This window comes from Lampetra planeri, chromosome 29 (assembly GCF_965212315.1).
Source record: "Lampetra planeri chromosome 29, kcLamPlan1.2.h2, whole genome shotgun sequence".
NCBI classification, from domain to species: domain Eukaryota; kingdom Metazoa; phylum Chordata; class Hyperoartia; order Petromyzontiformes; family Petromyzontidae; genus Lampetra; species Lampetra planeri.
In genome coordinates this window covers 12,502,500-12,646,678 of record NC_136135.1, presented here as the reverse complement: position 1 = coordinate 12,646,678, position 144,179 = coordinate 12,502,500, and the positions used below count along the sequence as shown (strand labels likewise).

Here is a 144,179-nt window from a genome sequence, read left to right as displayed (position 1 = left end):
GTTCTTTACCCTTCTATCTGGCAACAAAATTGACACCTTTTTTACAAGGAGTCATGTTTGCATAGACCGCAATACCTGCAGTCATAATACAAACAAAAGAACATAACTCTGATAATGTGCACTGTCCTTAAAGTTGATTGATCCACACCCGAGACAGCTTTCCTTAGAGCCTAGTCTCATATGGGTTGGACCAGATGACGCCAAAAGGCGCACAACTCAAAGACAATGCACCATCAGAGTATGAGAGCTCGGGGCAAGCATCTACACTATGGGAACCTCATTTGCCAGTAAAAATATGATAATTGGTTCTTTACCCTTCTATCTGGCAACAAAATTGACACCTTTTTTACAAGGAGTCATGTTTGCATAGACCGCAATACCTGCAGTCATAATACAAACAAAAGAACATAACTCTGATAATGTGCACTGTCCTTAAAGTTGATTGATCCACACCCGAGACAGCTTTCCTTAGAGCCTAGTCTCATATGGGTTGGACCAGATGACGCCAAAAGGCGCACAACTCAAAGACAATGCACCATCAGAGTATGAGAGCTCGGGGCAAGCATCTACACTATGGGAACCTCATTTGCCAGTAAAAATATGATAATTGGTTCTTTACCCTTCTATCTGGCAACAAAATTGACACCTTTTTTACAAGGAGTCATGTTTGCATAGACCGCAATACCTGCAGTCATAATACAAACAAAAGAACATAACTCTGATAATGTGCACTGTCCTTAAAGTTGATTGATCCACACCCGAGACAGCTTTCCTTAGAGCCTAGTCTCATATGGGTTGGACCAGATGACGCCAAAAGGCGCACAACTCAAAGACAATGCACCATCAGAGTATGAGAGCTCGGGGCAAGCATCTACACTATGGGAACCTCATTTGCCAGTAAAAATATGATAATTGGTTCTTTACCCTTCTATCTGGCAACAAAATTGACACCTTTTTTTACAAGGAGTCATGTTTGCATAGACCGCAATACCTGCAGTCATAATACAAACAAAAGAACATAACTCTGATAATGTGCACTGTCCTTAAAGTTGATTGATCCACACCCGAGACAGCTTTCCTTAGAGCCTAGTCTCATATGGGTTGGACCAGATGACGCCAAAAGGCGCACAACTCAAAGACAATGCACCATCAGAGTATGAGAGCTCGGGGCAAGCATCTACACTATGGGAACCTCATTTGCCAGTAAAAATATGATAATTGGTTCTTTACCCTTCTATCTGGCAACAAAATTGACACCTTTTTTTACAAGGAGTCATGTTTGCATAGACCGCAATACCTGCAGTCATAATACAAACAAAAGAACATAACTCTGATAATGTGCACTGTCCTTAAAGTTGATTGATCCACACCCGAGACAGCTTTCCTTAGAGCCTAGTCTCATATGGGTTGGACCAGATGACGCCAAAAGGCGTACAACTCAAAGACAATGCACCATCAGAGTATGAGAGCTCGGGGCAAGCATCTACACTATGGGAACCTCATTTGCCAGTAAAAATATGATAATTGGTTCTTTACCCTTCTATCTGGCAACAAAATTGACACCTTTTTTACAAGGAGTCATGTTTGCATAGACCGCAATACCTGCAGTCATAATACAAACAAAAGAACATAACTCTGATAATGTGCACTGTCCTTAAAGTTGATTGATCCACACCCGAGACAGCTTTCCTTAGAGCCTAGTCTCATATGGGTTGGACCAGATGACGCCAAAAGGCGCACAACTCAAAGACAATGCACCATCAGAGTATGAGAGCTCGGGGCAAGCATCTACACTATGGGAACCTCATTTGCCAGTAAAAATATGATAATTGGTTCTTTACCCTTCTATCTGGCAACAAAATTGACACCTTTTTTTACAAGGAGTCATGTTTGCATAGACCGCAATACCTGCAGTCATAATACAAACAAAAGAACATAACTCTGATAATGTGCACTGTCCTTAAAGTTGATTGATCCACACCCGAGACAGCTTTCCTTAGAGCCTAGTCTCATATGGGTTGGACCAGATGACGCCAAAAGGCGTACAACTCAAAGACAATGCACCATCAGAGTATGAGAGCTCGGGGCAAGCATCTACACTATGGGAACCTCATTTGCCAGTAAAAATATGATAATTGGTTCTTTACCCTTCTATCTGGCAACAAAATTGACACCTTTTTTACAAGGAGTCATGTTTGCATAGACCGCAATACCTGCAGTCATAATACAAACAAAAGAACATAACTCTGATAATGTGCACTGTCCTTAAAGTTGATTGATCCACACCCGAGACAGCTTTCCTTAGAGCCTAGTCTCATATGGGTTGGACCAGATGACGCCAAAAGGCGCACAACTCAAAGACAATGCACCATCAGAGTATGAGAGCTCGGGGCAAGCATCTACACTATGGGAACCTCATTTGCCAGTAAAAATATGATAATTGGTTCTTTACCCTTCTATCTGGCAACAAAATTGACACCTTTTTTACAAGGAGTCATGTTTGCATAGACCGCAATACCTGCAGTCATAATACAAACAAAAGAACATAACTCTGATAATGTGCACTGTCCTTAAAGTTATGACTGCAGGTATTGCGGTCTATGCAAACATGACTCCTTGTAAAAAAGGTGTCAATTTTGTTGCCAGATAGAAGGGTAAAGAACCAATTATCATATTTTTACTGGCAAATGAGGTTCCCATAGTGTAGATGCTTGCCCCGAGCTCTCATACTCTGATGGTGCATTGTCTTTGAGTTGTGCGCCTTTTGGCGTCATCTGGTCCAACCCATATGAGACTAGGCTCTAAGGAAAGCTGTCTCGGGTGTGGATCAATCAACTTTAAGGACAGTGCACATTATCAGAGTTATGTTCTTTTGTTTGTATTATGACTGCAGGTATTGCGGTCTATGCAAACATGACTCCTTGTAAAAAAGGTGTCAATTTTGTTGCCAGATAGAAGGGTAAAGAACCAATTATCATATTTTTACTGGCAAATGAGGTTCCCATAGTGTAGATGCTTGCCCCGAGCTCTCATACTCTGATGGTGCATTGTCTTTGAGTTGTGCGCCTTTTGGCGTCATCTGGTCCAACCCATATGAGACTAGGCTCTAAGGAAAGCTGTCTCGGGTGTGGATCAATCAACTTTAAGGACAGTGCACATTATCAGAGTTATGTTCTTTTGTTTGTATTATGACTGCAGGTATTGCGGTCTATGCAAACATGACTCCTTGTAAAAAAGGTGTCAATTTTGTTGCCAGATAGAAGGGTAAAGAACCAATTATCATATTTTTACTGGCAAATGAGGTTCCCATAGTGTAGATGCTTGCCCCGAGCTCTCATACTCTGATGGTGCATTGTCTTTGAGTTGTGCGCCTTTTGGCGTCATCTGGTCCAACCCATATGAGACTAGGCTCTAAGGAAAGCTGTCTCGGGTGTGGATCAATCAACTTTAAGGACAGTGCACATTATCAGAGTTATGTTCTTTTGTTTGTATTATGACTGCAGGTATTGCGGTCTATGCAAACATGACTCCTTGTAAAAAAGGTGTCAATTTTGTTGCCAGATAGAAGGGTAAAGAACCAATTATCATATTTTTACTGGCAAATGAGGTTCCCATAGTGTAGATGCTTGCCCCGAGCTCTCATACTCTGATGGTGCATTGTCTTTGAGTTGTGCGCCTTTTGGCGTCATCTGGTCCAACCCATATGAGACTAGGCTCTAAGGAAAGCTGTCTCGGGTGTGGATCAATCAACTTTAAGGACAGTGCACATTATCAGAGTTATGTTCTTTTGTTTGTATTATGACTGCAGGTATTGCGGTCTATGCAAACATGACTCCTTGTAAAAAAGGTGTCAATTTTGTTGCCAGATAGAAGGGTAAAGAACCAATTATCATATTTTTACTGGCAAATGAGGTTCCCATAGTGTAGATGCTTGCCCCGAGCTCTCATACTCTGATGGTGCATTGTCTTTGAGTTGTGCGCCTTTTGGCGTCATCTGGTCCAACCCATATGAGACTAGGCTCTAAGGAAAGCTGTCTCGGGTGTGGATCAATCAACTTTAAGGACAGTGCACATTATCAGAGTTATGTTCTTTTGTTTGTATTATGACTGCAGGTATTGCGGTCTATGCAAACATGACTCCTTGTAAAAAAGGTGTCAATTTTGTTGCCAGATAGAAGGGTAAAGAACCAATTATCATATTTTTACTGGCAAATGAGGTTCCCATAGTGTAGATGCTTGCCCCGAGCTCTCATACTCTGATGGTGCATTGTCTTTGAGTTGTGCGCCTTTTGGCGTCATCTGGTCCAACCCATATGAGACTAGGCTCTAAGGAAAGCTGTCTCGGGTGTGGATCAATCAACTTTAAGGACAGTGCACATTATCAGAGTTATGTTCTTTTGTTTGTATTATGACTGCAGGTATTGCGGTCTATGCAAACATGACTCCTTGTAAAAAAAGGTGTCAATTTTGTTGCCAGATAGAAGGGTAAAGAACCAATTATCATATTTTTACTGGCAAATGAGGTTCCCATAGTGTAGATGCTTGCCCCGAGCTCTCATACTCTGATGGTGCATTGTCTTTGAGTTGTGCGCCTTTTGGCGTCATCTGGTCCAACCCATATGAGACTAGGCTCTAAGGAAAGCTGTCTCGGGTGTGGATCAATCAACTTTAAGGACAGTGCACATTATCAGAGTTATGTTCTTTTGTTTGTATTATGACTGCAGGTATTGCGGTCTATGCAAACATGACTCCTTGTAAAAAAAGGTGTCAATTTTGTTGCCAGATAGAAGGGTAAAGAACCAATTATCATATTTTTACTGGCAAATGAGGTTCCCATAGTGTAGATGCTTGCCCCGAGCTCTCATACTCTGATGGTGCATTGTCTTTGAGTTGTGCGCCTTTTGGCGTCATCTGGTCCAACCCATATGAGACTAGGCTCTAAGGAAAGCTGTCTCGGGTGTGGATCAATCAACTTTAAGGACAGTGCACATTATCAGAGTTATGTTCTTTTGTTTGTATTATGACTGCAGGTATTGCGGTCTATGCAAACATGACTCCTTGTAAAAAAAAAAGGTGTCAATTTTGTTGCCAGATAGAAGGGTAAAGAACCAATTATCATATTTTTACTGGCAAATGAGGTTCCCATAGTGTAGATGCTTGCCCCGAGCTCTCATACTCTGATGGTGCATTGTCTTTGAGTTGTGCGCCTTTTGGCGTCATCTGGTCCAACCCATATGAGACTAGGCTCTAAGGAAAGCTGTCTCGGGTGTGGATCAATCAACTTTAAGGACAGTGCACATTATCAGAGTTATGTTCTTTTGTTTGTATTATGACTGCAGGTATTGCGGTCTATGCAAACATGACTCCTTGTAAAAAAGGTGTCAATTTTGTTGCCAGATAGAAGGGTAAAGAACCAATTATCATATTTTTACTGGCAAATGAGGTTCCCATAGTGTAGATGCTTGCCCCGAGCTCTCATACTCTGATGGTGCATTGTCTTTGAGTTGTGCGCCTTTTGGCGTCATCTGGTCCAACCCATATGAGACTAGGCTCTAAGGAAAGCTGTCTCGGGTGTGGATCAATCAACTTTAAGGACAGTGCACATTATCAGAGTTATGTTCTTTTGTTTGTATTATGACTGCAGGTATTGCGGTCTATGCAAACATGACTCCTTGTAAAAAAGGTGTCAATTTTGTTGCCAGATAGAAGGGTAAAGAACCAATTATCATATTTTTACTGGCAAATGAGGTTCCCATAGTGTAGATGCTTGCCCCGAGCTCTCATACTCTGATGGTGCATTGTCTTTGAGTTGTGCGCCTTTTGGCGTCATCTGGTCCAACCCATATGAGACTAGGCTCTAAGGAAAGCTGTCTCGGGTGTGGATCAATCAACTTTAAGGACAGTGCACATTATCAGAGTTATGTTCTTTTGTTTGTATTATGACTGCAGGTATTGCGGTCTATGCAAACATGACTCCTTGTAAAAAAGGTGTCAATTTTGTTGCCAGATAGAAGGGTAAAGAACCAATTATCATATTTTTACTGGCAAATGAGGTTCCCATAGTGTAGATGCTTGCCCCGAGCTCTCATACTCTGATGGTGCATTGTCTTTGAGTTGTGCGCCTTTTGGCGTCATCTGGTCCAACCCATATGAGACTAGGCTCTAAGGAAAGCTGTCTCGGGTGTGGATCAATCAACTTTAAGGACAGTGCACATTATCAGAGTTATGTTCTTTTGTTTGTATTATGACTGCAGGTATTGCGGTCTATGCAAACATGACTCCTTGTAAAAAAGGTGTCAATTTTGTTGCCAGATAGAAGGGTAAAGAACCAATTATCAACTTTAAGATCCTTCAACAAACTCCGGGATAAGAAGGCTCAGCTAATCGAGTCTCTCACCTTTCTGAAGAGATGCCGCGGCTCTAAGGTAATACCAATCGCATTTACACTAACCTCTGCTGCTGTAACTTCTTCTAATGCTAGACGAATTCTGTCTAGAACTAGCTTAGGTCTTATCTCAGAGAAAATCAGACTTACGCGCACTGAACTAGATCAGTTAGACAAGACACTCTACAAATCACACTAATCTTTGACTGCAACAATGTCCACATCGGATTGGGAACATGTAGACAATATGACTGCCTCTTCAGCTGCCGCTATGTCGACCAAATGTAAGGACAACTTAATTTCCAAATGCAACCGCCTCTCAAACAAGAGACCGGACCCACACACTGAAAAGCTAGACGTTAACAAAGTCGTAATTAATCGCAGTAACAGTTCTATTTTTGATGGTCTGAAATCCGTTTTAGCTAAAGGACTAAACTTTGCAGTCACACCTAGACACATACCAGTTAATGATATCATTGCCCGAGTACATGTGGCTCTCAAGGGCCTGGGTCACATCGCTGCAGACGTAGCAAGATCTGAAATCGCTGCAACCCTCAAAAACTCTAAGATGTCAGCTAGCAACATCAGCAAAAATGAGCGTTTTGAATTAGCTCAATTAAAAAAGAGGGATGACATTGTCATCCTCTCAGCCGACAAAGGCAATGCCACTGTCATCATGGACAAAATAGAATACAACAACAAAATTCAAGAACTACTCAACGATGGCAGCTATACAAAAATAAAAAAAGACCCAACCAACAGCCTCGTCATTAAAACCAACAAAATCATTTCTGATTCAACCGCATTAATTGATCAAAACAAACAGTTCTCGTTGAAACCTTCTGCAGCCAGGCCACCAAGATTATATGGCTTGCCAAAGATACATAAAGAAGATACACCTCTTCGTCCCATTGTCTCTACTATCAACTCCCCCACCTACAAACTGGCTCGTTTCTTGTCTGAAATCCTGCGGCCTTTCACTGGAAAAACCACCTCTGTGGTACTAAACTCTACTGACCTAGCATCGACAATCAAGGGGATTTCTCTGTCCCCAGACGACCTGCTTGTCAGTTTTGATGTGGTTTCCTTATTCACCAAAGTTCCTGTACCTGACACCATCGCAATCATTGAAGACTTGGTTCAGCAAGGACTGAACGCTGGGGTACCCCCCCTGGTGAGACACTGCTTGACCAATACATACTTCACCTGAAATGGAACTTTCTACAAGCAAACTGAGGGCACCCCAATGGGCTCCCCCCTATCTCCGGTTGTAGCCAAAGTGTTCATGGAGAAATTTGAGACTGACGCCATCCAGACTGCCACTCTACGCCCGACCTTATGGAAGAGGTACGTAGATGACACTTTTGTCATCTGGCCACATGGCCGGCCTGCTCTAGACCAATTTCTTGACCACATCAATTCCATACACCCAGCCATCAGATTCACCATGGAAGTCGAAAAAGATGGCAAGCTACCCTTTTTGGATGTCCTAATTAAAAGGAGACCTGATGGTTCAATGAGCCACTCTGTCTACAGGAAAGCCACCCATACGGATGCTTACCTAAAACCGGATTCGCACCACCATCAAATCCCAGAAAAATTCCCTCATCAAGACTCTATACCATAGAGCCCAATGCATATCTGACCAGGAACACATTGCCAGTGAACTCAAACACGTACGCCAAGTTCTTAAGGCGAATGGTTACTCCGACGACACAATCCGCAAAGCCATCACTCCAACCATCAAGAAGCATCCTGTTGAGGAGCCTTTCAAGACCATCACCTTACCCTACATTGCTGGGGTCACAAAAAAGATCTCCAAAATCCTGATAAAACACAAGATCCAGGTCCGATTCAACACAGTACATAAAATCCGTGATCTGGTCCCGTCTGTAAAAGATGTGGTTCCAGACATACAGTACCATGGCGTCTACAAACTAAGTTGCCTCTGTGATAGCAGTTACATTGGAGAAACCAAACGACATGTCTCGGACCGCATCCGTGAACATAAAGCAGACTTGAAACACGGTAGGACAAACACCTCAGCCGTGGCAGATCACTGTTACAATTCAGTGGGCTCACATGACATTGACTTCTCCAAGACAGATGTTCTCTGCAAGCCATCTGGCTACCATGAGAGATTCGTTCATGAGGCGATCCACATATACAAACACATAGACAATTTCAACCGAGAAGATGGATTCTGGCTTAGCAATCATTGGAAGGACGTAATAAACCATTTCGGATCTTAACTGATTGTGTTCACGTTTACGGTGACTTTCAGACTGCGTTCCACTCACTGGCATTGTATTCTCTGCAGGGAATGGATTCTTTGCTCCGCTGCAAGTTTCCCCACACTACTCACCCATTGACATATTTCGTTGCTTCCTCTTTCACACGACGGTCAATGGTACAGTGTATAATAACAAATAGTATAACATTTATATGCTTAAGAAAATGTACAAAGTAATATATAGTATCGTAATTGTATAGTCAATATACAGCAGTGTGATATACATTAGGGTGGGTAGAATAATACATAGTGCTATATTACAATGTATAAGGTGGTTTATAGCAATACAGTATATAATTTAATGTTGGGTTTGTCTATGGCAGTATATAGTACGGTGTAGACTCGTGTTATGTAAGAGAATAAAGTTTAGATCAAAGCATATTATATATTTTTTACGACGTAGAATTGTAATGTATTACTTACTGTTAGTAACTCAGCTTATTGTAGAGTATATTTAGTATACTGATGATACTATGTAGTTTATACTTTAGTTGTTTACGTGGTGGTTTTAGTTACTGCAGCTACATACTATTAACACTCCTTCCCTTTATTAATGCTACCCCTATCCCCTTCATTTGATGCTGCTAATCCTGCATAATGCACGGGCATAAGTAGTACTATTCACATACCTGCATTTCCCATATCCCCTCTCTTTGATGTTGCTAATCCTGCATAATGCACGGCCATAAGTAGTACTAATCACATACCTGCATTTCCCATATCTCTTCCCTTTGATGCTGCTAATCCTGCATAATGCATCAATATGCTAAATGCCTCTTGATATGCATATTCTTTTGTCAAGGCGCTCTTTCCCCCCCTTCCAACCCAGCTTATATATATGCTCCAAGCACGTGTTCTGTTTCATTCAGACGCTGTCACCTCGACAGACCTGGTTTTCACCTGAGGACGGCTGCTTGCGTTGTGGCCGAAACGTCGTGAGAATTGTTTTATTATGTTTTATTTTAATTTGTTATTACTTCCCTTCTACGTGACTTTACCGAAAGAACCAAAAAGAAGATATCACATTGGCCAGCCACTACTTTCTCCAAAATTTTAGGCACCACAGCCCCAACAGGGTCAACCAGATATTGCCCCATGATGTTATCAGAGCTGAGGGGGTTTTCCCTCCCCAAGATCAAACAAAAATGCTTAGCAAACCTGTTCCTGGTGGTCAGAGATCGGATCACCATTCTTTCCCTTAAGGATGGTAATAGGTGTGGCAATAAAAGTAACTTTTTGATGGAATTATAAAATGACTTGTGATCGGATGTCATTGAGGCAGTTTCCGTCTCCTCAGCAACCCACAACCACCACTCATCCTTGCAGCACTACACGGCTCTCTGAACCTTCGAACGAATGCTGCGATAAACCTCTACATTCTCGGACATGGCATGTTGTAGACTGTGGGAATGAACCTGTCACGTTCTTTCGACTAGCCAGAATTCCTCCTCCATTAGCCAGGGTCTCCAGAGAGGTCTGGACCCAAAGCAACCATTGCAGCCGCATGATCCACATTGCTGAACCTCACCCATTTTCCTTCGGAATAAGTAGGAGTGGGGGGAGGACGATGCCAACCCCAGCTGTAAGCAATGATACAATTCTTGATTGCAACTTTCATCAGCTAGCAGAGACCAGACCACTGTGGGTTTGAATGGAGTTCTAGATGGACACCCACCATGACAAAGGAAGGATGGCAGACGCATCTCGCAGATGACAAATCGATAGTCAGTGGGGAGATCAACTCCACGGTAGGCTCTGCTGTCAAAGACATGGGCCTACATTTGCTGTTTCATCACTTTATCAGGCATATGTTCTCGCATACATCGATGATATTGTGTGGATGTGCCGATGCCGGAAGAACGTGTTGGCATGCAGGCTACATGACCCAGTCAACGCAGCCTTGCCTGCAGGAGGAGCTCACCGATGGGACTTTGTTCAGATCTTTCAAGAATTTGTGAGCTCCTCACACAATCCAGCTTGGTTAAACCCAGGAACGATCGTAGGCAGGCCAGCCTAAATGTTTCTAACTGGCGCGGATGTTCCATTAGGGGTGTCTACGTTTCGCAAGTGTAGAGAAGAGAGGGAATGACTGTGGCCGAGAAAACCTGAAGCTCCGTGCAGAGCAACAGACCAGGTAGCTTCCACACAGCGTTACGCAACCGATGAAAAGATCATTCTGGTCGACTGATTCGGAGTGAGACCTCTGCTGTCAAACCGGAGCCGGTCATAAGCACACTGCCCAGATATGGGAAACTCTCCACTCTCTCCACAACAGCCTCATCCCCAATTGGGAGCTGTGGGAGTGGAGTGTCCGATGGTACAAAATACCCAGGTAGGTGCTTAGTTTTGGTGGGGCTGATGGTAAGGCCCCACCTCTTAGTGGCAAGCTCCAGGTTCAGCAGCACCTCCAACTCCTCCTCTGAGTGAGCAGCAATTGCCAGATCATCGGCATACGTAACATGGTTGAGCAATAAGGAGATATCCCTTGACCGTACCCGGGCATCGATCAGCCTCCCGTTGTATCTGTACCAGGTGGAAATTCCTCTGGTACAGCTATTGTAGGCTTCACGAACTACGTGGTCGAAATAGATGTTAAATAATGTGGGTGCCAGAGGACATCCCTGTCGCATCCCAAGATGTACAGGGATTGGCTCCGACTCCTGGCCACGTAGTTTGACCCAGGCCCGCTCACCATCATGAAGGTCCTTAATGATCGTGAGCAGAGGGTCAGGGACTCCGAAAGCATGAAGTACAACCCAGAGCCCAGGCCTACTGATGGTATCATAGGCCTTGACCAGGTCAATAATCCAGAGATGTAGATCTTGTTGGAAATCCCTACACCTCTGCTGTAGCAGACGGACAGAAAATATGGCATCTGTGCAGGACTGCCCTTTCCTGGAACCACATTGGGGCTCTGAAAGCCTCTCCTCAGCGTGCCTAGCAAGGCAATTGTGATATAATCCTTAAAGAGGGGGACCACCAGGGCATCCTTCCAATCCTGCGAAACCCGTCCAGTGGTCCAGACTGTTGTTATGATGTCCTGTAGGGCAGTCTATACACAAACGCCACTCTCCCTCAGCATTTCGCTTGGGAGATAATCTCTGCCCGGTGCCTTTCCTGGTCTCAGACTCCGGATCGCCTTCAGTACTTCCTCAACAGATGGCACCTCAGCCAGCCACTCACAGGGGGTGACTTCTTCTTCCAATATTTGAGGCACTGCAGCCTCAGCAGGGTCATCCCCACTTTGTCCCACTGTTTTCCAGGCTGAGAGATTTCCCCTCCCCCAGGACCTCACAGAAATGCTCAGCAAATCTGCAAACCAGTTCTTGTTGGGTCGGAGATTGGATCACCGTTCTTTCCCCTAATGATGGTAATAGGTATGGCGCTGCAGGTTACTTTTTTGACGGAGTTACAGAGTGATTTGTGATCGCAGGCCATTGAGGCAGACTCCATCTCCTCAACAACCCGCGACCACCACCCATCCTTGCAGAACCTCATGGCTCTCCCAACGTCCGAGCGAAGGCTGCGGTAAGCCTCCTCATTCTCCGATGTGGGATGCTGTAGCCGATGAGAGTGGGCCTGTCGCTTTTTCTCAGCCAGCCTGCACACCTACTCTGTCAGCCAGGGTCTCTGAGGAGGTCTGGACCATGTACCCTCAGCAGCCATTGCAGCTGCATGAGCCACAGTCCTAAATCTCGCCCATTTCCCCTCGACATCAGGAGGAGTGGGGGACGATGCCAACCCCAGTCGCAAGCGATGATGAAATTCTCGCTTGCAACTTTCATCAGCTAGCTGAGACCATACCACTATGGGTTTGAATGGGGTCCTGGGTGTACACCCACCACCGGAGTGGAAGAATGGCAGGCGCATCTTACAGATGACAAGTCGATGGTCAGTGGGCAGATCAGGTCCACGGTAGATCCTGGTTTCAAAGACATGGGCCCGCATCCGCTGTTCTGTCACTATGTAGTCCAGCAGATGTTGTTGCTTAGACCCGGCATACATCCATGATGTTGTGTGGATGCGCCGATGCCGGAACAGCGTGTTGGTAATTACAAGCCCATGGGCTGCACAATAATATAGCAGCCTCCTGCCGTTGTTATTGAGCTGATCCGGCCCATGCCTCTCAATCCGTCCAGACCAGGTGCCAGCATCATGACCAACTTTGGGCATTGAAGTCACCCAACAAGATAACTCTATCCTGAGGGGCCACTTTAGCTAGCACCTGTGACAGGAGGTCATAGAAGGCATCTGACTCATCGGCCTTGCCTGCATCCCTCCACGGATGTTTGTCTTCAGTGGGGGCATAAGTAACCACGACCACCACTCCTCGCCTCTCGTTGATGGGAAAGCGAGCCCAAAGTAGCCTGGGGCTTACAGAAGAAGAGCTACTCCCTGTTGTTTGGCAGTTTCCTGCCCCGAGTAGAGGACTATCCACCCCTCATGGTGGCAGGAGCCCGAGCTGGTCCACCAGACCTCCTGAATACTACAGAGATCCAGGTGGTACCGGTCCAGCTCCCGACAGAGGAGTGGCAGCCTCTCCTCCGCAGTGAGCATTCGAACATTCCACGTGGCCACCCATAGTGGTATTTTGTTGTTTCTGGAGGAACCCCGAGGGTAAGGATTCAGTCTCCTGGCTCCGCCAAATGGGGTTTGGTCAGAAAACGTCATAGACGCCTGTCCCCCCAGGGTCTCCGGTACAAGCTTATTAATTAAAATTTTCAGTCGTGGTTTTGTGGTCATTAATTGAAGGTGGAGGGGTTACCAGCCCCTCACACCCATCCAGAACCCCAATTTGGCCGCTGTGGTGGTTGCAAACGCCATGAGAGGAATGGCCAGTCTAAAAAGGCCCTCCTCCCACGGCACTGCTCACCACAGCGCTGCCGTCCGGTACCAATGAGGAAGTAGGGGGTTGTTTTTGCCACACACACCTCACTCCACGTACACCACACACCACACGTACACCAAACACGCCCCTATGAATCTTCATAAGAGACCAAATAGCTGCCCCCCTCATCCTTCACCCCCTCGTAGAGAATTCTGCTGAACACGACTCACGTTATTTCGGACAGACATCGGTGGGATCTCTGCGGGCTCTCTGCGGGAGCTTTGTGGGATCTCTGCGGGATATGTGCGGGATCTGTGTGGGATCTCTGTGGGATCTGAGTGGCATCTGTCCGGGCTTCCTGCGGGATCTGTGTGGGTACCCTCCGGGATCTATGTGGGATCTGTGTGGGATCTGTGCGGGATCTCTGCGGGATCTATGTGGGATCTGTGTAAGATATCTGCGGGCTCTCTGTGGGAGCTCTGTGGGATCTCTACGGGATCTGTGCGGGATCTCTGCGGGATCTCTGCGGGATCTATGTGGGATCTGTGTGGCATCTGACCGACTGACAATTGGTCCTCTAGGGCCTGTGGTGCCAATTCCAACATCCATATTTGTTTTTACCTCTCCTCATTCAGCAACTCGTTTAACGTTCGTAATGCAATTTGCACATGAATGGGGGAAAAAGCATAGCAAGATGGATTGCATTTAGAGTTTTTGAAGTCTGGTTTTTGCCACCCTTAGGTGACCCAGGATGTGTACTGTGACTCATTATAGTGTGTGTACAGGTATTGTTTTTTCAGATATTGAGAATGAAGAATTTTTTTTATCATGTGTGGGTATTGAGCCTTTGTATGCGGGGTGTCAGACATGGTATTGTCACATTGTGCCAACTGTGCCAACTTTTGGCACAATGTGATAATACCATGTCTGACACATAACCCCGCACACACAGGCTCACTACCCGCACAAAAAAAAGTTGGCACAGTAGGGGGCACAGGTAGTGTATCAACCAGTCATCTCAGTCAGTCGACCCATGGCAGCTGCGTCTGTCCCGTGACCTCCTGTCAGCGGACGATGGACACTTCACGTGGCCTTAACGTTCACATAGCCTGGCACAAGCGCCGTGGTGACGTCAGCGCCACTTAGTAGCGAATGGCGGTTGTCATTATCACATTCCACCCTTCCTATTGCATCTAAGAATTGCCAATGATATAGTCTAGGTGAAATACAAATTGACTTTATAACATTAAAGACCATTACGTAAGGTTTCACGTACACAGTACATCGCTCAAATTATTTTAAGAGGCCCTTGTAATTAGATATCACGATTCATTTGACAATCAGCTTTCACATCATGATGACGTTTGGTGACCAAATGTTCCCAATATCAATCATTTTAATCTTAATTTTGGGGCCACTTTAGCTAGCACCTGTGACAGGAGGTCATAGAAGGCATCTGACTCATCGGCCTTGCCTGCATCCCTCCACGGATGTTTGTCTTCAGTGGGGGCATAAGTAACCACGACCACCACTCCTCGCCTCTCGTTGATGGGAAGGCGAGCCCAAAGTAGCCTGGGGCTTACAGAAGAAGAGCTACTCCCTGTTGTTTGGCAGTTTCCTGCCCCGAGTAGAGGACTATCCACCCCTCATGGTGGCAGGAGCCCGAGCTGGTCCACCAGACCTCCTGAATACTACAGAGATCCAGGCGGTACCGGTCCAGCTCCCGACAGAGGAGTGGCAGCCTCTCCTCCGCAGTGAGCATTCGAACATTCCACGTGGCCACCCATAGTGGTATTTTGTTGTTTCTGGAGGAACCCCGAGGGTAAGGGTTCAGTCTCCTGGCTCCGCCAAATGGGGTTTGGTCAGAAAACGTCATAGACGCCTGTCCCCCCAGGGTCTCCGGTACAAGCTTATTAATTAAAATTTTCAGTCGTGGTTTTGTAGTCATTAATTGAAGGTGGAGGGGTTACCAGCCCCTCACACCCATCCAGAACCCCAATTTGGCCGCTGTGGTGGTTGCAAACGCCATGAGAGGAATGGCCAGTCTAAAAAGGCCCTCCTCCCACGGCACTGCTCACCACAGCGCTGCCGTCCGGTACCAATGAGGAAGTAGGGGGTTGTTTTTGCCACACACACCTCACTCCACGTACACCACACACCACACGTACACCAAACACGCCCCTATGAATCTTCATAAGAGACCAAATAGCTGCCCCCCTCATCCTTCACCCCCTCGTAGAGAATTCTGCTGAACACGACTCACGTTATTTCGGACAGACATCGGTGGGATCTCTGCGGGCTCTCTGCGGGAGCTTTGTGGGATCTCTGCGGGATATGTGCGGGATCTGTGTGGGATCTCTGTGGGATCTGAGTGGCATCTGTCCGGGCTTCCTGCGGGATCTGTGTGGGTACCCTCCGGGATCTATGTGGGATCTGTGTGGGATCTGTGCGGGATCTCTGCGGGTTTCTATGTGGGATCTGTGTAAGATATCTGCGGGCTCTCTGTGAGAGCTCTGTGGGATCTCTACGGGATCTGTGCGGGATCTCTGCGGGATCTATGTGGGATCTGTGTGGCATCTGTCCGGGGGCTCTACGGGATCTGTGTGAGATCTATGTGGGATCTCCGTGGGATCTGTGCAGGCTCTCTGTTGGATTTCTGTGGGATCTGTGTGGGATCCCTGCATGAACTCTGTGGGATCTCTGTGGGATATGTGCGGGTTCTCTGTCAGATGTCTGTGGGATCTGTTCAGGCTCTTGGTGGGATATGTGTGGGATCCCTGCGGGAACTTTGTGGGGTCTGTATGGGATCTGTCCGGGGTCTCTGCGGGTTCTGTGTGAGATCTCTGTGGGATCTGTATGGGATCATGTGGGATCTCTGTGGGATCTGTGTGGGATCATGTGGGATCTCTGTGGGATCTATGCAGGCTCTCTGGAATTTGTGCGGGCTCTCTGCTCGGCACCTCCACTGCTGATGCGACTCTCCTCGCTTCCTCTGCCGGGGACCCGAGTCGGTGTCGCGGACACGACGCGTGACAACCACGGGGGCCAAGCCATTGCTAGGGTGCGGGGATAACTCGCGGTCGTCGCGCCAGCAGCAGATCGAGCGTGTCCCTTAAATTAGCCCGGTCTTAATTAGCCCGCGCCGTTAATTGGGGCATGGGGTGCCCAATGTGCGACCGTGTCCACAGCGCAGCGCGGACTCGTTGCCCCCGGCTCCCGAGACTCAGTCCTCCTCCCCCTTCTGACATCATCCGCCCCCCAGCCCCCCGCCTCATACTCCTCCTCCCCCGCTCCTCCTCTCGCCTCGACTCTTCTGCCGCGCGAGGAAGAGGCACAGTGCCCCCCCTCCCACACCGTACGGTCGTGTCTCTTGCGCTAACTCCCCTCTCGCTATCGCCCCGCGCTCTCTAACACAAACACCGCGCGTCTTCCTCTCTCCACGCCTCGTCTCGGCTGCACGGCGATGCAAGACTGAGCCGCCCTCCCTGCTCTCTCCAAAGGTACTCACGCGGACAGCGATTTAAGGCGATCACCCCCCACCACTACCTCCCCCCCCCGTGCCATTGTTATTTACGCGTCTCTTGTCCACCCGCTTCACCTGATGTCGCCGCGAATGATGGCGTCCTCTGTTTGCGGTGACGATGAGGAGGTGGGAGAGGAGGAGGAGGTGGGAGAGGTGAACACGGGAACATCTCGCTGTGAATGAGAGGAGGGATGGTTGCGGTGCGAGGAGGAGGATCTTGCCATTGTCGGATTCATCTTCACCACCGCCACTGTCGCCGCCTCGATTGCGACTCGAGATAGTGCGCTGCATGAACGCGGATCGAGCGTGAATCACCAGCGCTTGCATCACCAGCGCTAGAATCACGAGCACTAGAATCAATCACCAGCACTAGAATCAATCACCAGCACTAGAATCAATCACCAGCACTAGAATCAATCACCAGCGCTAGAATCAATCACCAGCGCTAGAATCAATCACCAGCACTATAATCAATCACGAGCACTATAATCAATCACCAGCACTAGAATCAATCACCAGCACTAGAATTAATCACCAGCGCTAGAATCAATCACCAGCACTAGAATCACGAGCACTAGAATCAATCACCAGCGTTAGAATCAATCACCAGCGCTAGAATCAATCACCAGCGCTAGAATCAATCACCAGCGCTAGAATCAATCACCAGCACTAGAATCAATCACCAGCACTAGAATCAATCACCAGCGCTAGAATCAATCACCAGCGCTGGAATCAATCACCAGCACTAGAATCAATCACCAGCACTAGAATCACCAGCACTAGAATCAATCACCAGCACTAGAATCAATCACCAGCACTAGAATCAATCACCAGCACTAGAATCAATCACCAGCACTAGAATCAATCACCAGCACTAAAATCAATCACCAGCGCTAGAATCAATCACCAGCACTAGAATCAATCACCAGCACTAGAATCAATCACCAGCGCACGCATCACCAGCGCTAGCATCGCCAGCGCTCCCATCACCAGCGCTAGCATCAATCACCAGCGCTATAAACACAAGCTCTACCGCGCCGCACTACCCAGCGAGGCCTCCGATCCGCGCGATGATGGAGGATGTGGGGTGTGATTGTTTATTTGTTTGTTTATCCGGAGCTGGGAAATCCGCTCCACAATGACGCCCCGTGACAGACTGGGGTGAGGAGCAGGTGGAGGTGGGGGCTCAGAGCCGACCTGTTACCGATGCAGCAGTACTCATCACGATGCAGTACTCATCATGATGATGGGGGGTGGGCTCTGAGATGGTTTCGAATGCAGTCCCGCGCGGTATCCCCCGTGTGGGCTTTTGCAAAGACATTTTTCATTCAATGGAAATTGGGTGCAGTTCACTTTTGGCGCTCACCAATCACGGCGTAAAACAACAACAGCAGCAGCAACATCCAGAGAGTCGTTGAAGGCCACTGCGGGGAGCACACGGCTGGGCTGGAATCGCGCGGAGGTTGTTCTCACGGATAATTCGCCCCGAGGTCACCAGAGGAGTCGGAACTCGGAGATGGCTCGCGGCTCTTCGCTGCCGACAACAGCAGCAGTAGCAGCAGCGCACCTTCTCAAACATTACACAGCAATCATCTCTTGTTGTGGGGATGATTCTGCTGCTGCTTCGGCAGTGGTGCACAAGCACACACACACACAACAACAAAGACGAAGATCCCCCGTGTAGCCTGTTGGGGAAAGTGCTGTTAGCGAGCAGCACTTATGAAGGCACGGTAGACAGGGGGGGGTGACCAGAACCACGCCCGGCCGCCTTTGTCTTTCCAGTGACGATGTTTACACACCACACCAGGTACTCATTTGAGGCTGAGTCGACCTAGGGGAGGCACGCAACAACACAGTGGTGATACACAAGCACACAACAACAGGTACATCGGCTTAGACTGCTGAGGTGAAGGCATCAATACACATGGCGATCTGTATATATTAAGTATATAGAATATACACGTGGTATATTACAAAACAAATGAAAATATTATCAGAGCATGTTTGTTGATATGTTTTGCCACAAGGACATGTGGTTAATGCAGTCTTTGGTGCCTTGTAAAATGAATGTATTTGGTATTTGGTGTTTGAACATCTTAAAAGCTGTTTAATTGTCAGACTAACGCCTATTATTTTTTACATGGCGATCTGTGTATACAATGTATGCCTATCTGTATATACAATGTATATTCAGTGTGCATGACGATCTGTATACACAATGTAGATGCAGTGTGCATGACGATCTGTATATACAATGTAGATGCAGTGTGCATGACGATCTGTATACACAATGTATATGCTGTGTGCATGACGATCTGTATATACAATGTATATGCTGTGTGCATGACGATCTGTATATAAAATGTATATGCTGTGTGCATGACAATCTGTATACACAATGTAGATGATGTGTGCATGACGATCTGTATACACAATGTATATGCAGTGTGCATGACGATCTGTATATACAATGTAGATGCAGTGTGCATGACGATCTGTATATACAATGTAGTTGCAGTGTGCATGACGATCTGTATACACAATGTATATGCAGTGTGCATGACGATCTGTATATACAATATAGATGCAGTGTGCATGACGATCTGTATATACAATGTAGATGCAGTGTGCATGACGATCTGTATATACAATGTATATGCAGTGTGCATGACGATCTGTATACACAATGTATATGCAGTGTGCATGACGATCTGTATATACAATGTAGATGCAGTGTGCATGACGATCTGTATACACAATGTAGATGCAGTGTGCATGACGATCTGTATATACAATGTAGATGCGGTGTGCATGACGATCTGTATATACAATGTAGATGCAGTGTGCATGACGATCTGTATATACAATGTATATGCAGTGTGCATGACGATCTGTATATACAATGGTTCGATTGAGGCATACACTCAACTTGGAGGCAACACTATTTATTAACACTTAACCAACTCAACACGATACATAAGGTGGTGACCACCATCCCTAGTTAACTAACACTCGGGGGAAATACTACATAACGTGACCAGGGCAGAAGCCCAGAGACTCGAGGACCGCTGATGGCGTCTTCATCCCAGGGTTGAACAGCCCAGCTCTCACTTCACGCCCCGCTTATAACTGCTGTGGCGTGGCTGGCCCCGCCCTCGGCCATGCCCCCCTTCCCGATCCTTTGGGAAGGTACGGGCCCCTTCCCACGTGACCACCAAGCTCCCCCCTGGGGCCCCTAGCCCCCCTTTGTCCGGTCACGTGTCCTGTTGGATTCACGCAGAGTCTCACGGCCTGACGCGACCTCCGTGACACCCCGCATACAGTACCCGTACCGAGCCAACGTCATATGTCACTATGCTCGTTAGTGTCCTGACACAGTAGGGACGTCATATGTCACTACATCTACAATGTATATGCAGTGTGCATGACGATCTGTATACACAATGTATATGCAGTGTGCATGACGATCTGTATACACAATTTATATGCAGTGTGCATGACGATCTGTATATACAAACGTAGTGTAATAGGCTGCCTGGTGGACAGCAGCGGCAACTGTGGTGGACAGACAGTACACACGCCGGTGGGGGTGTGCACGGTGTGTTGGCAGAGAGGAGGAACTAGGGCAAGGGTCACGGAGGACCCCATCTGGAGACCCCTGGAACCTGCTAGCGGGTTCGAGAAGGGAGGCGAAGTCAGGGCGGAGCCAGGCCGCGTTGGTAGCATAAAAGGAGCCGAGAGCGGGAGCTTGAGGCTGCCGGTTCTGGGAGTGGACTCGTCTCGTTGTCGCTGTTGTCTTGTCGCCATCATCGCTAACGTCTCTGCTAGATATTGCGCTACGAAGGATAGTAGTTGGCTATCTCAGTCAGCGCTGTCCGTGTTAGACGGCTAGTGTTGTGTACAGACTAGGCTAAGCTACTGTGGAGAGTGTGTGGACGAGACCATGGAAGTTGTTAATAAAGAAGGTTCCTGCTATAAACTTTGTCCTTAAATCGTTAACACTACAACTCGTGTCAGAAGTGCTTGGAAAATTTGACGGGCATTAGGGTATAAGTCGCAATGTCGAAGTTATCCAGGAAGAGGAACCCACCCATAGTCTCATCAGAGGACAAGGACGGCGAGACGGTTATCCCTCCGACAGCCCCGGGACCTGGGACCCTGGTTACAAACCCCTTGGGCGCGGGAGTGGCGGCTGCGGATCAACGGGAGAGGGGCGCCGATCCTCCGGAGATGCGAGCCGAGAATGGGTGGCACGAGGAGGTTGGCTGCCTCAACCTGCTCATCGTGACCATCGGCCAGCTGGTCGCGCAGCTCTCCACATCCGCGCCTGATGTCCAAGGGACGGCGAGTGGGCCGCGGCACTCGCCGGAGCTGCCGTATTCAGCGGCAGTTCCCGCAGCGGAGACCACACGGTTGCCGGCTGCCATTTCGCCCGCGGAGGGCACAGCATGGTAGGCGGGTGCCATTTGGCATGGGCCGCAGGGCTCGCTGGAGCTGCCACCGACAGCAGCGGTTCCCGCGGTGGAAACAACGCGGTTGCCGACCGCCATTTCGCCCGCAGAGGGCATTGCGTTGTCGGCGGGTGCCGCTGGGAGTGGGCCGCGGGGCACGTCGGAGCTGCTGCCTGCAGCGGCGATTCCCACGGCGGAGACCACGCGGTTGCCGGGCGCCATTTTGCCCGCAGAGGGCATGGTATGGTCGGCAGGCACCATTTGGAGTGGGACAAAGCTAAGGCGTCGATGCAAGGAGCCGCGTTCTGACCACAACGGCTGTCTCCCATTCGGGAGTTCATGGCGGCGGAAGGCGATTGGACGGCGTTTCATCATAGCTTCAAAGCAGCTTTGTTGTCCGTCGGGTGGACGGAACAGGAGGCCCTGCGAGCCCTACCGACGGCCCTCAACAACTATGCGTTGGCGGCATTCCAGGCAATCCCGGAAGGTGATCGGTCAGCTTTACAGCGGGCATACGCCCAAATTGCGGCAGTCTTCGACCCGCCGTACACCGCCTGCAGTAGATTTTTGCAGCAGAAGCGGGGGGAGGCCGAGACGCCTCTTGCTTTTCATAACGCTCTGCTGGCGTTGGGGCAGGAGGCGTATCCTCACATGGACTGGACGGCAGTGGAGAGGCTGCTTTCATTGGCGCAGGAGTTGGGGGTCGTCCTAACGATCACGGGGGACGACGAATTGATGTCCTTGAAGATGGCCTGGTGGATTCAGGCCCACGAAAGCATGCAGCAATGGCCCAAGGTGGCGGCTTGAACAGGGGACGCCGAGGCACAGGGGCCAACATGCCGGGAGGTGGAGATGGTGGCTGCGGTGTACAATTATGGGCCGCATGGGAGGGGCTACCTCAGAAGGCCGACGGGATGGAGTTGGCGAGAGGGGAAGCCCCTTCCGCCCTGGAGACCCACAGCCACCTGCTTCAGGTGTGGTCGGCCGGGCCACATCACAAGAAAGTGCCGGGGTATCAACGCGACGTTGGTAGCGCCACCGACGCCCTCCACCCTGCCAGCTTCTGCTCCCCAAGCCCCACAGGATCCGAGCCTCTGACGCCGGAATATATTCCGAGGTTGCCGGGTGTGAGGGATTGGAAGCTGGAGCCCAGTCAAGTGCTGCTAATTAATCCAGGGAGGGGCCGCGCCCTTTAGGCCATTTTATTTTTGTGTTCCTCGGAGCCCGCCCAGAAGTGCAAGATCCTGCCCAAGGCGGGGTACTGGCGTCAAGGATCCGGTTCACGTGAGCAAAGTTCCGCACCACTCGCCGAGTGTCACGGCGGTTGTGTTGTCGGTTCGCGGGGGGGCGTCGCAGTTGTGCTGTTCCTGACGGGGGTTTTTTGCCTGTGCTGCACGCCGAGTGTAAGGGTTGTTGTGTTGTTAATTCATGGAGGCTGCCGCCGTTGTGCTGTGTGTTGCGTGCACGCTGACTTGCTCTGGTGGAGCAGGTGTTGGATTGTTGATCCGCGGGGAGTATCGCGACTTTGGTTTTGGTTGGTTGTTGCTTTTTTTGGTGTTTTGATGTTCCTCGGTTGTAGGAGTTGCTCTGCCTGTCCGCCCAGTTGTGTTGTTGTGTATCAGCCGGGACGGCTGTTTTTTTTAAACAAGGGGGGGGGGGTGTGTGATATAGTGTAATAGCGCCGGCTGGTGGGCAGCAGCGACAACTGTGGTGGACAAACAGTACACACGCCGGTGGGGGTGTGCACAGTGTGTTGGCAGAGAGGAAGAACTCGGGCAAGGGCCACCGAGGACCCCATCTGGAGGCCCCTGGAACCTGCTAGCTGGTTTGAGAAGGGAGGTGCGGCCAGGGCGGAGCCAGGCCACGCTGGTAGCATAAAAGGAGCTGAGAGCGGGAGCTCGAGGCTGACGGTTCTGGGAGTGGACTTGTCTCGTCGTTGGTGTCATCTCGTTACCGTCGTCGCTCACGTCTCCACTAGATATTGCGCTATGAAGGATAGTAGTTGGCTATGTCATGTCAACGCCATCAGTGTTAGATGGCTAGTGTTGTGTACAGGCTAGGCTAAGCTACTGTGGAGAGTGTGTAGACAAGACCGTGGAAGTTGTTAATAAAGAAGGTGCCTCCTATAAACTGTCTCTGAATAGTTGACACTACACAATTTTAAACAGCGTGCATGACGATCTGTATACACAATGTATATGCATTGTGTATGACGATCTGTGTACACAATGTAGATTCAGTGTGCATGACGATCTGTATACACAATGTATATGCAGTGTGCATGACGATCTGTATACACAATGTATATGCAATGTGCATGACGATCTGTATATACAACCTACAGTGAGGGAAAAAAAGTATTTGATCTCCTGCTGATTTTGTACGTTTGCCCACTGACAAAGAAATTATCAGTCTATAATTTTAATGGTAGGTTTATTTGAACAGTGAGAGACAGAATAACAGCAAAAACATCCAGAAAAACGCATGTCAAAAATTTTATAAATTGATTTGCATTTTAATGAGGGAAATAAGTATTTGACCCCTCTGTAAAACATGACTTAGTACTTTGTGGCAAAACCCTTGTTGGCAATCACAGAGGTCAGACGTTACTTGTAGTTGGCCACCAGGTTTGCACACATCTCAGGAGGGATTTTGTCCCACTCCTCTTTGCAGATCTTCTCTAAGTCATTAAGGTTTTGAGGCTGACGTTTGGCAACTCGAACCTTCAGCTCCCTCCACAGATTTTCTATGGGATTAAGGTCTGGAGACTGGCTAAGCCACTCCAGGACCTTAATGTGCTTCTTCTTGAGCCACTCCTTTGTTGCCTTGGCCGTGTGTTTTGGGTCATTGTCATGCTGGAATACACATCCACGACCCATTTTCAATGCCCTGGCTGAGGGAAGGAGGTTCTCACCCAAGATTTGATGGTACATGGCCCCGTCCATCGTCCCTTTGATGCGTTGAAGTTGTCCTGTCCCCTTAGCATAAAAACACCCCCAAAGCATAATGTTTCCACCTCCATGTTTGACGGTGGGGATGGTGTTCTTGGGGTCAAAGGCAGCATTCCTCCTCCTCCAAACACGGCGAGTTGAGTTGATGCCAAAGAGCTCCATTTTGGTCTCATCTGACCACAACACTTTCACCCAGTTGTCCTCTGAATCATTCAGATATTCATTGGCAAACTTCATACGGGCATGTATATGTGCTTTCATGAGCAGGGGGGCCATGCAGATGCTGCAGGATTTCAGTCCTTCACGGCATAGTGTGTTACCAACTGTTTTCTTGGTGACTATGGTCCCAGCTGCCTTGAGATCATTGACAAGATCCTCCCGTGTAGTTCTGGGCTAATTCCTCACCGTTCTCATGATCATTGCAACTCCACGAGGTGAGATCTTGTATGGAGCCCCTGGCCGTGGGAGATTGACAGTTCTTTTGTGTTTCTTCCATTTGCGAATAATCGCACCAACTGTTGTCACCTTCTCACTAAGCTGCTTGGCAATGGTCTTGTAGCCCATTCCAGCCTTGTGTAAGTCTACAATCTTGTCCCTGACATCCTTGGAGAGCTCTTTGGTCTTGGCCATGGTGGAGAGTTTGGAATCTGATTGATTGATTGCATCTGTGAACAGTTATCTTTTATACAGATAACAAGCTGAGATTAGGAGCACTCCCTTTAAGAGTGTGCTCCTAATCTCAGCTCGTTACCTGTATAAAAGACACCTGGGAGCCAGAAATCTTTCTGATTGAGAGGGGGTCAAATACTTATTTCCCTCATTAAAATGCAAATCAATTTATAACATGTTTGACATGCGTTTTTCTGGATTTTGTTGTTGTTATTCTGTCTCTCATTGTTCAAATAAACCTACCATTAAAATTATAGACTGATCATTTCTTTGTCAGTGGGCAAATGTACAAAATCAGCAGGGGATCAAATACTTTTTTCCCTCACTGTATATGCAATATCCATGACGAATGCATCAGCCGGTGATACACATCTGAGTCGGCACCGTCCGTTTCAGATTCACTGCTGACATCGTCATTTTAGCCACCGATTCGCTCGAGCAATGGGGGATCGCGTGAGACCGACTCGGGCTGCGAGACGCATGCTGTTGACATCTCTCGGGCACTTTGTTGAGGACAACGACCCGCGACCGAAACGACGAATTCGGGGCAAGCGAGAGCCCCCATGTGCCCAGAGGAGAAAGTTTTCAATCTGCGTCTGTACTATGAGTGTATGTTGAACTTCTTTCGAAACTGTACGCAGCCAACCGTGCTAATCGGAAGGACGACAAACAGCAGCATAAGAGCTGCCATTACTTATGGGATCGGAGACATGCGGGGACACATTGCCCTGCACCGCCACAAGCTGAAGGGCACGAAAATAATGAACCCCGGAGAGACGCGCGCTGGGAGTGACCGCCAGGGAGACAAAGGCACTCGGACCCTAGGGCTCGTGCATCAGTTCTCGTCTGTGTCCTGTCGCCTCTACACAATCCATCTGGTTGCACAGCCCTTCTGGTTACACAGCCCATCTGGTTACACAATCCATCTGGTTACACAATCCATCTACTTACACAATCCATCTGGTTACACAGCCCATTTGGTTACACAATCCATCTGGCTACACAGCCCATCTGGTTACACAATCCGTCCACGACTACCTACACCAGTGACGATTATCTGAACTTGTCCTTGGCCGCCCCTAGGCTGACTCAGCCTCAAATGACTACCTGGTGCGATGTGTAAATATTGCCACGAGGGAGACAAAGGCGGCCGGGCGTGGGTGCTGGCTGCCCTCATGTGCTGTGCCGGCTTTCACTAGTGCTCACTCGCTAACAGCACTTGCCCCAAAAGTCTGTTCAGGCTATGTGGGGATCTTTGTCTCTGCATGGACCTACATATCTGCTTTATTGACCTGGTCAAGGCCTTGTTTTCTTTGGGTGTAAGTGTGTGTGTGTGTTTAAGAGAGTGTGGACGTGTTTATGGCGGAGTAAGGGTTGTGAAAACGTCCAAACCACTCTCTTCATGTTCTCCAGGCGCCAGTAAACTCTCGTATCCACAGCGGCCATTCTACTGCTCCCCTACATGGGGTTAATGATGGTCTCCCCACAGACCATGGATCCATCTTCAATCCTTGTTCTCCTGGACCTGGCACACCAGACCCCCCCACCCATCTCCGTGTCCCCACCCTGGCCTCTGCTCTCCACTCCGACACTCCCGGGCTGCGGTGTCCTGCAAGGCTCCACCCTCGCCCGCTTACTCTTCTCGATGTCTCCCGTTTCCCTAGAGAAGCTCATCACTCCGTCTTTTGCAACATCTCCCAAATTCTACTATCTCCCTACCCTAGCTGTCACTCAGACCCTTATCCCTGGTTTCATCCCGACTTGACTCCTGCGACTCTCTTCATTAGGGCCTCTCCACATCCCTCACCTCCCCTCATCCCTCACCTCCCCTCATCCCTCACCTCCCCACATCCTTCACCTCCCCTCATCCCTCACCTCCCCTCATCCCTCACCTCCCCTCATCCCTCACCTCCCCACATCTCTCACCTCCCCTCATCCCTCACCTCCCCTCATCCCTCACCTCCCCACATCTCTCACCTCCCCTCATCCCTCACCTCCCCTCATCCATCACCTCCCCACATCCCTCACCTCCCCTCATTCCTCACCTCCCCACATTCCTCACCTCCCCACATCCCTCACCTCCCCTCATTCCTCACCTCCCCTCATCACTCACCTCCCCTCATCCCTCACCTCCCCACATCCCTCACCTCCCCCCATCCCTCACCTCCCCACATCCCTCACCTCCCCTCATCCCTCACCTCCCCACATCCCTCACATCCCTCACCTCCCCACATCCCTCACATCCCTCACCTCCCCACATCCCTCACCTCCCCTCATCCCTCACCTCCCCTCATCCCTCACCTCCCCACATCCCTCACCTCCCCACATCCCTCACCTCTCCACACTTCAGATTATTCAAAATGTCATTGCCATAATTGTCACCCGTACCCCCAAACATGGCCATATAACCAGAATGCTCCAATTCCAAGATTAGTTCCCAAACCAATCTCAAATCGACGTTTAGATCACACTCACCGTCTTCAAGATCCTCCATGAATGAGTCTCTCCCTACCTCTTGCATTCTCTCATTACACGCTATTCCCCTCCACGCACTCTCCTTCCTCTCCTCTCCCTTCTCATCGCACCCTACTCTTCTCCGAGACTTTCCGCTCCACTAACCATGGCTTTCACCGTTTCTCCGGTGGGCGGTCGCTCATTCTCCACGGCCCCTCTGGCCCAGCTTGAGAGCATTTATTTCCTGCTGCACTTTCTCCCCTTCGCAGATGAAGCAGGAGGCAGCAACGTTTTGGAATGGTGCCGCATGAGAAAGGAACAAACACATCGCATGCTTTCAGATGCACTTCTGGATATGCTTCTGCGGCCGTCTGTAACGCTCTTCCTTCCGATATTAGGAAGCCACTGGAGCTTATGTACAATTAAATCTAAATTTAAAACTCATTTATTTACATCTGCTTGTTGTGTTTTGTTTGTTATCCTTCCCCCACACATACGATTAGCACAGTTGGCTCCGTATGGTGCGAAAGATGTTCAACATAAATACACATGCACACATAACACAAACATACGTTCCTCCCTTGTTCCAGGAACTCCACCACCTGGCGCATCGCCGCCCACACCATGCGAGACGACTCGCGAGCGTTCATGGAGGGCGACGTAGAACACAGCGGCGTCTCGGTGCGGCCTGCGACCAAGGTGCCCAAGCAGTGCCGCGGGGGCCCCAAGGTGCACACGGACCGGACGCGGCTGCTTGCCGACGCCGGCAAGAAGCGGCGCCAGCGGTATGTCTCCAAGGACGGCAAGTGCAACGTGCACCACGGCAACATGCGCGAGACATACCGCTACTTCACCGACCTCTTCACCACGCTCGTCGACCTCAAGTGGCGCTTCAACCTCCTGGTCTTCACCCTGGCATACACGATCACATGGCTTTTCTTCGGATTCATTTGGTGGCTGATTGCGTACATCCGCGGGGACCTGGATCACATCGGCGACAATTCGTGGACGCCCTGCGTGGACAATCTGAATGGCTTCGTGTCTGCCTTTTTATTCTCCATCGAGACGGAGACAACCATCGGCTATGGCCACCGGGTGATCACCGACCGCTGTCCCGAGGGGATCATCCTGCTGCTGGTGCAGGCCATCCTGGGCTCCATTGTCAATGCCTTCATGGTGGGCTGCATGTTCGTCAAAATATCGCAGCCCAAGAAGCGCGCCGAGACACTGATGTTCTCCAACAATGCGGTCATCTCCCTGAGGGACGGGAAGCTCTGCCTCATGTTCCGCGTGGGCGACTTGAGGAATTCGCACATCGTGGAGGCGTCCATTCGAGCCAAGCTGATGAAGTCCAAGCAGACCAAGGAGGGGGAGTTCATCCCCCTCAACCAGACGGACATCAACGTGGGCTTCGACACGGGGGATGACCGCCTCTTCCTCGTCTCGCCGCTCATCATCTGCCATGAAATTAACGAGCAGAGCCCCTTCTGGGAGATGTCGCGTGACCAGCTGAAGAAGGAAGAGTTTGAGATCGTCGTGATCCTGGAGGGCATGGTGGAGGCCACCGGTGAGTGTCCCCACCGCCACCCCCCCCACCCCCCCCTTTTCGGTGCGCGACGATCACGGAGAGGCCGACAGGATCGGGGGCATCCTGTCACTGGGACTGGGGGCAGCTATCGGGGGTCCAGCGCCCCCCCTCCCCCATTCCCCCCCTTTCTGTTCGAGGTCTCTCTGTGGTGTGGAAGCGGCACGCGTCTTAACAGTAACCACAAGTACTATGCGGGGTGCCGTCTCGAGCCAGTCGAGTAGTCCGAGGTCGCTGGCACACCGTGTGCTGCGGCAGATTCCTTCTTTTGTGTTTCCTGTCTGTCTCACTCTTGCGATGTCTCTCTCGTGCTGCCTCTGTCGTGCTGTCTTTCTTGTGATGTCTCTTGCGATGTCTGTCTTGTGCTGTCTTTTTTGTTGTCTCTCTCTCGTGCTATCTCTCTTGTGCTGTCTCTCTCGTGGTGTCTCTCTCGTGATGTCTCTCTCGTGCTGTCTCTCTCGTGCTGTCTTTCTTGTACTCTCTCTCGTGCTGTCTCTCTCGTGCTGTCTCTCTTGTACTCTCTCTCTCGTGCTGTCTCTCTCGTGCTGTCTCTCTCGTGCTGTCTCTCTTGTGCTGTCTCTCTCGTGCTGTCTCTCTCTCGTGCTGTCTCTCTCGTGCTGTCTCTCTCGTGCTGTCTCTCTTGTACTCTCTCTCTCGTGCTGTCTCTCTCGTGCTGTCTCTCTCGTGCTGTCTCTCTTGTGCTGTCTCTCTCGTGCTGTCTCTCTCTCGTGCTGTCTCTCTCGTGCTGTCTCTCTCGTGCTGTCTCTCTTGTACTCTCTATCTCGTGCTGTCTCTCTCGTGCTGTCTCTCTTGTGCTGTCTCTCTCGTGCTGTCTCTCTCGTGCTGTCTCTCTTGTACTCTCTCTATCTCGTGCTGTCTCTCTTGTGCTGTCTCTCTTGTGCTGTCTCTCTCGTGCTGTCTCTCTCGTGCTGTCTCTCTTGTACTCTCTCTCGTGCTGTCTCTCTCGTGCTGTCTCTCTCGTGCTGTCTCTCTTGTGCTGTCTCTCTTGTACTCTCTCTCGTGCTGTCTTTCTCGTGCTGTCTCTCTCGTGCTGTCTCTCTTGTACTCTCTCTCGTGCTGTCTCTCTCGTGCTGTCTCTCTCGTGCTGTTTCTCGTGCTGTCTCTCTCGTGCTGTCTCTCTCGTGCTGTCTCTCTCGTGCTGTCTCTCTCGTGCTGTCTCTCTCGTGCTGTCTCTCTTGTACTCTCTCTCTCGTGCTGTCTCTCTCGTGCTGTCTCTCTCGTGCTGTCTCTCTCGTGCTGTCTCACTCGTGCTGCCTCTCTCGTGTGTTTCAGCTGTTCTACACGCAGTGCACATCAGTATTGTGTTTATACTGCCAGGTAAACATTCACACTGTCATGTTGCGTTAATGCCTCACTTGTACCGCCTGTCCTAAGTGTACAGCTGAGACTGTCTGTCCTGTTTTCTTCTCCACATCCATGTCCTATATTCCCCATTCATGATAAGAGTCGAGTCCAACGCGTGGGCTGGCTGCGAGCCCAGATATAGAGACCCTCAACCCCTCTGGTGCCGCCCTCCCCTCACTACCATGAGCAATTAACCAATCTTCACCTCATCTCTGCCCCCTATGAGTGCGTTCGCCTCACCCATCACGTAGCTGACGAGCATTGTAACCTCGTTGGGGGTACTTTCCTCTCAACCCTGATCGGCTTCTTCATCGTCTGGCTTGCTGCTGTGGGAGCAACTCCATGAGCGGTCTCTTCACTTGCACTTTGAGGGCCCAAGTGTTATTATTTGTGTGAAATGGTGCCGTCTAAAAATCGCCTAAAACTGTTACCGAAACTGTTCCCGGTTCCCCGAGACACTAAGAATGCCACTCCTCCATGACTACGATCACCCTCTATGACAGAGGTCGCCACTATTCAGGAGTACGCAGTGGCGCAGTAACTACATTATCAGCTCAGGGGGGTGCGGCAATCGGTAGAGGTGGGGCCCCCATGTTTGATTTGTCTCGTACAGTCGCCAAACTTTACCGCTCTAATTGAATTAAAATAAAACTTGGAACGTATATGAAATTTTTTCATGAAATAATTAATTAAACCGCGTCTTAAATACGTGTTTTTGTTCTTTTCCACTGTTGTTGAAAACAAATCTCATGGTGGTTGTCAAGGGGGGCCCAACTCATAGCTTTGGCCACACGGGGGGGAGGGGGGGGGGCAAGGCACTCCATGCCTGCCCCACGCTCGTTACGCTACTTGGAGTCCCGGGTCCCAGCCTGTCCTTGCCATATGTCCACCAATGCCCCGCGACGTCCCAGCAGTCAGCTGCTGCTCGAGTGAGCACTGAGGCAGTGGCGCTTGTCTCTCGTTTACATCCTCGCAGAGCCAGTGGTGGAAATTCTGCATCTTACATCGGGGGAGAGTCTGCCCATAGGCCAGCGTTCTTCACTCATTTTCAAAGGGGGGGGGGGGGGGCACACTTTCGTCCATAAAAAAAATCATCAGTGCGAGGGCCGCCACACATTTGAACCAATTGAGAGCAGCACGATGATAATGTCACCATCTGTGTATTGTCGGGGGTTGCACGTCCGGGGCCGCACTAAAGGCCACCAGAGGCCCGCTGACGTTGCAATGAAGAACACTGCCGTAGCACGACCAATGTTGACTTCTCTACAAAGCGTTTTTCATTTTATCAACCCTGCGGTGGGGGGGTGTGGCTGAGTCGACCCTTACCACAACCGAGATTTGAAACCGCCCTGCTCCCCGCTCCAGGCATGACGTGTCAGGCTCGCAGCTCCTACCTGGAGGCCGAGGTTCTGTGGGGCCACCGCTTCCTGCCCGTGCTCACGCTGGAGGAGGGCTTCTATCAGGTGGACTACGATACCTTCCACGACACCTACGAGTGCAGCACCCCAGCGTGTAGCGCACGCGACTTCGCCGAGACGGCGAGCCGCAGCGAGGCAGAGCGGCGGGCGCCGTCCATCTCCAGCCGCCAGCTCGCGCAGGGCCCCGACGGCGAGGCCCATGAGAGCGGCGCGCCTGGGGGGAGCGAGCAGAGCGAGCAGAACGGGGACGTGGCCAAGATGGGCAGCGAGCTGAGCATGTGAGGTGCCGGGTGTCGCGGTGGCAGCGGTGGCGTTGAGGGGGTTTGCGCGTTTGTTGAAGGTGGCGGCCGTAAGAGGGGGGCGGCGGGTGGGGAGAGAGGGACATGAGCGTTTGAGTGACGAGCCCGAGCCGTTTTGCCACGTCACATTCCGATCTGGGGACAGTGTTTCGCAGATGTTTGAGCTACGATCGATGTTACCGGTGTACCCCGTACGGAGGAAATTTACATGACTTGTCTCGACCACCCTTGCCTTAACTGAAGAATCTCTCTCTCGTAGTGTCCGCCTTCGGGGAAATCGACTTCTACGCACTCCGTCTAAACACATTTAAAGGGTGTTTGCTCATTATATTTATAAAGAAACACGACACGTTCCTCTCGGTATTTAAATTAACTTAGAACTCGGCCCGTTTACTGCATCGCCATGGTAACTGCATTGCCACGGTAACTGCATCGTACTGCAGCGAACCCCGCTCGGTGGGCGGCTGCCGTCTTACGCGATGAGCCACGGGGCCCTAGCGTGGCTCCACGGAATGGCTCAGCGCAAGTGCAGCGCGGCCACATGGCGAGACAACCACGCGGCCTCACGAAGGTTCGACCACCACACCCAGCCGTGCTGGGTCAGCAGTAGAGGCTCCACGGTGACGCGATGACTCGGTCTCTACGTGGCAGAGACACGGTTTGACAAAATAGTTGAGTGGCAGAGCACTTGTAGTACGAGAGGGCATTTCCATTAAGCAGGGGAGCCGCTGCTCTCTAAAACGACCGGCCGACACTGGCCCAGGGCCCATGCTAGTAGCCGTGATTCAGTATTCTGCATGAAGCCCTTTTGCCGTTTATTTCAGCCATGGTGGTAGGAGGGTAGCAGGGAGCGTTATCCAGCCGAGACGCCGCTTCCTTTCTCAAGAGTTCGTGGCATTTTCAACAAATGTCCGGCTCCAAGTCCCAACACAAGCACTGCGATGGCCTGGAGATTTTCCGGCCAGCCAACTGACTTTATTACTACTCTGCTTATTACTACTACCCAGTAAAGCCTCCATGAGTCTCAAGGTTCTCTCTCAGGAGGATCCTGCTAAATTTTCTCAGGACAGAGCAACCTTGCCATGTGTTTCCCAAGTAAGTTTATTTGTGAGTATTTTCTCTTTTGAAATCCACCCGCAGTACTAACCAGGGAGGCCTGCTGGAGTCAAACCGCAGGGCTCCTCAACAAGCGGCGCCACGAACGCACGACCGATGGGCCGCCGCCACAAGTTGCACACCGCACTCGAGGGCTGAGGCTCGAGGTGACTCAAGAGCCTGGGTGTCTCTGTTCAATGTACAAATGCATACAATGGCGTCACGGTGGCGAGATGTTAACTACCCCCCCCCCGCCTAGTATACAGAAGGTCGTGGGTTCAATCTCAACCCTGATGCCTGTATATTGGGAGTTTGCATGTTCTCCCCATGGTCATGTAGATTTTATTTGGGTCTTTCGGTTTTTCCCTCCACATTTAGAAACATGCAAGAAGAATATGTAGTTGCAAAAAATATCCACATGATAAGCCACTTACCATGAGCTATCATTTGTGGCCAGGTCTCTTCTGAAAAAGCTATATCGTTCAGTGGGCCTTACCTGGTAAAATAAAAATAGTTTAGTTTAGTATGTTGAACTTCTTTCGCACCGTACGTAGCCAGCAGTGCTAATCGGAGATGCGCGGGAAGGACAACAAACTAAACACAAAAAGTAGTTATAAAGAAACGAGTTTTAAATCTTGATTATTTAAAAGTGCATAGCTCCAGTGGCTTCCGCAGAAGTGCATATCAAAGCCAGCGATGCAGTGACCATCTTTGTTCGATGGCATACCAAAAAACAACTGCTGTGAGGATGAACGGAGTTCGCCCAGGCTCCCACCCTCTGGCTCATAGCGATCAATCCAAGTTTCACTGGCACTGTCGATGAACGACTAAATGCATTCATTGCCTTCCTAAAGGAATTCCATGAATGAGGAACCACAAACACAAATAATTTTGGGACCCAATGGGAACGCTTCATAAAGTCAAATGGTCATGGGTTAACGAAAAAGCCGTTACTTTATCTGTCCCTATAACCACTGATGCTCTTGATTTCTGCTCATCTGCCATTCAAATTGACCATCAATACGAGCGATGTTGATGTGCCAGCTGACTTACAATGTCTGGCGTCATCACAAACTCGCTCACATCCAGCAGTTTATCAATGGTTCCAGAATTCATGCATTTGTTACCACATTGCATATCCATTCTGTGACAAATTGAACACTGCTTTTATGCCTTCAGAGGACACAAAAACAACAAGAGATCAGCCTCTCCCAATGTGCAGGTGTTCAAGGGCACTGTCGTTAGTGCTGACCAATGAACCAGATCGGAATCAATTCTGGATTTTAAAAAATCTGGGTTTATAAGGAGAATGTCGGATCTTTTTCAGATGTTACGATCATTTATGAAACACTGTTCATGTACATGCGGGCTAACAACAGTGGCATGAGATCACGAGGTGCTAATAAGCAATGCCATATTAGCACCTCCTATTAGCACCTCTGATGAGCACAGTTGGCGACGTACAGTGTGAAAGAAGTTCAATATGTCGGTAACGTCACGTCACCATTCTTTTCCGAAATCCAAAGCAAATGTGTTTTTGGGATGGTATGGAATGTTGCAACTCGTCGTGACTTCCGGACTCTTAGGATTGATAAGAAATCGGGAGCATGTCCCTCTCCCTGATCGGGAGCGCATCTTTGCTTCTCAGATGCGCTTCCAATCACCCCTCTACCACCATTCATGCCATCCCCGCTGAGTTCATCATTCAGAATGAATAGTTTTAGGACATTTGTTGCCCTAGAATTTGTTTGACACATGTTCTGGTAACTTCACAATCGCCCAAACTTAGACATAAATTCATGTTGTTCAGAAACGATATTCATTACCAAACGCAAATATCTTTGTGAACACTTCAACCCGAACGCGATTGCACATTATGCACAATATCTCGAGAGTAATAGTTCAGTTTTCTCCCAAAAAAATTGTACAGCCAATACAAAATGTAAGACGGCCGCACGGCACCTGTGGAGGGCGGGAAGTGTTGGTCGCGATGACATGCGCCAGTGGCATCCCCATGGCCCGTGAACGCGTCGCGAACACCTGGAAATCGTTCAACACAATCATAATAATTCCATTAATAGAGCGGCTTTTCATCAAGGATCTCAAAGCGCCGTCCAGGACACAGCAGCAGCAGACATGCAGCATCAAAACAATTATATTATAATCCATTTACTAAATCAACTAAAACTTTAATAAGCGGAAGCGTATAAATAGGTTTTAAGATGCATTTTTAAAATGTCCACAGACTGAGAGATCCTGATATCTTGTGGAAGAGCGTTCCATAGCCTGAGGGCTACACGGGAAAATGTCGGTCACCCTTAGACCAAAGCCTCGACCCTGGGAATGCAGAGAAGATCTACATCCCCAGTTCTTAGGGACGTTGAGGGGACATGGGTGCAGCATATCAGTGATGTAGGCTGGAGCAAGATGATGGTTCACTGCTTTGTAAGTGAACAATAGGATTTTAAACTGTATTTTATGTCAAACTGGAAGCCAGTGCAGGGAGATCAACACAGGCGTAATATGATGTGAAGGTATTCTGGTTAACATGCTAGCAGCCGCATTATGAACATGCGGCAATAGTCCCCTCCTTGTCTACGAACTTGAGATAGTACGGGGGGTGGGGGCGGGGGCGGGGGGGTCAGCGTTCTAACACGGCCTGAATAGAAGGGGACAATCGCCACTGCATGGCCACCTACGAGCAGTTGGCTCTGGGAGATGGCGTTGCCCTTTTTTTAAACGTTGCCCGCGTGGGGCATCCGTCACAGGACCCCAGCCACCGAACGTTTTTTTGGGTGTCAGAAATCGCGGCCCTGCAATGGATGGGGCCGTGCGATCCTCCTACTGTACATCGTTAGGTCAATATTTGAACCATGGTGGGACTCCGGGGTCCCGAATAAACAGAAGTCAAAATCGTAAAAAAAAATTGGCGACTCCGTCCCACCGCGCACATAAACGCCACGACCCAGCAGAAATCAATCCTCTCGTTCTTCACCAAGCACCCGTCGTTTCCAAAATTGCCGTAGTCATTAACAAAACTTTTAAACTTTGATTAACGCATCGTGTAAAGCTCGTCGAGATGAATAGATTGCCGTGTTGCTCGCCTTCAACAGACATAAAATGACGTCGCAACGCAGTTTATGCGAGAGCCGGGGGCTTATGGGATCCCGGGGTCCCGCCATAAGATGAATTTGTATCCGTTGAATCAAATGGACGCCGGTTCAAAGAAGCTTTCACACAACTCTTGGTAATCTCCAGTGAATGCTTCATAGCTGTGGAACATCTGATACAACGATTGTTGCTTTTAACATTAACCAGAAATTGATCTTTGTGGAAACTGAAACAGACTATATGCCAATATTTTAAATGCAGTTTGCCCACATGGACACACGAAGAGCTCACGACCGGATAAGCTGCGTATAACTTATGAAGTCACCAAAACTCTACAATTGCATTCCATGCTTGTGGAAAAAACACTTTATATTGGAGTAAAATACTTGTAATTTGCATGGATTATAACTGTAATATAAATTTGATACATGTGTCACAATTACCCTGTGTTAGGGAACTTTGTTGAGGTTTTATACTCGCGAGTGAACACTGTAGGGATCTATATGAACACTGTAGGGATCTATATGCGTGCAATAATACATCAGGTCACCAACCACACACCCATGTCACCAGGTCACGACACGGGAAATGTAGAGTCGCACTTTAACCATCGGTAATGTTGTTAAACTTCGTTGGTTTTTACCACGTTTGAATTTGCAATCGGTGTTTATCGTGTTTTCCGCCACTCGTCCTGAACGTTTTATCACACACTTGGAGGCTAGAATCTGCCCTGCAGGCGGGCCGAATGGCCCCCGGTGCAACAGAGCCGCTGGGCATGAGTGCGTGAAGCCATATACAGTGGTTGCTGTGTTCCTGTGTTCTACCAGAACCAGACTTTCCTGAGTGTGTAAACATATTCTGCTCTCCTGTTTAACTTTCGCCAAACACACTCCATGGCATCCATCAAGCACGTGTGTCGACACATGCAAAATGTTAATTTTTACAACAAAGATGAAAAAAAAATACATAACTTGTCTTTGAAAATTCTTGGTTAAAAAATTACGCTAACATTTTGAAACGGGAAGTAGACAACAAATGTGAATTGACACCAGACCTGGATCCAAAAAGTACGATGTTGGATTCCCAAGCCACGTGTGAAGAACGGCAGCCTCACTTGGTCAGGATCGATTTTTTAAATATCACAAGCGACTGCATGTTTATGGGAACGGGATGTGCACGGGATTTACCCTTGTTAGAAATCACCAGCAATCAAATGCTTCGAGAGATTTACCCGCCAAAGTTCGTAGAGGGACTAGTTTCACCCATGGCAGCTCGCTCACCAGGGTCTCTGGTGCTGGCGCTGCGCCCTGAACAGGCGAGGCCAAAGGCCCCGATGGTGGCGCCAGCGACTGAAAGAGGTCACCTAGGAACGAATCCACGGATGAGCGCGTCGTCCGATACAACACACTCAGCTGGCATTGCTAATGATCCACAATAAAGGGTGAAACTGGTGTTGTTCGGTGGTGAGGATTGTTTTATTGGCACGTGATGACAAGGTCATTGTGGCTGTAAGATTTTTTTATTACGAAGCCAATGTTGACATGTGGAGATGGGTTTTGAAATAATTTTGCATAGTTTATTTGAAGCATACTATTATCATAACGTTGTTTGATGAACACCCTTCTTTACCCCCACACATCCACCTGCAAGTGTTGGTATGTACATTATTTACATTAAAGATTATGTTAAACTGCAAGGAGTATTGATGCATGTGAATAAATGTTATACAATATGTCCGATGGTCACAAGTATTGGTTCTCGCACCTCCACGCATCTTCCCATACTGCCCAACATCACCTTCGTTAATTTTTTTTATTAGTTTGAACCTATCTAAGTGACTTTACCGAAAGACCCAAAGAAAATCGCCTTCGCATTTTAGTATAAATTAAACTATATATTTTTTTTATTTTACCTAGGTAAGGCCCACTGAGCTATGTAGCTCTTTTTCAGAAACGACATGGCCACACATGATAGCTCAACGAAGTGGCTTATGTAGAAATGTACAGCAGCCAAATACTCTAAAGTCATGTTGACTAAATGTGGAGGGAAAAACCGCAGGACCTGGAGAAAAATCAACGCGACCACGGCGGGGAGAGACAGACATGCACACTGCAAATATACAACAGGCATCAGGGTCGGGATCAAACCCACGGCCTGTATACCTGGCGAGGCAGTGAACATCTTGCCACCGTGGCGAGAAGGGAGGGTATAACGTTAGCCAGCACAGTGCTTGTGTTGTTCGCGTGTACACAACAGAGAAATGTGGATCATGGGACACTGCTACCTGGCCCAGCCAAAGCATCCTTTCCTGCCATAGACACTCATGATGGGACGGTATCCACATCTGTGTGCAGAACTTTCAAGGATATTTGCATTCCCCATACAATCAGTCTGAATTTTCCTGGAAAGGGGTTAACGTTTAAAAAGCATAGGAATAAGTGGTATGGTGGAAGCCGAGAAGACCCGGAGCTTCGTGTGGAGTTACAGGCTAGGCAGCTTCCATGCAACTTTACGCAGCCGATGAAAATATGCTGCTCGAGCGATTCAGAGTGAAATCTCTGCTGCCAAATGGGAGATGGCCACGAGCACATTGCCAATCCACTCCACCCAGGCAAGTGCTTGCATCAAGTGGGGCTCGTGGTAAGGTCCCACCCACCTCATTGGGTGGCAGAGTGGTGGTGCAGTGGTTACCATTTGTTCTGCCCCACAGCAAGAAGGATATGGGTTCAATTCCCAACTCGAGCGCCTTTCTGTGTGTAGTTTGTATGTTCTCCCCCTTGTTTGCATGGGTTTCCTCTGGATTCTCCAGTTTTTCTCCAATAGCTAAACAAAGCATACAATGTATGACCTGAAAATTACTCAATTAGGATCACACACAGCAGCAATACCCCCCCCCCCCCCCCACTGCTAAAACCTGGAAGGACCCTCAAGAATCCTGAAGACTCGCTTGAGGTCTCCCAGCGTAAATAATTAAACACATTCCTGCGGAGGGAGCTGGTAGGAACGTTGGGTTGCTAGTTCAATGGCCAGGGTCAACGGCGGCATGGTGTATTCCGCAAATATGCCCGACTGTGAGGGCGGGCACAAGCTGGCGTGAGTAGGTTAAACGTTGAGTTTTAAAAGGGCACCACGGGGTGACCAGCCCCTCCCCACCCTCCCCACCCAGCCCCACCCTCCCCACCCAACCCCTCCCCACCCTCCCATCCCCATCCAGCCCCTCGCTACACGACGGACACAATAATCCCCTGTGGGCTGGTGTAACCAGGAGGTTCCTACCAGTATAAAAAAAAACTATCGGAACATCCGCCACAAACAGCCGACACCACAGCAGCAGGAGGCACCGCGACAGCGCGACGTTCCCATAGCCACGTCGTTCCCCGGTCCCTCTGGGGGTCGAAGTGGCTATGAAGTAACTCGCCGGGGGTGGAAAAATCAATTTGCACCACGGGCCCCGCGTGAGAGAGCCGCGGGGACTTCTTTCACAGCACGGGCACCGCGCGCTCGCTGCCGTCGCCGGTTGCAGCCTTCACTGGGAGGTAATAATATTAGGAGGGTTCAAGAATGGGCACGTTTAAACCCTGCTAATATTATTCAGCGACAACGCCTATATATAGCGCAGCGCTGGACCAAACAACGCGAGCCGTGTGTGTGGATCCCATGGGGGTGGAGGAGATGCAGGATCCGCCGACACGTCCTTCCCACGGCACGGCCCCACTCAACAAGAGCCTCCTCAACGCTAAATCTCAGTATTCACAAAAGCGAACGTTCAAGTAACGTAGCCACTGCACGCATCTTCAAAAATCTGCTTACATTTAATTACAGTATTCTCTTACCCGTATTCTTGTACAGGGAAATTGAGGTTTCAGGTCCATATAGGCCGCTGTACGTGAGCTGTATCGTTCAGTTTCGTTCCGACAAACGGGGCACTACTTTTTCTTTTGCTCAATATGTTCAACGTTAATAAAAGGTATCCAAGCTAAAAGTTCTCCACGCATTATTCTGCAGTTAATGAGAAAAGTGTAATTTATTGGCGCACTATATTGACTGCGTATTGAGACATATAAAACTGTTGAGCTAGATTTTCAACCAATCAGCATCGAAAATGTAAGTAGGTCAGAGCCAAAATCAAGCCAATATCACTACGCACATGTTAACATGGAGGAGGACGTAAGCAGCGCAGCTTCATCAGATAGCGGCGATCAAGCTCGATTAACACTCGTAAAGTGTATTCTTCATGTCGGAAAAGATGGTGGGAAAGGTCCGCAGCCCTTTACTGAAGTCCGATGGAAAAAAAATCAAGCAATGCGAAGGTGAGTTCCACACAGCCATGTCCTTTATGGCAGTGATAGGCAAACATTTCAAAGAAGCAGGACTGCAGGATATGCTGATTGAATCAAATGTGGTAGCTGTTGGTTCAATAAATGGAGTCATTAGTGAACATCACTACAACCGTAGCATTCGTGCACACAAACTCCTATTTGAGGCAATGCATATCTTGCGGTTGAGGTCATTTCTTCAGTCCCTTCTTGAGCAACAACACACTCGTTACATATCAGCCATGGAAGATCTAGTACGCGAGTACAAGTCTGAGGCAGGATTTTCATCTAACTCCGTGTCTGACATATTATCAGATATGCTGTCCTGCTATGATAGATATGTACATGAGATGAACTCTGTTAATGCCACCTTTGGACTTTGGAGCTCATACATTGAAATGGTTCAACTGTTACTGAGTTTCATTAGAGCAACCAGAGACTGACTGGAGCCTTCACTTAGCAACAGTGAGACGTATGCTGGCATGGTATTTTGCATATGACCGCCAAAATTATGCAAGGTACCTATCAGCATATTGGGTCGAGATGATCAATCTTCCAAAGACTCATCCACACTGCTATGAAGTTACTGCAAAAGGAAACTGGACAGTACAGCGTAAGGATGCTAACAGGTTCTCATCCATAGCTTGTTACCAAGCAATAGAACAAACCTGCAACCGTGATTCAAAGACCAAAGGCGGCATAACTGGGATAACATTGAACAGAGGTGCCGTCCAGCAATGGATACTGTCTCATCCTGAACGTTCTGCAATCACAAGGCAGTGTGAAATGATGGCTGGAATGCAACATGAAGAGAGGGGTCATAAAGAGTTGGATGCAACAAGAATTGCAAAAGACAATGCTGCTGTTATATCTTTGGTTTCAGCGGTTGAGTCTATGATCAATCCTTTCCTGCCTCGTGAAGATCTTGTATGTATTAGCTCTGGTGTTGTTGCTACAAAGACTGTCAGAGATGACATACAAAGTGCTTGTGATAAAGGTGAAACAGCTCTGAAAATTTCCATCCAAGATCGAGTCCAGTCATCAAAAACAGACTTCTTCTCTCCAATAAAGTCCTTGAAGCTCACTACGTTTGGGGATCAAATGAAGAAATCATCCAAGACAAAAGATGGAAATCAAGTCATTCTAAAAAATGACAGGAGACTCTTTGCACGACTGTTAGTGATAAGTCAATCCCGGTCTGTAAACTTGAAAGAGATTCTGACATATTCACTTGGCAATATCTCATCCCCGCTAGCAAGCACTGATGGTTCATTACCCAAAACAAATAAGGCTGCTCTTCTAGCTTATTTAGAATCAAAGAACAAGGACTGTCATGTGAACAAGACTGTTGGTGATAATGGTGCCCTACTGATAGATGGCATGGCATTGATCAGGAGTCTCAAGAATATACCAGACACATTCGGTGAGCTTGCTGATGATCTTCAATTTATGATTAAGATGGGTAGAAAGTTCATTTGTCCAAGGGTCGATTTTGTCATTGATCGCTACACGGCAGTGAGCATCAAAAATGATGAACGATCAAGACGTGCTGTTGCTGGACAACAATTACTGAAAATATACAGCATCAAGCAGAAGACTCCAAGTCAGTGGACCAAGTTTCTAGCCAGTGGTAAAAATAAAGAAGCCTTGACAGACTTTCTCTTTGAGACATGGAGAACTGTGCCTTTACAAGCAGCTGGAAAAGACATAGCTATCTTTGTGGCACACAGAAATGTATGTCATCAACTCACTCTTAAAGATGGCATTATGTCTGTCAAAGAGGTAGAATCTTTGACTTGTGACCATGAAGAAGCTGACACGAGGCTCCTACTTCATGCAAAACATGCATGGAGTGAACTTTATAATAAGATAATCATCCAGAGTCCTGACACTGATGTTGCTATCATTTCACTTTCAATAATGGCTAAGCTTCCCTCAGCAAAGATGTACTTTCTGACAGGAACAAAAGACAGGCAAAGAATGTTAGATCTCCAGGCTATTGGTTCTGCTTTGGGTCTTTCACTAACAGAGGCACTGATAGGACTACACACATTCACTGGCTGTGACTAAACTAGTTCATTTTATGGGAAAGGAAAAGAGAAACCACTAAATATAGTGTCTGGAAATGCAGAGTATATCAGTGCATTTGTTGCTCTTGGGAGGCAATTTGAAATGGACAGCACCACATTTGTGACCATAGAACGTTTTGTGTGTGAGCTGTATGGAGAAAAGGTATCAGATGTTAATTTGGCCAGATACAATAGGTTCTGTGTCTTCCGAACAGGCATTACCTCCAACAAAAGATGCACTTACAGAGCACTTCAAGCCTGCTAACTACCAAGCTGCAATCCACAGGAGAGCATTGGATCCTTTTATAAATGCTCCCAGTCCAGACGGCTTTGGATGGATTGTCAAGGATGGTGATCTCATCATATCATGGATGACTAAAGATCCAGCTCCTCAACAGATTTTGGGGTCACTCCACTGTGGGTGTAAGTCTGGTACTTGTACAGGTGGAAGGTGCTCATGCCACAAGGCTGGCCTGGCCTGCACTGACCTATGTAAATGTGTTCATTGTGACAATGTGAGATTAACTGAGGATATTGTTTCATGTGAATCTGATAGTGAGGACAGTGATCTTGATATTTAGTGATGTGTATATGATAATACAATTAATATAGGACATATATATTTAATATAAATCAATCAAAATTAAATCTTGTTTACAATAATCATTCCTGTGAATATGCACATGTAGTGCAGTTACTGCTCGTGTATGCGAATTGACAATTCGCCATTAAATGTGTTATTTTGAAAAGTGTTTTTTTATATATTATATTTTAGCTTAATTCTATTTGTTATTAAGATTTTACCTCAAATATTACCTTTGAATTGGAACAACATAATGAAAAGTAATTGGGATGTTAATGCTACAGTAGAAGTTTTCTTGATAATCTTATCATGTTTACTGTGCATAGATAGCAACTTCAGGTATATCACACATTTCAAGCTGGTTTATTTTGTACTTCAAGTGGTAATTCTGCATTTTTGGGTTTATATGATAAACAGGTTTGAAAGTGCAAAATTCCCTATGGTTTCCCTTTTTTCAAAATGGGCACCTTTAGCATCATTTTTCTCAAAAACTGCAAGGTTGTGTGCGGAGAACTTTTTCCTAAGGAATCTATATATTTCTGATGTTAAATATAAAAAAATAGGTAGTGCCCCACTTGGTGGAACGAAACCCTATTTCTAGGCCTCTTTTAGGCTACCGACAGTGGCCTAATACGGCGTACAGCCGTTTCAGTAGGGCAAAATAAATTGTCTGTTTGTGTATATCCGTTGTGATGGGATATTGTAGGAGGAACGTTGAGATTTATAAGGGCAAGGGGTGACCAATAAGGTCTGAATTGGTGTGTAATAAGGTAGGCACTGATTAGGGGTTGACAGCTATGTAAGAGTGAGCCTAATCAGCGGTTCACAATCTATACTCTTAGGTTTTTTCGGTAAAGTCACGTAGGTAAAAAATCTCTTTCACAATCTCTTTAAACTCACGCTGCACTCTCAGTCAACTCTCGTGTTCATGGACCTTGCGTCAAGAGTATAGTTTTCTAAATTCAAGCTACAGTACTGAGCTCTAAGAGTGCTATAAAACGTGAATTTAAAAGAGTTATTTTTTGTAATTGCTTTTTAACGACTACTCTAATTAGTTGTTCAATGGCAGGTAAACAAAGAATACGGTATCCTGTGAAAACCACGGCAGTATCTTTAACGTCCCAGAGTTGGAATGATCCACCGCTTTCGACGGGGAACTGGTCAACGAAACGTGCCACCAAAACGTCGACCTCTTTGACTTCCTCATACGGAGGGAGAGGGCGAGGGTGGAGCCTTAAGGGACACTGCAGCCCTGGAGTGTCGGAGCGGAGAGCAGAGGCCCGCCCCGGAGTGGGGACACGGAGATGGAGCCGAGTGAGAGGGGGAGAGCGAAACGAGGAGAGGAACACGGAGACGCACGCTCAGGGTTGGGGGTTGAGCGGCGTTGGGGCATCCGACGGTGTCTGGGCGGGTGGGCATGCATGTTGAGCTTCTTTCGCACCGTACTTAGCCAACCGTGCTAATCGTAGGTGCACGGGCATCGAAGCCCGTGCTATGCGAGACACCCTGATCACCACACCGTGCGTGCACACACACAGTTAATATCGATTCGCGTTCACACACCCAACACAAATGGAATAATCACCGTTCACCACGAAGTGGCAGTTACGTCACCAGGGTGCTTGTGCCAGGATAGGTGCACTTTGAGGTTATGTGAAGTGTCGAAGCCCCGCTGGCAAGTCACAGAACAGACCCAGCAGGTGCCATGGGTTGACTGACTGAGATGACTGCCAGATGCACCAACTGTGCTACCCATTGTGCCAACTCTCTTTGCTTTAGCCGCCCAGCGCTCCGCTTGTTGTGAGCGTCGCTCCTCCGCCCTCCGTTGTTGCTGGAGGGCGACTGCCTCCAATTGCCCAGTAGCGTCCTTCACGAGCCTCGTCCACAGAGGCCGATCTTGACACCGCTGGTACCAGTCTTCAGCAAGTCCACTGAACTCCACATCCTCCCGTACAGCATCAGTCCATCTCTTCTCCGGCCCGTATCGTGCCCATTTATCCCCCTCTATCTGGCCAAACAGAAGTTGCTTGGACATGCGGTGGCTGGGTATGCAGGCTACATGACACAGCCAACGCAGCCTTGTCTGCTGGAGCTGTGCCCAGCTCTTTCAAGGATCTGGGAACTCCTCACACATTATGAGACCTCCTTTGCCGGTAGCAAAATATAGTAATAGGTTTTTACCCTTTTATCTGGCAACAAAACTGACACCTTTATACAAGGGGTCATGTTTGCAATAACCGCAACACTTGCAGTCAAAATACAAACAAAAAGAGACAACTCTGATAATGATATGGACTGTCCTTGAAATTGATTGGTCCACACCCGAGACGGCTTTTCTTAGAGCCTAGTCTCACATGGTGTTGGACCAGAAGACGCCAAAAGGCACACAACTCAAAAACAGCATCAGAGTATTGAGAGCTCGGGGTAAGCATTTACATTGAGACCTCCTTTGCCAGTAGCAAGATATAGTAATAGGTTTTAACTCTTTTATCTGGCAACAAAACTGACACCTTTTCAAGGGGTCATGTTTGCAATAACCACAACACTTGCAGTCAAAATGCAAACAGCGTTCGAAGAAGACGCGCATATCACCGGCATGTGTGTGGTATGCGTGCTCCAGCCGGGGCCGTGCCTTGAGCAGGCCCCTGAACACTGGAAGCAAAGAGCAGCCGTCGGTGTCACCTTCCAGCATCTTTTTCCTCGTTCTGTACACCGCCATCTTCGCCTGAGCACAGGCGAAGTTGGCGAGGTCATGGCGCTTGTTAGCCAGGTAAGGCACCCCATATATGAAGCTGCTGTTGTAGAAGGGCACCTCCAGTTTCCTGAAGATGTTGTTGGGGCCGCTGGTCTTCGAGGTCCCTCCTTGCTTCGTGCCGATGGCTGTGGCTCCACCGTTTGTCGACCCCTCGCTACTCTGCGACCAGCTGCTGCCGTCGCTCGGCTCATCGCCCGACGGCTCCCCTCCCTGGTCCGCCCCTCCGTGAGCTCGTGTGAGAGGCATAGCTCGCCGCCCGCTCTCGTTCACCTGTAAACGCTGCGTTGTCTCTCCACCAATCACGCCCTCTAAACGGGGGTCAGGGGTCGGAGGGCGAATGACGCCGCCCTCACACTGCACGAGTCCCTGCGGCGATAGACGGAGCGGGTACCTGTGGACGCACCGACCCCTCCCCCCACGCTACGAGCGCACACACCTGCACACACGCGACACCCACTCTTGCGCCGCTCTGCGCAGCACTCCCACGTGGCGAGCCGCTGTATACACAGCACCACACGCGTTCACACTTCTCAGCGAGATCACACGAGGCCACGATCAGCTATTAATGATTTATTGTCTGCTACCTGGGACTTGTTGTTGAGTCAGTCTGAATCGACGAGGCTGGCCCACGCTGATACCTTTATGCCTATTCCCGATTTATCTGCTTATGATCCTAATTCACCTTCTTACTCACAGTTAGGTGCCCATGGCGGTCCGTTGATCCCGTACTCGCAGCGTACCTCGATGCATCTGTTGTATCCTAAGCCTTCTTCCAAACTTGATATTTTTATATATTATCTTTTTACTTGATATATAATGAATGAAACACCCCAAAGCGCAGCAAACTGCAAAACACCAGGTGTTGTTAAGTAATGAACTGGAGGAGGGCTAGGATGACAGAATTTGCAACCTTGCCTCAAGGAAAGATAAATCCAGGGTGAGTGGTCAAACGAAGTGGGTCAGCTCAAGGTTGGGTACACAGGGGAGGGAGCTGATTAACAACCCTTCCCGGCTGAACGTGAGGGGGCCTTTGACCTGAAATTAAGAATAACACTCCCAGAGCAGAAGGTTGGATGGCCACAGTGAGACGAATAAGAGCGTTGTATATCAAGGATGCAGACTCAGCTGAATAACAAGGCTGCGGAGGTCACCAGAAGTTCGCGTTCGCCTAGTTAAGACGAAAAGCTCAATTATTCTGTATTGCTATTAAAGTAACGTTAAAGTCAGAATTTAACAACAGGGTAGGCTAAAGTTATTGATATTCACACCCACTCCAATTAAACCAGGCCACAAGTTACGCCTACTGAACCATCACCATCATTAAGTCAATATGAAATGTTATTTCCATACTTTAATATACAACTCGACCCAAAGCATATGACAATCAGAACCTTCCTAAGTCAAAATTGAATCGCACCCAGACAGGAGCGAATAGTCGATATAAGGTTGAAGAGGGAAGGAAATTAAGAGCACGGCGAACTGCAAACGTAAGCAAAAAAGCCGGGAACACACCAACCCAGCGACCCACCAGCCCAGCAACAGCGAGTCGGGCTTCGACAGGCCATAAAAGTAGAAATAATAACTCCCGGGGTCAGGGGACATCAGAAGAAGCAAGCAGACAAAAACCAGAACTGACTCCAAGGTTCAACCGCCCTCACCTACAAGGAGTGACGGAAATTAATGAGGCCTTGAGTTAACGGCGTCAGCTGGACAGCAACAACAACGGCGAGCAGAGACAGAGTGAGGCAAAGACTGCGAGGCTATGAAATGCAACTTCATGTCAGTAAAGCCGACCAACAAGTTAAGTTAAAGACATCACAATACATAATATCGTACATAACATCAATGTTAACGCTATTCACCGTAAACTATATTCCGCTTATATAACCATGCAGACACCAAGGAATACGAATTCCTAGGATCAAGAAACTTACCCCTTAACCTAAGATATCGGGAATAAATTAATAATGATAAGCCTATGCATGAAAAGACAAAAGTAAAACTTATGAAAAGCCAGGATAGCGGGATAAATCACCACCAGGTCGAAATAAAATACATAATAAAAGAGCGATGTTAAACCCAGGGTCGGAGAGAAAGGGAGATCCCGGCCGTCTTTGTATCCCCGCAGCGCGGGATGGGAGTGTGTATGTGCTCGGGGAGGCACCTCCACTTGGGTCAAGCACCACGATGGGAAACGACACACCTTAGGTTACATACAGAATCATAACTGGGAAATGGTAAGGGACAAATGTTAATTTAAAACTTTTTAACCATGTCTTTGTGTGCTGTGAGGGTCGGAGGGAGTGTGCCCCTCCCTCCAGGTCGTGCAACACGGACAGAGGCGCCTGTGAGACGATTTGTAACGTCTGTGTTTTGGTTCATGAAGAAGGCCAGACAAGAGATAATATTGCACCCAGACAGAGACGACTTCGAGGCAATTTATAACATCTGATTGTTTGCTCATGGATTTTATGGAGGGAGTATGACAACGGAATATACCGTGGGTGATGCACACAAGGACACGGACGTACGGACACACACATGGACACACCTACCTACGGACAGATCCTGACACAGCAAAAATCGAAAGAAACCCCGCCTTGTGGGCAGGACCCAAAGGGATTTTTCGGCATAAAAGAAAGGACCCTGAGCATTGGAAACCAGTTCGACCAGGAGTGTCAACTCATCAGCCGAGTTCGACCAGTGGGTCGGCTCAGGAGTTCGACCAGCGGGTCGACTCAGGAGCGAGCTGCGACCAGTGGGTCGGCTCGACTCATCTTCAGCTCGACCGAGCGGGTCGACTCAGGAGCGAGCTGCGACCAACGGGTCGGCTCGACTCTTCAGCGTCTGGGACTCAGCCGAGTTCAGCCGGCTCTCGTGGCTCGACTCAAGCGGCTCCCCATCTCCTCTGCAGGCGGGCAAGACCCGCTTGACAGCTCAACTCGGCCTGCGTGGGCCAACCTCTGCCGAGTCGGAGGTCTCTGCAGCTGAAGGTCGCGGTTTGGCGACGAGGCGACGACCCAGCACTGCGCGCTGCGAGCGAGCTGTGGGCGCCACCTACCGACCGGGTTCCGAACTACGACAGCGTATCAACAGGCATCCAACCAATTCACCACGGTGACAGAGGAGCGACTAATACGTATGACGCGCACCGCCCCCTCACCACACGACCACCAGGCGTCTGTTTGACATAAAGAACCGACTCCGAACATTGACTATTCAAGACCACTCTTACCACTCGAACACACTCGAACCCATAAGCCATCCGTGGCTGTGAAGAAAACACTCGAGACCGAGTAATGGCCATCCGTCGTTTATAAGAGTATTCGTAATTTTTATCTTTAATATTTAGTGGGCTGTACTCTTAATCGCATAAATTCCCAACAGATCCATCAATACGAATTGATTCTTGGCACCTCCTTCCGCCGAGCCACGCTCACGTGGGGAGTGGTGGCCCACCAGATCCTTATCAGGTGATCTGGTCCCCAATTAGTAAATTTGATATAAGATAACGATCTTCGGAAAAGGAGCACCGTCGCAGGCCCTTACTCCGAGCCATTCTGTTGTCAGATAACCTGCCGATGTATCTGTTGAGATTGGTGCCTTTAAGAATAATAACTGTTTTGATTGTGTTTTTTTTATCGCCGTATAATCTTTCAAGTATCTTTCAGTCATAATCACCGCACGTACTCGCATCCTCTACAGAATATTCAACTGTCCCGTGACCCAAGGTGCTAACAACGTGATAAGGGTTGCGTATGATCAATAAGGAGGGCGGTACTGCGTGAACAATATTGAGTAATCATTCATTAACGTTAAGGTTTTTCTTAGCATAGTATTTGCATGTTTTAACGACTCTCTCTCTCACTAACAACCATCGCGTTATGCGGGATCCATGTGCCGTTGTCAAAGTGAAATCAGACAATCATTGATGATACTGTATTGATGCCGTGTTGACGTTCCGGGATTGAGAGTTCGCATACTATATCATAGTTGAGGTTGAATTAGTAATAAATTGATTAATACAGAAGTGGTTGTGTGATTCCTTCCTGAAATCTATGCATAAGATCTGCTTCTGCGTTGAGATCTGAACTTGGTGACCTTAATAAACACACTAATACATACTCAGTAAATGTTAAAGCGATAACGGGGTGAACCGGGGACCTAAAGATAAGCGAGAATGAGACGAACCTAGACAACGATGCCGAGTTAATCTAAGTTAATCTTGCATACTTACACCACACCTGCATAACTGCATACGATTAATTGCCTTATTCCGATCGATAACCCACCCTCGTCACCGAGGCGGGGTCTGGTTATCATAACGACTTGCATTATCATAATTACACCCACTCGCATAATTACTACGATTACCTCTCGAATTGGCATAATTAAATGTGCATAATTACATAAATTAATATATTTCCGGATAATTACACATTTGGCCAAATTTTATTTGATTATTATTATTTTCACTGAATATTCATAACCCACATATACAACATAATAATTTCACCCACGCACGCATACAACACATCAAAATTTTCATACCCAACATATACAACACATCGCACGGACGTCCGGGTCGCTGGGCTGGAGAGCGTCTCGTGGCCTGATGCTGGAGCAAGAGAGAGAGATCTCCCGTTTTTGCCCCCTTTTTATCGTCCCTACATCAAAGGGATCCTGCTCCGCCTGTGGTGGTGGCCCCCTCCCAGTTTTTCTTTAACAATGGGCGCGCGCCCGTTAGGGCGCGTGCGGCGGTTCCGGGCGCCTTTGCTATGCTAATCAGATGCGCTGCGTGTTGCGGCGTTTATTCTAGTTATGCTCCTCCATAACAATGGTTATGCGCGGCGCTTATTCTAATTATGCTTCTCCATCACAATGCTTATGCCCCTCTGCCTGCCCCGTCGATACTTGCGTGTGTGGGGTGTGTGGGGTGCGTTTCACCCGCGGTGGCCGAGTGGCCCCTCGCTGCGACCTTGCAATCTTAATGCCGGTCGCAGCGCCGTGAAGTAGCATCGGGGGAGGTCGTCCAATTCCCTGGTCACTGGAAACCGTGAAAGTTATCCCGATAAGGGTTTCTCGGATTAAAACCGGTCGGCCAGGTGACTTCCCCTTGGAGCTCTATGGGGGGGGGGAAATGCGTGCGGGTGTGTTCATGTGAGGTGAGGTGAGGGGAACGCGGGGTTGGCTCCGTCGCTTGGTGGTGGCGAGGTTGTAGCTAGGGCGCCTGTTGAACGGCTTCGTGGCGGCGGCATCACAATGTCCCCCAAAAGGCAAAACATTGGTTTGAGGTGCTGACAGCGTAAGTACTGGTGGGGCAGATCCTCCCTGGCACTGCAGTAAATGCAAGTCTGTTACCCCCAGCGAGATTCGGCTGAGCCACACGGCCGATGGCAACGTGCAGTGTGCCAATCTCCACTGGAGGTCCCCGCAGCGTTTGGCTACGGGAGACTTGTACATTTGTTTCCACTGGGGGGCGACCGCAATGAGGGGAGAGAAATGGTCTCTCCATTTTGTGTCCGGTAGGTCGGCAAGGTCCCGGGAATGCAACGCTTTGACACAGCACGTGTAGAGCGCTTTGTTCGGGGCGCTCTTCAGGGGCACGTTCCTGCAGCCTCGGAGCTTCAGTAGCTTGGCGGAGTCGCTGTGGCCAGGGGGCTGCACTTAGGAGACGCACAACTCCGGGAAGGAGGAGGGGGGGGCGCCACCATCCCCCATCGCCTTCAGCTTCAGGCGCAGCTCCTTCATGGCACGGAGCACGTCCCGCAGCAGCTTCTCCCCGGCGAGTCCCGCGTTGCTGGCGATCTCAGCTGCGGTCTTCCACTTGTGCTGGTGCCCCTGCACGAGGTCTAAGACTATCCGCAGCCCTGTTGATGTGAGGCGTAGAGCCAGGGTCCTCTCTCCTCTGATCCCCTGGAAGAGGCCATTGCAGAACAAGGGCTCGATCAGGAACTGCGCGAGGTCGTAGGGCGCGCGCGTTCTGCTCCACTCGAAGCTCCGCCACGCATTCAAGAGGCTCTGGTGATAACCTGGCAGCCTCGTGTAGTCGACCAGGCTCAGGTCCATCAGGAAGAGCTCCTTCCAGGGTAGCTCCTTCCGGTCGTACACCAGCCGCCTGACGGCCATGAGCCTGAAACTCATGACCCTGGCGGCGACGTCCACCAGACCCTGGCCGCCCTCGCCCACCGGCAGGCAGAGAACGCCCAGCCTGAGCCAGAGCTTTCCATGCCAGACGAAGTGCGCAAGTGAGCGGTTGACTCTGGTGTCAAGCAGGAGGCTGGAGGAACTTGGTCTTGTGCCACAGCACGGACGCTGCCAGGGTGTTAGTGACGAGCACTCGGCCCCTGAAGGACATCTGCGGAACGAGGCGTGTCCATGTTAGTAATTTAGCCTCGATTGTGTCCGGCCAGCTCGGTCCAGTTGTTCAGAGCGACGTATGGTTTCCCCAGGTAAACCCTCAGGTACTTGACTCCGTCGTCCTGCCAACTGACTCCTCCTATAGAGGGCTCCACGTTTCGCAAGCATATAGAAGGGAGGGCACAACTGCGACCGAGAAGGCCCGGAGCATTGTATGGAGCAACAGGCCAGTGAGCTTCCACACAGCCTTACGCAGCTGATGAAAAGATAATACTGCTTGACGAATTCGGAGGTCTGGGCTGCAAAACAGGAAAAAGTCAAAAACACACTGCCCAAGTTCGGAAACTTCTCCACTCTCTCCACAACTGCCTCCTCACTCGTGGGGAGGGGAGCATTTGACGGCATAACCCGTAAAAACAAAGTTTTTCACTATAAATCCTTTATATGCGTGGCGGCTAGAGTCCTCTCGTCCTCTGGCTTTAGATGGCTGCCACCTATGGGTCAGATGATTGCTTGCCACCATTAAGAAATTGGTAATTAAATATAATTTTTTTTCCCTTAAGTATCGTACCCCCGCGTGTGTCAAAGGGAGTTCATGTTTAACAATGTTACATTCCCTGATGTTTTTAAATAGAAACATTTAAATTTAAAGCTTTTACATAAATAATAAAAACATTTCAATTACAAATTAACTCACAGCGGCCTAAAGCCTACAGCTAGGCCTAAAGCCTAGAACTAGGCCTCAAACTCTCCCTTCGTATCGTACCCCCGCGTGTGTGAAAGGGAGTTAATGTTTAACAATGTTACATTCCCTGATGTTTTTAAATAGAAACATTTAAATTTAAAGCTTTTACATTAATAATAATTAAAACATTTTAATTAAAAATTAACTCACAGCGGCCTAAAGCCGACAGCTAGGCCTAAAGCCTAGAACTAGGCCTCAAACTCTCCCTTCGTATTGTCCGATTAGGTGTAGCAACATCGCCCCTTACTGCAAACACTTGACAGGACCCTACAAAAACCTTTAGACTCAGTGAGGCTTTCCTGGCTAAACAAGTGTAATAATACATTGTTTATATTCTTTGGTTATTCGTTCCTACCAGCCCACCCCGCAGGGACCTGTTAGCGTAGAAGTCTGATGTCGGAGCAGTCGCTTAGGGTTCATACCCTAGGTGTGGTGGGCTGGGGGTGCTTGGTGGACATGTGAAAGTTGTATAGCTCATCGGATAAATCCTAAGCAATTAAATATTCGGAGTCTGGCTGCACGGCCATGGCAGGCTCTGCCTGGGGAACGCTTAGCAGGCCCAATTCCCAAGAATCGGGAGGTGCATTGCTCAGAGGTCCGAGGAGCTGAGCCTCTCCTGTGTCGATTTTCCCCACAAGACGTAGATGAGTGGGAGAGTCATATCCAATCAACAATTGAACAAGACCAATGCAAAAACGACCCCGGTCTCCATAACGGCAGACCCGTGCGTGGCTAAGGGCCATCCCACAGGGCATTAGAGAAAAGAGGTTATAAAACAATACAAATATAGACCTTATGAAGCAATTTCAATTTTCAAAACGGCAGCGTTATCAACAGAATTAACGTGAAGTATGCATGGGAACTTTAAGATCAAAGGTGGCTGCTGGTTCACTCACTGTACATTCGGAATATTCGCTCAGACCAGATCGTGACTTGTAGATAGGTTATTTCATGTAACTGTCCACTCCTATCGCCACGCATTTTTAAGTAAGAATGCATTGCAAAAGTGAAGACGTTCCGACTGTGCAATGGGAGACTCAACGCTATTTATCTCCTGGCTTATGGCAGTGGCATAAAATCCACCACTGCATTACAAATGTAATAGCTGCAAATTTGCTTTCAGGGAAATGTGTTCACAGAATATATGTAACACGTTTGATAAAGCACCTCCTGTATCGTACAACTGAATGCAGTAAAATACATCAGCCCGATGCTGAAACAAAGCAGAGAAATATCCATCGATGGATTACAGCCTGTCAAACAGCCAACCATTATTCTGCAGTTCCAGATGGCTCAAGACGCCACCACCTTGTGGTCGGTGTTGGATCACCATACCCTGACTCCAATGCTGTGGGGGTGATTCTTAAGACTACTCCTGGGACTGTGCTTTAGTTTCCCTCCTCCCCCCGACATGTAAATGTCACAAGTGATAGCAGTGTATTAAACATGGAAAAAAATGATTTAACTCTGCATTTGGAGAAATGAATTTAATACTTATAGACATTAATGCATTTTATAATACAGCAGTCTCCAGCACAGAAACCGTTATTCCATAATTTGCCATTTACAGTCATTTAGATAAAAGCACTTAAAGCAACAAATAGTCAGATAGCTTTTTTCACATGCGTGAAGTTATATTTACAGTGCACCACTCCAGTGTTTAGCACTGCTGCTACATCTTACACAATTAACCCTTCCAACATCCACGGCTCTATAACTTCATCAGTTGTAACTGCTCGTAAGCAGCCAACTGTATCACCCAAAGGCCAGAACAATTCTGAAATTGGAGCATCTGAATGTACTTAGAATGAAAAATGGGCAACATTTATTTTGGTTTTTTGTCCCAAAGGTATTTACCGAAGCTAATGAGGCGTTTGACCAAGTACAGAGTGCTGCTACCAATGTGTCATCCTCCGCTACTTAAATCACCGAGTGATCGCTAAAAATCTAAATCCTAAACAATGTGAGCACAAACAAGACAGCTACATGTCTGGTGGAAGGGTTGTAGGGTGGACTGGATTATTTTGTTCCCTAAACATACGGTGTTTTTAGAATTGCATACTAAAGTAAAACGTAGTTGGTTGTTAAACAATTAAAATTGTATAACTGCACTGTATAAAACTGTCACTACTTCCAACTCCGCTATATAAAATTGAAGGGAACAAACTGGTAGTGTGCATGATTTGTAAAGTTCAAGCTTTTGTTACTGTGGGGAAAAAACGAAAAAGGAATTTTGGACCAAATCATACAGAAAGCCAATAAAGCAAACATCGCAAACCTCCTCTGAACCTTCTTTTTCTATTAAAAAGGTTTAAAACAAAGCCATTACTCAAAACTATGCAATTTTATGCTTAAATTGCCAGTTTGGGGATGGGGTGTATTTCAAGCGCCAGATGAAAAAAAGCACCATACAAAAATTCAACAGAAACGCAACCACCAGTAACGGATTAACAAAATCTATACAGAGAAATGAAGCATCAGGCCTGCAGGGTACTTGACTGTAAAAGCAGAAAAAGTAATCAACTATGCAAGTGTGCATATGAGAAATACATTTTTTTTACAATGTGGTTCTAATAGTTCTCTACCTGCCCCCCACCCACCCTCCCACCTAAAACATGACAGCAAAATTCCCTTCACTGGTTGAAGAACTATGCGTGTCGAAATGAAGGAATACTTAGGAGAAACATGGTGCTGGATATTGATGTTGTCTTGTTACCAATGAAACAATCTGTTTGAACGTCGAAGCTCCACAGTTCTCTCCATTAAGTTTTTTTTTACTTTTTAAAATAGCTTTAAAAATACCGCTGTCAACAAAATTAATAAGTTATTAAACACATTCGATTTAGAAAAACTAAGCTGAACGGGATACCAAAAGTCATTTCAAAATACATAAATTGAGGATGAAGGAAAACATGATTGTAGGAAATATGAATCTGTGGATTGGCAGGCTTGCATGCTTCAACTGTATATTCTAGTGTAGTAAAAGGGGAAAATGATTCCCCATCTCCTCGGTATCAGTTGTAAAATGACATTGCAAGAGAATGAAGAAACGTACTGTATATACTGTTCATGGCATTGGTTAGTTCACTATAAAACTGTCCATGATGTCCATCACAGCACAAAAAGGATGTTCTGCTTTGGGTACCACAATTTTGTCAAGGTATACTTTTTTTCTGTAAAGTAGCAAACTCAAGTGACGAGCAATGCTTTACAATAGGAAAGCTGATACAATCAAACAGGTGTGCGCATGTTCACACAAGTGTCGACTGCCAACAATGAAGGAAGGATTTCTACCACATGCAGGAGCAGAACTGAAGGGTCTTTGCACATTTGATTTGTTTAGCCACTCGGACCACCGTATGCTGCATAAGTGTGCCCTCGATCAACATGCCCCTTCAGTGTTCCCTCTGGCCTCCGGCTGGGAGTATGGGGAAGAGAAGCCGTGTTTTCAGGAAGGTGCTAAAACCCGGTCCATACCAACAAACCAGTTCATTATTATGTCCCTGAGACCAAAACTCAAGGTGCTTTTTATTTCATAAGCATTAATTCCCACACGCTGACTTTGGGAATTGCAGCAGAGCCTCTCTTCGTATTCCCATACACCATTCCAAAGCATTCTTCATAATGGTCATCAGGAGCTTGCCACAGGACTTTGCTGAACACACACGCCCATCATGGGGGAGTCTTCCCTGTCAGGGGCTGAGCGCGAGCCCAACGGCCCATCTGCTCCATAGTGAGTTGGCCGTGAGCTGAGCGGTCCATCTGCCCCGTAGTGAGCCGGCCTTGAGCCCAGAGGTCCATCGGACGTGTAGTGAGCAGAGCGGCCCTCTCCTGTGTAGAGTCCTGGTCCTGCAGCAGGGTAGGGGTATCCCAAGGCAGTGGCTGCACTGCTGCTGCTAGTCCCTGTGAGGAAGCCCCCAGCCACTCCTGTGAGTACTGTTCGTGTTCGGAGGCCTGAGGTAAGAGGCAGGCCGAGCGAACCAGCCTGGGTGCAGTCTAACGGGTCCGGTCCCAGCAGAACATTCGGAGAAGGATCAGACACCTGCTGCCTGAAGGCCCGGTGCCTGGCATTGCTCTGCGATGCTTGGTGAGCGATTGGCTGTCCTGTAGGTTGGAAATTTGAATGTCCTGGCTGAGTGTTGGACTGTATTACTAACTGGCTGTGCGAGTAGGATGGCTGTGGATTGGAGTGAGGATTGTTCAGATGAGCCGGTGGATTGTTCGTATGCAATGCGGAGTTGTTTGCATGAGTAAAATGCCCTGTTTGGCGAGACGTATGGCCGTGGGAGTGGTGGTGCTGGGAACGGTGGTGGCCATGAGAATGAGCGGCCTGCTGAGACACGAGGTGATTGTAGTTTGTTGTGCCGCTTTCCGGAGACAACATTGTCTGTGTGGATGAATCCCCTGTGGTCCACGCCATGTGGGACTGGTGATACGCCTGCAAATAGACCCATACGGAACATTCAGTTAAACGATTCTGCATAACCGTTACATCATAACTTACATTGTAATAAACGAAATAAAAAAACCTCTCAACCATGAAAGGTTTTTTTGGGTTAGATCGCGTAAATATGCGTCGTTAACACCCGCCACCACCCGACACCGCCAACTATTAAGGGTTGTCACGTAAACAGAACATGCCAATTCGTCACTAGTACAGCACACCGGTGTGTTGGAGAACCAAGCCAAAACATTTCCAACCTGAGTACGACGTTCCGCCAGTAATTACAACTAGCTTCATCAGGCGACAGCCAGATTGTAAATGTTGTAGCTTGGCTCCCCAACACACCGGTGTGCTGTACTAGTGACGAATTGGCATGTTCTGTTTACGTGACAACCCTTACTAATTGGCTGTGTCGGGTGGTGGCGGGATTTAACGACACATTTATATATATTAAGCGATTTAACCCAAATAAACCTCTATTATGGATATTGGTCGCGAAAGCCTACATGTTTAAAACCTCTCAATTCAATTTTTTCAGGACCAAAGTCATTATGAAGACAGTTTATAGGAAGTCATTTGTCAAGTATATTATACAATGCATGGTTCAAAGTCAAATCAGCCATGATCTATTCATTGCTGGATGAAGACCTCCCCCACACCATCCCCATTTCACGATCTTGCAATGCAACAATATAGTTCCTGTACATAAGCAACTTTCATCACTCCAGCTCGGACAGACATCCTCTTGGGTGTATTCCCTCCTTTGGATGCATCTTTGGTAGTCTCATCCAAGCCCACGAATTTTTCCGAAGTCAATGTTGTCTCTAACTTGTGATCCATATGTACCACTTTCTGCCTCTCGGTGCAATTCGAAGCGTGCACCTCTACATGCTTCTTTGTGCATTTTTTATATTTTGCTCCATTTTCGGTGCCAATGTTCATGCGGCTAATCCATGTCACAGCAGAAAATATTAAATGATTAAAAACGTTCTTCTTTAGCTACCACCAACCCTCGGTTGTATTGTTTTATGGAAAATGGAGCATTGATGCAAGTGTAGTGACGTAGCGCTGACTGTTGAATAGCAGCAGCAACTGCAGGTGGGCACTGAGTGCACACGCCGCTGAGCATATACGCAGGTGTGCCGGCAGGGCGGAGGAACTGGAGCAAGGGTCATGAGAGACCTCGTGTGGAAGCCCCTGGAACCCTCGACGGTTCGAGAAGGGAGGCGTGGCTAGGGTGGAGCCAAGCTGCGCCGAGGGGAATATAAGCAGTGGAGATCGAGAGCTGGGCTGCCGGTTCTGGGATTGGACCCATCTCATCGTCGCAACGTGGAAAGGGTCGTGTCTGGGACGGGGCGCGCGGCAGCGGGGTCGTGTGAGAGAGAGAGAGGGGGCCCGAGTAGTGGCGTGAAGGCGGCAACAACAATGAATAAAAAGGGCAGAGCAGTGCCTCCTACGACCACTTCGTCTCCGGCTGATTGTGTGCGCCGCACACCACCCGCACGCACAGACGACACTACACAAGTACCTGGGAGTTGTGGGCGTCATATTCCGTCGTGGGGGCCACGTTGTTGTAATGCCTGCTTCCGTTGTGTCGGTGCTGCGCTGGGTCTGATCGAGCCCGGTCACTGTGAGAGGAGCCACTTGACCCACCTGGATAAGAAGTAACAGTTTTATTCATTAAAGCCAGAGAATCTCTGCATGACTTTTAACTGCACAACAATAAATTAATTTACATCATGGGACCTCCTTTGCCAGTACTAAAATATGAGAATAGGTTTTCCACATTTTTCTGGCAACAAAACAGGTGTTAAGATGTTAAAACACCAAACTGAAACCTTTTTACGTGTGCCCATCGGATTCCTCCAGTATAAATATACTGATATCGATTCCTTGCACGCTCAGTGTCAACACACCCTCTCCCCAGCGCCTCTCACATTCTCCCACACCGCTTACATCTGTCTTTCTTGTACATTTCTTTTCCCTCATGTCAAAAAGTCCGACACATTTGTTGTTATTGCTGTACAGTTGTTCTGTCCAGCAATATCTCGTCCAAATACAAGTACACCAAAGAGGCAGTGAAAATGATTATGTAATTGCCATGTCTGTGGTCTGCAACTCGAAATGTGTTGGTCACTCTGAGCCCAAGAATAAACCGTTTGGAGCCCCGAACCACAAGATGCTCCGGTTGCTGACACAGCACCAAATGGCTGCAGTGTTTTGTATTACAGCAAAAATAATCAGGGCTAGGACTGATTTCACGTTGGAAAAGTTAAGCTGTTTAGAATGACATTCATGATTTGTAAGCATAAAAGCTGTGCAGTCTCACATGTGCTTTCCAAAAGTGGAGTGCAACTTTTTCACAATGTACGAGATGTTGTCTTGTGCTGCGGCTGATGCACCACCTTGCCTTCTTGAAATTAATACAAGACTCCTACTAAGAGGAAATTTTTCACATCAACAGTGAGTAACCTGAGGAGTATGACCACAAATAACATTTGATCTGGGAAAGGTATTATTTTAAGACGTAGGCTTTCGTGACCAATTTTATTCATAATAAAAGTTTTTTGGGTTAGATCGCGTAAATATAAATGTGTCGTTAAACCCGTCGCCACCCAACACAGCCAATTAGGAAGGTTTGTCAAGCAAACAAAGCAATTCTTGCTATCGCCTAATGAAGTTGGTTGTAAATCACTTGCAAAACTTCGTACTCAAATTGTAAATGTTGTGGTTTACTCTCCAACACCGGTGTGCTGAAGTAGTAACTAATTGGCATGTTTTGTTTACGTGACAAACCTTTCTAATTGGCTGTGTCAGGTGGTGACGAGTTCAACATCACAATTATATTTACGCGATCTAACAAAAAAAACTTTATTATAAATATTTATTTACTTGTGTTACACGAAGACTTACCAGAACTCGATGAAGAGTTTGAAGTTCCAGTCCCAGTGCCCTGGCTCTGATCAATGGCAGGGCTTGTGGACACACTGTTACTTGTGTTTGTTCCTTCATCAGTGGTTTTTTTAAAGAAGTTGTGTTGCAGGGCATAAAAAGGAGTTATTCGTGTTTTGGGATCGTAGTCCAACATGCGCAGGATCAGATCTTTAAACTTCAGGTAATCAGCAACTGTGTGCCCAGCCTCTCCCATCCTCCGGCCTCCAGGACCACCGCTCTCCACGCCAATGATGTCGTGTAATTTGCGAGACCCAGCTGTCTTGTACTCCTGTGGACACACAAAGAGCAGGATACCCACAAACGAGTCACACTATAACCCGAGATTACAGCGCACGCAGTTTAGACAAGCGTACGATCCCTGTGTATAGTGAAATTTTAACTGGCAAAAATAAACACAATCCCATATCTCTCACAGTGCGCACTTCCCAATGCCTTTCATGAAGGCTTGCCAGATGTGTGAGACGAAGTTGGAATACCTTTTTATACATACATTTTCCCCCTTACGATACTTAGCAACGTACAATTATATATTACCTTAGGGCTTCATCCTAGGATCACTATTGTTTCATGTGAATGTCTTCCCACTCAGCATCCTCAACTTCCAGCATGATTTAGGCTTCCACATGCACGTTAACGATACCCAGATATTTCTTTATAGTCCCACTTTAACAACACAACTTGTGTTTAATTGACCTAAAAATATTATCGGCTCCATGCGCTTGTTAAAAAGTTTAATAAAGATGGAATAAACCTGTATGGATAAATTTTACTGCAGCTTGGAAGTAATAAACGTGGTGCAGTTTGACCCAACACTCTCAATGAGTATTGTGGTGTCCTGTTGTAACTATGTAACATTTCCAGACTGATGTCCTGTTATATTTTAAAAGGTCAGCACTTGATCTATGCTTTCTTTCATTTGTGACTGACTATTACAATGCAATCAATGCTTCCTGATCTGCCAAGCCATTGAGACTTCCAGAGGCTGAGCATTAAGACTAATCTAAGCAATGTGAGAAAATGCATTTGTATTCCATGGAAACTTTGGATATTGGGATCTAAAACAAGTCCATTGAATAAAAATTAATTTAATCTTCATGTGTACCAAACAGCAATATACCACAATAACTCAAGGCAGGCTTCAGGTTCATATCCTTATATCAGGAACGTTACAGCATTTTGTGCGTATTGTTTATGTACTCCCAACTGATCATTATTAGGGTGCATATTTGTCACTTACTAGCGATGCGACAACACTTATGGAAAGGAATGATTAAAATCCCCTTTGAGTACCAATATTTTAAAATCTACGATTTGTTTCATAATTGGCTTCGCATAGGTATAACGTCAATTACCGTGATAACCCTTCACCACCTGCCACCCAGTGCACGAGTCTATTTGGTTTTGCGAGCAAATCGTTTACATTGAAAGGCAAGTAAAATGTTGAAAACGACGGAAAACTTTGGCTGCGAGATTCCGACCAGCACCATGAGGTGTCGGCAAGAGCTTAAGTGTCGCATGAGGACCACGCCCAGCTACTCAAGGAGACGTCATGAGAACAGCCATGCGGGTTAACCGAATCTAATTAATTATTGGAGGTAAATGCCGATTTTATTGGTTGCAATTTGCAGGGTTTAAATAATGTAACAAGGTGAATCTTTTCAATCCTGGGTGAAAATAGGCAATCCTTCCTTAATTATAAAGTTCATGGTGTTGGTTCCAAATTGATATTTGGTATTGTAAAGTTAATCTCTTCTTACCTATGAAATTATTTTTTTGTCTGTCTGTGTTTCTGTCTGTGCGGGTACCTTGTGACGCTTTTAACTGACAAACTGTGGGGTTTACATTTCAAAAAAGTGCAAATACCACGCAATATGCCCCGGGATGAAAAATTTCTATTCGTTTTTCCCATCAGTCAAGTTTAAAGTAGTTAAACGAACAATGTATTCTTGTTATACACCGAGGGTGGCGCCAAAGCACGCATCTGCGCACCGCGAGAACGCCGACTCCTGGTGGTTGCCCCTAACAATGCATACTCGATCGGTGGGGGCGGGGGAGTTCAAAATGCAAAAACAACGCCGAGGTAAATTCTTCAGTGTCATGTCCTCTTCTCCCCCCCACCCCAATGTCTGCACTCCGCGGGACTAGATCTTACCACGGCACTCTGTGAAGTTAGTAAATACTGCTATAAAGTCGATAGATACCTTTATAGAGTCGGTAGATACTACTACAGTCAGTAGATACTACTGTAGAGTAGGTAGATACTACTGTAGTTAATCATTACTACCATTGAGTTGATATACTACTATAGAGTTAGTATATACTACTAGTCAGTATATATTGCTGTGGAGTTAGTAGAAACTGCTATCGAGTCGGTAAATACTACTATGGAGTTAGTAGATACTACTATAGTCAGTATATACTACTGTAGAGTTAGTAGATAGTGCTATTATTGAGTCGGTAGATACGACTACAGTCCGTAGATACGACTGTAGAGTCACTAGATACTACTATAGAGTCAGTAGTTTGACTATAGGGTCTGTACATATGACTGTAGAGTCGATAGATACGACTATAGAGTCAGTAGATACTGCTGTGGGGTTGTAGATACAAATGCAGAGTCGGTAAATGCTACTGTAGAGTCAGTAGATACTGCTATAGTCAGCAGCTACTGCTATACAGTCAGCAGATACTACTATAGTTAGTAATTACTACTGCGGTCAGTAGATACTACTGCGGTCAGTAGATACTACTGCGGTCAGTAGATACTACTACTACAGTCAGCTGATACTATCGTCAGTAGACACTACTATAGTCAGCAGATACAACTGTAGAGCCAGATAATATTATAGTCATTAGATACTATTCACTCTATTGCATGTAGGGTGTGTAGTTATATAAATTACTTGAGGGTACGGCATAAGATATGATTTAGTCTCATTGTATAAAGGTATAAAAAAGTTAGTTTCTTATAATATTTGAGTAAGGTCATTTGAAAATAGTGTTAGTTGTTTACATTATTGTAACTAAATCATGGATTAACGAGATTTAAAGCAAGTATTTTATGTTAAGGTTCTAGTTAAGCAATAATTTATAAGATTACTTAAATTAGCACAGTGGGGATTAGCACTTGAGGATTTAGTGATGAAGGTTGATTGAAGATATTGTTGTTAGATTCTTGTTATTAAATGATGAATTGATTGAACCAGAGCAAATGTAGAGTGCTCAGTCTATCTATAGGCACGAAGTTGATTTAGTTTTTGATAATTTTTTGTTCCCTTATTATAAACTAGCAGGAAGTACCTGGCGTTGCCCGGGGGAAAAATATATTTCAAAACTTGTCTTCTCGTAAAAACATAACATATACAAATACAAAGCTATTGTGAAAGCCCGGGATTCCATTTGTCTGTCCATTTGTCCATCAACAAGATTATAAGAGGCTTGCAGAAGTCCTGAATCAAAAAGTAATAGAAAGTGGGGGGTAAATAGTTTATCTAAACGGTTTACGAAAATTGTCAACCCCCCCACCGAAATAAATATTTTAACCCCCCCATAGGCATATATACCTACACACCCTACATACAATAGATAGAGTAGTATCTAGTGACTCTGTAGTAGTATATGGCTCTACAGTAGTATCTACTGACTGTATAGTAGTATCTATTGACTGTAGTAGCATCTACTGACCCTAGTAGTATTTACTGACTCTATAGTGGTATCCGACTATGGTAGTATCTGCTGACTCTCGCAGTATCTACTGACTCTATAGTAGTAACTACTGACTCTATAGTAGTATCTAATGACTATAGTAGTATCTCAATTGATAGTAGTATCTATTTACTCTACAGTAGTATCCACTGATTATAGAAGTAACTACTAACTCGATAGTAGTATCTGGTGACTCTATAGTAGGATCTGCAGACTCTATAGCAGTATCTGGTGACTATAGCAGTATCTACCGACTGCAGCAGTATCTACTGACTGTAGTATTATCTACTGACTCTATAGTAGTATCTACCGACTTTATAGTAGTACTCTATGGTTCTTTCGGTAAAGTCACATAGGTAGAAAAATAATAGATCACGACGTTTCGATTGCAACACAAGCAATCGTCATCAGGTGGGACAACCACAGCAAGAAAAAACTGAAGTAGGCTCGTCTACTTGACTTTACCGAAAGAACCAAAGAGTATGAATTCCTGCAGTCACGAAAGCTTCAAATCAAGATTTATAGTAGTAACTACTAACTCTACAGTAGTATCTACTGACTGCAGTAATATTTACTGACCGTAGTAGTATCTACTGACAGTAATAGTGTCTACTAACTATACAGTAGTATTTACTGACCGTAGTAGTATCTACTGACTGTAATAGTGTAGTGGGTACAAACTGGAGGCAACACGTTTATTACGCAACAAACAGTAACAGCCCTGACACGAGGGGGTAACGGCCCCTTCCACCCGATACACTAAGGAGGTACGTCCTCCGGGCTAGCGTGCCCTACACATCGGGAGAGTGTCTTAGATAAGGGTCCTCCGGCTAGCGGGACCAAGGCAGGCTACTCTGACCCGACCCAGCCAAGGTCCTCGGATCCTATCCACCGGGCTGCTTGGACCCGACCCAGCCAAGGACCTCGGATCCGGCTCCGGCTCCTAGGTTTTCAGGGTGGCCTTCAATCTTCAAGTGGATGACAACTGCCAGTCTCGTTCAGGGGTCCGGCTTCTATGCCCAGTCCAGGCTCACTCTGCCCCAAGCCACTCCTCCCTTCTGGAACCTTCCAGAGGGACCTGGAGTGTGATGTCATCCCCCAGCCCCCTCTTGGGGGTCTGGGGTCTGCACCTCCGGTTACGATGCTCCCTGGGGGTTACCTCGACCCAACGGCCCGACTTCATCTAAACTATCGGGCTCAGCCTCTCTTCCGCCCCCTGTTGACACGGGGCCATTACTACAGGCTACAAGTAGTGGCGATCGCACACAGCGCTCAACAATGCCGCTAGAATAGTGTCTCCTGACCTGACTCTGAAGCAGTATATCCTGACTATAGTGGTATCTATTGACTGAAGTATTATATTCCAACTCTGCAGTAGCATCTGCCGACTCTGCAGTAGCATCTGCCGACTTGATCAGTATATACTGACTATAGTAGTATCTACTGACTGTAGTAGTATCTACCGACTATATAATAGTATATATCGCCTCTATAGCAGTATCTACTAACTATAGTAGTGTAGTGTAATAACATGGGCTGATGACAGGAAGGGATGATGACAGCAGGGGGCAGTACACATGTCAGCAGGAGGAGATCAAAAGGGAAGCCCAGGACAGGGGTCCATCTGGAAGCCGAGAACCCACTAGTAGGTTCTAGAAGGGGGGCGTGGCTAGGGAGAGGCGAGGCTACGCCAGGAGGATAAGAGGGGGCCCGGGACGGGGGTTCGGGGCTGTTTTTGGGAGTGGACCCCCCCCCTCGCAGTGTAGCTGTTGGTCACCTTCGTCGCTGCTCATAGTATATATGGACTCGATAGCAGTATCTACTAACTTCACAGAGTGCCGTAGTGAGGCCTAGTCCTGCAGAGTGTCGCCGACCTCAGCTAGATTGCCCAGGCAGCCAAGGTGGCACCTTGGCCGGCTGGGCTGCTAGCCCCCCCACCATCCCCCCACCCGCTCTACAGTAGTATCTATGGACTATAGTAGTATCTACCGACTCTATAGCAGTAACTGCACACATTGGGGTGGGGGGGGGGGAGAAGACGACATTACACTGAAAAATTTACCTCAGCCCTGTTTTTTGCATTTTTAACACGATTTGAAAATGTTCCCCGTCCCCACCGAGTCAGTGTTCTCACGCATGCGCAGATGTGTGCTTTGGCGCCGCCCTCAGCGTATAAAAGGAATACATTGTTAATTTAACTACTTTAAACTTGACGGATGGTAAAAATGAATAGCACTTTTTCATCCCGGGGCTTATTGCGTGGTATCTGGGTACTTTTTTGAGGTACCCGTGCAGACAGACAGACAGACAAAAAAATTACTTGTATAGATAAGATATATATTTTAACACACTCCACTGCATATAATTAAGGATAACCTGTTTTCACAAATTTTATAAATGTACCTTGTTACACGATTTTAAACTTGACAACCAATCCATCAGTAAGTAATTGTAATGTAACAATCCGGTTCACCAGCATGCCTGTCCCAATGACTTCAGGACACCTGCTTTAGGAAAAGGAGGATTTATACAAGATCCGAGCTCTTATCCGACACTCTAAGATGCATGTCGAAATTTCCAGTAAAAACATTTTTCAGAATTGAAAAAAAAAATCTTTCTTTTCAATGTAAGCAGTTTTTGGGAAAAAAAATCAATTGGTACATTTTGCCACGTAACTTCAATTTGTTTGACTCGTCTGGCAGTGGAGGGTTATAGCACAAATTTACCTCTATGATCTGAACCCAAAGAATCCAATTATAAATCATAATACTCCATATGAAATTACACAATGGTATAGAAATATGTATTTCACCCATTGTACAAAAGAGAATAATCAGCAACAGAATGGCAATAATTATCTGACCCTTTTGCTGTCTTTAGTTTTCTTGACAGTCCAGGACCCATCCGAGAGCCTTTCAAAATACTTCCGGGCTTTGGGTGCCTGTTCCAACATGTGTGTAGGTGGCAGGCCCAGAACCTCCACAATCTTATTCATCTGGTCAACCTATAAAAGCAACAACATAATATTCAGGGCACATGCTTTCATGCTGAAGTCACTTAAAATTATCCAAAACAATGAACTTGATCTTGAAGTCATCCAACCTTCACAACTACATTCCACACAATAAAATAAAATAACTATTCTGAGTGGAGATAACACTAAGGGATATTTTGCCATCCTGAATAACCAAAGTTATCTGATTTAACAAAACTTTAATTGAGTAGTTATTTTCTTGGTTTTTTGCTGTACACAGCATGATGCTGGAGCATAGCTGTGATAATCCAAGGCCGATATAATCGTCATTAAGGATGTGATCATTACACTTAAAATGATTCCGGCAATGTTAAAAGCATCCTCTAAATAGCTTTCACTACCCGCAGTGAAAAATATTTAGAAAAACCTTCACGGAACCTGTGGTGGTAGTGAAATGTAATTCTGCACATGGATTTTAGCTGCATAAGATATCAAATACTGTGTAAATAAGCACAAAAGGCCACCCTTTACTAAAAAATATAAACAATGCAAAAAATAAAAATTTCACACTGAATTATACACTAAATATCGAAGACTGCTGATGCTGTTGTGCAAACAATATTGCTTACATTTATATCACATAATTGATCAACAATGCTAACGTGTCATTTTGTACTTGTTTTGTAGATTCCAAACATCATATAGCACAGCAATTAAGCGATGTGGATGTTGCTGACATTACCTCATTGGAGCCACTGAAGAGCGGCTCCCCCGTGTGCATCTCCACCAGAATGCAGCCCAGTGACCACATGTCAATGGCGAGATCATAGGGGATTCCCAGCAGGACTTCAGGAGAGCGGTAAAACCGACTTTGAATATACTGGTAAATCTGAAAACACACGACGAACCCCCTTTTAAATGCTGAACGCTCTTAAAAACACAATAATTTAGTTGTCCGATTTCTCACATGAATAATGGAGAAAAAAAAACCCACAGCAAAACTCCTTTCATCTGTGGTTTCTTTACAACTCCAAATATCCATGGGATTAAGTGCTAGGGGTCAGCAAGATTTTTTTTTTTTTACCAAAATAGTTTGCGAGCCGCATCCCACAGAGCCACTTGTACACAAACACAGCAGCAGGTATGCAGCAGACGATAAAACACATTCTCACTTAAATAAACTAAATAGGTAACGGAATAAACTGCGTCTATTTCGTTTATTTCCCCCTTATTCTTTAAACACAGTAGGACTGTACATTGTTGTCACCAAGACATTCCATGATTACCTATTTCATCACTAATTTTTACATTAAATTATGTTTAAGATTTATGTAAAAAAACGCTGCCCGAACAGGGGCAGCCAAAGAGCCACAAGGGGGAAGCCAAAGAGCCGCTTGTGGCTCCGGAGCCGCAGGTTGCCGACTCAGGGAGGTTAGGTCAAATCGACAATCATACACAGATGGGAACTTTTATTTCTTGCCATTCCGTAGATGAGGGAGGATACAGCCATTAAATTCATCATATAATCTGCGAGTACGTAGATAAAATGCACGATGGTGACTAAGATGATGAACACATGAAGATAACCATAGCTTCACCGTCGTTTCCGCTACCACTGCTTGAAGAAGATAACAGTGGCCAATGTTTATTTTATAGTTCTGAAAGGATACTTTAGTTTAATGGCATGACCAATCGCGGAGTTGGAATACAAGTGGGAAAAATAAATGCGAAAATATAACTCTTCCTCAAGTGTAGCAACTTATCACTTTCATCGCATGTGGTTGTGCGAATCTGAACCATGAGCTCAGCTATGCTGGCGAAGGTTGGACAAGAATTCGATTTAGAAATAATGCATATTTTAGTTATATTAACACAACGAGAAATGATATGTATTGTGTTACACGAATGCCGCTACAAGTGGATTGTATATTAATAAAGTGTAAGGTAGTGTAGCAGGAAATATAATTTTGATCAAATTATTTTATTTTAATAGGCTTAGTTTATTGAAATAGTTAAAATCAAACTAAATAAAGCAGCATAATAATACAAAGTTACTTGGTTATCTTTATATATAACTTAATGGTTTAAAGAAATTATTTATATAACTGCATATTTTCATCATCACCATCCATGGGCACCTTGCCCATAGGTGTCCACTGCACATTTCGTCATGTTTCCTCTGTCTTCCGCCAATAAACTGCACATTTTATATTTTTTATATCCAAGTAGAGCTACGTACCCTTTGTCCAAGCTGACACGAAGAGCCAAAGTCGACAATCTTGATGGCACTGCGTTTGGGGTTGCACAGGAGGATGTTCTCTGGCTTCAGGTCACAGTGAATGATGCTCAGTTCAGGTGTGGCCAGGAAGAGTAGCGCTGTGCACATCTGCTGTGCGAACTTGCGCGTCAGGTTGAGTGACACTCCACGGAAGTTGGTGTTTCGCAGCAGGTCATAAAGATTATATGACAAGAGCTCAAACACCAGACACAGGTGGTTCCGGAACATGAAGTGGCGTTTCAGGTGCACTGGTCAAAGAATGAAAATGTTATACAATGTTATGAAAATTTTATCAGGGTTACTTAAAAACCGCAATGTAAATAATCGTACAGATTATACTCATAAAAGGATCCTGAAATGGGCAAAATTGTGAAAAATATTGATGCTTATAGCAGGATGTGTGCTGTGTACAGGGATAAATACATACATGACCACACAATGTCAAGAACTGGGACAGGAAATTAATCCTTTTACAGCCACGTTTTTGAATGTTATGTCATCCTGCAGATGCTTAATTTATAAAAATGAAATATGTAAACTAGGCCAATTCAATTTTTGGTAACATTCCAGAATTAATACACTCGGACAATGGACATGATCTAACAGAGGTTAACGGTTCATTTCCAGTGGCCGTCATTGATTTTTACTGCGGCTATGATAACCATGAAAATACATGGTGGCTGCTTCCCAATGGACACATGAAGAGTAGGCCAATGTGTGCTGGCATCATGGTCCAAATTTTACAAATTCGGCAATTTATAAAGTATCTAATTGAGATTATACATAGCAACCATTCCCTAGACAGGCAGACTAATGCCCCAGCTGACTCTTGCAAATGAGACTAGCCCAGTCTCTTGAATTATCACCTGGTTAAACAAAATAAACGTGTAAACTAAACTTGACCATGGTGCTTACGTGCTATTTTCCCCCCTAAACTTGCCACTAGCAGGCAGCATGCATATGCTGGCCTCAAAACAAAACCTCCATTTGGTCACGTGAAATATCGAGAACGGCCAGCAAGAGGGCATCGCCGCCAGTTCCCAAGAATAGACATGAGCGGCTCATAAAGGTCAAAAAGGCATTGGCTGGTAAACCCAGGAACAACCAAGGAAATGTTCTTGGAATGGAAATACATGCGGTCCCCACTGTTACGACGTTACAACGCGTTCCTGGAAACCCCGTCGTAAATCGGATCGTTGGAAATCGGGACCCTATTTTCCAATAGACAGTAGAAACAGTAGAAACATCACTTGTCGATGTGCTTTTCCTTTAAATCGACCATATTTAAGAGGGTTAAGTAGGTCAAAATCCTGAAAAACGCTTGAGAATAACAAAAGCTCCACGTCAAGTCACATTGGAAACCAGACTGACGGACTTTCAAATGTGTTCGGAGTCATGTTGGAAGATGCGTCATAACTCAAGTTTCTGCGTCGAAAATCGATCCAAGGTGGCATTATATGTCGTAAATGTGGATCATCGCAAATCTAACGGTCGTAAATCGAAGACTGCCTGTACACTGAAATGTGGTGACACTAACATATCCTCGACTTGAAGATGCAGTGGTGGTTGTGACGAGTCAAACTGGACGGCAACCATGATGGTACATTTTTTTTGTTTGGCATCACAAAGAGTACTATCTATTGTGTTGGAAATTATGTCAAGTGACAATCATATAGATAGTGTCAGGCATACATATCTAGTGTTCTCTCTCTTTACTGCTGCCTAACGGCGTGTGCGACTTCACGATGATATTGGTCCCGGTCTAGCACGGCGTGTAGAGTTTGTGCTGTTGTTAATTGTAGCCATGTTTTGATGTTACTGAGCCATGTCGTTTTTGGCCGTCCTGGTCGTTTTTTCCCTTCGATTTTTCCTTCCAGGATTAGCTTTAATAGCTGGTATTTGTGGTCGTTTCGGGCAATGTGGCCTAGGTAGTAACACTTCCTGCTAATGATGGTCTTCAGCAGTGTTAACATGACTTTAATAAATAATGTTAATACGTCCCTAAATCAAGCAATAATTTTCAATATTACACCGAGTGAAGACTTATACCATACATAAAATACAATTAACATGTTTTTTAATTATGCTGCAGTCAGGATGAGTTTGGTATTTAAAAGTTAAAAATAAATTCATATTTCCAAAGATAAGATCTTTTTCAGCTATTTAGATATTTTACATTGTTGTATAAAATCCATACAAAGTGAAATCACTCGACGTCACACTTTGGAATGATGGAAAGAAAACATTTGGATTGTCCAAAATTTCATACCTTGGCCCAATTTTTCGAATTAATCCGAAATTGGGAGCACATCCTTATGCTGTATAATGATCAATACCAAACTACTACAAGATATCTCAATTGAGATGCACGCTCACCTATGTAGTACTTCATGTCCGTGTCGTGCTTGTTCATCAGTTCCAGCAGTCGCACCTCGATCTGCGCTTGGTTCAAAAAGGCCTTCTTGTTTTTAATGATCTTGATTGCTACCCATTCCTGTTCCTGGTGATCATACGCTTTTACAACCTACAAAAAAACAAAAAGCATCAGTTAATATATTAAATGTATGATATCGTACACTGTTATAAATATATTCAAGGCACACAAAAAATCCTATCCTGCTAAAGAAAGGAATGAATATTCATTCTGAGGTAAAGGCATAGCTTTAATAATGAGATCTGCGATGTAGCAAAGTGGAAAAGTTTATTTGATGTTTCTTCTTGGTTCTTTCGGTAAAGTCACGTAGAAGGGAAGTAATAAAATAATAAAAATAAAACATAATAAAATAAACTTATATTATTTTATTATGTTTTGTTTTTATTATTTTAATTATTTTATTACTTCCCTTCTACGTGACTTTACCGAAAGAACCAAGAAGATGAATCCCTGCAGTCACGAAAGCTTTAAATCGAAATTTATTTGATGTTTCTTTGCAATCAATGGTGACCAGCTGAATGCTGGACTGAAACTCTTTGAGCACTCTGATCTCAGTCAACCAGCCATCTCGTATATTTAGATTTTTTTTTTAATGTGAATTAAATATTCCAAAACACCAAATGTGGATAAAGAAGCATTACCATTTATTGTACTGACAGCCCATCTATTGTATATGTATAGTCATATAATTGTGTATAGTTATATAATTACATGTGTATGAATAAATAAAACCGTAATACATTTTTCCTGCTTAATACATTAATAATCAAACGTATCATTTTACCAGAAAAATGTATGGCTGTTAATGTATTAACATGTGGAAATGGTAACACAATTAATTGAATTCTTATCCATGTAGAAAACAAGATATATAAATTAACTACAAAAGATGGATAGAGGGTTCTTCCTTCATCATCTAACCTATATAATTCATTTTTTGTCCGTCTGTCTGTCTGTCCGTCCGTCTGCGTACGCTCCCTTGCGGGGGATGTAGCTCACGGACCGTGGGGTTCGCCGAGATTAAATTTTGCAGGTGGGCACGCCCCCGGCCCCGCGGTAAACTTAGGCATTTCCGATTTTTCGTCTCTAAACTTTAAATCGGACCGATTACCGATTTAGTGCGATTTCTATTTATTTACCTATTTAACGCTTTATTTATTTATTTACTATTGCCGACCGGCGCGGACCACGTCGGTTGCCCCTGGCAACGGGTAGAGACGCCTTCGCTGCGGGGTGGACGCCATTTTTAATTCACGTTAAAAATATGCGCAAGCATTAACACGTGACTCTGAGGTAAATTCATCAAAGTTTCACGTCCTCTTCACTCCCCCCCCACCCCAATGTGTGCAATTACTATTATAGGGTCGGTAGATAATAAAATTATAGCGATTAGACAGTATTATTGTAGCGCGGGGGGGGGGGGGTAACGGCCCCACTACCCAGCCTCAGCCGGATGGGCAATCTAGGCGAGGCCGGAGGCTCTGCACGGTACTAGGCCTCGACACGCAACTCTGTCAGGCGACGACTTTGTGGTATAAACTTGATATACCCAGCGTTGCCCGGGGGAAAAATACATTTAAAATCTTCTGAAAACTTTAAAACATAACATCCCAATGAAAATACAACTGTGTAATTAAAACTCTAAACCCGACCGTGCCAAGAATCGATTCTATGAATCGCGAAAAGGAATCGAAGGTTGTAGATTCATTTAGAATCGCCTTATTTCCGTTTAATATAAGTTGGTTATAGAGTTGATATAAACTGCTACGAATGGGAAATATCCGGTGTTGACCGGGGCTAAAATATAATTAAAAACTCCTGAAAACTTTAAAACATAACATAACAATGAAAATAAAACTCTGTAATTAAAAATGGAAACCTCCTATGCGCCAGGAATCGATTCTTTGAATCGCGCAAATGAATCATCAAAGGTTGTAGATTCCTTTAGGATCGCCCTTAACGAGTGGTGAGGGAGAGTGGTGAGGGTGAGTGGGGAGGGTGAGTGGGGAGGGTGAGTGGCGGTTGTTAGTGGTGATTAGTGAGGGGTGAGTGGTGAGGGTGAGCGTGAGTGGTGAGGGTGAGGTTGAGTGGTGAGCAGTGAGGGTGAGTGGTGATTGGTGAGGGTGTGATTGGTGAGGATGAGTGGTGAGGGTGAGTAGTGAGGGTGAGTGGTTGTTGTGAGGGTGAGTGGTAAGAGTGAGTGGTGAGGGTGAGTGACGTTTGTGAGAGGTGATTAGTGAGTGGTGAGGGTGAGTGGTGAGGGTTAGTGGTGAGCATGAGTGGTGAGGGTGAGTGTTGAGCGTGAGTGGTGAGGGTGAGTGGTGATTGTTGAGGGTGTGATTGGTGAGGATGAGTGGTGAGTAGTGAGGGCGAGGGTGAGTGGTGAGGGTGAGTGGTGAGTGTGAGTGGCAGTTGTGAGTGGTGATTAGTGAGGGGTGAGTGGTGAGGGTGAGCGTGAGTGGTTAGGGTGAGTGGTGAGCAGTGAGGGTGAGTGGTGATTGGTGAGGGTGTGATTGGTGAGGATGAGTGGTGAGTGGTCAGGGTGAGTGGTGAGGGTGAGTGGTGAGCGGTGAGGGTGAGTGTTGAGGGTGAGTGGTGAGTGGTTAGGGTGAGTAGTGAGGGTGAGTGGTGAGCGTGAGTGGTGAGCGTGAGTGGTGAGTGGTGAGCGTGACTGGTGAGGGAGAGTGGTGAGGGAGAGTGGTGAGGGAGAGTGGTGAGGGAGAGTGGTGAGGGAGAGTGGTGAGGGAGAGTGGTAAGTGGTGAGGGTGAGTGGTGATTGGTGAGGGTGAGTGGTGAGGGAGAGTGGTGAGGGAGTGGTGAGGGAGAGTGGTGAGGGAGAGTGGTGAGGGTGAGTAGTGAGGGTGAGTGGTAAGTGGTGAGGGTGAGTGGTGAGGGTGAGCGTGAGTGGTGAGGGTGAGGTTGAGTGGTGAGCAGTGAGGGGTGATTGGTGAGGGTGTGATTGGTGAGGATGAGTGGTGAGGGTGAGTAGTGAGGGTGAGTGGTTGTTGTGAGGGTGAGTGGTTGTTGTGAGGGTGAGTGGTGAGGGTGAGTGGTAAGAGTGAGTGGTGAGGGTGAGTGACGGTTGTGAGAGGTGATTAGTGAGTGGTGAGGGTGAGTGGTGAGGGTTAGTGGTGATTAGTGAGGGGTGAGTGGTGAGGGTGAGTGGTGAGGGTGAGTGGTGAGTGTGAGTGGTGAGGGTGAGTGGCGGTTGTGAGTGGTGATTAGTGAGGGGCGAGTGGTGAGGGTGAGCGTGAGTGGTGAGGGTGAGTGGTGAGGGTGAGCGGTGAGGGTGAGCAGTGAGGGTGAGTGGTGATTGGTGAGGATGTGATTGGTGAGGATGAGTGGTGAGTGGTCAGGGTGAGTGGTGAGCGGTGAGGGTGAGCGGTGAGGGTGAGTGGTGAGCGGTGAGGGTGAGTGTTGAGTAGTGAGGGTGAGTGGTGAGCGTGACTGGTGAGGGTGAGTGGTGAGGGAAAGTGGTGAGGGTGAATGGTGAGGGTGAGTGGTGAGGGTGAATGGTGAGGGTGAGTGGTGAGGGTGAGTGGTGAGTGGTGAGGGTGAGTGGGGAGGGTGAGTGGTGATTAGTGAGAGGTGAGTGGTGAGGGTGAGCGTGAGTGGTGAGGGTGAGGTTGAGTGGTGAGCGGTGAGGGTGAGCAGTGAGGGTGAGTGGTGATTGGTGAGGGTACGATTGGTGAGGATGAGTAGTGAGGGTGAGTGGTTGTTGTGAGGGTGAGTGGTGAGGGTGAGTGGTGAGGGTGAGTGGTGAGGGTGAGTGACGGTTGTGAGAGGTGATTAGTGAGTGGTGAGGATGAGTGGTGAGGGTTAGTGGTGAGCATGAGTGGTGAGGGTGAGTGTTGAGCGTGAGTGGTGAGGGTGAGTGGTGATTGTTGAGGGTGTGATTGGTGAGGATGAGGGGTGAGTGGTGAGGGTGAGTGGCGGTTGTGAGTGGTGATTAGTGAGGGGTGTGTGGTGAGGGTGAGCGTGAGTGGTGAATGGTGAGGGTGAGTGGTGAGGGTGAGCAGTGAGGGTGAGCAGTGAGGGTGAGTGGTGATTGGTGAGGATGAGTGGTGAGGGTGAGTAGTGAGGGTGAGTGGTTGTTGTGAGGGTGAGTGGTGAGAGTGAGTGGTGAGGGTGAGGGTGAGTGGTGATTGTTGAGGGTGTGATTGGTGAGGATGAGTGGTGAGTAGTGAGGGTGAGTGGTGACGGTGAGTGGTGAGTGTTGAGGGTGAGTGGTGGTTATGAGTGGTGATTAGCAGAGGTGTGGACTCGAGTCATGTGACTTGGACTCGAGTCAGACTCGAGTCATGAATTTGATGACTTGCGACTCGACTTGGACTTGCATAACAATGACTTTGTCCCACCTCTGGTGATTAGTGAGGGGTGAGTGGTGAGGGTGAGCGTGAGTGGTGAGGGTGAGCAGTGCGGGTGAGTGGTGATTGGTGAGGGTGTGATTGGTGAGGATGAGTGGTGAGTGGTCAGGGTGAGTGGTGAGGGTGAGTGGTTGTTGTGAGGGTGAGTGGCGAGGATGAGTGGTGAGGGTGAGTGGCGGTTGTGAGTGGTGATGGGTGAGTGGTGAGCGGTGAGGGGTGAGTGGTGAGCGTGAGTGCTGAGTGGTGAGGGTGAGTGGTGAGAGTGGTTAGTTTTGAGGGTGAGTGGTGAGGTTGAGTGGTGAGGGTTAGTGGAGAGTGGTGAGTGGTAATTGGTCAGTGGTGATTGGTGAGGATGAATGGTGAGTAGTGAGGGTGAAGTTGAGTGGTGAGGGTGAGTGGTGATTGTGACGGTGAGTGGTGAGGGTGAGTGGTGAGGCTGAATGGTGAGGGTGAATGGTGAGTGGTGAGGGAGAGTGGTGAGTGAGAGTGGTGAGGGTTAGTGGTGAGGGTTAGTGGTGAGAGTGAGTGGTGAGGGTGAGTGGTGATTGGTGAGGGTGAGTGGTGAGGGTGAGTGGTGAGGGAGATTGGTGAGGGGTGAGTTGTGAGGGTGAATGGTGAATAGTGAGTGGGAGTGGTGAGTGGTGAGGATGAGTGGTAAGGGTGAGTTGTGAGTGGTGAATGGTGAGGGTGAATGATGAGTACAGTCAATATGCACTGCTGTTATCATACCAGGTACCACCACCACAATATGTACTCCTCTCATCATAGCAGATACCACCACAGCAGTATGCACTGCTGTATTCATAGCAGGTACCAACACAGCAGTATGCACTGCTGTAGTGATAGCAGGTACGACCTCAGTCGATATACACTGCTGTAGTGATAGTAGATACTGCTATCGAGTTGGTAGATACCGCTATAGTAAATACTAAAACAGTCAGTATATATCACTACAGTCAGTCAATACTGCTACAGTCAGTATATACTGCTACGGTGAGTAGATACTAGAGTCAGTAGATACTATTATAGAGTGAGTAGATACTGCTATAGATTTTGTAGTTACTACTATAGTCAGTGGATACAACTATAGAGTCAGCAGATACTATACAGTTAGTCGTTACGAGTATATAGTCGGTAGATACTACTGTAGGCCCAGTAAATACTACTATGGTCAGTAGTTATTACAGTCACTAAATACTACTACACAGTCAGTAGCTACTACTGGCTCAGTAGATACTACGGTACAGTCAGTAGATACTACTACAGAGTCAATAGATACCACTTCCTCTGTTGTATGTCAGGTGTTGTTAGTATATATACCTACGAGGGGTAAAGATATTTTTTGAGGGGGGGGGGGAGACCACAATTTTCGGAAACATTTTGACATCAACTATTTACCCCACACTTTCTACAACTTTTTGGACTTGTGAAAGCCTCTTATATATTTGTTGGTGGAGAAATGTACAAACAGCCCACCGGGCTTTGACAATGCCTTAGTATCTGTGTATATATATGTAAGGTTTTTAAGAAATATATTTTTCACCCGGGCAAAGCCGGGTACTTCCGCTAGTTCTGTATAAAGTTTTGCTGGCTGGATGGCACATGGGCATATGCTCACGAGTGACATCACCCACATCCCCTCACCATGGAGCCGGGTTCGTGCGTTATGACATCATGTCTCCCCTCCCACCCAAACCGTGCTAATTTAGAAATAAAATGTGATTGAAATGTAATATTACTCTCCATATAAAATAGCATGTTTAGAAAACACAGCAATTCACAGTCCTTTGTCCATGCAATGCTGGATTATGTCTTCCCCTTGCCATATTGGTCATGGGAGTTATTTAACCATACTTCACTATGCTGCTCAGTGTGGGTTGATGAACGGAGAGCGCAGGAATGGTTCAGATATCACACCGCCACTAATGTTAGCTGTTGTACAAAATCACACCCAGGTAATTGGTTTCAGAGAATAGTCCACTAACCACTATGCCACCATTCCCAAGGGCTATAAATGACGTTTTAAAAGAGTAACTAACTCTACACACTACACTTATAAATGTATAGATTTTTACAAGCGGTTAATTTTAAACATGTTAAAACAAAGTAAAGTACAGCCAGTAAAAGAGCTCTGCAAATGTAACATTATTGTACGGCATCAACATTCCAAACCACATCATATGCACTACCTGTCCAAATGAGCCTTTGCCAATGAGAGAATCTATCTCATAGCGGTCCATCCACTTCTCCCCATTCTTCACGATGTAATCGTAGTTGTCATCATCGTAGCCATCGTTGTACACCTTGCGCTCTTTCTTATGGCTCGAGTCTTCCCCTTGCTGCTGCTGGGCTCGCCGTTTTTTCTTTGCATAGTATACCTGCCGAATAGGTGTGGGGAAGAATGTATAAAGTTAACTGTTGAAAGCTGCATATATGTGGTTACTTCTTTTGCACCGTACGTAGCCAACCGTGCTAAATAAGGTGTGAAATACTTACCAAAGCTAATACTTGCCAAAGCCCACACAAACTATTCAGGATGAAGAGCAACACATTTGTCTTACAAACTATTGTTATTGTGTTTACAATGAAGATGCTCGTAAGCCCCAACAATACATCATGGGACCTCCTTTGCCAGTACCAAAAGATGATAAGTTTTGCCTTTTCTTCTGGCAACAAAACAGGTGTTAAGATGTTAAAACACCAAACCAAAACCTTTTACAAGGAATCATGTCTGCATTAACCACAATGCTTGTGGTCATAATGCAAACGAAAAACACTGATAATATATGCATTGCCCTTGAAACTGATTGGTCCACACCAGAGACAGCTCTCTTTTGAGCCTCATCTCAAACAGTGTTAGACCAGAGGACGCCAAAAGGCGTACAGCCCAAAGACAATCACTATCAGAGTAATGAGAGCTCAAGGACAATGCATATATTATCAAAGTACGTTTTTGTTTGCATTCTGACCACAAGCATTGTGGTTAATGCAGACATGATTCCTTGTAAAAGGTTTCAGTTTGGTGTTTAACATCTTAACACCTGTTTTGTTGCCAGAAAAAATGGTGAAAATCTATTATCAGCCCCAACAATGTCTATATGGAACATAATATATTATGCAGTCATTTTAAAACTCCCGAGATTATAATAGCAATTATGGATAATACACATTTTGGGATTTTCTTTTAAAATGAATTTAGAACAGCCCAAGATTAATTCGATTTTTTTAAATAATGCGCACCTCTACTTTCCCTCCCCCCCAAGCTGAAATTAAACATCAACCCCAAGATGCCACAAGCCACTTGGCTCCAGCACAAGAACTTCTCACTCCGTCTCTATGGTGGGCTTTCTCTCAGGCGCTGCTCCTTTGTCTTGGCCATGATCCCCTCTTAGTGATGCGTCCTGCACAAGTCCACTTACATTGGTTTTTAAAAGTCAATGTCTAAAAAAATTATCTTAACTTTTGGGACTGCTCAAGTGAGGAAGGAGGCTGAAGAAGGAAGACATCAATTTCTATCCTACTACAGCCCCGTACAAGACTTATAATAGCATAAACAAACAATCCTTACCTCATTAATGTGTTTGTATGTCTTTATAAGGTCGACGGACAGTTTTCTCAGAGGTGCTGTGGTTGGGTCACGGAACTTAAGAGGGATTCTTCGCTGCAGGATTGTCATGTCTGGAAGCAGCTGCAGGAAAAAAAGTAGGAAACGGGTATCAGTATGTACACTCCTGCCATGTCAAAACTTAAATTCTATTAAATTTTGATTTAAAACTTTCGTGACTGCAGGAATTCATATTCTTTGGTTCTGTCGGTAAAGTCACGTAGATAGAAAATAAAAAAATAAATAAAAGCAAAAAACCCACGACGTTTCGATTGCAACACAAGCGGTCTTCATCAGGTGGAGAGAAAAGAGGGGGCAAGCCTCCAAATGCAACTGCTTATAAGGGCTTCCAAAGTTGTGAGTGGGCAGAGGACTAGAGTTGCGAGGCAGAAGCAAGGAAAGCTGTGTGGCGTAAACAGCATGGGCGGGGCAGACAATGCTAATGTAGACAATGGGGGGAGGGAGGGGGTAGAGATAGGGTGAGAGAGAGGGGGGTTGGTAAGAGATAGGGGGAGTGAGGGGGAGTGAGGAAGAGTAAAGCGCGAGCTTTATAAGCAGTTGCATTTGGAGGCTTGCCCCCTCTTTTCTCTCCGCCTGATGAAGACCGCTTGTGTTGCAATCAAAACGTCGTGGGTTTTTTGCTTTTATTTCTAATTATTTTTTCTATCTACGTGACTTTACCGAAATAAATCAAAGAATATAAATTCTAATAATTCACGAGGAAATGTTTTTTTTATAATTTACTCTCTGATGATTAAGTAGCATGAATAATATAACAAATAACACCTAGGCATTGAAATGTGAGGAAAGGGAAACGTCACACTTTGAATGTGTGCTAAGAATTGAGGCATGCATGTACTCAAAAAGGTACTAAAACGAACACTTAATTGATATGCACAGCTTCCAATGAAAATACTAGCCTACATGCACAGGTTCACAGTTCAACACGTAGGTTGTTCCAGCAGGGGGAAACACACGCATGCTCTTTTTTTAACCAAGTCAGATGAAGTATCTCCTCTATGCTCAAACCAGTGTGGAGTCGTACTCTATTTGTTGAGCTTGGTACATAATAGTGATGGGAGGCTAACACAGTGGAAAATGTATTTTCAACAAACAAATAGCAGTTCAACATTCAGGCCGTCGTGAGAAGAGTCTCTCAAACAGTGGATGCTCAATTTTAAATGAGCAAATCCACCGTTTCAGTTGGCACCAGTCCCATCCTCACACGTTTCATTCTCACAAAATGTCCAATTGCTCAAAAGATACCTGCTACATACTAAATGATGATGTAAATGCAACTACCATTCACAGATAATATTATGCTTGTTTACCCAAGAAGGGTCCTTCCAAGTTTTTCAAAGAGGTGTCTATGTTGCTAATTTGAGTATTTTTAAGGTAACTTTTCAGCATTGGGATGTTTGGCCAATACAGGTTACATCGTAGGTTTGTTTTAGCTATAACAGGAAGCTGGACAACACATAGAAAACCCATGAAGAACGGGCGAGAACATACAAACTCCATACAGAAAGGCGCCCGAGTCAGGAATCGAACCCAGGAATTTCTTGCTGTGCTACCCTGCCATCATCTGTGTTAACTGGAAAAACTAATATAGCAAGCATGCTGACAAGAGCGAGTACCTGCGCTTGAGCCATGGGCTGATCGCTGAACTGCTGTTGAGGAGAAAACGACATGCTGTCAGCAGCGAGCGGGAAGGTGGTGGACAGATGCAAGGACGAGTGTTTGCATGCTGCTTCCTCTATACCTGAAACACACAAAAACAAAAACACATGGCCTTCAACAAAAAGTACACATTAAAGTCAAAGACAACCCAGGTCAAAGAGTGAGGAAAAAAATGCAATTTGCTTGAGCGTTTCTTTGTTCAAGCTTTCGCCATGCACAGTTGTGCACATCTTCAGGAGTCAATTACAATATGCAAGTCTCTGCTTAACGTGCGATCGCTCAATGCGTTTTATCTTCAATGCGATTCTTCCATTAGCGAATACTTTACGCACTGTGGAACGAACACCATTACAACGCGATTTCTGAGTGGCCGATGACAAACTACTTTCTTGAGCTGCAGGGCTGAGCGGTGCGATACAGTATGGAGAATGATACAGGAACGCGGCAGTATACACCCAGTTATTTATCCTGCCATCTTTCTGTAAGCATACATCGTATCTTGCAAAACTTTATCGTTACATTATTTATGGGGAAATTGTTTGTTTTCGCTGAAACGCAACACTTTTCAGGAACGCATCTACCACGTTAAACGCAGCTGCACATGGTGAAAACTTGGGAGGATAAATATTCAAACACGTAGCCTCAGCTGGAAAATCACAATTCAGTTAGTGAGAATCTGTTTTCCCCTTTTTTCTGGCAACAGTTTGGTGTTAAAACACCAACTTTTTACAAGGAATCATGTCTGCATTAACCACAATACTTGTGGTCAGAATGCAAACAAAAAACTTACTCTGATAATATATGCATTGTCTTTGAAACTGATTGGTCCACACCACACCAGAGAGCTTTCTTTTGAACCTAGTCTCAAAACAGTGTTAGACCAGAGGACGCCAAAAGGCGTACAGCACAAAGACAAGCATTATCAGAGTAATGAGGGCTCGGGGTGAGCATCTAGATCATGAGACCTCCTTTGCCAGTACCAAAATATGAGACTAGGTTTTCCCGTTATTAGGTGTTCATATTTAAACATGCTTAATTTTACCAAACACGTTTTTGCCAATGTCATTAGTTAATCAAACCGTTCACTATGAATCGCAGAAAATTGTCTAAAAACACGTTATTAATCAAATGTCACAAAAAGCATAGTATACTTCAAAAATGTATAATTAACTTATTTTTAGAAGATCAAATACATTAACTCAATATCTGCTATTTTTTCAACAACAAACACATACAGTGAGGGATAAAAGTATTTGATCCCCTGCTGATTTTGTACGTTTGCCCACTGACAAAGAAATGATCAGTCTATAATTTTAATGATAGGTTTATTTGAACAGTGAGAGACAGAATAACAAAATCTAAAAAAACGCATGTCAAAAATGTTATACATTGATTTGCATTTTAATGAGGGAAATAAGTATTTGACCCTCTGAAAAACATGACTTAGTACTTGGTGGCAAAACCCTTGTTGGCAATCACAGAGGTCAGACGTTTCTTGTATTGGCCACCAGGTTTGCACACATCTCAGGAGGGATTTTGTCCCACTCCTCTTTGCAGATCTTCAAGTCATTAAGGTTTCGAGGCTGACGTTTGGCAACTCGAACTTTCAGCTCCCTCCACAGATTTACTATGGGATTAAGGTCTGGAGACTGGCTAGGCCACTCCAGGACCTTAATGTGCTTCTTCTTGAGCCACTCCTTTGTTGCCTTGGCCGTGTGTTGGGTCATTGTCATGCTGGAATACCCATCAACGACCCATTTTCAATGCCCTGGCTGAGGGAAGGAGGTTCTCACCCAAGATTTGACGGTACATGGCCCCGTCCATCATCCCTTTGATGGGGTGAATTTGTCCTGTCCCCTTAGCAGAAAAACACCCCCAAAGTATAATGTTTCCGCCTCCATGTTTGACGGTGGGGATGGTGTTCTTGGGGTCATAGGCAGCATTCCTCCTCCTCCAAACACGGTGAGTTGAGTTGATGCCAAAGAGCTCCATTTTGGTCTCATCTGACCACAACACTTTCACCCAGTTGTCCTCTGAATCATTCAGATGTTCATTGGCAAACTTTAGATGGGCATGTATGTGCTTTCTTGAGCAGGGGGACCTTGCGGGCACTGCAGGATTTCAGTCCTTCATGGCGTAGTATGTTACCAACTATTTTCTTGGTGACTATGGTCCCAGCTGCCTTGAGATCATTGACAAGAACCTCACGTGTAGTTTTGGGCTGATTCCTCACCGTTCTCATGATCATTGCAACTCCACGAGGTGAGATCTTGCATGGAGCCCCAGGCCGAGGGAGATTGACAGTTCTTGTGTTTCTTCCATTTGCGAATAATCGCACAAACTGTTATCACCTTCTCACCAAGCTGCTTGGCGATGGTCTTGTAGCCCATTCCAGCCTTGTGTAGGTCTACAATCTTGTCCCTGACATCCTTGGATAGCTCTTTGGTCTTGGCCATGGTGGAAAGTTTGGAATCTGTTTGATTGATTGCTTCTGTGAACAGGTGTCTTTTATACAGGTAACAAGCTGAGATTTGGAGCACTCCCTTTAAGAGTGTGCTCCTAATCTCAGCTCGTTACCTGTATAAAAGACACCTGGGAGCCAAAAATCTTTCTGATTGAGAGGGGGTCAAATACTTATTTCCCTCATTAAAATGCAAATCAATTTATAACATTTTTGACATGCGTTTTTCTGTATTTTGTTGTTATTCTGTCTCTCACTGTTCAAATAAACCTACCATTCAAATTATAGACCGATCATTTCTTTGTCAGTGGGCAAACGTACAAAATCAGCAGGGGATCAAATACTGTTTTCCCTAACTGTACATGCTTACACACTCTTTATTAATTTAAATTTCAACAAGACAATGCACACACACAACCATGTGAACAGTGCCTGGCTGCACGAGTCCAAGCCAAGCCAACTACCAAAAAAGTCAAGTCACACACAAACCCATTCTACAAAATTGAATCAAAACTTAAAATATGCACAAAATAAACATTATCTTCATTCAACTGTGTAGCCTTCATGTCCACTCAGCAAAAGCTGACAGTGACAGCACATCTATACAGATATGATCGACTCAGTAAAAATGCTATTAGACTTGGTACCTAAGACAGACAAGGAAGGTGGCATACAGGCCTATCAAATCTACAGCCACGGGACAAATACAGTCCAACGCACTCAATCTGGCCCACACTGTCACTCAAACTTACCATCACAATGGCTCACTGCAGCTTTGAAATTTAATTTCATCATCATCAGTCAGCCATGATCAATCCACTCCTGGAAGAAGCTCTCCCCACATCGTCACCATCCCTCATGATCTTGCAGTGCCATAATCCAACTCGCTCCTTCCTGCACATGAGCTGATCTCATTACTTCAGCTCCTCATGGGCATGTTCCCCTCTTTTGGCTGTAATTCCATAACCAGTCTCATCGATCAGCAATCATCCCTTCAAGCAGTATGTCCTGCCCAAGCAGGATAGACAAACACGCTGTGAATTTATCTATATATTACTTCATATGTTTGGCAGTCTGGCAGGCTGTCACAATGAGTGAGGCCTCATTCAGACCGTAACAACCCAAGGAGATCTTACGGATTGAAATTGACACATGTAGCACCTACGACCATTGATCTAGGTACAAAAAAGTGACCATTCGCTAATCACAGTAGACAGCATGACAAAGTCTGGATACAATATGAACACGAACAGAGAATGTTTAAATTTCAGTTCAATACTGATCAAATATCACAATGAATAGTTCATCATGGCCAGCATCTCTGATGCCACACTATCACCCTGCTGGAATCAGATGCATTCCTCCATTTGGCTTTAGGTCTTCCCATAGTGCACAACCCAAGGGTCCCAATCCAGTGGCTGTTAACAATCTTGCCCTTCTCCATCATGTGCAGGTCTTCAAAACATTGCACCATCATCAGTCATTTTTATTTTAAATTCAGTTGATCCAAATTCGAGGACAAAAACTATTTATTAAATGTGACTTCACCTTCATAAGATGTTCAACTTTTGTGAAATTCATTAAAAGTCCTAGAATTTATAACAAGTAAACACATTGCTGTCAGGAAGCATCCTTTCTGGTCATTGCACAGGCATAAAAACGAACCTTTGCCCAGGGTGCCTTGTTTAGAAATATCGTTGTTTTTGCTCTTACAGGTTTTTTTGGACTACCAATTCCAAAATAATCATTATGGCTGAAGCCTGACAAAACTGGTAATTTCCCTAGAAATTAGGCCAGAGAGGTAGCGGTAAACGAACCTAAAATATGAACTGCCAAGAAGATTTGATTTGCAACACCCTTAAGACAAGTGTGATTTTAACTACTGTCAAAGTTAAGAAAACAAATATGTAGCCCACTCATTAAGTAATTATATACTTAAAAAGACTGGAAAATCCATAAAAAGGAGCATGATTTTTCAAATATTTTCCCACATCCACTTTCATTCTATTCATACATTATGCAGCACTAAGTCTGATCATAAAAACGTTTTACTCGGTATACTCAAGACAACTTGTTGCTACTATGCAACATAAGTCCTCCTACGTATGCTTCTCTTTTGCATGACTCCTATTATCCAACAGCCCAAATCAACAGGAGCTATTATCTGCTGGGAGATTCTTATGATCAACGTTGAGTAATTTGCATTACCCAGAAGTGCTCACAGCTAAGAGATATCACGTGAAAAACTCTGCCTGTTATATACAGGCAACAGAGTCATTACCGCTGTATAACATTGATAAACACATTCCTGCGGAGGGAGCTGGTAGGAACGTTGGGTTGCTCGGTCAATGGCCAGGGTTCAACGGCGGCGTGGTGTATTCCGCAAATATGGCCGACTGAGGGCGGGCACAAGCCGGCGTGAGTAGGTTCAACGTTGAGTTTTATAAGGGCACCACGGGGTGACCAGCCCCTCCCCACCCAGCCCCACCCCTCTCCCAGGCCCACCCTCCTCACCCAGCCCCACCCTCCCCTCCCAACCCCTCCGTCCCCTCCCATTTTTGGATGCACGACGGACAGACACAATAATCCCCTGTGGGCTGGTGGAACCAGGAGGTTCCTACCAATATAATTAATATCATTAACTGATCATAATAATAATTCAATTTATAACGCACACAAATTTGCGGACGTGACGGCCGCAACTCAGAGGCACGGAGCCAAGCTCAGATTCGCTCGAAAGCATGGTTATAGAGATGAGTTTTGAAGTCTCTCTTGAAGGAGGCGATTAAGGTGATGCTGCGAATGTGTAGAGGGATTGCATTCCAGACTGTTGGGGCTGCCACCGAGAAGCTGCGCATATACATGACCATCCTGGATCTTGGTATCAAGAGGAGGTTGTGAGTCGCGCTGCGCAGGTATCCGCCGTGTGCTGAGCTGCAAGTTTTCAATAATTATTATTATGTGTTCCCCATAGAGCAGTGTTTGACAAATGTGCCGAATATTTTAATGCTGATGGTGATGATGGTGGTAGTACAAACGATGACAGTAGTGGTAATGATGGTGAAGTTGAAGGGGATGGTAATAAATATATTTGTGTGACTCTTTGGTTCTTTCGGTAGTCACGTAGATATAAAATAAATTAAATCACGACGTTTCGGGTGCAACACAAGTGCCCGTCATCAGGTGGAAACAACCCCAGCACTAAACAAATTGCTGAAATGTGAATTATGATTCGTCAATGCTGCAAACACTGGACACTATATTATACAATTAGTCAAATACAGACCTTAATGCAAAAAAATGTAGACACCCCTAGAGCATCCATACAGGCAGCATAGCAACGTGCAATTATCTGAGCTTGACACTACGGGCTACTTACTGCCATAGGCACCGGATAGGGGCATAAACACAACGTCGTATCCGGATGTGATATCAAACAATGATAATAGAATCTGCAATTCATAAGTGCCATTTTTGTGCACTTTCATAATGGACATCAATTTAAATAATTATGCTACCACATTTCACAACGTAACCTATTTGTATACTAAATAGTATATACAGAAAAGTACGAAGCAAACTCTAGGTGTACATTTTCAATGTTGGATATACAACACTTTATCTATATATATAAAAGGAAAATTTGTGAATGTGTATCTGTTCGAAATGTTTAGCATACTTCCCAACATGCAACAAACCTGAAATGTGGCATGTGGGTAGCTTCCAGACTATACACAATGCAAAAATTATAAAAATAGACTTTTGTATTTTGATGGGGGGGGGGGGGCCGCAATAATGGATATATTTTGCACAGCAAGTGAGCGGTGACGTCACATCTGTGATGTCAACCGCAGGCGGTAGCGTCATGCAGTGTGCCTGCTGAAGTCACGCATCCCCCCCGCCACCCTCCGCATAGGCCGAGTATTAATCCAAGACAAGAATCCAAGTCCCGGGGGTAGTAAAGCTAGTTATATATAAAATGAAGTTTCCTAGCAAAGGCTAGTATTGATATACTTCTTGTTTTTAATCAACAGACACTAAACTGAGCAATATTGTGTTACGATTTGTATTCTACCTTGGATTCTGGAAATGTGACATACCTAATTCTCCAGGGATGTACATACAATGTGTGACATGCAATTCGTCATTCCCTGGCTGCACTTCCCTGGGGCTCTGATCACCTGGACTATCCCGAATGTGCCACCTTCCCCAGGCTCTGCTCTCATCTGATTTTCCTGCCTCTCCTTGTCTCCATCTCTGGGGCCGAAATATCTCGTTACTCCTTTCAAACCTGGTCCCTCACAATAGTCCTTGCTCTCCACCATCTCACTGTCAAGTGCACTCATCTCATTACTGGTTTCACTTGTATCCAATGAAAGTATATACCACCAGTGCTTTGGAAAGGAAGCATCACCGATGCTGTTCATCGTTGTTGATACATCGACAGTACAGGCTTCCCACACATCACTCGTGACATGCATTCCTGAAAAACAGCACGCAAGTCGAATCGCCCTGTATGAAGCCCATTTTCCCATAGAAATACACGTTATAAGGGGGGGTTGTGCGCGTTCCTGGAGAAAAATTCCGTATCATTTAATTGTATTATTTTAGCAATGGATTTACTAAATACGTATAAATGTAAAACTTCATGACAAAATGAAGATTAAAAAGATTACTACTTAGAAATATTACTTCAGGAGGACTAACTTCAGAGCTTCTTGAACCCTTCCAAAGGATGCTTTTACGCAGATCTAAGATTTATATGCCCAACCCGTGACATTGGGTGCTGCCATGACATGGTGACGCCAGGATTGAAGTTGGTTAACTTGCGAAATATTTTGTTATTTAAAAAAAAAGTACTTTTGTTTGTTGGGCATGAAACGCATAGTTTAAGTATGAAGTATGCTCCTAAGTGATGAATCGCGTAACTACCTATTCGTGCTATTGGAGCGGGGGGCGTTAAGTGAGGAACGTTTGTAATTAAATTTCACGGTTATATCCATAAAATCATACCATTGAGTAGCCTACACTAGAAAGTGCATGTCAACCTGGTTTGATTTAAATCCCAAATGCGTTGCAAATATGGTGTTTGTTGTGCAACCAAACCAATGTTTTTGTCTCAGTATGGGTGCATGCTAAAGTAAAAAATTAGAACATAACACCATGGTATTGAATTGTAAGGGTCCTAAATCCATATACACATGGTTTCTGTAACATTTGCAATATGCATTTTTCTATGGAAGCATTTTATTTTTGACAGACACGCAGGTGAACGACTTCATTAAAACTGTTCAGAAAAGTGGACTTGGGCAGGAAACGTCATGGTTAGAAGGAATGATGGTCGATGGTCAACAAAGTGATAGGAGTCACAACAAAGACAAAGAACGCATCTGAGATTATATCCACCACAGATGGGAGCTATTATAAGAGTTGCTGTGAAGGTGTTCAATGGATTTTTACACCACAGGAGCTTGAGAGATGGCACAGGCTTGGTTAGCCTTCATCCAGCAGTGGACTGTTGATAACGTTAGCGTTGGAGCTGGATAAGGAGATGACATCACACGGCACAGGACACTGCGTAATGCCACATGTCATGACGATATCAGATGCGCTCGCATGGCGTGACATAATCGCCATCCGAAAAATGAAAATCTGCATTTCTCATGAGTTTTATTCAAACTTTCGATAAATTTGCCTATTGATTAAGTCCCAAATAATGGTAAAACGTTGTAAAGTGTTATAATAACTTCATTTTTTTGTATAGTCTTTGATGATTGGGCTGAGGCCATCAACTTATTCGTTACAGCTGTAATGAGAGCAAGTACAGTAATCTCTCGCTAACCACGGTTTCGGGTATCCACGCATATTACATATACCGTTTTGCCAACCACGGTATAGTTTCGCGTAATCACAGTTTAGTTTTCCGCTACCCGTGATTTCAAATCTCCAGCCGAGTTCAAGCATCCGCCACCAGGGGCACTTCAGGCGCGTGTATCCACGTTGGCCCGCGTACAGTCCTTGTCCGAGCCGTTCAGTGTTGCGCAACAGTCGGCAAAGCGTAGTGCTGTAATTTATACCTCGTGAAAGTGGACTGTAATCACTGTACAATGCCACTCATTTTTGCTCTGAACCATGGCCCCTAAGTGTCGAGCTGGTGGCGAGGGTCAAGGAGAGGTTTGTCTTTAGAGAAACAAGTTCTGAGGGGGACAGCCCCTCAACCCTATAACCCCCCCTCCTCTAACATCATCATCACTAATATTGATAGTGAAGTCCAGATAACGATGACACTATTAATATGAAATGTATTTGTGCTGATGCATTACTGGACATATTTCTCATGTTTATGGAATGCATAGGATAAGTAGTTAGGCTTCGATGAGATTGTTAATAGCGGCCGTGGAAATTAACCCCCTATTTTCCATAAGCCTTTATGTCTAGCCGACCACGGTTTTGCCAAACACGGGGGTTTTCAGGAACCTAACCCCCGCGGTTGGCGAGGGATTGCTGTACTATATACAAATCGTGTGTGAAATGCTTTGTTAGACCTGATAAAAGTGATTTAAAGTGGCTCTAAAAATATACATAGACTGAATACTTAAATGGATGTGCGGAAGGGGCATGAGAAGCTGACATTATTGGGGGTGATTTAAACTGACAAAAAGATGACGAGTTGGTGAAAGCGATTGTCAATGTGCTCGCCCTCCGTACAAGAGCCTTGCCTCGCCACAGAAATGATAAATTGGCAGCATTGGCTCAACGCCACCCAACGAGATCCCACCCCACTCGGTGCTCATGTGTACAGACACACACCTCTATTCTCACCCAGAATGGATTCCCCCACAGGTGTACCAGCTAAGCTTCGTTGTGCATGGGGATAGACACATGTAGGTGACATCATTGACATGCTATGTAACAAAGAGACCACTCCCAGTAGCCATGTAATAATGTATCAATTCATCAATTAAAACGGATCAACATTTGCATCAAACTGTGCGTGTAGATCGATTATTTTCAATTTCTGGAAATTACATGAAAATTAAATGCTGTTACAAAGCGGCTAATGGTACAATTAAAACAATACAAATTACATTTAAAAAAACAAGACACAAAATCGATGAGAATGTAAAAATGAGACCCAAAAATGTATTCTTGAAGTTGCCCACAGGATCAAATCGTAGCAAGTCATGAAATCAATACAAGTTTAATCCCCAGTCAGGGCAGCATGGAAGGTTTGTTTGGCAAGTGGTTATTACCATAAACCCTACCAAAAATGAGCGGTACCAGACTAACGCAAGTTCCAATATATGACCCTACTCCTAACTTTGACCCTTAACGGAAGTTACGTAATGAGAAAAAAACCACTTCAGTATTTTTTTGCTCTGGTAACGTGACTGTGGTGACGTACTAACAACGGGTCACGAGGCACCTTGAGTGTGTCACTACAGTGTCGTCGTTGCAGCGTTACGGCAGTACGCAGCGGTCCCATTCAAGTCTCTTTTCTCATGAACAAAGCCTCAAAGTAAAGCAGCCCAGGGTAGCCAGGTACATGTCTACACAGGCTACGAGCTGCTTACATTTTAGGTTTCAGTTTCCGTCAAACTACGAATTGCAGGACCTACGCATTTTATCTTAATCTTGTCAGAACATCACACCCTAAAAAGTACTCCCCCCTCTTACGTATTCTACTTGAATTCAATGTTGCTGTGTGTCCAAGTCACAAGCTTGTTTTAAAACGTGCCATGTGTATATATAGACAATCAATGGATAACAATATCTATGTCCTTCAATAAAGATCCTACTGCGAGCAGGATAGTGTACTATACACATTTGTTAGACGTTTCCATGGAGAATGAGAAATGTTATGCATGTGACAAATTTCATCCAATCAGACGACCAACCAGGTAGTGCACAGTACTGAAAAGACAACGCATAAGACACAAATCACTGACAGTGGGATATTAAGCAATTCCATTGCTGACAATCAACCTAATACAAACTTGTGCGAATACAAATAGGCACTTTTTATTCTAATACGATTACCTTCCTCCCATCTCTGAACAGAAACACGGAAATAAAAATTAGCCAAATAAAGCAAAATGAAGCATCTCCCAATCCATGACAGCTCAACTAAAACATGAAATTGTGTAGCCAACCCATTCAGTTACCCATTGTAACATTTTCACTAGGAACAAAGGATCGGTTCCATTTCTACCATTAATGCACTTTAAAATGTATTAACTTTTTACCATATTTACATCAGTGAAAATGCTGAAATGCTGCAGAAAATCCACGAGTGGCGAATTACATGTTAATGTTACAACTTGTATATCATTGGACACTAGAATGCTTCAATGTTCATCATTAGCGGCTGACAACACATTAACAGCAATGCAAGCAAAGCATTGGGGGTGCGTGTTAGCAGTGCTGTAACGTGATGTTTGTTTTATAGCAGAGAGTGCGAGCGAGAGGGTTGCTGCCGTGAGCACCTACTATGGCCATGGCTGGGTTTGTTGGGGCGCGCAGGGCAGACGTAGCCCAAGGGGGGCTGCTGCTCCTGGTCCACCCACTCTGTCGTCGTCAGGGCCGCGAGCATCGTGTGCGAAGCCGAAGATGTCAAGGAGCACAACGTGATCACCATGGAAACTAAATCCACAAGTCCAAGGTCGGAATAAGTATTCCTTAGGATGATCTCGTGGTGGATGAGCTTTGCCGATCGAAAATTGTATTCTGGTTCCCTTTTAAAGGTGGTTAAGCGTTCATTCCCACGGTATTCACAGTCGAATATGAATTAACTACAAAAACAGAGAGTGGAGAAAGCGACAAATTGTCCACCTATGCTTTCGGCCCAAAATAGTTATCTTCTTCATTGATAAATACGTTTGTTCTTGACAGAATTAGAGTTCTATGATTCTACTGTGCTTCATTGTGTTGGCATCATTAAGGTCCAACAAAGTTCATGAGCGTCACGTTCGCCGCGGCTTGTAAATCCAACAGCTGGAGTCAAACGTTTCCTTATTCCTTTCCGTGAACTTTATGTCCAAGATGTATTTTGCTTAGTTATAGCAATATAGAACAAAGTAGCACATATAAAAGATGTTGGATAAAACTACAGTTGTCAAAGGCCAATACTGATGTGCTGCGCTGTAAGAACGGTCAGATTTCTAGGTTGTTTTGGCATAAATATATAAATTAACCATTAACTACAATCCTGTAAAATACGTGATTAAGTTTTACAAATAAAGTACCGCACTTGTCTTCAAGTACAGAGCAACCAAATACGTTTGGCAATGGCATTAGTCGCTGAAGCACTGCGAATACTATTCGACAGCGTCTACAAGGTGAGAAACCCTTACGATCGATCAAAGTCCCGTCTTCCGCCACAGCTTCTGCCGAGATCCACTCCTCAAAGCTTGCGATGCCGATTCATTAAAATATCCCAAAGACAAGTTTGCAGGTAGATCTTCCTATCGTAATAATCATCAGACTCCGGGACATCGAAGCCTACGAGATAGCAACAGTCGCTGCTACTCCAAAGCTCGGCGGCGCTGCGATTGGAGGCGCCAGGAGCCCTTCCCGTGCGGCGGCGGCGGCCGCGCCGCTGATTGGCGGGCGGGGCGCGAGCGGCGCGCAGAGTTCCACGATGCCGCCGCTGGCGGCACAGGGGGGGGGGCAGCGCGCCTGGCAATGCGTGGCAATACAAACCTTCTAAATAGAAAAATAATACTACTAAAGTGAATGGAAATAAAACGACCACAATTTTGTTTAGCTTCCTCAAAATACGACAACTCGTATACATGAATAAGAAAACCCAAGCGACGCAGGCAGCCGACTCGATTGGCTCAGCCCAACAGGGACAGGGGGTGCTACTATTATGGGCTTACGGCTACCCTTAAACAAATGCAAATCCAACACTGAGAGCATGACAATATTACTCCACAATCGTAAACGAATACACAAGGAACGCTCGGCAATTCGCAAATTATGTTATTTGCTGCACCCAGACAAATATAAAAATGGTAACCCCCCCATCTATGTCGGCGCGTTGGTATGTTCAAGACATGGCCACGTTGTGCCAGGTCTGTCCATTTATAGCTTGGAGGCTACGTCCCAAACCTGTTCCACTTGTCTATTTAAAGCGCAGACACATGCTCTCCGAGCAATGTGGAAAGTGTCCTTTCCAGGACAGAATACAGCTCACATTTTCTGTATATATCCCAATATCCATGTATTTGATATACATATTACTAAACTGAAAAAACTGCTAAAGGGTGTTAAATGTAAATAGGTTTGCACTAACATCAAAAAATCAAAATTGTCTCACATTCGGCAATTGACAAGACATGGTAAGCTAACCTTAAACCAATACTTGTATATACTGCTTGACAGTCTTTATTTTCTAGTACAGTATATTTATTCTGTATCTTGCATGAAATGTAATTAAATGTGCAAGTAGATTTGACTTTTTATATTTTGTAGACCGTACTGTATACACGTGTACGGCTGTTTTAAATTTATTTAACACGATATTTCCTCAAGTTTTCACTGTTAACTAATTAAACAAATGCAAATGTAAGGCGTGAATTCGTTATCTTACGGAATATTATTCTACGCTAGAAAAAAAGCTGCATATTGTATGTAAATCTTTAAAATCACCCATTACTAAATAAATACACCATTTTAAAGTAAGATCTCTTATTCAATGTTTGAAACTACACGGACATAAAAAAAAGTGCCTTTATGCGTTATACATCACTGCGTATAACACGCGTTAAGACATGCTGTACTGTTACTACATCATTTTAAAAATAAAACGCTGGCATTTCCAGTCTTTGCGTGGAGGCGAGCACCAACGATTATACTGCAGTCGCTATGACTCATCCCCTGCATGAACCTAGCAACAAGCCTCATTTGCATAGCCAATCACAGCGAAAACAAGCAATGATGCGTCTACAAGATGGCCAATCAAAGCTGCCTATGCAAATACCCCCTTGTTGCTATGTGCCCTGGGTGCATTCTCGACGCCGATTGGCCCTTTGAGCGAAAGGGGCTCGCCAATGAATAGGCATTAAACGAAAGGGCTGGGCGACGGCGCGTCTCGACATCGGCCAATGGAGCCGCGCGCGCGGTCATGTGACGACTTTGGATACGGAAGCAGGTAGCAACAGCAGAGTCACGGGATGCCTGCAGCAAACACGTACGGCATGTACTGTATTCATTTCTGCGCGTTTCACAGCCAAACCAGTCTGAACCGGATAGCAGCCACCAAAACGCAGGGGCGGGTGGGGCGGGCGAGCGGGCGGGGCGGGCGGGGCGGGCGAGCGGGCGGGGCGGGCGGAGCGAGCGGGGCGGGCGGGCGGGGCGGGCGGGCGAGCCGGGGGAACGGGGACAGAATTGGCCCCATTACCAAATGTGTCTGGAAACCGCGGATTTGACAGAGTGAGAAATGGCTAAAATATTAAAACGGCTCGCTCCGAATGATTGTTTTTGTAATATTATGACAAAATAACAAATGGGGGAGAAATACAAAAACGGACACGAGAATAAGCATAACGGGCCCCGAACGTTGGTGTAACGTCGTATATTCACTCACATTTTGCCAGTCTGCATGGATGCATAACTCCACTATTACGAGTCGGGATTAAATACGGTAGTAACTGTAAGTGGCGTTTAAATGAGAGCTTTGCTAGGTAATGTCAGCGATCCCGTGCTAAGTGGTGTCAATCATGAGTATGACTCCAATGACCAAACAATACTGAGTGAAAACAGATTTTGTAAGCCGCTACCGTCAAACATTTAACGCAATTTAAAGACCAAATTACTGGCTGTATTTGTTCTAAGTACATTTTGTGCCACAAATTATTGATTAGCAAATCATTCATCCTATTTCCAAAACATCTATAAGAAGTATCAATACAAATCTTGCTAGTGTAGAAAATATACATTTTAATAATCACATAATCATGCGTGTAACATAGCCTGCAAAATATATCTGACAAATGCACATTCTAATGTCCAACCTTTTCATGGAAAAGCTGTCACTCCCTGCGCAAATAAAGATTGCAGTACCGGTACTTTCTCTGCAATGTTTCGTGCCTTCAGCCCAAGACAATTCCTCTCCAGGCCACTAGATGGAGCACTACCATTCTTCCACCACTGGCTGACCTCAATAACTGTGTGGAGGACATCAAGTGTCAACTCTGACAAGTAGTTGCTTTAGCATCTTACGCGCAAGATGCCCTTGAGCCCTCCGAGTAGATACCTTAAAGGCTCATCTTACACTTCGAATTAGTGCAACAACGTGAAAGTCGTTGTGATTTACTGCTTAAATAGGTATTGTATGTTGAACTTCTTTCGCACCGAACGTAGCCAAACGTGCTAATCGGAGGCTGCGATTAGCACGGTTGGCAACGCATTGTCCTTCCTTTCTCATCTTCTGTTTATAGCCTTAAAGCTCGTGGTGGAAATTCCACATTCCTATAGCAGGGGTGATACCCTACACCATTTGTCTTGTCCACAATTTAATATACATTTTGTTAACCCTGGAGGGAAAATGCACCGTCTTAACCCCCAATTAGGATATTTACTCAATGTCTTCTTATTGAGCCGCTTACTTGCTCTACTGCTGTGACACCTGGCAGGTTAATCACAGTATAACACATTCCATGAATAACGGATTAAAGTCCAACAAGAAGTAACATGCTGGAGGAAACCAACCAGGCTATTACGTGCACCACAACGTTAGTGAAGGTAGGGGAACTACAATACATTTACTTTATCACAGTCTGCAGGAACCTCATGGGTAAGTTGACAATGGCACTGTGGGCTGGTGGAGAAATTTAAGGGTCAAAGTAAGATAAAAAACCCATGTAGAGAATAACCAGCCTACAACCTATTTGGTGAAACTGTGAAAAAACACTTGTAAATTTTTTGAATTCCGGAGAAATGTATCACCAAGCAGTTTCCAAGACATAGGGATGGGGAAGATGTCAGATGGTTTTCCTCAAAACCTGCAGCAAAAACAAGCAGACTCAAACCCCAATCGCTTTGTGGCAATAATGTTTTTAATTTGATTTTTAGAATCCCTAACTGAAATAATAAACAGTGAATTGTATTCCCACACGTGATTGAGTTCGTCAGAAGATACCCTGCACTAAAATGTTTCCTCAATAACACCTAATAAACAACCACAAACGACCAGTATCAACTACAGCTCTCATGAGAAAGATACTTTTACGGATTTCATGCGTGACTACCGATGGGAATTTATATTCACCCACGAAACACGACAAAGATCCCCCGTATAGCCTTAACAGACTGTTGGGGCAAGTGCCGTTCGCGAGCACCTATGAAGGCTGGCACAGCACACGAGGGGGTGGGTGGTGAACACCACGCCCAGCCGCCTTTGTCTCCCTAGTGGCGATATTTACACAACCGCACCAGGTATTCATTTTAGGCCGAGTCGACCTAGCGGAGGACCAGGACCGGTTCCGATAATCGTCACTGGTGTTGGCCATGAGCGGGAATCGAACTCGGGTTCATAGCACAGCGTGCTAACCGCTACACTACTACCGTGTGTGAAAGTCCACACACACACAAAAATTAAATATTAAGCTTTTGGTAATCACAGCACCAACATGGTCTACATTTAAAAATGTATGTTACATAACGGCACAGTAATTATCGGTAACATTTGTAAACCTACAACCCTTTATTAATGTACTGCTGAATTAAGGACTCCCCACACTGTGTAAGTTGCAATGGCTGCTTGACCATACGACACCATACTGGCCAGTGCGGTTCAGATATCACTCAATGCCAATGTTTACACTACCCAAAAGCACATGGACCCACCTAATCTGGGAGGTAAACCAGATCGACCAGGAAAGCACACCTCCAATCTACACTGTCATCAACCAAAGGAGGCTGTGCACAGGAAGTACATCACAGTCGTGTGTGATGTCACTGGGGGCAAAACATTTTTGTCCTTCCAGTGGCTGCCCAAACAACCCACCCTCCCTTGCCCGACGCCTGTGCTAGCGTACCACGCCTCACTATTCTGCAAAAAGATGCAGCCCTCCGAGACAGCCACCCAGACAGCCGTGGGCGTGGTGGGATGGCCAAGTAGGTAGACGCCCCACCCCGGTGATCCCCATGACCCTTCTGGACAATGAGGGGTCATGCAAACACAGCTACAGAGTCTGCACACCTTTTACGAGTGTATTTTTGTGCCGAGAGATTACATTATGGGTGCATTGTAAATGTAAGCTGCTGTTGGTATGCAGGAGGCAATCAAATTTCCCACAGAAACCCCAGTCATATGAGGCTATAACAATTGAAACTCACAGATTGACTCAATCTAACTTAACTTTTTTTTATGCTACTTTAGCTATTGAGAACTGAAGCAATGAAACGAAGGTACAACAAAAAAATAATGTGTTGTAATCTGAATTGAATATGATGGACGCTTGTGTTGCGCCCGAAACGTGATTTATTTGATTTTATACCTACGTGACTTTACCGAAAGAACCAAAGAGTATGGATTCCTGCAGTCACGAAAGCTTCAAATCAAGAATGAACTGATTTTTTTGCGGAAGATTTCATTTATTTTTATAAAAAAAATATATACCACTCAGCTACTTGCTCGTCGTAATGGCAATGTGCCACTTTATGAGTTTCAGAATATAGAGGGATAAAACTCCACGTGACCACGGGGAAAACATGCAAACTCCAAATATACAGACGTCAGGGTCGGGATCGAACCCACAACCTCATGTATACTAGGCGAGGGAGATAACAAGCACCTTGTAACTGGAGCAGCACAGACTCCAGGTACAGACATTGACAGCTCCCCTGGGGTTTCAGCATGGACAGCTCAAGTTTACCAATGTGTTTGGAGGAACGTGATTTTTCTGATTTTAAATCGGACAATCTTCTGCAAGTGAGTATTATTTAATACCATGTAACCGAAGTCACCAGGACAGTAAAATTATGCAATAAGTATAACCAGGTTCAAAACGGTCCCTGAGGAAAGTGGCAGAAAATACCCCTTTTTATTTTTATGTAACATACAGTAATTGGTTATATAATTCAGGTGTACTGCAGGACGCCACTAGAGAGCGTGATGGTGTAGTTTTAGCATTTAAATCTAAGCCTTTTATTATTATAGATACAAGATTTTGTCAGACGGCCCAGGATGAAAAGAACGCCTACCTTTAAGCAGCAACGAGCGTGTTAAAAATATGTAAGTTTTAGCTTTGTCTTCAGTGTGTGCGCAAGATATGACAGTATAGATATAAAAACGTCCATGTTGGGTAACTGAGTGGGTCACAGCACATACATGTCAACCCATACGGTTTACCCGTATTCTTGTACAGGGAAATTGAGTTCAGGTCCATGCGGCATACAGTAGTTTCAATACAGGCAAAAATATATATATATTTTGTCTATTTGTTTGTGTTTCTCCCTTGTGATGGGACTTTGGAGGATGAACGTTGAGATTTTTAAGGGCACGGGGTGACAAAGTCTGAATTGGTCTGGAATAGGGTAGGCACTGATAAGGGGTTGACAGGTATGATATGATAGCATGATCGACAGAACTGGCAGTGATTGAACCAGGTTCTCATGTGTAATGATCCTGATGGTCACAGCCAGGTAAGCAATGTGAAATTTTACCATCACGTTGATTGCCATACAATGAACACCCTTTGCTGCCCGAGTGTGACTTTAACAGTAATTATGTTCAATAATCCTACTGGGCAGTTTTTTTTTATACTGTTACCTGAGAGAGGAGGTACAGAAATTAAATTTCTTGACAATTGCCAGTTGGACCATCGGAACACAACTGAAAGCTTACGAAATGTATATATTTTTCACTTAGGTCACACATTGTTATTTTATATTTACATATATCGCTGACAAAAAGCATTACATTTTAGTTTTGTTGAATATATTGAAATATTGAAGATGATTGTTTGAAATAAATCCCTACCATTCTAAACTACAAGCAATTACTCACCTTTTACCAAACCCGTTCAGAAAATACACGTTTAAAACATACCATTTTGCAGATTGGCAAAAATATGAATGATATTAATTAATTGTTCTGTTAAAACAGTTGGCAAACAAATATATCTACGTGTCTGATACCAAGTGCTACATAATACAAATGCAACCCACTTGTACACCTGTAATTTTGCGATGCAAATTCCCACTACACAACATTCTTATATTCTTTGGTTGTGAACTGTGAATTAAAAAAACACCTCTGATTAAGTGTTGCAATAGAAAATTTTAAGAACTTACCATTTCCCAGGAGTTTGAAAGTTACAAACACCTGGAAAGGCAGAACATTTCTGTTAGAATCCAAACAAATCAGTTGTTTTACTTACCCATAGCAACATGCACATAAAGTTAAGAATAAAACAAGAACTCACGTGGACAGATTAATAAATATAATTAACATTTTATTTAAAATCTAAATTTCGAAATGGGACTGCACCAAATATCCAATAAAAATAAGCATATGCTGGACTTTTGTACCCAATATTCGGTTCTGGCCAAATAGTTACCAGGTGTCTCCAAGTATAAAGCAGGATGAATGGTCAAGCCATAACTCATAATTGTACATGAGAAGGAAGCCACCTACCTCTAGCATATCCCTGAATAATCAGCTTTACTGTATTTTACTTTTAAAAGTACCTTACTAACTATGGAAGGCTTGTTGCACTTTACACGTGCACAAGAATATGCTCTATACCTTGGGATCAAAGAGCAACCCCTAACCTGCGTGCAATGGAACATCCATAATGACAGCAAGCACTTGACATGTAAAGATCCATCGACTTCCATTCACCTGTGCATTCATAAATCGATTATTTTATATTCATACAAGTGGTTTACAAACCCTATGGTCCGTTGGAGTCTACATGTATTACAAAGGCGTTTAAAAAAAATCACGAATTGAATTAGGACCCTGTGAGTGGTAAACGATGTCTCGTTGGAGGGTCTCGACATCTTTTGCTGCAACAACTCACACATGCAATCACAAAAGCACACAACTATACAAGCTAAAAAACCGCCATTCGCCACTAGGTGGCGGTAACGTCACCGCGGCGCCTGTGCCAGGCTATGTGCACTTTAAGGCCACATGAAGTGTCGAACACCCGCTGGCAGGTCATTAAGCACACGCAGGTGCCATGGGTTGACTGAAATGACTGGCAGATGCACCACACTCGCACACATACAATATCACAAATACAATTATTTAATGTATATGTTGTTGGTACTTAATTAAGGCTTGCATTAGCGTGGTAACGTTATCAGGGACTGTATGATGGCACATATTAGACAGTATAAAGATCCTTTCCTTGAGATTAGTTCTGTTTAAGAGCAATATTTTGATTTTGAATACATACCCACTATTCATACGAGGGCTTCATTGCAATAAGTACAACTACTAAAGACTACAAACTGGGTCACATGACTTGAATGGACCATTAGCATACATAGATGATGCAGTCAATTAGGCAGCATGGGCTTAAATCCGATTCCAGTGACTGGTGTTAAACTGTAAACTAATGTTTTCCTTAAATTAATAATTTTTTTGACTTTGACAAATTCAGCAAGGATTTTAGGCCAGCATTTCTGCGAGATTGAGGTTTGGCGATTGAGACCATGTTACACAAAGTTCAATGATTCAGTAGGTTAGATGACGGTATATTCTGTTTAATGTCAACTTTAAATGTTCATGGCTTGTTTGAGTTTGTTGTCCATTATACTGGAGTATCTCTTCTACATCCAGTCATGAAATCTGTCTGCTGAATAGGCTACTTTGGGACTACGTTGGCGGCAGCAAAGGGCAGGACCACGACTACGTTCCCCACCTTTAACCTTTCACAGCTGGCTAGCTTGGTGAAGTATGGTCTTATATTTCCCATGACCTGCAGGCTATGGATAGGCCATCACAGTGCAGTCGATTAACAAGAAGGGTGTAAATGATACATGCATGGGGGAATGCATCCTTTGTATTTTACCCTAAAATTTGCAGATGAAACTGATGACGGATAAGAAAACTTTCTATTGCAGGTTTAGATATTTCTGAGAAAATGACATGGCTATGAACTATGACAAGTAAAAGTGGCCGATGATGCTCGGTCTCGAGGGGCCTCTCTGGCAAGACAAGGGACACCAATGATTTCCTTTGTGTCTGCGCCCATGAGACACTCGCAGCTTTAACTACTTATCTCAAATCAATGAAAACGTTGATCTGTAATGGGTAAAACTGCTCGAAGGATTTTTTTAATAATTAAAATGAACAATATAATTTCCACATTGTAGTCATACATATAAACCCAGGTTATTTCCAGGAGCACTGCATATTAATGTCTGTGGTAAGTGGACCGCTACTATTTTAAATGATTGTCCCAATGTTCTACTCACTCAGCAACAGTGATTCTGGCAGGTTGTGTGATAACTTCCTGTAAAATGACTGCCACTTAAGCAAAATTAAGACTAAATATTACTTTTATTATGTAACAAAAATATGATTAATTTCGTTACCAGATACAGTTGCTACTCTGACCTCACCTAAATTTCCTGCTCTGTTGTTTTATAAAGTCTCACTGCTCATGGAAATACGTGGGCCTACACAGACCCAGCCGACAAATGGACACTTTTTATGATTGACAAATGGAGACTGCATCAATCTGCCACGCAATCAAGTAAAATATCGTTAATACTGATATGGCGTATGCGATGATTTAGGCTCACCACTGAGCACAAATGACACATACATAACGAATGAGTCCAAAAGTTGCTTCACCTTACCCAAGTGTGGACCAGTGGCCAAATAGACAAAAATACTTCACGTTATATTATTACATTATATTTCGTTAAGTGACAAGTTAAGGATATATTTTATACAACCATAAACTGGAAATGGTCTAAATTTAGTCTTCATGGAAATAGCATGGTTTGGTTAAGCGGATATACTGGGGTGCACCAACCCTGAATAAGTGGTTCCTGCACTGTGCTATGAACCAGGCTATCCAACGAGTCTGGCCTGGGTCAATTGACTTAACGGGGTACCGAGGGTTAAACATCAGAAATGGGGAGTTCAAAGGCGCCGGGCAATTACCCCCAGATATTCAAGTGAATGTTTAAAATGTAGCACTCACTGGACTTATATTGATTTCTGTAGAATCACTGGTGGGCAGTGCAGATCAATCACCATCGTCCCAAATGCTGTTGGGAGACACACAGAATGCAGTCACAACCTGTACATGCACGCTCCGTATTTGAACGTTTTACTTGATAATGAAAGATGTCTTACACCCTGTGCTGTAGTATTTAGCGTCGCAATACATTTTCTTGAATCGACTAATTGCACAGTATCGCCAAACACACACAGTGGCATTCCCATTGGCCATTACAATACCGACTCGCTTCCTCTCTTCATTAGCGCTTACACACACCGCGGTGCTGATGAGGTCAACGCATACCTCGCATTATGCGCTGGAGGTTTTAATAATCGCAGCACCACAAGGGCGGCAGAAGCCGCGCGACTCACTGAGCCGTGCCGCCCCGCCCCCCGCCCAGAGCCGCGCGGGGCGGACACACGAGGCGAACACGTGGACTCACCCAACATCAACACAACCACGGACTCCCTCCACACACGCACTCAGTGAGACAGAGCCACACTTGCAGCTGCACTCAACACCACACTCAGTTGAGCAACACACGCAGTTCCACACAAGGTACATAAATACACGCCGCCGGTAACACAGCACTGCACTAAAATGCACAGCAGCACCACACTCAGCAATACATTCTCAGTAATGTGCACAGCACCGACACTCAGCAACACATACGGCACAGTACAGTACTCAGAAACACGGCATCTCCGTAACACAACACCGCACTCAATCAGCAACGAGGCGGCGCTTGGACAGTAACATACACTTGGTAAGACTTCCTCAGAAACAAACGCGGCACAAGACAGGAACACACTGAACAACATACACACCGCCAGACCTTCCGCTAACGCCGACGATGAGCAGACAACACAGAAGAGGCGTCTCCCCGCAGAGCCACGGACAGCTTTGCACCCAACGCCTTCTCGAATGCAACACATTAACGCCGCAATGTCTCTGGATACCGCCTCCCGAGCGAGGAGTCCAAAATGGTGGAGGAGGATCACTCCCCTGCAGCACCACAGCCACGAGTTAGCGCTAAGGAAGCAATCGCGCTGCAGTCGCGGAATACAGCGGAGCCCCGTGGTGGCCCCACGGCGCCGCTCGTCGCGCCGCGTCTCACTCGGATACTCGCCAGGAAGGAGAAGCAGTGACCCGCGATCGGGGAAGAGCACTTGTAGGGGTCAGGACGCAGCGCCGAGTCGCGAGCGACTCGTGCAGCTCAACCGGGGACGGGGAGAGAAGGGGATGGAGTCACGGACCCGGAGATGGAGCCGGGCACCCAGGAGTCGCACACGCCGCGGCTCCGTTCTCAGAGCCCGTAACCCCGAGGACCACGTACACTCGGGTCGGCGTTGGGCCCCGACGGCGCCGCGACGCCCAACGCGGACAGAGGCCGGGGTTCGCGTAGAGTTCACGGCATTAACATGCGGTCCGACCCTCCCTCCTCCATCATCATCATCCGCCCCCCGCGCTCCAGCCCCACGCCCACAGCGCGACCAAACTTGAGCACGACAAGCTCCACGCAGCACCGTGGAGCCGCGGCGAGCCGGCGACGCGTCTCGTCGCGCCGGGACTCGGTCTCACCTCGTCCTCGTTCGCGTCCCCCACGATCCTCTCCCCGCGCCCCCGGGGCCGCGCACACAAAATGGCGCGGAGCCGAGCCCGGCGCTAAACCGCGCTCCGTGCCGCGCCTCCTGCCGAGTCCATGCGCCCGGCGGCGCGATGCCACCGTACACGGCGCCCACGTAGAGGCTCTCCCTTGGCGCCGCGACCGCGGCGGCGGAGCCCGTGGCGCGGAGATCCCCGAGGAAAGCGACGGCCAGGGCGGGAAACAGCGCCACAAAATGGCGGACGGGGAGCGAACACGGGACCGGGACGAGAGGCGTCGCCACGGCAACCGTCACTCACGCGGGACCCGGATGTTCCCGCCCCCCACGAGGACCCGGATATTCACGCCCGCTCGCACAGAACCCGGATGTTTTCGCCCCGCCCCTGATTTAAAAAAGAAAAAAAATCCTGGCGGTTGCCGCCCCCTCCTCCGTCAAAAGGCCCGGATGGAGGTGGTCGCGGTTTGCACGCTGAGCTATTACGAACTTCGTGAGCCGATTTAGATTCCCGCTCACGGCCAACAGCAGTGATGATTATTATCTGAACCGTTCCCGGACCTCCTGTCGGGTCGAATCAGCCTCAAATGAGTACCTGGTGCGGTGCGTAAAAACAATCGCCACTAGGGAAACAAAGGCGGCCGGGCGTGGTACTGGCCACCCCACCCCCTCGTGTGCCGTGGCGGCCTTCAGAGGTGCCTGCGCTAACAGCACTTGCCCCGAAAGTCTATTAAGGCTATACTGGGGGGGACCTTTGTCTTGGTGGCGATGCACCCCCCGCCCCAGCCAAGTGTTCATCAGGGCCCCGGATGCTCGCGCACCTCCGGTGCCGCGCTCGCGCTGCGGCCGTCGACGTCACCGCGTCCGCCCCGCCCGTGCTCGCCTCCATGGGAAACCCCGCGGCGCCGCGTGACGTGGAGCGGTGGGCCACCCCTGTCAGCTCGTCGTGTGGATGAAACTGCTGGGCTTTTACCAAAGCATGTCAAGGTTTATATTTAATTAGACGATTGAAAACTACCGCATTTTTTATTCAGAAACACCCCCACCAGGAGATCCAAACCGACAAAGGAACAACAAATAGGACTGCTAAAGTATTGTTAACAAGTTGACGCGCGTCGTCAATTGAGCAAGGTTATTTGAACGAGCTCGGAGGACGATGTTGCGCTGCAGCCGATCTGTTGCTGTAAAATTGCGAGTCGCGTGGAACGGCATTCGCAAAAAAACACTAATATAAGCGTTAAGAAAGACGATGGGAGGGAATGAGCGCAAGTGAGATGACCTGCTAACATGCTGACCCCCGACTCCGACTGGACATCTCTGAAAAAGAGCTTTATCACTCATCGGATTTCACCACGATTATTCTGATTCTGACCACAGTGCTGGTTGAGTTCATAGTCGTTGAATGGAATGGGTGAATGGGTTAAGCAGGTTGAGTGAGTTGTGACCTACATTGCGGCGGTTCAAGTGTACAGTGGTATGCGTGTTGAGCTTCGTTCGCACCGTACGTAGCGAACCGCCTTCCACATGGAAGGATTAATCAACGAGTGAAGCTCACGGGAAGATCATCCACGGTCGTAGAAGAGTAATAGGGCGGCGTAATGCCGACTTCATTATTGAAGAACAATGGACATGGAAGAGAACTACTGGGCGCCACGGTGGCTAGGAGATGTTAACTACCTCGCCTGGTGCACAGGAGGTCGTGGGTTCCATCCCGACCCTGACGCCTGATGCTACGGTGTATTTGGAGTTTGCGGTGTCTCTTTCACTCTCCCTATGGTCACGTCGATTTTTCTCCGGGTCGTCCGGTTTTTTCCCTCCACATTTAGAAACATGCGTTTGGCTATGTGTGGCCAGGTCGCTTCTGAAAAATAGCTACATAGATCAGTGGGCCTTAACCGGTAAAATAAAAAAAGGTTAGTATTGTTAATGTTATTCAGTACTTTCATATAGGTACTGTACTGTCGTTTGAAAATCAACCAAATACATTTTTGCTCACGCCTTAGTCTTCAACTTGAGAATTCAAGTTAATTTATTAGGTATAGCCCTGTGAGCCATTCGGCTCTTGAATCGGGTGCAACCGCAACAAACAAAAAACATGAAGAAGAAAACATCTGAAAGTGACTATGTGCAAACAGAAAATCCAGGAATAAACAGCAAAAAATATTCCAGAAATAGCACCGTACACCAACGCTGTGTGCACAAATCCCAGTGGGATGCAAGTCAAACAACAACAACCACAAGACAACTTAGATTAAGGCCATCAGTCTAACTCCGTACTACAACAAACAAACATGGCCAAACCAAAAAACTTTCGAAATCACCAAAATAAAGCCATAAAGGCAATGTAACAGTGATCATAAGAACTTTGACCGAATTTTCACAATAAAGGACAAACAACATGTACCACCAAACCCTGCAGCCATAGCTGGCTGCATGAGTCACTCCACAACAGCAGAATTGTATCACACTATATAACACAATTTTTGTTCCTGGGTAGTAAGTGTTATTTCTTAATTGCTTATGCCTAAAAAGTATAGAAAATGGCTATTATTCCCCACAAACTTTGCTTTTGTGACCAGGACAGTGCTATTTTGAAATTTCCATATTTTCAATGAGAAAACGCGCGAATTTGTGTCTTTTCGTTTACATAAAATCAGAAAAAAACATAAATCAAAATTAGCATATATTTATACTGAAGTAATACAAAAATGACTAAAAATGTTTTTTTAAGTGAGTAGTTTTTCGAGATTTACGATTATACTGTAAATCACTTTCACGAATCAGCCCCCAAATGTAGTCTCCCATCATCTTCTTGGTTCTTTCGGTAAAGTCACGTAGAATGGAAAGCTTTAAATCGAAATTTAGTCTCCCATCATTAAGTTGTTATAATGTCCTTGGTCGCGGTGCTCATCTTGCTCCTCCGAGTACGCTTCCATGTTCTCCTTCAATGTATCAAGATGAGCATCAAGGATATGGACTTTGAGGGACATCCTACAGCCCATTGTGCCGTAGTTCTTCACCAGTCGCAACCAGCTCCACATAGTTTTCGACCTTGTGATTGCCCAGGAAGCCACGAAACACTGCAACAAAGCTGTTCCAAGCCTATTTCTCCTTACTAGTGAACTTGGGGAATTCATTTCACTCCAGGATCTTCTTTATCTGTGGTCTGACGAAGATACCGGCTTTGACCTTTGCCTCAGACAGCTTAGGGAAGAAGTCTTGAAGGTACTTGAAGGCTGCCGACTCCTTTATCTACAGCTCTGACAAATTGTTTCATAAGGCACAATTCATGTGCTGGTGGCATCAGCACCTTCCGGGGGTCCACCAGTGGCTCTCACTTGACATTGTTCCTCCCCACAGAGAACTCGGTCCGCTGTGGCCAGTCCCGCCTGTGGTAGTGCGCCTTAGTGTCCCTGCTGTCCCAAAGGCAAAGATAGGGAAACATGGTAAAACCGCCTTGGAGACCCATCAGGAATCTCACCATTTTGAAGTCCTCCCAGCCGTACTCATCATACTTCAAGACGTCCAGCAAGGTCTTGATGCTGTTGTAATCCTCTTTGAGGTGTACCGAGGGAGCCAAGGGAAGAGATGGATACTTGTTACCATTATGGAGCAGCATGGCTTTGAGGCTCCTGGATGAGCTGTCAATGAAGAGGCGTCACCTATTCTGGTTACAGGCGATTCTGATTGCCTCAAACAGACTGGTCACATTGTGGCAAAAGCAGAGCCCATCTTGATGGGTGAAGAAGACGCTTCCTCTGATCTGCGACTTGCACACTTTCATCCAACAAGTTCCACTGCTTGAGCCTAGACGTCAAAAGCTCAGCATTGGACTTGGTGAGACCAAGATCTCTGATCAAGTCTTTGAGGTATTTTTGGTTGGGGTAGTATGGGTTTCTCTCCTCAGCTCCACCTCTGAAATTGTCATCTGGATGTCTTCCTCGCTCTCTGACTTGCTGCTCTCTTCTAAAGACGGTTGCTCTCTCTCCGGAGGAGTGAGTACAGGGAGCTCATGGCAGTGTGGCACCGGGGCGATGGATGAAGGTCTGGATACGTGATAGCAGGTGCATTCTTGCCAGTCCGATGTTTGGAAGGGTCCACCATGCAGAAGTAGCAGTTGCTTGAGTGGTCAGTGGGTTCCCACCAAATTCTTGGGATAGCGAACTTAATGGCTCTCTTTTCCCCTCTGTACCATCCTACAAAAATACATTTATTTCACTCATGACTAATGTGTAGGAGATTCTTGCAACATTTTTCATATATGATATATTTTTTCAATAACATTTAAAATTTGTAAAACATTTTTAAGTTGTAAAAACTTTTGCAATTTTAAATGTTTTAATACATTTCATAACATAAAATTCCGAGCAACAATTGTACATCTTACCTTCCAGAGTTTTTTGCATTGCTTTCAGGTGAAATGAGGTGCCCAGAGTTTGTCTTGATCCCTGACAGGCATGCCGAAATATTCCTTGTAGGCCTCACACATCTTAGCAGATGCTTCCACAGAGTACTTTTTCGCTCTTCTCTTGATAAATTGGCCGCAGACAAAGCAAAAGGCGTCTTCCGGATTCTAGCAGCCTCTTGATGCCATCTCAGAAAAATACAGATATGTATCCACTTAGGCAGCTGGAACCAAACTGAACTGGTGGGCTTAAGGCCCCTGTATTTATACTTCTTCTTGTTCGTCCATCAAAGTTGATGACCATGGCACGTTTGTCATTTTGTTGGGTTTTGATGAGTGCGCAGATGGCTGAAGAGGCCAATCCGAGCCCGGAATTCTCTGTGGCACACTGGACAGGTCAGGGAGGATGTAGAGCTCTGAGGTGCAGCCACACGTCCTTTCTTGGTAGATTTGCGCTGCTGCCTCTTCAAGATAGCACAGGAGCTTCTCCTACTCTCACAGAGGACTGCACCGTCCTGTACTTTTCTTCTCCAGGCAGGTCGGTCCTGTGCTAGGGATTCCCAGCTTTTCAGGTCGAATCCAAAGCTCTTCAAGGAAGCTTTAAGGGTGTCCTTGTAGCGCTTTTTGGGGCCACCTTGTGCTCGCTTGCCATTCTTCAGCTCGCCAAAGAAGACTTGTTTTGGAAGTCTCGCGTAGGGCATTCTGGTCACGTGGCCAGTCCATCTAAGCTGTTCCTTCGCAAGCAAGGTGTAGATGCTGGGGATATTTGCCTTGCTGAGGACTTCCGTGTCAGGGATTCTGTCTTGCCACTTGATCCTCAGCAGTTTCCTCAGACAGCTCAAGTGGAGATGATTCAATTTCTTGGCATGGCGCTGGTAAACTGTCCAGGCTTCGCACCCATACAGAAGAGTTGGTAAGACAACAGCCCGGTAGACCTTCAGTTTTGTCTCCTGCTTGATGCCACTCCTTTCCCATACCGAGTCACGTAGACGTCCAAAGGCTGCACTGGCCTTGATAATCCTGATGTTAACTTCATCTATGTGCACAGCGCGAGACAGTATACTACCAAGGTAAATAAACTTGTCAACGGCTGAAAGCTTTTGCCTATTCACAAAGATGGTTCGCTCAGTGTAGGGTTTCCCAGGAGCAGGTTGGTATAGGACTTCAGTCTTCTTTGTGCTGATTGTTAGGCCGAAGTTGTTGCAAGCTGAGGAGAGGTGGTCCATACTGTCCTGTAGATCTTTATTTGAGCCAGCAGCCAAAGCACAGTCATCAGCAAACAAAAGTTCTCGAACAGTGACTTCCTCCACTCTAGTTTTGGCTTGCATCCTCCGCAGATTGAATAGCCCACCGTCAAAACGGTAGATGAAGTTAATCCCAGTGTTGTGATTCTGGAATGAGTCTTGCAGCATGGCAGAAAACACCATGCTGAAGAGCGTTGGCGCTTAAACGCAGCCTTGCTTCACCCCGTTTATATATATTACTGGAAAGTTCTAGAATGTTCTAGAAGTTATTCCAAATTTTTTCTTAAAACTTTCGTGACTGTAGGAATTCATATTCTTTGGTTCAAAGTAATATATATAAACTAAATTTTACGTCTGTCTGTTTGTGTGTGTACACACGCTTGCGAGGGATTTGGCTCTCAAACGGTGGTGTTAACGTGTAAAATAATTTCCAGGTACCATGCCGTAAGCCCCGCGGTTGGCAAGCGCTATTCCTTTTTCACGTCCGTCACCTTTAAATTAGTTTCGTGCGATTTGTATTTATTTAATAATTTTATACGGCGCGCTCGGCCATACCAACTCACGCACTTTCGGTGGGGGGGACAGACCATGCCAAGTCACACGCGTTCGGTGGGGGTGAGGGAGAAATTGACTTTTGCCTTAAGGGCCGTTCATAAATGACGTCACGCGATTTTGGACGATTTTTGACCACCTCCCTCGTCACACAGCGACACAAAATTCAGACCCCCCCTCAAAAGCTCTGCCCTCACCCCCCCAAAACCATAAAACATGCTTCAAATCGCTTTAAACTATTGTCATTGTAGTGCGTATTTAATGTGGCGCTGCATTCTGATGTTGTAGGAGAAAACATTTATTTAAAAAAGTCTTTAATTAAGTAGAATGTGTTGTCTATGTTTATTTAAAGTTGTGCATTTTGATGTGACGTCACATTTCTTAACCCCCCCTCGTCACACATCGTCACAAATGTCTGACTCCCCCTCCAGGTGTGTGACGTCATTAGGGATGGCCCCTTAAAAATGCTATACAAATACACAACGCTGAGGCTAATTCTTCAGTGTGATATTCTCTTCTCCCCACCTCCCCACCCTAATGCGTGCAGTTACTGCTATTAAGTCCGTAGCTATTATTTGTATAGCGCTTAGATAGTATTGTAGCGCGGCCGGGGGGATGGTGGGGATGGGTAGCGGCCCAGCCCCCAGCCTGCCGGCTGGGCAATCTAGGCAAGACCGGGGGCTTTGCACGGGACTAGGCCTCACCACGCCACTGTCAGGTTCGTGGTTTGTGATATACAGTCCATATATACCGCTATAGAGTCAGCATGTACTACTGTTGTGATAGCAGGTACCACCACTGTCAGTATGCACTGCTGTAATCATAGCAGGTTACACCACAGTATGCACTGCTGTTGTGAAAGCATGTACCACCATAGTATGCACTGCTTTTATCATAGCAGGCACCACCACAGTCAGTATGCACTGCTGTAATCATAGCAGGTACCACCACAATATGTACTGCTGTAATCATAGCAGGTACCACCACATTCAGTATCCACTGCTGCAGTTAAACCATGTGCCACCAAAGAATGCATGTTTGTTATCATAGCAGGTACCACCACAGTCAGTATGCACATTTGTGATAGCAGGCACCACCACAGTATGCACTGCTGTAGTGAAAGCACGTACCATCACAGTCAGTATGCACTGCTGTAATCATAGCAGGTTACACCACAGTATGCACTGCTGTAATCATAGCAGGTTACACCACAGTATGCACTGCTGTTGTGAAAGCATGTACCACCACAGTATGCACTGCTTTTATCATAGCAGGCACCACCACAGTCAGTATGCACTGCTGTATTCAAAGCCGGTATCACCACAGTATGCACTGCTGTTATTATAGCAGGTACCACCACAGTCAGTATGCACTGCTGTCGTGAAAGCACGTACCACCACAGTCAGTATGCACTGCTGTACTGATAGCAGGGCCCACCACAGTATGCACTGCTGTAATAATAGCAAGTACCACCAAAGTCCGTATGCACTGCTGTCGTGAAAGCAGGTACCACCACAGTCGGTATGCACTGCTGTCGTGAAAGCACGTACAACCAGTCGGTATGCACTGCTGTGGTGATACCAGGTACCACCACAGTCAGTATGCACTGCTGTAGTGATACCAGGAACCACCAGTCGGTTTGCACTGCTGTAGTTAAAGCAGGTACCACCACAGTCAGTGTGCACTGCTGTAGTGAAAGCAGGTACCACCACAGTCGGTATGCACTTCTGTCGTGATAACAGTGCATACCGTCGATGTGTGTGCGCGCATAAGTCGATGTGTGTGTGTTAGTCAATGTGTGTGCGTGGTGTGCGTGTGTAGACAACTACTTTTTTTTATTAAGTTACTTATTTTCACAATAATAATGCGTGTGTCTAAGTCCATGTGTGCGTGTGGGTCGATGTGCGTGTCTGCGGCGATGTGTGTCTGTAAGTCGATGTGTCTGTGTGTGTGAGTCAATGTGTGTGTGTGTGAGTCGATGTGTCTGTGTGTGTGAGTCGATATGTGTGTGTGTGTCAGTCGATGTGCGTGTATGCTGGTCGCTGTGTGTGCATGGCTCCATGTGAGTCAGTGTAAGTCCTTTCTTTGCATGTGTGTATGTCCATGTGTGCGTGTCAGTTCATGTGTGTGCTTTATTGACCTGGTCAAGGCCTATGCTACTGTAAAGGAGAGCCGACTTCAAGGTTGCAGGGGGTTCGTCTTTTATTCAATTCCTTCAGTCCACATTTGTCCCCAGCCGTCTCAATCTCGTTCCCGCCAAGATCTCCTCTCTTCCCGCCCATTCTCTCTCTTATATCTCCTCGCTTGCTCCTGCCCTTGTCATCCCTTACAATACCATCAGTAGGTCTGGGCTCTGGGTTGTTCTTCATGCTTTCAGAGTCCCTGACCCTTTGCTCACGATCATTAACGACCTTCATGATGGTGAGCGGCCCCTGGTCAAACTACGTGGCCGGAAGTCAGAGCCATTCCCTGCACACCTTGGGGTGTGACAGGGATGCCCTCTGCCTCCCACATTATTTAACATCTATTTTGACCACGTAGTTCGTGAGGCCTTCAATGGGTGTACCTGAGGATTTTCCATCTGCTACAGATACAATGGGAGGCTGATCGATGCCCGGGTGCGGTCAAGGGATAGCTCCCTATTGCTCAACCATGTTATGTATGCCGATGATCTGCTGATTGCTGCTCACTCAGAGGAGGAGTTGGAGGCGCTGCTGCTCAACCTAGAGCTTGCCACTAAGAGGTGGGGCCTTACCATCAGCCCCACCAAAACTAAGCACCTGCCTGGGGATTTTGTACCATGGGACAATCCACCCCCACAACTCACAATTGGTGATGGGCCAGTTGTGGAGAGAGTGGAGAGTTTCCCATACCTGCGCAGTGTGCTCATGATCGGCTCCGGTTTAACAGCAGAGGTTTCACTCCGAATCAGTCGAGCGGCATTATCTTTTCATCGGTTGCGTAACGCTGTGTGGAAGCTACCTGGTCCCTTGCTCCGCACAAAGCTCCAGGTCTTCTCGGCCACGGTCATTCCCTTAATTCTCTACGCTTGCGAAACGTGGATCCCCCTAATGGAACATCTTCGCCGGTTAGAAACATTTAGGCTGGCCTGCCTACCATCCATCCTGGGTTTAACCAGGCTGGATTGTGTGAGGAGCTCACAAAGCCTTGAAAGATCTGGACAAAGTGCCATCAGTGAGCTCCTACTGCAGGCAAGGCTGCGTTGGCTGGGCCATGTAGCCCGCATGCCCAGCCACTGCATGCCTAAACAGCTTTTGTTCGGCGGGATCGAGGGGGCTAAATGGGTGTGGCATGGGCTAGACAAGAGATGGAGTAATGTGGTACAGGAGGATGTGGAGCTGAGTGGACTTGTCGATGACTGGTGCCAGTGGTGTCAAGATCGGCCTCTGCGGAGGAGGCTCGTGAAGGATGCTCCTGGGCAGTTGGAGGCAGTCACCCTCCAACAACAACGGAGGGTGGAGGAGCGACGCTCACAACAACAAGCAGAGCGCCGGGTGGCTAAATCACAGCAAATTGGCACAGTAGGGGGCACAGGTGGTGCATCAGCCAGTCATCTCAGTCAGTCGACCAGTGACACCTGGGTCTGCCCTGTGACCTGCCAGCGGGCGTTCGACACTTCACGTGGCCTCAAGGTGCACATAGCCTGGCACAAGCCAAGGTGACGTCAACGCCACTTAGTGGCGAATGGCGGTTGTTGTGTGTGTACGTATGTAATAAAGGTCGTGGAAGCGACTTCTGGAATCCGGTCTTTATTTGTCTTTCATTACAACACTCCTTCACGCTGCTGACAGACAGCATGAGGGATAGAGAGAGAGAGAGACGTGTGCTGCCACGTGGCAGCCTCGACCCCCACTCTCGCGTGGCCTCTTCCTCCGTTCGTTCCAGTTCTGACCACGTGTTGTTCGTCTCCACCCCTATTTAATACCCGGGTCACGTGGTACCTTTCCACCAATCCTGGTTAGCCTCTATGGAATCTTCCAGACTCCATCGTAGGCTCCCGGGACCACGCCCCTGACTCGTCTCCCCATTGGCTGTGGCTAAAGCCAGCAGAACCAATCCTCTACTTACAGCTGTCACCTTTCCATTACGTCAGGGCCACGCCCCTAGGCTTCCCCCCATTGGCTATGGACCAGGACCGACAGAGCCAATCATCATGACGAGTTGTGATCCGTCAGCGACCCGGATATATTCTCACATTACACGTACATGTGTGTGTGTGTTTGTCAGTCCATGTGTGTGTGTGGCTCTGTGAGTGTGTGAGTCTATGTGTGTCAGTCGATGTGTGTACAGAAATGTGTGTATGTGTGAGAGTCCGTGTGTGTGTGCGTCGATATGTGTGTGTGCGTCGATATGTGTGTGTGCGTCGATATGTGTGTGTACGTCAATATGTGTGTGTAAGTCCATGTGTGTGTGAGTCCATGTATATGTGTGTGAGTCGATGTGCATGTAAGTTGATGTGTGTGCATGGGTCCAGGTGTTTGTGTAAGTCCATGTGTGTGTGTCTTAGTCGATATGTGTAATAAAGGACTCCTTCACAAGATGTCGCTCTCCGTTGGTCCTTTATTGGGTTCTTTCCTCGCACCCGCTGGTCCCCGTGCACGCTCCGTGTGGCTCTCTCTCTCCGTCGCCGTGCGCCCCGCGCACGCTCCGTGTGGCTCTCGCCACGCCGTCTCCTCCGGCCCCTCCGCGTGCTCTCTCCTCACCCGCCCGGGCCACACCGCCCTTCGGGTACCCCGCACACGCTGCTGGCTCTCTCTTTCCATCGCCCGCGCACGCTGGAACCCAGTGCGCCTATCGGCCCCGACCACGTGGCAATGGCGCCACTTCTCCCTCCACCGCCAGCGTGGCTCCCTTCGTGGTTCACTTTCTTCTCCTCCCCTCCTCCTCCGGCTCTCTCCTTATATCCCCTCTCTCACGTGACCCAAACTCCACCTTCTCTTACTGCCCCTGTCTCCGCCCCCACTCCCCCCGACGACCAGGCTCCGCCTCTCCAATACACCAGCCCGTGTGAGTGGTGCGGAGGCAGTGCCCACCCTGTCCTTGCTCGCATTACACTACCCACCCCCCTGATGAAAAAGCCAGCCGTCCTCGGCTGCAACAGAACAACAATAATGCGAGCAACACATGACACACCGGCAGAAGAAGACAACGGAGAGAAGAACAATAACAATTCACGAAAGGGAAGGGATTTAGAATGCGTGCGAGTCGCCGGGCCGTCCTGCACGGGGGTGCCCCCCCGTGCGGACCGTGGCCTTGACGGGGTTTTAGAAGCGGCGGGACTGGAACCGCCCGCCGCTGTTGGAGGCCCGTCACTCCCAGCGTCCCGTTCCCCAAAGAGGCCCGTCATCGAGCCCTCCTGCAACTGCCCCCGAGGTGGGGTTGTAGGTGCAGCGGGGTCAAGTGTCCCTGTCGCCGTGGTAGGCCCACCCGGAGCAGGAATCACCATGTCCGGCAGGATCACGTCCGGTCCGTCTACAGGAGGCACGACAGGCGCGCTTGCAGGTTGAACAGGCAAAGTCAGTGGCGCGTCGGTCGCGACAGACACCGGCAAGGCAACATTAGGAGATGACGCATCCGTCCGCGGGGCCATATAGGGTTTCAATCGGGACGTATGCACGTACCAACGCCGCGCTCCGAACCGAACACGCGCGGACTGCGGACTAGGAACCTCAATAAGCACCACCAGCCCCTGCCACGGCCTATGCAACTTAGGGGAGGACCCCACCGGTACCTGCGGGCAGTGCAGCCAGGCCATGTCCCCCACCCGCCAGGGGGACTCACCATGCGAGTGCCGTGCACAACGTTCGTTCCGGGCCTGGGTCTTGGCAGTAGCCAATCGGGCCCCCTCCCACGCCTCAGCCAGGCAACGAACGGTGTCCCGAATATAATCAGGGAGAGGCTTAACAGGACCCTTCACCCCCATGCCCAGCTGCACGTCCACCGGCAGCACGTTCTCGCGGCCGTACATCAAAAAGAAAGGCGAGTACCCCGTCGACGCATGTGGCGTCATCCGGTACGCGGAGAGCACCCCAGGGATATGCAAATCCCAATCAGCCTGCTTTTCGCTAACCGTATGACAGAGCATCGCTGATAGGGTCCGATTAAGACGTTCAACCATCCCATCCGTCTGCGGATGGTAGGCAGACGTCCGTACCTTGGCCCCAGTGCAGCGCACACCTCAGCCAATAATTTAGAAGAAAAATTTCGCCCTTGGTCCGTAAGCAACCTTTCCGGTGCCCCGTGATAGACGCCGCTGACTGATCGGCTAAGGGCCAGGCCATCGGCCAGCGGGAAAGATATTCCACTCCAACCAATAAAAATTTGTTACCCCGAGCGGATGGTGGAAAGGGCCCCAAAATATCCAACGCCACTAATTCATTAATCCGTGACACCTGTATGGACTGCACTGGCGGAACATATGGGTGTTTAGGCGGTTTCCGTCGGGCACAGTCAGAGCACGCCAGAATGTGCCCGACGATATCAGTCGTCATGCCGTGCCAAAAATAATCCCGCTGTAACGTCAACAAGGTTTTCTGCACTCCGAGATGTAATAACTTCTCAGAATGCACAATCCAAATCAATTCATATCGCAGCGACACAGGCACAACAAGCCACCAGCGATCGTGCAAGCCTTCCCTCCACATCAGCAAGCCATCCCGGAGAGCAGCTCCCGGCATCCCATCGGATAGTGGCCCACCCCTTACCTTCGCAGCCCGACCCCGCAAGGCCCCCAGCGAGTCATCAAGCAATTGTTCGCGAACCCATACCGAACGTGGCAAATTCAAAACCCCATCAGCCGGCTCTGGACACGCGGGAGCCTCAGGCACCTCCACAGCGGACATAACCGTCCGAGGTGGCAGCGGAACCCGCGTGCACCTATTTGTGCCCGAAGTGCAAGCGCACGGGGACCCCTGTGGCAATCTAGAAAGTGCGTCCGCGTTCGTGTGATGCGATCCCTTCCGGTACTGAATTTCAAATGAAAACTCCTGCAGGGTTTCCAACCATCGTGCCAATTGGCTAGACGGTTGATCAACCCTCAGGGCATATTGCAGAGCAGCATGATCCGTGCGCACAATAAACGTACGGCCGTATAGATACGGCCGGTATTGGCGAAGAAAATGTACTATGGCCAAGAGTTCCCGACGAGTAACACAGTAGTGGGTCTCTGCCAGAGACAGCACGCGGCTTCCATAAGCCACTACGCGTTCGACGCCGTCCCTAGATTGGGACAGGACGGCCCCAATCCCCGTGTCACTCGCGTCGGTATCCAGGATAAATGGCCGAGTAAAATCCGGATAGTCCAGCGTCGGTGCCGATGCCAAACGATCGCGTAGGCTCTGAAATGCCGCCTCCTCCGCCGGTCCCCAACTGAACCTCCGGCCCATTGCCGTAAGGAGGTGTAAAGGCCTCGCGATCGTGGCAAAGTCAGGCACGAACCTGCGGTAATAAGAAGCGAACCCGACGAACCGACGCACGTCCCCCACTGAGGCCGGAGTCGGCCAGTTCCGGACGCACGCCGTCTTCTCCGGGTCAGTGGCCACCCCGTACGAGCTGACTATGTGGCCCAAATAGCGCACGGATCGCTGCAACAGGTGACACTTTTTAGGCTTAAACTTCAATTTAGCGGAACGCATACTCGCAAACACCGCGTCCAATCTCCGCAGATGTTCCTCAAACGTGCGGCTGAAGACAATAACATCAATTCTAGATTTGAAGCTTTCGTGACTGCAAGGATTCATATTCTTAGGTTTTTTCGGTAAAGTCACGTAGGTAAAACATTAAAATTAATGAAAGTAAAATAAAATAAAAATCACGACGTTTCAGAGGCAACACAAGTCTCCGTCATCAGGTGGGACCGTCACAGCCAGATTTGCTGCATCATGTGAGGCAATGATTCAAGATGTAATCCCTTAAAAGCAAGTTGAGGGGGGAGGAGAGGGGGGGGGGGGGAGCTCATCAGAATGTGGTAGCCAATGAATGGAACGTATCGGGAGGGAGGGGGGCAGGGCTCAAAGACGGCACGACGTGCCACGTAGAACGCATCGGGAGGGGGAGGGGGGGGCGGGGCCAAAAGAATGCACGACGTGGTACACGAGAGTCGGCGGCGTGGACGTGGTTGTGCGCAAGCAACTACTGCTGCACACGCCAACGCATTGGACAGAGAGGGGGAGGGGAGGCCAAAAGAGAGTGTGGTGCAAGTGTACGTGGACATGTGTGTGTACAAGCACCTGTTGATACACATGATAGAAAAGAACGAAAATGCCCATGTTTATACCAGTGCTGGCTGAACAATGAAGAGAGTACTGTTAAACACTGGGGATGTTAACACTCGGTAAAGTAAAGTAAAATAGTGCCTGTCAGATAAGATGGTCCAAAAATGTGTAATTAAGTCTTTTTTTTTGCGTGGTTGATAACATATTTCCAATGGTTACTAAGTTTGTACCCATCATCACGGTTGAAATTATGTCTGTGTTTGTATATTTGTACACGAAGCCATACAAATATACAAACACAGACATAATTTCAACCGTGATGATGGGTACAAACTTAGTAATCATTGGAAAGATGTTATCAACCACGCAAAAAAAAAGACTTAATTACACATTTTTGGACCATCTTATCTGACAGGCACTATTTTACTTTACTTTACCGAGTGTTAACATCCCCAGTGTTTAACAGTACTCTCTTCATTGTTCAGCCAGCACTGGTATAAACATGGGCATTTTCGTTCTTTTCTATCATGTGTGAAGTATTGGAAAATGACGGCAGGAAACTCCTTGACGGGAACACACTTCTTTTATTAAATCTTGACTTGTAACGATACAACGCGTGGCCTCTCTTCTTCACAATGCGGTCACCATACAACGGTACAACTCGTGACCTCTTCTCTCCGCCCTACGCTTCTCTTGACTCTCTTAGATTCTGTGCTGCTGGCTCTCTGTGCCTCGTGTAGACTCCGCGCCTCGGCTACACTCTTCTCTCGTCTCGTGTAGACTCTGCGCCTCTGCTACACTCTCCACTCGCCTCGTGTAGACTTTGCATCTCTCTCTGGCTACACCGTATGCATACTCGGCTCGTGTAGACCTTTCTCTCTCTCTGGCTACACCGTATGCATACTCGGCTCGTGTAGACCTTTCTCTCTCTCTGGCTACACACTATACATTGCTCAGCTCGTGTAGACCTTTCTCTCTCTCTGGCTACACACTATACATTACTCAGCTCGTGTAGACCGTTCTCTCTCTCTGGCTACACACTATACATTACTCAGCTCGTGTAGACCGTTCTCTCTCTCTGGCTACACACTATACATTACTCAGCTCGTGTAGACCGTTCTCTCTCTCCGGCTACACACCTATACCTTACTCTCCTCTACTCTCCATTACTCTCCTTTACTCTCCTCTCCGGGCTCTATCTCTGCACCTTCGTCTTCATTCTTAGATGGTTCCACTTCTGCCCTCTACTCCTCTGTGCATCATCTTATATATCTCTTCCTCCCGGGAGACGGAGCGGATGCGGACCTCAACGTCGGCACCGCTCCTCAGTTACCCAATCACCACGCGCTATCTCTACGATCCGTTTCCGCCCAGCGCGTGTTTCCACTCCTCGACCAATCACACCGCGCTGCCACCCGATCACTCCCTCTCAGCGCGTCACCGGCACACAGCCAATCAGCAGCACTACCCCCACCCGCGCACTGACGCCTGCTCCTCCCCGTCAGCGCGCGTCACCACACACACACGTACATACGCGCTGGCACATGACGTACACACCCAGCGCGTATCACCACTACATCACCCCCTCCCACATAGCTCGCAGCCGGCCCGGCTGCTAACAACAACCAACCGCTACGATAAGATGACAACCAACCAAAAAAAACCCCGTAACCCCCCAGTGTGCCCCGTAACATAACAACAAGAACAACAACAACAAGAACAACTATGTACAAATTGACAACGAACACGAAAAGTCAACAACAACACAATACAAGCAAATTCCAGAAAACGAACGCGCCCCGCGCCCCTGCGACTACACGCAGTGACGAGGCGCACCAACAGCCCCGACTCCTCACGAGGCGGGTCGCGCAAAGTAGCACGACTTGGCGCGAGTCCGTCTGGCTGGTCCGTCGTATGGGGCGGGACACTGACGACCGTCCGACGGTTCCGGCTGCTCCAGACGGCGCGGAACGGGCCTGAAAGGGCCGGCCCCGCCGCGGAGATCCGGCCGCCGGTGGTCGGCAGCTGTCAGATCCGAGACACCTGGGAGCAGATCAGGCGAAAATACGCGTGGATCAGGCAGAGACATTTCCCCCTGTGGGTCGCCGGTCACGTCACACGCTCGGCCATGACGACACAAGGGGAGGCCATATGGAGGCGAGAACGGTTTCAGTCGGGAGGGGTGAACGTACCAACGGCGCTTTCCCCACTTTATCTGAACGCACTGGGGTCGTGCAACGCGCACGACCTCCACGGGTCCCCTCCACGGTCTCAACAATTTAGGCGACGTAGCCAAGGGTGCCTGAGGGCAATGCAGCCAGGCCCTGTCACCTGGTTTCCAATCGTGCCCGGACACCTTCCGTGCCCGCAACCGTTCATTAGCAATTTGGCGAGCCCGCGAATTAAGCCGTGCGGCCTCCCTCGCCTCTGTCAGCTTGTGAATATTAAACTTAATATGTTCTGCCAATTTAGAATTAGTTCGTGGAGCGGACAGGCCAAGTTGCGTTTCCATTGGCGGGTCAGCTTCCCGACCGTACATCAAATAGAATGGGGAAAACCCCGTAGCTGCATGGGGGGCCATTCTATACGCGGCAAGGACTCCCGGGACCTGCAGGTCCCAATCTACATGTGCCTCGCACACCTGCTGGCACAGCATGGAAGTCAAAGTTTTGTGGAGTCTCTCCACCATCCCGTCTGTCTGCGGGTGGTACGGGGAGGTACGCACCTTCTTGGTACCCAACAGATCGCACACCTCTTGCAACAATTTACTCGAAAATTTTTTACCTTGGTCGGTCAGCAGGCGTTCGGGAGCCCCCTTGTCCAGGACATAGCCCTGGACGAAGGCGTCCGTCACAGCCGCTGCCGACTGGTTAGCGAGAGGCCACGCCATAGGCCATCGGGTAAAGTATTCGACCCCCACTAACAAATATTTATTCCCTCTCGGCGTGACTGGGAAGGGCCCCAAAATATCGAGTGCAACGAGCTCGTTAGTACGCGAGACCTGAATAGATTGCAGCGGTGGATTAGCTGCCACGGGCGGTGGTTTACGCCTGGCGCACTCAACGCACCCCTTCAGAATATTTACCACATCACTTCCCATTCCCGGCCAGTAATAGTCACGCTGAAGCAGGGCAAGCGTCTTGTTAACTCCCAAGTGCAAGAGGCGTTCGTGTGCCGCCAAGACAACCCTCCCCCTTACAGCGGAAGGCACCACGAGTGCGTTCCGCCGGGACAAACTGTCCCATCTCAATAACATGCCCTGCTCAAGTACATAGGAGCCGGTACGCTCCTGGTCCCCCTCGGGACCCCCAACCTTGCGGCGCAATGCTAGCAGCGAGCTGTCCGCCATCTGGAGACGGCCCCATTCGCTGAGCGACAACGAGAGCAGCGAGTCCCGACCCTGAGAGGCAGTGGAATCATCCACGATCGGTGCGCCCGCTGTCGCAGCCAGTGCCCCCATCTCCCCCGCAAGCGTCGGTTTACAGCGCGCCGATCCCGACAAACACGCGCATTCATCACAAGGCAACAACCGCGACAAGCAATCGGCATTTGTGTGTCGCAACCCCTTATGGTACGTAGTCGTAAACTGATAGTCCTGGAGGACTTCCAACCAACGCGACAACTGGCCCGAGGGTTGGGCGACCCTCACTGAATACTGTAGCGCCGCGTGGTCCGTTCGGACCGTAAAGTGACGACCATAGAGATATGGCCTAAACTGCTGCACAAAAAAGACAATGGCAAGCAGCTCGCGACGGGTGACGCAGTAGCGCTGCTCCGCCGGAGACAACACCCTACTACCGTAGGCGACAACTCTTTCGACACCCCCAACGACTTGGGATAGCACCCCCCCAATGCCCGTGTTGCTAGCATCCGTGTCCAGCAAAAAGGGACTCGCAAAATCGGGATAACACAAGGGTGGGGCACCCACCAAGGCGTCCCGGAGGGAGCGAAACGCGGCCTCCTCCTCCGGTCCCCATTTGAACTTCACTCCCTTCGCCGTTAGAGCATGCAAGGGTTTTGCAATAGTGGCGAAGTGCTCAACGAACCGCCGATAATAAGAAGCAAACCCGATGAAACTACGCACGTCGGAAACGGACGTAGGTGTCGGCCACGAACCGACACAATCCGTCTTCGCGGGATCGGTGGAGATCCCCGAAGAATCGACAATGTGACCCAAGTATCTAACCGACTTCCGAAGGAGGTGACATTTGGCCGGTTTAAATTTCAGCTTAGCCGATCGCATTCGCAAGAACACCCCTCTCAATCGCTGGAGGTGTTCTTCAAACGTTTTACTGAAAACAATGACATCGTCCATATAAATCAAGCATGTATCCCACTGCAAGCCCGACAAAACCAACTCCATAAGTCGCTGAAACGTCGCTGGAGAGGAGTGAAGTCCCATGGGTAACCGGTTAAACTGGAACAGCCCCCCTGGAGTCCGAAATGCTGTCTTAGGTTTCGACTCTTCGTCGAGCGGCAACTGCCAAAACCCCGATAACAAATCAAGAGTCGAAAAATATCGCGCACTAGACAATGCATCGAGGGACTCATCCATCCTGGGGAGCGGATACGCGTCAGCCACAGAGATCTTATTCAGGCGACGGAAATCAACGCAGAATCGCAGGGACCCGTCCTGCTTCTTAACCAGCACAATAGGCGCTCCCCACGGGCTAGAGGAGGGCGAAATAATATCGGCTTCTAGCATTTCGTTAACAGCCGACTGAACATGTTCCTTCTCCACGGGACTCAGTCGGAAGGGATTTAGCTTGACCGGCGCCGCATCGCCCGTTTCAATGTGGTGGTGCAACAAATCCGTGCACCCAATGTCATACTCATGTTTACTGAACACATCAGAGAATTCTATGAGCAACTCGCGCAGCGCACCCAACTGCGCCGCCGACAAATCGTCCGAGGCGGCGCATAGCGAATGGACCCACTCAAGGTCTTCCCTTGGCTCAACGTTCCGCGCGGGGCTCGAGCCCACCTGCGCAACCAACCCATCATCCACAGGGACCCGCGCCGCGTGAGCCAGCACGGTGCCCTGTGGAATGACAGCTGGCCGCGACCCCGCGTTCAAAACCATCACAAACGGATCCCTGTCAGCCCGCACCAAAGTGTGAGCCACCGATAAATCAAGACCCCCGACAGCCTTGTTAGAAGGACCCAAAAGCATACTTTGTTCCGAAGCCTCCCTCACCCATGGTTTCCGCAACCGGAGGGGAATCAACATCTGTGAACCCGGGGGCACATGCACGGTCTGTGTCGCCACCGCTTGTATCGTAGCGCACGCCGTCCGAATGTCAGTAGGGCTCGTCAAAAATGCAATCCGGCGACCCGATGGCAGTTCAATGCATCGTTGATCGATAAGAATTTTAATGGGCATTTTAGCCAAAAAATCAGTGCCCAAAAGACACGGAACCGCCAAAGAAGACGAAACGAAAACGGGTCCCGACAATTTGATATTTCCAATGCAAATGGATGCCCTAATCTGACCGATAATGCCCAACGATCCCCCATTAGCGGCGTAAAATGGCACATCCACTGGAAGCAGCGGACGACATTGGACTGGGAGAATATCATAAATGAGGTCCGATATAATAGTTGCTGATGCCCCCGTGTCCACTAACACCCTAATCTCGACCCCATCAATAGATCCCGTAACAACGGACGAACCCGCCGAAGCAGCCACAATTCTATGCCCCAATTCCGCCCATTCAATGTCTCCCTGGTCCCGGCCGAACCCCCCTCGCCGAACCGAATCCCCGAACCTTAACCGGCCCTCCTCCGCCGCAACGCGGCGTCCCATGTGTGCCGAATAAACAGGCCGAGCGTGTGAGGTGCCGCGACTTGCCGGGGATTGTAGAGATGACTTGGGATCTCGGTCGTCGTCCAGCCGAGCACCCATGGCGCGCTGACGCGGAGCGCGGCACCCGGACGCCACGTGGCCCCGGAGGCCGCAGTTATAGCACGTGACGAGGGTCGGAGTAGATCTTGGTTGCTCCGACTTTCGGCCCGATCGCAGAGGCGACCGAGCCCCCGGCCTCCAGTCCCCTGGTCGTCCCGTGGCGAACGCCTCCTCTCGTGGGCTGACAACTTGGGGTTCGGTGACCACCGAACCCAGAGCTGCGACGACAGCAGCGTTGCAACCAACTCCTTGTTTCCGTTGTAGGGCCTCGTGCGCTTGAATACTCGTGGCGACTCTCAAAGAAGAAATATCAATCTCGTCAGCTGTGTTGATAGGGACCCCCAGGTCCTGCGCCAACTTAAGCAGCTGCTCCAAAACCATCGCGTCTTGGCCCTCCTCGTCCATCCGAGGGAACGCAGCATCAGCAAGAGCCAGCAACGCCGTGCGATAGGCCAGCGCGGTCTCCGTGGCCGCTTTCCATCTTGCGTAGAAATGATGGCGGCACGCCGAGGGAGGTCCGACCCTGGCCAACAAACCCAGCGCATCCTTCAGCGTGGAGCGGTCCGACTTCCGTGCAGACCTGAAGGCCGCGAGCGCGTCGTCGTCCAGCAGGGCAGGCAACGCCCGCAGCGCCGTAGCATCGGACCACGCTGACATCTCTTGATGCGCCAAAAACCTTCGCTGAAATTTGCCCCAGTCTCCGCCTTCCGCCTTGAAGGCTGACAACGTGGGCAGACGCTGCTGAAAAATGAAGTCATACGCCTCGTGGTTCCTCTCCGCCTCTCCGTCGGTGTGTAAGATGGCGGCTCCAGCGGCAGACGTAAAATGGCGGACCCCCTCGCGCGCTGATGACGTCGATGCGCGCGCTTGGGAACCCACCACCACGTGGCGCTCGCCGTTCCCGCCAAAAGTAGGCCCAGGCGCAATGGCGGGAATCCCCCATTCGTTTTGGCGGGAATCTGCGGGGCGACCTTGTAAAATGTCCCCCACCGTCCCCGCTCCTCCCGACGAGCTGATCTCCGCCAAGATGGACGCGGCGGCGAGCAGCAGCTCCGCCAGTCGGGAGTGCGCCTCACGAAGCACGGCCTCGGTCCCCGGTCGCTCGGCCGGCGCCGTCGACGGATCCTGTAGCGTGGGCAAGTCTTCCTCCTCGCCCCCCGCCACCAGCGGCCCCGAGTCGTCCAGGTTTTCCTCGCGGTCAATCCCTTGGGTCCTACGGGTCTTCCTTGTCTCCATGCTTGGAAGCCCGTTTCACTTCTGACGCCAGATGAAGTATTGGAAAATGACGGCAGGAAACTCCTTGACGGGAACACACTTCTTTTATTAAATCTTGACTTGTAACGATACAACGCGTGGCCTCTCTTCTTCACAATGCGGTCACCATACAACGGTACAACTCGTGACCTCTTCTCTCCGCCCTACGCTTCTCTTGACTCTCTTAGATTCTGTGCTGCTGGCTCTCTGTGCCTCGTGTAGACTCCGCGCCTCGGCTACACTCTTCTCTCGTCTCGTGTAGACTCTGCGCCTCTGCTACACTCTCCACTCGCCTCGTGTAGACTTTGCATCTCTCTCTGGCTACACTGTATGCATACTCGGCTCGTGTAGACCTTTCTCTCTCTCTGGCTACACCGTATGCATACTCAGCTCGTGTAGACCTTTCTCTCTCTCTGGCTACACACTATACATCGCTCAGCTCGTGTCGACCTTTCTCTCTCTCTGGCTACACACTATACATTACTCAGCTCGTGTAGACCGTTCTCTCTCTCTGGCTACACACTATACATTACTCAGCTCGTGTAGACCGTTCTCTCTCTCTGGCTACACACTATACATTACTCAGCTCGTGTAGACCGTTCTCTCTCTCCGGCTACACACCTATACCTTACTCTCCTCTACTCTCCATTACTCTCCTTTACTCTCCTCTCCGGGCTCTATCTCTGCACCTTCGTCTTCATTCTTAGATGGTTCCACTTCTGCCCTCTACTCCTCTGTGCATCATCTTATATATCTCTTCCTCCCGGGAGACGGAGCGGATGCGGACCTCAACGTCGGCACCGCTCCTCAGTTACCCAATCACCACGCGCTATCTCTACGATCCGTTTCCGCCCAGCGCGTGTTTCCACTCCTCGACCAATCACACCGCGCTGCCACCCGATCACTCCCTCTCAGCGCGTCACCGGCACACAGCCAATCAGCAGCACTACCCCCACCCGCGCACTGACGCCTGCTCCTCCCCGTCAGCGCGCGTCACCACACACACGTACATACGCGCTGGCACATGACGTACACACCCAGCGCGTATCACCACTACATGTGTATCAACAGGTGCTTGTACACACACATGTCCACGTACACTTGCACCACACTCTCTTTTGGCCTCCCCTCCCCCTCTCTGTCCAATGCGTTGGCGTGTGCAGCAGTAGTTGCTTGCGCACAACCACGTCCACGCCGCCGACTCTCGTGTACCACGTCGTGCATTCTTTTGGCCCTGCCCTCCCTCCCCCTCCCGATGCGTTCTACGTGGCACGTCGTGCCGTCTTTGAGCCCCGCCCCCCTCCCTCCCGATACGTTCCATTCATTGGCTACCACATTCTGATGAGCTCCCCCCCCCTCTCCTCCCCCCTCAACTTGCTTTTAAGGGATTACATCTTGAATCATTGCCTCACTTGATGCAGCAAATCTGGCTGTGACGGTCCCACCTGATGACGGAGACTTGTGTTGCCTCCGAAACGTCGTGATTTTTATTTTATTTTACTTTCATTAATTTTAATGTTTTACCTACGTGACTTTACCGAAAAAACCTAAGAATAAGACGATAACATCGTCCAAATATATCAGACACGTGTCCCACTGCAGACCGGTCAACACGAGTTCCATCAATCGCTGGAACGTCGCCGGGGCGACGTTCAAGCCCATGGGGAGACAATTAAATTGAAACAAGCCCTGCGGCGTACGGAAAGCCGTCTTTTCCCTCGAGGACTCGTCCAGGGGAAGTTGCCAAAATCCCGATGAAATATCGAGAGTAGAAAAATGTTTTGCCCCAGACAAGGCATCGAGGGAGTCATCCATACGCGGCAGGGGGTACGCGTCTGCAACCGACACTTTATTCAACCTGCGAAAATCGACACAAAACCGCAATTTCCCATCCTTCTTCTTCACAAGGACCACTGGAGCACCCCACGGACTGTTGGACGGGGAAATAATGTCGGCGGCCAGCATATCCTCCACCGCGCCCCGTATATGATCCCGCTCCGACGGACTCAACCGATGCAGGTTCATCCGAATCGGAGAGGCATCCCCCGTATCAATATGGTGGGAGAGCAGAGAAGTGCGTCCCAAAATCGAAATCGTCCGAACTAAAAACGTCGGAATACTTTCCCAACAGCGTGTGAAGCGTGGACCGTTGGTCGCCAGTTAAGGACACATTCTCCCGGCACAATTTTGCAATCCAGCGATCGTCCTGTGCCGTGGAGGTCGAGACCCCCCCTTCGAGGCCCCGGGGGCCCTCATCGCCATGGGCCGTGAAAGCAGTCGTAGCATGAGCTAAAACCGTTCCGGCAGGCACACTAACATTATCTGCGGTCCCATTCAACACTTGTAAAAACGGGGGTTGACCCGGCCGAACAATCGTCTGCGCCCCGACCAGCGTCAAACCCCCCGTTATAGCATTGGACGGCGACAACAACACACCTTCCGCCCCCTCGATTCCCGGCACCGGTTTCCGATAACGCAGCGGAATAAGCATTTGCGACCCAGGTGGAACATCAACCGATACGTCGGAGAGCGCCTGCACCTGGCGGTCAGGAACGGACTGGTCCCAGGGTGATGGCAAGAAGGCAATTTGGCGGCCCCCCGGTAATTGTATACAATTCTGATCCACCCTAATCTGAATGGGCATTTTCGCCAGGAAATCCGTTCCAAACAAGCAGGGCACAGCGAGGGACCTAGAAATCAACACCGTCCCAGAAACCGAAACACCCCCAACCGCTATGCTGGCGTCCACCTGACCCACAATGCCCATACTTCCCCCATTCGCCGCTATGCACGAGTCGTAAACCGGTCGCACCCGCTCTGGAGGAATGGACAGGAGGTGAAATATAACGTCCGAGATAATGGTCGCGGACGCACCCGAGTCCACCAAAATAAGCACGTCCACCCCTTGGATGGAACCCGGCACAGTGGACGACCCGGTAGCGGCCGCAACCACCTTCCGTTCCAATTTACGCCACTGCGTCAGCGAGCGACGCGGCCCTTCCAGCGCTCCCCCGTTAGTAACATTATTCGGACCCCGTGGCGAAAGTGATGCATGAGGTGACAGGCCTTGTCGGGTGTCTGATGCGTACCGACTTGCCTGTCGTGGTTGTTCTTGACGCGTCGCCTCCTTGGCAGGGGCCTCCTGCTGGAGCGGCGGGCGAGGGCGAGCCCAACATTCCCTGGCGAAGTGCCCCCGACGGCCGCAGCGGAAGCACAACAGGTCGGGCCGTCGTCCGACGCCCCCCCTGTCCTGGCGATCTTGCAACGGTGGCCCCGGCCCCAACTCTGCACCCCCGAAAGTAGGCGGCTAGGTCGCTGCTGCCGTCAACTCCGCAGGCCCCCTCTTGTAACGCACGTACACGGCCTTGGACGGGTCCCATCCCGTGGCACCGCCCTCGATCTTGGGGCTCCCCGTCCAGGCTGTCACTTGCTTCCACCGGCGCAGGTTGAATTGTGCGTCCAGGCACTTAGCCGCTATCCGGGAGGTCAGTTGTTCATGGCCGCACACAGGCATGGGGATGCCCAAATCCCTGGACAGCTCCAACATTTTTCCTAAAATCAAAGGCTTTAGCAAGTCAGGCTCCGTGTCCGGGTATGCGGCCATAGCCAATTCCAAGACGGCACCCCGGTAAGCCACGGGAGATTCCTCCGGAGCCCGTTGCCGTTGAATAAACCTGCGATGGGCGTCGTCCGGGGGCTCATAAGCTTCCGCCATCTCTTCAAATATAGCCTTCAGCGTAGTCTTTCTCGCGGCTTTAATGGAGCGGAAAAGCCTGACCGATTCGTCATCTAGAAGCGTCGGCAGGACTTCCAGAGCCTCCGCATCCGTCCATTTTGCAGAGCGGACTGCCACCTCAAAGCGGCAGGCGAACGCACTCCAGTTGCCGCCAATGGAGAATTCCTTGAGCGTCGTCAGCCGATGGCTGCGGGTCCCCGAGTCGCCGTAATCCGCCGACGGTGTTTGACGCGGTGGCGACACAATAGCGTCTTCCCGCATAGACAAGATGGTGGCTTCCCACGGAGACAAGATGGCGGCTTCCCGCGGTGACAAGATGGCGGCTTCCCGCGCTTCGTCCCCGTCCCCGCCCAAGATGGCGGTGTCTTGCCGCGTGGCGGAGAGGGCGGGAAGCGTTGCGCGGGCCCCAATGGCGGACGGCTCCCCGCTCGGGCGATCCGGCCTCGCCGCCGTCGTCACCAGGGCGCACAGTTGTGTCAGCGTGGCCCGCAGCAACTCAAGTTGAGCCGTCACGTGCCGCCAACCTTCCTCGGCGCCCGTCGAAGCAGACGGCCCCGCCGCACCGACGATTTCTTGCACCCCCGGCGTGTCGCCCGTCCGCACTTCGCCCCCTCCTTCCATCGTCGGGAACGCCGCCTCAATTGGAAGCTCGTCTTCGTTGTCCGAGGATGGTGCAGGTACGTTCTTCTTTTTAAGATGCTTAGACATCTTGGTTCACTTCTGACACCAGTGTAATAAAGGACTCCTTCACAAGATGTCGCTTTCCTCGCACCCGCTGGTCCCCGCTCCGACCCTCGCCATGCGCCCCGCGCACGCTCCGTGTGGCTCTCTCTCTCCATCGCCGTGCGCTCCGCGCACGCTCCGTGTGGCTCTCGCCACGCCGTCTCCTCTGGCCCCTCCGCGTGCTCTCTCCTCACCCGCCCGGGCCACACCGCCCTTCGGGTACCCAGCAGACGCTGCTGGCTCTCTCTTTCCGTCGCCCGCGCACGCTGGACCCCAGTGCGCCTATCGGCCCCGACCACGTGGCAATGGCGCCACTTCTCCCTCCACCGCCAGCGTGGCTCCCTCCGTGGTTCACTCTCTTCTCCTCCCCTCCTCCTCCGGCTCTCTCCTTATTTCCCCTCTCTCACGTGACCCAAACTCCACCTTCTCTTACTGCCCGTCTCCGCCCCCACTCCCCCCGACGACCAGGCTCCGCCTCTCCAATACACCCGCCCGTGTGAGCGGTGCGGAGGCAGCGCCCACCCTGTCCTTGCTCGCATTACATATGTGTGTCTTTGTAAGTCCATGTGTGTGTGTAGGTCAATGTGTGTGTGAGTCTATGTATGTGTGTGAGGCGATATGTGTGCAGGTCTATGTGTGTGTGAGTCGATGTGTGTGTGTAACTCCATGTGTGTGTGTCTAAAGTAGGTGTCTGTGTAAGTCGACGTGTTTCTATGTGTGTGGGTCGATGTCTGTGTGTAAGTCGATGTGCGTGTCTGTCTTTTTCGCCTGGGCAACGCCGGGTACTTACCGCTAGTAATAAAAAATAAAGTGAATACATTTTTTCAAATAATAAAAACAAAAACATTAATGTAGACTGTAGCCTGGTTCTTAATCAGAGTGAGTGTATTGTTACTGAAAGAACCAAGAATAAGTCTACATTATAGACTGCCAGTACGCTCACGCAGGTTAAGAACCAGGCGACAGTCTCCATTATAGACTGCCAGTATGCTCACCGAGGTTAAGAACCAGGCTAGTCTACATTATAGACTACCAGTACACTCACCCAGCTTAATAACCATTACTACAGTCTACACTATAGACTGCCAGTACATTTGTAGTGGGTTCAAGGAGAGTGGAGACGGCTTGTAGAGGCAACACGTTTATTTACGATAACAGAAAGTCCCTAATACAAAGGGGTAGCGGCCCCTTTAACCACTACCTATCACTGGGACCACAGGCTCTCTCTCCTCCGGCTAAGGGTAACCTATGGGAGGCTACACTGACCCGATCCAGCCAAGGTACGGGCTTCGACCACTGGCCCTCTCGGTCCCGGCCCTTACAAGGACGTCGGGCTCCGGGGGTTCCCAGGGTCTCACCACTGGCCCTCTCAGTCCCGGCCCTTAGAAGGGCAGCGGGTCTGGGTGTTCCCAGGATCCTAGGCTGACTGGTCTTCAGGCTTCGGTCTGGCCCGTGACTCGTCCAGAGGTCCGGCTTTTATACACCTCCCCAGGTGTGTCTGCCCCTGGCCACGCCTCCCTTCCAGAGAGTTCCAGGGGGGGGGGCTCGGGGGATCCGAGAACACCCCGCAGCCCCCCCCTGCTTTGGGGCTGGGGAATGTAGCAACCCTGTCTGCTACTGCAGGTAAGTACATGTAGCCCATTTACAGCGCTACACATTGACCAAACTTAATAATCAGGCTAGTCTACATTATATTGCCAGTACACTCACTCCAATTAAGAACCTGGCTACAATCTACATTAATGTTTTTATTAACTTAATTTTTCTATTACTTTTCTATCTACGTGACTTTACCGAAAGAACCAAAGAATAAGTTACTCCATGTTTACTCAGCACTGAATATATCTGGAATATTCTGGAAAATAGGTACATTTCTAAATATCACTGTCCTGGTCACAAAAGCAAAGTTTGTGGGGAATAATAGCCATTTTCTGTACTTTTGAGGCATGAGCAATTAGGAAATAACACTACCCAGGAACAACAAAAAAAATGTTACAAAATGTGATCAGTGTCAAAAACTTTTGCTAAGTCTTTTAAGAAAACTGAACAAATGGTTAAAAAAATAAAACATGAAGAAATATAGTGGCTGTTACATTTCTATAGTATTGGCCTACACGTGACTGACTTGATGAACCCTGCCTCTAACCATGAAATGAGATTATTTTGTACGAATGTCTCGCACTTTTGACAAGATGGAGAATACAAATTGGTTCGTAGTTCCTGAGATTGTTTAAAGATCCAACTGGATTGGTTAAACGAAGACCAATTTTCCATAACCAACTAATGTGAGAAAATTTAAATACTTGGATTGTAATAGATCTCGATGCCAACTTCAAAAGGTTTGATTGGTCCCATGTGGTGAGGTCCAGAGGGATGGAGAATTCGGAGGCCGAGAGCGCATGAGCCAATTGTATTCATATAAGGCACAGCACAGATTATAAGATAGGATATTTCTCTTTCACCGTGTCTATAACACTGTGGAAAGTTCAACAACCACCAGATCTCCATACAAAACATATCTACCACCAGAAAAATGGTGCAAATTACTCAACTGCTCGGGTCAAATCTGGATGTGGCAAACCGAATTTATCTTCCACCTACCTCAACAATTTTGCCTCTCACCGTGTCGGTCAATTTCCCCAGCAGAAAAGATGCAGATATTGACACTTAACACACTTAATGATGCGATGCAGCAGTGCAGACATACAACTGCAGCTGCGAAGTATTCCCTTATACATGTGTCGTAGCTGGAAAAACATTTATAATTATAATTGTCGATGCACTTGCCCTCCCAGTATCTATAAACTGGATTAGCAGATAAAGCGGTACTCTACCTTTTTTGATTATCGAGAGTAAAATTGTCTTCAAGCAGAATTAACCTGCTTTGAACAAATATTCATTGTTTATCAAATAACCCAAGCAAGTAATTAAATATAACATTGTGATGGCTATGCTCGCAGACGTCACGGTTAAGCCAGTGGGGGACCATACAAGTTAATAAATACAGATTATCGTGAGAATAAACTTGTCTTGCATCTCAAAGATCGAGAAATCCCAATGGACTAATTTATCCCACTTTCACAATAGTCCAGTGAACAATGGCGAGGCAATTCCTAGCATGAGGCCACAAGCAGTCCCTCGTCACGGAAAACATCAGTGGTGTCCAAACGCATATCAGACCTCCGAGGTCAAAAAGTCTCAGACAAACGGCGTACGTGGCCACGCTTGGACACCGGCACGTAGGCATCTCAGCAGCCCCACGCTGGCCTCCATCGGCGTTCCACTGCCCTCCCCCCGCTGTTGGGATATTTGACTGTTTACGAATCAAATCGTGCAATGTATTGGGTTCAGTTTCCAATTCCTCCTATTCGATTAACGAAATAAGCACGCCATATATCTTCATATTATTAACGTTCTCCACAACGCCGATTGTGCCGTATAATTTTGCGTCAAACGTGGACCCATATCCTAAAGGGTGGGTCCTTGCCGAGAACGTCTGGCAGCTCTCCAGCATTGGTTCAAGCCAGCCCCACTCTGCCCAGACACCGAATGTCAAAGCCAGCCCGATTTGCTTGGGTTGAACCGATGCTGCTGATTTGATGCACACCTAGGCCTCGGGGGACCAATGGGTTTGTGTACAAATCACCAGAACGCAAATCAAAAGTACTTCAATCAAAGCAAAGAAATGGGATGGTGGAATCAAATAGATGTTCAGTAAACCATTGCGCATATATACTAGACAACCATTGGTGTGAAAAACGTATATTGATATATTTCGTCAGTAACACTTTTATGTAAAAAGATAGTGCATGCTTGTACAGTCACCATAAATATGGTATGTGGGAAAAAATACGAATCGAGGTATACACAAGAAAGTGGCGACTGTAGTCAGGGACACTAATGCTTGGGCGCTATCTGGCACATGTTGCTGTGCAACGTAAACGTGGGTCTTAATGTTAAAAAATCTGGATTACACATTATAGTGCGGTAACACGGTATAAAAAACGCGAGTGGGTCTCAAGTTGAGTACGTTAATGCAAAAGTAAATATTATGGTATTACATACTTTTGCTGTAATACTCAAGATTGAAACCCAATCGCGTTTTTTACTGTGGTAACCTCGCCATAACGGACTTGTATCACACCAGGACGTCGAGTATTGTTCCTCAAATGTGAGGAAAAAGCATTTGTAAAATCAATAGGATGGGTAAAAGGACTTGCGTTATTTCTATTCCTTATTTTAAGTCTGTAATAATGAACACATCGTGCAATTCATTATAAATTGTTTATTACTCAGGGCTGTACAGGTCAGAGTTTTATGGTTGTCTTAACTACGAAATGTCTGAATTTAGCAAGGACGAAACGATAATCGCACACAAAAATATTACAAGTTCACGAATAAAAAAAAATTGGAGACAATACCGCAAAACTCATTTTTTAAAAAGTGGTTCCAATCACAAGTTTCAAAGCAGCGTTCATTGGCGTGAATGTCGGGATGTTATATTCCACTGTGGGCAAACATCTGAAGCAATAACTGGGAAGTCGCACAACAAGCCGCAAATATTTATTTCCCGATATATTTGCTTGCCGCGTAATTATGAACAGACCCACATACAACGCAGCTCAACGTCATGCAAACGTGGTGGCATGTTTCTATTTTCTCAAAGCACACAGATGAAGACGACACGTGTTGTGCGAGGAGCCTCGTGTCTCGAAACCGAAGGAAACTGAGGCCGAGAGAGCTCGGCAATCAGATGATCACGGCATCCAGGTCCCTCACTTCTGCTTGGGGGGTGGCCTGTGGGAAAGGAGGGGGGGCAGAGCACATGAACAGTCATGACACCATCACCACACAGCATCTTTTGCTTTTGTCATTTTGGTGACCCGGCTCCCCACTCGAGTGGTGACCCGCACTCGAAAATTACTCTTCCCTTGCTGCTCTCACGAGTTAGCACCTGATGACCCGCCCATGCACCTGGAACCCCCTGCCCCCCGCCCCCCTCCCCCGTACCCCCTCACCTGTAGGTGCCGACCACCACAGCGTGGTCCCTCTCATAGGGCTCCAGCGTCAGCTGCTCCTGGGGCTTCATGTTCTCCTGCGCCATCTTCTTCACCTCCTGGGCGAACACAGCCTCCGGCTGAGCCGTCGAGTCAATGCAGTTTGCCTGGCGCATGGAGGGCAAAGACAAAGATCCCGCAGTTATAGCCTAACACCGACTTTTCGGGAAAGTAGCGTCAGCGAGCACATGTGAAGGCTGGCACGGCCACACGAGGAGTTGGATGGCCAGCACCATGCCTGGCTTTCGTCTCACCAAGTACTGATATTTACACACCATACTAGGTACTCATTTAACGCTGAGTCGGTGTAGGGGAGGAGCACTTCAGTTAATGGTCACTGGTGTTCGCCGTGAGCGGAAATCGAACTCGGATCTCTAGGTTTGGCGAGCAGCGTGTTAACCGCTACACTGCCGCTCCCCACACGTGCACACACGCATGCAGACACACACACAGATGCACACGCACCACAACTAACTCCACCCTCTGCTCCATGTCAGTCTACATTTCAGAGGCTCCTTTTCCCCAGTTACAAACCCAAAACCTCCATTAGCGCACAGATAGAGGCTGCTTTAAACACGTGCACTGCCATGAGGGCAGCATCGCTCGGGGAGACCATCGTCCAGCAGACTGATCATGGATGATTACCCTCATGATGCTTTTACTAGAGCAAGCAAAATTATTGTTTGAGCAAATCGAAAATTAACACTGCCTTTTATTTCTAGTGTGCTGCTGTATACTTGCTCACTATGCTGCATTACAATGGGGACATGGGCAGAGTTTGGTACATATGAGTGCGAGACACAGCCGCCACCTACCTTGATAGAGATGACAAAGTGGCCTCCATTTTTTAAAAAGTTATGGGCGTTGATGGCGACAATCCGGGTCTGGTCGGGCTGAGCGACGTCTGCAAACACGACATCCACCATTCCTGCCAGGGAAAAGGGAGAGCATTCGAGTTTAGTAAACAGCGCGAGGCCAGGCAGCACGTCTGGCTGTCCTGAGGTTTTCGCCACTGTAATTTCTCAAAAGGGTTGAATTCCTCCTCTCACCGAACGTTGGCATTAAGCGGAGTGCCGATTTGTGATCCAGAAGAGCGCAGACCCAAGGGGGACAGTAACAATCAGTAACCCCCCCCCAAGTTTCGTGAAGATAAAATCCACGAGTGGTGCAGCGGTAGGTAGGGGCTATCGCCGTCGCTTGTTGCAGAGGTTCACAGTTCTACAGCAAGCTGCCCTGGTTAATGCTGTGGGTGTGTATTAACTACACGCCGTCTCATTCGCAGCGGACGTTAAAGATCCCCCAACGTCATTCGTAGGCGAGCCGGGCCCTTCTGTGCTGACCTCAGGGTCCAAATTTGCAAAACTAAATAAATGACAACACATCGACTAAATACGTTTGCCTATTGAACTTCTTTCATGTCGTACGTAGCAAACCGTGCTAAATCGGGAAGGTGCAAAAAATATGTAAAACACAGCTGCAATCGTTGCCCCCCCCAACTCAAAAAACTTAGCAGGACCCTCCTGAAAAAGTCATACTGCAGAAGTAGACATCGATTCGGTGTAACAAACCTCTGATTAGCACGGTTGGCTACATAAGGTGTGAAAGAAGTTCAACATACATACACACAATGTGCAACACAGGTCCAACAAACCCCAGCGAGCCAGCGTAACCATGGCGCAACACAAGCACAACAACAGCACTTGTGCCAAGCTCGGTGCACTTCAAGGCCATGTGAATTGTGGAAGGCTCTCTGCTGGTGGGAGGTCACAGGACAGACCTGGGTGCTGTGGGATGACTGGCAGATGTACTGCCTATGCTTCCCACTATACCACCTTCCATAATCACTTGTGCGTACAGAAAGAAAATTACACAAGCAACGTTCTATTGTTATTCATTATTACGAGTATTTATCCAAGTCTCACGACTGTTTTTGAGGGTCCTGCTAAGAATTCACAGTTCGGGGCAATGTTGCTAAGTTGAATCCCAGTGCAACAATTTGCAGGTAATTATTCAGCATTGGGATGTTAGGTCAATAACAGTGACACCGTGTCTCTTTTAGCTATGAGAACCCGGAGGAAACCCATGCAGAACAGGGGTAAACAAACGCCCCATAGAAAGGCATTAGAGCCAGGAATTGAACTTAGGTCCCCTTTTCCTGAGGCGCGAGCGTCCCCACCCTGCCACCCACCTTGTCGCCATCAAACCAACCCGGAGTGCTTGGTTACAAGCGGAGCCAAGGAGGCTGCGTGCAGTGGCAGTAGCAGCACCGTGTCACTCACCGACTAGCATGCGGTACTTGTGGGGGTGGCGTGCGTCCTCAATGATGGGAATGATGTTGGTTCGCTTCTTGGCCACGTTCATGAGATCCCGGCCCGATCGGTGCGAGAACTCCACGGCGTACACCAAGCCTTCCTACAGGCACCACACCGACAACACCACCGCTCGCTCAGCCTCACAGCAGTTCAAACAAGGAGATTGACATGCGTGGGGTCTGTCATGCTTTTGCAATGCGTGTCCATTAGCATGTTGGCATGTGAGCGTACGTATGTGAGCGCGCGCGTATGTGACGGTATGTGCGCGCATACGTATTAACGCGCGCATAGACACGTGGGCAAGCGAGTGTGTGCGCAAACCCACAAGTGCAACACTTACGGGCCCGACGATGTCGGAGACGTGGGACACAGTGGTGCCGGAGGCGGCGCCCAGGTACAACACCTTCACCCCGGGCTTTATGTGGATCTGGTCAACGCCGCCCAAGATGGCCGCTGCCAACTTGGAGCGAAACGGATTCCAGGCGCGGTACTCGACCTTCTGCTCCTGCTCCTGCACTCAGAATCGCGGAGTTGGGCGGGGGGGGGGCGAGATGGCGACGTCATTGCGGCCACAGCAATTGAAGTCGTCACCACCAACCACCACCACTTTCTCCACCCTCCGCCAAATCCCACACCAGCAACAGAGGCTAGCGCACAGCCGATATGCAGCGACCTCCAAGATCTGCCGCGACAAGCCTCCGACGATCTGGATAAAGGTCTTCTCTTGACCTTGGTCACTTGGACCCGTGGAGACCACTCCCAATGCCGGTGATAGGCAGTCATATTTTTACATTCGAAGCTTGACATAAGTACGACGTACATAAACAGTTCTGTCATTGCAAAACGTGCTCGCACTGGTGGGGAGGAGGTTATTTGTGACCCAAGCACACTTGGTATATACATTCACCTGGACTGGTTTTCAAGTGGTGTGCCGAAAGCCAGCTTCTACCGGATCTTTAAGAGCTGTGAACCAGATCTCACTGGGGACATGGCTCCAATCTTGCACTGACAAACTGTGTATTTTTTTAAAATCTAGATTTAAAACTAATTTCTTCAGCACTGCTTTTGAATTGTTTGTTGTCCTTGTCCTCACCTCCAATTAGCAGTTGGCTACGTACGGTGCTTACATCGTGGGGTAATGATCTGAATTACTTTAGTTACCTCATACCCCGTGAAACTCCTTTTAATTGGCATTGTCTTGGTGACCATTAGCAGGGCAGACTTGGGTGTGTTTCGGTTCTAAACGCCTACGAACCCGGGGCAGGTAGCGAACACTCAGCCACAGCCGCCTTCCTCTCTCGTCTTTGCTCGGCAAAGCAAGCAGCGCCCTGACCTCTAGTGGCCGGGTATTGAACACCCACACCTCTGGCTCGCACGAGGTGCGGACGCTCTAGTGGTCAGATGGCGAATGTGCCACGTGTCGCACTTGCAAAACTGACTCGCGCCAACTTCTGAGCTACTCGTGCAACTATAATTGCTATTAGTTACAATTAAATTGTTAATCCCGCCCAAAGTGCCACTTGGTATCTAATGTATGTACGCGAGTGGGCGCAAGGGTACAGATTTGCTGTGTGAACCCCTTCCCTGGACACTTGTCACATTAATTTCTTCAGCCATGCGGAGGACTCCTACCAGCCTGTCATCTCGGCCAACACCGCACTCAACCACCACACTAAAGGTAACGACTCTCTCTAACCCTAGCAACAACGCTTCTCTTTCTGCGTCTTCCCGCACACACGGATCCACTTAGGAAATCCCTTGCATCGTCTCATTTCCCTAAGCTCTTATGATGTTGCTCAATTTAGAAATGCGTTGTTGCCGGCTGCTTGGCATGTTGGGGCCATTGGGCCTGTGCTCCGTATGATCAGCAACCACGCACCTCCACCGCCATCCTCTTCTCCCCGTATACAGACTCCCCGGGTACCATGTTCCGCGTGACCAGCGCATCCTCCTTCCCTCTGGCGATGAACACACCTGCGGACACACGTGGCGCACACATTGTTGAGACACGGCCATCGCACACCTCACAGAGCTCGCTCTTTTGTGACAAAACTTTGCAAATTATTGCTGGCCGCCTGGCATTTTGAGTCTATGCTCAGCATTCCCGAGTTAAACACAAAAACATGCCAGCATTACTAATCACCCCACAGCGCACAATCGTGTGTAATCTCCTACGGCTGCGTTAGCGCACAATCGTATAAAGATCACTGCACCCTCAAATCATAATACTGACACGATTTGCTTCGTGAGGAAATATTCTAAAATGAGTTTCTTTACAGAGCATCCTGCGTAGAATGTTTAGCAAATTATACTGAAGGGTTTTGGGAAGAAAGGGCACAAAAAATGTATAATATTGTTAACGACCAGAGAACGTTTGCACGAACGGCGTGTTAGACCAGAGGACGCCTATTGACGCCTATTGGCGTCCTCTGGTCTAACACTGTTTTGAGACAAGGCTCAAAAGAAAGCTGACTCGACGGTCAATAGTATAGTGTATAGCAGATTGTATAATAATAAACTATTAACATTCCTTCCCTTTATTAATACTACCCCTATCCCCTCCCTTTGATGCTGCTATTCCTGCATAATGCACGGGCATAATATGACTTTTAAATCTCCCGCCCATCTCCAATGCATTTCAAAAGTAGTACTAATCACATACCTGCATTTCCCATAAATATGCTAAATTCCTCTTGATATGAAAATTATTTTGTCAAGGCGCACTTCCCCCCTTCCAACCCAGCTTAAATAGACGCTCCAAGCGTGGTGGTGTTTCATTCAGACGCTGTCTCCCCAACAGACCTGGTCTTCACCTGAGGACGGCTGCTTGCGTTGTGGCCGAAACGTCGTGAGAATTATTTTATTATGTTTTATTTTTATTATTTTATTTCCATTCTACGTGACTTTACCGAAAGAACCAAGAAGATCTTAACACCTGTTTCGTTGCCAGAAAAAAGGGGAAAAAATATTCTCATATTTTTATACTGGCAAAAGGAGGTCCCATGATGTATGACTGATGCTACACAGGGATCTCAGCAACCTAACTTCAGCACTGTCTCATTACAGGGACTGTGCATGATCTTGGCACCATCCACCAGCCTCACTGCACTGTCATATTTGAGGCATTCGTCTCACAAATCCCACCGATTCACATGTGGGGGGGGGGGCAGCTGCCATGCGACAACACTTGCCTTCGTGTCTGTGCGGCTCAATCGTCACGTTCTTGCCTCCACCAAAGCCCCCGCGGCCTCCGCCTCGGCCACCTCGCCCCCGTGGAGTTCCCCTCCCTCCTCCGCGGCTGCCACCTGGAAATATCCACAACTCCGCATTCACAACGCAGCACTTGTGTCCCGGCACACGCGCACAACCAGCAGACACCAGCTCTCAACGGGGTTGGGGGTTAACAACAACGCCGTTCGTGCAAACGCGAGGCGTTGAGGATGGAGAGTCCTATCCTCCTGGTGTCACAGCCCAAAAGGAATGTCTGCGCAGATTGGTGCTTCCCAACTGTGCTGTACCCAAGGGGTTACTGTCAAACCTCTCAGCGCTTTCACGGACCGCAATGCACAGTCGTGGTGTTTTGGATAAAAATCAGCATCTACACAGGTTTGAGTGGACCACTTCCCCACGCCCTTGGCTGACCGGTGGGTCCGCAGACCGCAGGTTGGAGAGCTGCTGACCTAGAGAGTGGATGTGTGTGGAAACAGTGAAGGATGTGAACCGAGTTCTCACCTCTGAACCCACCGCTGCCACCGCGAAATCCACCACTACCACCTCCGCGGCCCCGGAACCCCCCTCCCCCCCCTCCGAATCCTCCTCGGCCCCCGAAGCTACCGCCTCGGCTAACGCCTCGGCCACCCCCCCCACGTGGTGAAAATCCTGTGGAACAAAAAGAACACGATTCAGATGACGCTGCACCGTCTCCTGCAACACATTCGTTGGGGCGTCACGGTGGTGAGACGTTAACTACCTCGCCTGGTATGCAGGAGGTCGTGGGTTCGATCCAGACCCTGACACCTGTATATTTCGAGTTTGCATGTCTCTCCCCGTGGTTGCGTAGATTTTTCTCCGGGTCTTCCAATGTTGCCCTCCACGTTCAGAATCAACATCACGCGTTTAGAGTATTTCGCTGCTATATATGTCCACATCATTGGGCTATAATTTGTGGGTTGCATACAGCTATAGCGCAGCCCTCGGGGTTGTTGGCCAAGCGCGTGTCCCCCCGACCGGACGTGTCCGTAGGCCGCGCTTGGAGTGGGGACTGTGACGTTGGGGGCCAAGGGCTACACCGGGAGTCGATGTTGTGCTCCAGGTGATGATGAAATTGTACACAGTGCAAGCTCCAATTAATCACAAAATTAATATTTTTTGGAGATTTTCCCCCAACTGTACCCCCATGAAAGGAAGAATCTATTGGCATATCTTGCACTCTTTTTACATGTTTAAATGGATGGGGCATTAATCTATGTTATTTAGATTATTCGGCTACTATAAATGTCCACATAAACCACTTTGTTGAGCTATCATTTGTGGCCAGGTTGCTTTTTTGAAGAGAGCCATATATCTATATGGACCTTACCTGGTAAAATTCAAGTTTAGTTTAGATCGTGCAAGCTGCTGCGCTGAACAGACTAAAACACTGCAGTGAAGACTTTGTGATGGAAGACTTTGTTTTTGCACAAGCATTATTCGTGTTTTCACGAAGCATTTGGCGATACTGCTTTGGCAGTGGCGCAGAGGAATAAATAAAACTCAACAAGTTCGACAGTAACATTGTGTGGCCTTAAACGGCAACATATTTCGTGAAATTTCGGACAATGGCCTCTCTTGATAAGTTGATAGAGTAACAATCCGTTTAATAATCAAACATGTCCTGACTCCTCATTTTACGTGAAATTATAAAATGTTGCTAGCACACTGCACAAGAGGTCGTCGTGTTGCAGTGCGGTCTCTTACCATCCACTCAAGACAAAAATGAGAAACAAAAAAATCCACTGGTGCTAAAGCTCATCATCTAATCAGATCGTGCGCTGCGTGTGCTACACAAGAACCCCAGGCGGAATGAACCAATAAGTTAGTTTTACTCTCTGCTTAAAATTAGGGAGGCCCAAAAGTCGAATCTTATGTTACTTTCGGGGCAACTTTGTCGAGAACTATATCAAGTTCAGTAGTAGTATTATATCAAGTTATTTTAATTTTCACGTCTGCACCGCTGCATCATATTTTATATCAGCTGCTCAGTCAGAGCCACGTGGAGGCAGCCTCTCAGAGGCGCAATGGAGATAAGTCAACAACAGTATTAACACGTGGGCTTTCGCGACTATCCACAAAACAGGATTTCTCCACAAATCTGGCTGCCGCCTGATGATGCCGGTTGTAATTACTGGCGAAACGTCGTACTCAAGATTGTAAATGTTGTGGATTTGCTCTCCAATACACCGGTGTGCTGTGCTAGTAACGAATTGGCATGTTCTGTTTATGTGACAAACCTTAACGGCACATTCATATTTACGCGATCTAACCCAAAAATACTTATATTATGGAACAACATTATTGCGCGAGGATTTTACCTTCCAACTCCCAATAGTTGTAGTCCTACACACAAGTCTGTCCCACAATGGTATGTTGAATTTCTACAACGTGCAAAGACTAATTTTTATATTTTATATTCTCTTCCAGAGTTGCGCGCAAAATTGATCAACACGCGGTGCGCGCGTGGTAACGGGGTGAGCGATGAGGCTTTGGGCCTCCCACGCGGTCATGCGCCCTGGACGCAGTTTCGCATTTTAACTTCGCTCGGCGC

At 47.6% G+C, this 144,179-nt stretch overlaps 3 protein-coding genes across 12 annotated transcripts in view; 1 reads left to right on the top strand and 2 right to left on the bottom strand.

The window, feature by feature from the left end:
- The first annotated feature begins 28,148 nt into the window (after positions 1-28,148).
- Positions 28,149-32,264, top strand: LOC144728695 (G protein-activated inward rectifier potassium channel 4-like). Its single transcript, XM_078608315.1, has 2 exons — positions 28,149-29,121; positions 31,870-32,264. Exons 1-2 carry the CDS (start codon positions 28,179-28,181, stop codon positions 32,202-32,204), a joined length of 1,278 nt encoding a protein of 425 aa, XP_078464441.1. The 5' UTR covers positions 28,149-28,178; the 3' UTR covers positions 32,205-32,264.
- Positions 32,265-54,727: 22,463 nt separating this feature from the next.
- DYRK1A (dual specificity tyrosine phosphorylation regulated kinase 1A) lies at positions 54,728-105,266 on the bottom strand. Of its 10 annotated transcripts, XM_078608309.1 has the most exons (15): positions 104,935-105,266; positions 103,333-103,399; positions 100,460-100,490; positions 92,648-92,725; positions 88,544-92,071; positions 81,654-81,778; positions 79,981-80,100; positions 78,602-78,790; positions 71,988-72,135; positions 69,573-69,859; positions 68,076-68,222; positions 67,223-67,363; positions 60,613-60,922; positions 59,228-59,352; positions 54,728-57,693 (listed from the first exon to the last, which is right to left on the bottom strand). In XM_078608309.1, exons 5-15 carry the CDS (start codon positions 88,566-88,568, stop codon positions 56,887-56,889), a joined length of 2,424 nt encoding a protein of 807 aa, XP_078464435.1. In that variant the 5' UTR covers positions 88,569-92,071; positions 92,648-92,725; positions 100,460-100,490; positions 103,333-103,399; positions 104,935-105,266; the 3' UTR covers positions 54,728-56,886. The 10 variants fall into 10 exon arrangements, with proteins under 10 accessions (XP_078464435.1, XP_078464432.1, XP_078464433.1 ...); XM_078608306.1 differs by lacking the exon at positions 88,544-92,071 and having other exon boundaries at positions 92,648-92,800; XM_078608307.1 differs by lacking the exons at positions 88,544-92,071; positions 92,648-92,725 and adding an exon at positions 84,910-85,109.
- A 30,011-nt stretch (positions 105,267-135,277) lies between these two features.
- The window catches only part of FBL (fibrillarin rRNA 2'-O-methyltransferase), a 9,456-nt gene continuing 554 nt past the window's right edge, over positions 135,278-144,179 (bottom strand). The window contains exons 2-9 of the mRNA XM_078608303.1: positions 142,109-142,255; positions 141,568-141,681; positions 140,256-140,350; positions 138,717-138,887; positions 138,344-138,476; positions 136,880-136,992; positions 136,026-136,171; positions 135,278-135,804 (exon numbers count right to left, since the gene is read on the bottom strand). Of these exons, the coding sequence (XP_078464429.1) occupies positions 135,783-135,804; positions 136,026-136,171; positions 136,880-136,992; positions 138,344-138,476; positions 138,717-138,887; positions 140,256-140,350; positions 141,568-141,681; positions 142,109-142,255 (941 nt within the window). The 3' untranslated portion in view covers positions 135,278-135,782. The remainder of the gene's footprint in view (positions 135,805-136,025; positions 136,172-136,879; positions 136,993-138,343; positions 138,477-138,716; positions 138,888-140,255; positions 140,351-141,567; positions 141,682-142,108; positions 142,256-144,179) is intronic.

Bases quoted from the DNA above. Each gene is read 5' to 3' on its own strand.
- DYRK1A (XM_078608306.1), bottom strand. From the start codon at position 92,795: ATGGTGATCACGTTGTGCTCCTTGACATCTTCGGCTTCGCACACGATG. The intron at 81,779-92,647 runs GTAGGTGCTCAC...TGTGTGTTTCAG, and splicing joins CAAACCCAGCCATGGCCATA to GTATAGAGGAAGCAGCATGC. The intron at 68,223-69,572 runs GTACGTAGCTCT...GTGTGTTTTCAG, and splicing joins CGTGTCAGCTTGGACAAAGG to ATTTACCAGTATATTCAAAG.
- LOC144728695 (XM_078608315.1), top strand. From the start codon at position 28,179: ATGCGAGACGACTCGCGAGCGTTCATGGAGGGCGACGTAGAACACAGC. The intron at 29,122-31,869 runs GTGAGTGTCCCC...TCCCCGCTCCAG, and splicing joins GGGCATGGTGGAGGCCACCG to GCATGACGTGTCAGGCTCGC.